This window comes from Muscardinus avellanarius (genome assembly GCF_963383645.1).
Source record: "Muscardinus avellanarius genome assembly, chromosome: 6".
NCBI lineage: Eukaryota > Metazoa > Chordata > Mammalia > Rodentia > Gliridae > Muscardinus > Muscardinus avellanarius.
The window spans coordinates 106,516,739-106,659,239 of NC_137791.1; the positions used below are offsets into that span (position 1 = coordinate 106,516,739).

The following is a 142,501-nucleotide window of genomic DNA, read 5'->3' on the forward strand; positions in this document are numbered from 1 at the left end:
CAAACCTGCGCCACCACGCCCGGCTTTATTTTTTTATTTTAAAACAGGGTCTCACTAAGTTGCTGAGGCTGGCTGCGAATCTGTGAGCCTCCTGTCTCAGACTTCCAAGTACTGGGAATATAGGCTTGCACCACTACATCTGGCTAACATATATCTTTAAAAAATATATTTAAACTGGGCATGGTGGTGCACGCTTGTAATCCCTGCGCTTGGGAGGCGGAGACAGGAGGATCATGCTGGTTCGGAGCCAGCCTTGCTGGCTTAAGAGACCCTGTTTCCAGATTTAAAAAAAGTTAAAAAAAATAGGTCTGGGAGTGTAGCCCGGAGGTAGAAGGGCTTCCAGGAACCCCAGTACCACAAAAAAAAAAAAAAAATATATATATATATATATATATATATATATATATATATATATATATATATTTAAGTAAATTATAGTATTTGTGATATTTAAGTATAGTATTTGTGATATTTGAGTGTGCAAGCTAACTAAAAAGCCAGAGAAAAATCTAACATGAAATGATATACAATTAAAAATAAACAACAGCTGGGCACTTGGGAGGCGGAGACAGGAGGATCGTGCAGGTTCGAAGCCAGCCTTACTGGCTTAAGAGACCCTGTTTCCAAATAAAAATATAAAAAATAGGTCTGGGAGTGTAGCTCGGAGGTAGAAGGGTTTCCAGGAACCCCCGTATCACCAAAATAAGTAAATAAATAAATAAATAAATAAATAAATAAATAACAACAATAAAAAATCAAACTTTGTGAAACAGCATGGTTTGTTATAAAGATAAATAAAATTATGTAACATTTTGTTTGAATTCTTAAATTTTTTTAAAAGAAGAGGGCAAACTTTTTTAACTAATAAGTTTAATGTCTTGTCCCTAAGTAACTAATGTTTAATATGGAATTCGTGGTTTGGGGCAGCTCTTTCAAGTGTTACACAAATAAAGCCAATAGGGTAGTTTATTCTCACTGCATGAAAAGCCAAACTAGATGCAGTAATGCTTTTAATTATGTATTATTTCCTCTCTTAACATTTTAAAGCCTTGCTTCTCTAAAAATAGAAAAGGCTATAAATCGTTATTATTTAACATTTTTTTCACAGTCCTGGAAATTGAACCCAGGGCCTGGCACATTGAATACGCGGCCACCAAGCTACATCCCCAGCCCTTTTTGTTTTGAGACAGGGTCTTGATAAATTGCCCAGGCTGGTCTGGAACTTGCAATCCTCCAGCCTTAGCCTCCTGAGTAGCTGGGATTATAGGTATGTGCCTGGCTAATTTTGAGTTTGTATATGCAATTTATAGATCTGGTAAAAATCTTCTTGAGTTCTGTAAAATTTATTATTGCTTTTAAGGCCCTTCATACTGGTTACATTTAAATGTTCTTATTCTTTATGCTTTGTTGCTTTAATTAGTTGTCAGTTGTAGGAATAAATCAGTGGTTTTCAGAAGAGGAATTTTCTTTTTGGTACTAGAGATTGAACCCAGGGGCATTCTACTTCTAAGCTAGACCCCCAGCCCAATTTTATTTTTTGTTTGGAAATAGAGTCTAGCTTGCTGAGACTGGCCTCAAACCTCCTATCCTCTAGTCTCAACCTCTCAACTACTGAGATGATAGGTGTGTACCAGCATGTCCAGCATGGGGAAAGAATTTTGGCCACCATTTTTGGCAATATTTGGTGACACTCTGGATTGCCACAACCCTGGAAGCAAGAGTGGGAATTGGGAGGGAGTATGGAAAGGGGAAGTGAGGACGGAAGAGCAAGCTATGAAAGAGCCAGAAACACTTCTGAATATCCTGCAACGCACAGGACAGCCCGAGGTGACAAAGAATTATTGAGCCCCAAATGTCAATAGTGCCAGGTTGAAAAATCCCTGCCCTATGAAACAGTATGCATGTATGAAAGATAACCTTCCAGTGGGCATACTGGTGCACATCCGTAGTCCTAGTTACTCAGGTTGGAGGGCTTCTCAAGCCAGGAGTTCAAGGCCAACCTGGGCAGCAAGCTTTGAGATGAGCGAGACATCATCTCAAAAACAAAGCAGAACCCAATTTTAAAGCCAAGACACGGTCAAAGGGACCACGGAGGTTGGCGGTATTTAGTGGAGAAATAAAGTGAATGAATTACTGTCTCGTGAGTAAATTCATCTCCACAACTTCTGTGCACGATCACTTTGAGGTTCTCAAGTGTTCCAGATAAGGAGGAAATCTACAGACTTAAATTGTTATGTGGATTCATCCATTTAAAAATAGAATGAGAGCAGACATCAGTTATTGCCTTTACTAATGTGAACCCCTGGGGCATAGCCCGGTTAGGCCAAATCTGGCCATGGAATTTAAAAAACTGAATGCAGGAGAGAAAATTCTTTCCTCTACCAAGGAGAAAATTACATCAAGCCACAGGAAGACACAGCCATAAAAGATGGAGTAAAGGGCGTTCTCAGGTGTCCCAGCTGCTGAGTCAACGCCTCCCCGGGCTCTGGCTCCTCGGCCAGGAAATTGCTTCTCTTTGCTCTCGCCAATGCGAGTTAGATCTGTCGTGGCAACCGAGGCGTCCTGACCACTCATCTAATGTGGGCGATATTTCAAGAATTGGCAATAATGCAGCGAAATGTGAAGGGTGAACTTGACATTTTTTTTATTACAAAGTTTAAGGTAGAAATCCTGAATCACTCATTCAACCAATGTTTACGCCCTGACATAAATATTCTGTGCGAGGTGCTGGGAACATCAAAACAACAACAACAACAAAACAATAAAAAGGTCTCCCTCTCCACCCCCTTTGCTATCTTCTCCTCCCTCCTCCCCTCCCTCCCCTTCTTCCTTTTTTGGTACTGGAAATTGAACCCAGAGGCATTCTACCACTGAGCTACATACACTCCCGGCCCTTTTTATTTTTTATTGTGAAACAAGGTCTCACTAAGTTGCTGAGGGTCTTACTAAATTGCCGAGGCTGGTCTCTAACCTCTAGTCTTCCTATCTCAGCCTCTCCAGTACTGAGATTACAGGCATGCCATCTCTCTTTCTCTCTCTGTCTCTCTTCTTATGGTACCAGGGATCAAACCCAGGGGTATTGTACTTCTGAGATACACCTCCAGCCCTATTTTATTTTATTATATTTTATTTTTTGCGGGTCTGTGGATGGAACCCAGCAGCATTCGACTTCCAAGCTATACCCCCTGCCCTATTTTTTATTCTTTATTTTGAAACCAGGTCTCACTGAGTTGCAGAGGGCCACTGATCCTCCGGTCTCAGCCTCCCGAATGCTGGGATTACAAGCGTGCGCCAACACGCCCAGCTCCTATTTTTCTTTTGAAACAAGGTCTCACTAACTTGGGGAGGGCCTTACCCGGGTGCTGAGACTGGCTAGGAGGCGATCGTCCTGTCTCAGCCTCCCAAGTACTAGGATTACAGGTGTGTGCCCAGCCCACCTCTCTCTTTTTAAGGCACTCTCATTCTAGTTGGAGAGACAGGTCCCAGGCGGTGTGTGTGGGTGCTAGGATAGAAATAAGGACCTTATTTAGGAGCTCCTGGGAGAAGCACTTAACCTTGAGATGTTGAGGATAACTTAGACTGTGGACTGTGGAAAGTGAGTCTTGAAGGGCATTAGATTGGTAAAGCAGGACTAAGGAGGGTATGTTAGCTGGGTGAAGCAAGCTAGCGGAGGACAGGTATGGAGGAAGAGCAAGGTCAATTTGAGATGCTACCGGCATGTGAGCGTGGGGAGCAGGGGGTGGCATCAGTAGTGGGATGAGAAAGTGACCAGAAAAGGCACTGGGGTGGGGATATGGGTCCTACCTCAAAGGCTGTGGTAAAAAACAAATTGAGACTTTATCCCCAAAGCTTTGGTGAACCCCTAGTGAGTTCTATGCAGGAAGCAAAATAATGTATATTAGAAATAGCACTCTAAACTGGGAGTGGTGGTGCACGCTTGTAATCCCAGCATTTTGGAGGCTGAGACAGGATGATCTGGGGTCGCGGCCAGCCTCAGCTACTTAGGTAGGCCCTCCGCAACTCAGTGAGACCCGGCTTCAAAATAAAGAATAAAAAATAGGGCAGAAGGTGTAGCTTGGAGGTTGAATGCCCCTGGGTTGCATCCCCGGATATGCAAAAAAAAAAAAAAAAAAAAAAAGAATAAAAAATAGGGCTGTGGGTGTAGCTCTGAGGTAAAATGCCCTGTGTTTCACCTCCAGTACCACAAAAAAAAAAAAAAAAAAGAAAAGAAATAGCACTGTAGCCTGGCACTGTTGGCACATGCCTACACTCCCAATATTTTTGGAGGCTGAGACAGGGGGATTGTAGGTTCAAAGCCGGCCTTAGCAACTTAGTGAGGACCTAAGCAACTTAGTAAGACCCTTTTAAAAAAAAAAAGGAGCCAGGCATGGTGGCACTCGCTTATAATCCCAGAATTTTTGGAGGCTAAGACAGGAGGATCGCAGTTCATGGAAGCCTCAGTTATTTACTGAGGCCCTATGCAACTCAGTGAGACCCTATTTCAAAATAAAGAACGCCGGGTGTGGTGGCGCACGATTGTAATCTCCGTGCTTGGGAGGCAGAGACAGGAGAATCGCACAGATTCGAAGCCAGCCTCAGCTACTTAGTGAGGCTCTCAGCAACTTAGTGAGACCCTGTTTCAAAATAAAGAATAAAAAGAACAGGGCAGGAGGTGTAGCTTGGAGGTTAAATGCCCCTGGGTTCTGTCTCCAGACCCACAGAACAACAACAATAACAACAACAACCAACAACAACCAACAACAACAAAACTCAGAGCAGAGCATCTATTGGTAGATGGGATTATGAGAAAATTTATTTATTTATTTGTGGTACTAGGGATGAAACCTAGGGCCGTTTTACCTCTGAGGTACACCCCCACCCCTATTTTTTAATTTTTTTTTTTTGTGGTACTGGGGGTAGAACCCAGGAGCTTTCTACCTCTGGGCTATACTCCCAGCCCTATTTTATATTTTTTATTTGGAAACAGGGTCTCACCAAGTTTCTGAGAGCCTCACTAAGTAGCTGAGGCTGGCTTCGAACCTGCGCAATCCTCCTGTCTCAGCCTCCGAAGCACAGGGATTACAAGCGTGCACCACCATGCCCGGCTTATTTTTTAATAAAGCCAGCCTCAGCTACTTAGTGAGGCTCTCAGCAACTTACTGAGACCCTGTTTCCAAATAAAATATAAAATGGGTCTGGGAGTATAGCCCAGAAGTAGAAAGCCTCTGGGTTCCACCCCCAGTACCACCAAAAATAAATAAATAAATAAAAATAAATAAAATAAAATTCTGAAACGGGGTCTCACTAAGTTGGGAAGGGCCTCACTAAGTTGCTGAGGCTGGGTGTGAACAGGCAACCCTCCTGTCTCAGCCTCCCAAGTACAGGATATAGGCGTGTGCCATCATGCCTATTAGAAATTTTAACTAAAGAGCTGGGCGTGGTGGCGCACGTTTGTAATCCCAGCATTTGGGAGGCTGAGACCGGAGGATTGTGGTTCACGGACAGCCTCAGCTACTTAGTGAGGTCCTCTGCAACTTAGTGAGACCCTGTTTCAAAATAAAGAATAAAAAATAGGGCAGGAGGTGTAGTTCGGAGGTGGAATTCCCTTGGGTTCCACCCCCAGACCTGCAAAAAAATTTTTTTTCTTTTTTAACTAAAGGCTTAGACTTTTCTAAGGCAATCTCCAGCAATGTGAAAACATAGAATCTAAATTCCAGGTCAGTCTTGGAACCTGCCTGGCCATTCAGGATTCCTCTAAAGCAGGCCCTTTTAAACTGTGATGGCGTTTTCAAGATTATTCTAGAACTAAAAGGACTCCAGTAGCCACTATGAAATGTTTCTGACATCTGAGGATTAGGGTACGAAGTAGTCTGCAGCCACCTATGAACTGAGTTTTATGTTAGGCTTATTTAACTCAAATGTTTTTGGACTACAAACAAATCCTAAAGAATGCTCGAGAGTCACTACAGAGAACAATAAGAAAAAAATCCCTCCATTGCCACATAAAATATCAAATTAGGCTTTTCTGTGTTTAAGTCAGGACGGGGAGGGTATGCATGGGGAAGCTGTTCACCTCTGGCCATCAAGCCGTTGCAAGAGCTCTCCAGGGCCATGGGTCACTGGGTTACGTAGTGTATTGCACTTTTTGGTTTGGTTTCATGGGACCTTTACACCACTTATTTAGGCTAGTGATTTAGAAATTTTAAGAAGATAAAAAAAACAATTATTCAGGAGACACCATCATTTAAAAACAAATCCTTTAATTTAAAACAATGAGGCCGGGTGTGGTGGCGCATGCTTGTAATCCCAGCATTTGGGAGGCTGAGACGGGGATTGCAGTTCACAGACAGCTACTTAGTGAAGCCCTCAGCAACTCAGTGAGACCCTGTTTCAAAATAAAGAATAAAAAATAGGGCTGGGAGTGTGGTTCGGAGGTAGAATGCCCCTATGTTCCATCTGCAGTACCGGAAAAAAAAATTAAACAATGACATTTATGTAACTATCAGAAAGTGCTAATTTTGTGCTAAAGGCAAAGCTAATCTCCTATGAGAAGAATATGGAAACTGTGAAAAAAATACAGCTTCTTCTTAGCTAAGTTTGAGAATAGTATTCATTTGTTAATTAAAACTTTTTTCCTATTTATTTTTTTTATCAGTTTTGTTTATGTCACTTGGGATTGAACCTGGGAGTATTCAATCTACACCCAGGGATGATTGAACCCAGGGATGTTCAAACTGCAGCCACAGTCCAATTTTATTTTTATTTTGGGAAAGAGTCTCGCTAGATTGATGAGAGTCTCATTACTTGCTGAGGCTGTCTTCTAACCTGCAGTCTTCCTGTTGTAGCCTCCCAAGTGCTGGGATTACAGGCATGCCCCACCATGCCTAGCTAGATAGCCAGTTTTTAAGGCTTTAAATCAATCACTAGAAGAAAACTTTCATGAAACCCAGGGGCCTTCTACCTCCGGGCTACACTCCCAGACCTATTTTATATTTTATTTGGAAACAGGGTCTCTCAAACCAGCTGAGGCTGGCTTCGAACCTGCGCGATTCTCCTGTCTCAGCCTCCCAAGCACGGGGATTACAAAGCGTGCGCCACCACGGCCAGCTCAATCTGCTGTTTTAAAATTTACATGAACATGGATTGTTTTAATACTTAAAAGAGGTAGATACAAGGCATATTTTTCTAGCTTATATTTGCATTTTTTTTCTTTTATGGTACTGGGGATTGAGCCCAGGGTCATTTTGCCTCCTAGTTATATATACCCCCTGCCCTGTTTTATTTTGAAACATCATCTCACTAAGTTGTTGACAACCTCACTAGGTTGCTAAGGCTGGCTTTGAACCTGAGATCCTCCACTCTCGGCCTCCCAAGTACTGGGTTTACAGGTGTGCTCCACCATACCCCGTTTATATTTGCACCTTAAAGCTATTAAATAACTATATTTTCGCCGGGCGTGGTGGCGCACGCTTGTAATCCCCGCGCTTGGGAGGCAGAGACAGGAGGATCGCGCAGGTTTGAAGCCATCCGCGCGCGCTGGCTTATGAGACCCTGTTTCCAAATAAAAAAGTATAAAAAATAGGTCTGGGAGTGTAGCCCGGAGGTAGAAGGGCTTCCAGGAACCCCAGTACCACCAAAAAACAAACAAACAAACAAAAAAAAAACTATATTTTCTCCCATTTAATGTCTTTTTTGCAAAATCATAGTATACCCACATGTTAATAATATGTGCTATATACAACTCTGTTCAGATATGCAAATGTCCTTGAAATCATAATGCAGTCTATTTCCTACAAAGGTAGATGTAGCTGAAACCACAGAACTATGTACACATATATAAGAATCCATTAAGTCCAACAAAAGAAGGGTTTGTATAAAGTAGTTCTTTGTTTCTGCACATTTAAAAACTTTCTAATATGTTTAACATTTGGGGTCAGGCATGGTGGTGCACGCTTGTATGCCCAGTACTGGGGAGGCTGAGACAGGATAATCGAAGGTCTGAAGACAGTCTCAGCAAGTAGAGAGACTCTCACCAACCTAGCAAGATCCTGCTTTCAAATAAAAAATAAAAGTGGACTGAGGGTATAGCTCGAAAGTAGAATGTCCCTGGTTCAATTCCCAGTACCACACACACACAATTGGTTCTCTTTTTTTTTTTTTGTCCTGGGAATTGATTGAACCCAGGAGCACTGTACCTCCGAGCTATACCTCTAGCCTTTTTTTTTTTTTTAAATTTTCAATTTTGAAACAGGGAGTTGTTAAGTTGCTCAGGCTGGCTTTGAACCTGCAATCCTCATGTCTCAGCCTCCCAAATCCTGGGATCACAGGCATGAGCCAACACGCTCAGCTAACATTTGTTTCTTCGAAGTTAAAACACTTCTAGTGTGTCATGAAATCCTATTGATAATGTTTTTCTATTTCCAAAATGTAACCGGTATTCAAAATGATTTTTCGCAAGTAAGCTATTTGTTTCAAAAGTTAGATCTGATTCTAGATGTGAGCCTCCATATAAAGGCTAAAGTTTCAGAAAGATGGTTCTTTTTAGAAGATTTTTTTTTAAACAAAGACACTGTCTTAATTATGCTGTCATCTCTAAACCCCATGTTCACAGCAGCTGCATTTGATTCCGTAGCCTTGGGTAAATTACTTAATCTCAGTAAGCTTCAGTTTCTTCATCTTTAAAATAGTAATAATAGGACCTAGTCCATTAGTTGTTATGAGGATCGAATACATCAATGCATGCAAAATGCTTGATGTAGTCTTTGGGGCATACTAAGTACTCAGTAAACATTAGCTATTATTTTGCTGCATTTTCATTATTGTTTTGATAAGTTTAACACTTCCCAAGATAAACCCTAACTCTTGAGTTGCCCTGCTCTGAGATACTCAGTAAAGCACATTCTTCCCTGTTTTGAATATTAGTAGATTAATTCCTAGAACAATGAATCTCATCTTTTCTGCCATGTAACGCAAATAAAACCCAGTGTGGAGTCCATTTATTTCCGTTTCTGCATGAAATATGAATTAGTTAGCTCACATTTCTTTATCTTACTATAGATAAGTAACACTAAGAATAGCCATGCTAACAACAAATTCATATTTGAAATAGACGTGAACAAACTGTGAAATGATGACGTCAGAAAAGGGTCCCAACAATGAAATGTCTAAGGTGCCGACTCCCCACAGGACTCCTTGCCTCACGTTCTAACGTATACTTGTAGATTTTAAAATAGCCTCCAAGTACAACTTCGGAAGAAACGAATTAGATTGATATGCTAGCAGTAGCTTTGCTCAATGAAACACATCCTACTTTAGATATAAAATTGGAGGACAGAACCTGTGAATTAGCCTGAAATTAGCTGCATTGATTTTTAATAGAGGATCATTTAACAGAGGTAAATTTCCTAGTGTTTCTTTTTTAACTCGGTCCCCTACATGTCCTGATGCTATCACAAGACGCCGGCTGTACAGTACCTTGATCAGGTTGTGTCCCACAGCGTAGACAGCCGCTAGGTTTCCCTTCTCTCCCGGGGCATGCATACCTGTTCCATACCCGTGCCAAGCGACTAGATATGGATTGTGAATTGTAATCCAGTATTTCACTCGGTCCCCAAACATCTGGAAACAGTATGTGGCATAGTCATTGAAGAGATCCACCATGGATTCGTTTTTCCACCCCCCGTATTTTTCTTGGAGCGCCAGGGGCAAATCCCAATGGAATAAAGTCACTATAGGTTGGATGTTCCTGAGCACCAGAGCGTCCAGAAGAGCATTATAGTACTGGAGCCCTTTCGCGTTGGCAACTGTTACTATTCCATCAGGGAAAAGCCTTGGCCAGGAAATTGAAAACTGGTAAAAAGAAACTCCTAGGAAATCCAGAGCCATTAAGTCTTTTTCCAGAAAAATGTAACTGTCGCTGGTACCATCTGTGGCGTTGACGTCTTTCAGGTGCGTGTGCACGAAATGGTCCCAGATAGAGGGTCCTTTTCCATCTTTTCTCCAACTTCCTTCCACTTGAAAAGCTCCGGTCCCGACACCCCAGAAAAAGTTTTCAGGGAAAGTGTCATAGAGAAACAGCTGACTTGCATTGACCGGACTAACGTGAGGATTTTTAGACCATATAGCTCTCCCGTCTCCAGAGAATCCAGCGGCGGCTTGTAGCAGAAGAAAGGCTGACAGGATGACAGATCTCTGCAGCGCCCCGACACACATTGTTTTCCTATAGCGTGAGCTGCTTTCCCTGGCGCTGGAGCTGGAGCAGATCCATTCATTCCCTGGAGCCTGCGCCGCAGCCTCCCAGGCTGGCTTCATTTGCCACTCACTAACTGTTGGACTGTCTTATCAACGCTTCAGTAGAAGCTTGTGATTGTGAAGCTCTGTCAATGATTAGCCTGAACTGAAAGACTTAGAACGGGTCCCTGAGAGCCACGTAACTTGAGGGAGGTGGCCCTTCTGCAGTCACCAACGCGTTCTGTCCTCTCCCCATTATGGGGGAAATTAGCCGGCAAGGCATGGGTGACAGCAGTTTGCCTGTACCACTGAACCGTATGCAAACGGTGGATAAAAATGGCATTTTGCTACTCAGCCTTTCACATTGACGCACATCTTTTGAACATTATTGAATAAGGGATATACCTTCACTATTTTTAGGGTTTTCGAATGGTAATTTTATTATCTCACATTTTTTTGGGAAATAAAAACGATCTTATGTACAAGCCAATCGCATTCTATATACCACTAATAAAGAATTAGAAGGCAGGTGTGGTGCTCCTGCCTGGAATCCCAGTGCTTGGGAAGCTAACACAGGAGGATCACAGGTTCAAGGCCAGCCTCAGCAACTTGAGACTCTCAGCAATTAAGGAAACTCTCAAAAATTTTAGCTAGGTATGGTGGTGCATGCTTGTAATCCCAGTCCTTGGGAAGCGGAGACAGGAGGATTGAAGGTTTGAGACCAGCCTCAGCAGTTTAGGATGACCCTCAGCGACTTAGTGAGCCCCTGTTAAAAAATAAAAAGGGCTAGCCGAGTGTGGTGGTGCACGCTTGTAATTCCAGTACTCGGGAGGCTGAAACAGGAGGATTGGGCAGGTTCGAAGCCAGCCTCAGCTACTTAGTGAGGCTCTCAGCAACTTAGTGAGACCCTGTTTCCAAATAAAATATAAAATAGGTCTGGGAATATAGCCCAGAGGTAGAAAGCCTCTGGGTTCCACCCCCAGCACCACACACACACAAATAAATAAATAAATAAATAAATAAATAAATAAATAAATGAATGAATGAATAAATAAATAGGGCTGGGGGTGTAGCTCAGAGTTAGAATGCCCCTGGGTTCAATCCCTGAGCCCCCCCACAAAAAAAAAAGCTGGATATATAGCTCAGAGGGAGACTACCTCTGGGTTCAATTCCCCCAATACAAGAATTAGAAAAAATTCTAATTAGAAAAAGACATTACACTTCCTAAAAATGAAAGAAAGATAAAGTATAATGATGATGATGATAGCTTCATTTATTATTGTGAGGACTAAAATTAATTCAACTCAGGCATTTAGAACAGAAACCGATACACACTAAGAACTCAAAAAACATTATTTATTTATTGGTACTGGGGATCGAAACTAGGGACATTCTACCTGAGGTACACCCCCAGCTCTTTTTTTTTTTTTTAAACAGGGTTTTGATACAATGATACATCGCAAAGGGTCTCTCTACCTCCGACCTGCAATCCTCTTGTCTCAGCCTCCCAAGTGCTGGAATTACAGCTGTGCACCACCATACCCAGCTTTCTATTTTTAATTGAAAGGACATACCTGGACCACCTCCTCGTATTTTTTTTAAAACAACTCCCAGTTGCACTTGAGGCTACTAGGCCCTCCTGGATAGTTTCACTAGTTCCCACGGGGAGCTCTATCCCGGACTTTGGGAATCCATATATCATAGATTTAACACTCAGGAACATCACCAGAAAACCTCTAACTTCAAAGCATGACTGGACTTAGATGGATCTTCTTTGTGTTTTCATGTCAGCCTTTTTTTTTTTTTAATTATGGTACTTATAACGCAACAAATCAAATGGTAAATTCATTTGTATCCTCTTTTTGACTCTAAACTACCTCTTCCTTCTTCCCTCCCCCCCTCTCTTTTGCAGTACTAAGGTGGAACCCAGGGGCACTCTACCTCTGAACGACACTTCCAGCCCTCCCCCTTTTGCGGTACTGAGGATGGAACCCAGGGGCATTAAACCTCTGAGCTATACTCATAGCCCTATATTTTATTCTTTATTTTGAAACAGGGTTTCACTGAGTTGTTGAGAGCCTCACTAAGTAGCTGAGGCTGGCTTTGAACCTGTGCGATCCTCCTGTCTCAGCCTCCCAAGCACGGGGATTACAATCCTCCTGTCTCTGTTTTCCTAGTGCTAGAATTACATGTGTGTGACACTGTGTCTGGATTTAGAAATTCCTTTAATTGCAAACATTGCTGGAATATGAATGTTGCTTCTGGGCATACTTTTTTCGTAGAATTTCAGGGTTCCTTTTTTTTTTTTTATTTATAAATTTGGAAACAGTAGCCGGGCGTGGTGGCGCACGCTTGTGATCACCGCGCTTGGGAGGCGGAGACAGGAGGATCGCGCTGGTTTGAAGCCAGCCGCGCTGGCGTAAGAGACCCTGTTTCAAAAAATATATATAAAAAATAGGTCTGGGAGTGTATCCCGGGGGTAGAAGGGCTTCCAGGAACCCCAGTACCACCAAAAAAAAAAAAAAAAAAAAATTGGAAACAGTGTCTCTTAAGCCAACGTGGCTGTCTTCGAACCTGCGCGATCCTCTTGTCTCCGCCTCCCAAGTGAGGGGATTACCACGCCCGGCATCCGGGTTCCTTTTTTTGAGATGGGTCTTAGTCTACCGCCTAAACTGGTCTTGAATTTTTGGGCTCAAGGAATCCTCTTGTCTAAGATTCTTGGGTGCTGAGACCGCAGTCATGTGCCACTGCACTAGCTGAATTTCAGATTCGTAAGGGTCCTAAGGGTGCAGAATATCCAGATGTGTGGTCTTTCTTACTGTAGCAGTAGTTCTCAAGTGATGGAAATTTCCTTTGCCATGCCTCACCTTATTTGTATGAAACAACAACAAAGCTCTGGAATTATTTTGATTTGTAAGACTTGGAGAAAAAGATTATTCTAAGCATAAAATCTACCAGCACTAGAAAATACAGTTAGGATTTCTGTTGTGCCGGGCGTGGTGGCGCACGCTTGTCATCCCTGCGCTTGGGAGGCAGAGACAGGAGGATCGTGGAGGTTCGAAGCCAGCCGCGCTGGCTTAAGAGATCCTGTTTCCACATAAAAAAGTATAAAGATAGGTCTGGGAGTGTAGCCCGTGGGAGTGTAGCCGGAGGTAGAAGGGCTTCCAGGAACCCCAGTATCACCAAAAAAAAAAAAAAAAAAAAAAAAATTATGTTGTTATGTCTATAAACACACCCATAAAATTGCTAATGTACATCTTAGGATATTAATCTGCAATTTGAGATACATTTTATTACATATAAAATGTATATGTTATATACTTTTTATTTATTATTTATTTGTTTATTTTCTTTTGATACTGAGAATGGAAACCAGGGACCTTCTATCTCCAGGCTATAGCCTCAGACTTATTTTATATTTTATTTGGAAATAGAGTCTTACTAAGTTTTTGACAGCCTCATTAAGTAGCTGAGGCTCACTAATAACAAAGCGTATAACAATAATGTCTTAAAAGAAATTTGTTCACTAATAACCCAATCTATAAAAATAATGTCTTGGTGTGGTGGTTAACACTTGTAACCCCACCATTCGGGAGGCTGAGACTGGAGGATCTCGGTTCACAGCCAGCCTCAGCTACTTATTGAGGCTCTCCGCAACTTAGTGACACCCTGTTTCAAAATAAAGAATAAAAAGAGGAAGCCGAGCGTGGTGGCGCACACTAGTAATCCCAGCATTCGGGAGCCTGAGACCGGAGGATCACGGATTGTGGACAGCCTCAGCTACTTAGTGAGGCCCTTCACAACTTAGCGAGACCCTGTTTCAAAATAAAAAATAAAAAATAGGACAGAGGGTGTACCTCGGAGGTTGAATGCCCCCGGGTTCCAGCCCAAGACCCGAAAAAAAAAAAAAAAAAGTCTTAAGAGAAGTAAATTCAAGTGGTGTGAGTATGTATGTATCACTTTGAAGCTCACTAGGAGGTATAATTACATTGCACTAACAAAAATATTTAAAAAAAGAAGAAACAGCCACAGCAGGGGCTTTCTACCCCTGGGCTACACTCTCAGACCTATTTTATATTTTGTTTGAAACAGCGTCTCACTAAGTTTCTGAGAGCTGGCTTCGAACCTGTGCCATCCTCCTGTCTCAGCGTCACAAGCACTGAGTTTACACGTGTGTATGAGCAGGCTCGGTTTATATACTTAAAAAAATGCAGTATTTATTTGTTTTGAAGTACCGGACATGAAACTTAAAGGCCTTCTACCTCCCAGCTACACCCCCCGCCCTATTTTTTATTCTTTTATATCAAAACAGGGTCTCACTAAGTTGCAGAGGGCCTCAGTAAGTAGCTGAGGCTGGCTGTGAACCGAGATCCTCTTATCTCAACCTCCTAAGTACTGGGATTATAGGCGTGCACCACCACGGCTGGCAAAAATGTAGAATTTCAGGTAGGCTTGCCAGTGCATTCTCTGTAATTCCAGTACTTGAGAGGCTGAGACAGGATTGCAGGTTCAAGACCAGCCTCAACAACTCTGAGGAACTGAGTCTAGCAAGACTCTCAGAAACCCAGTGAGACTGTTTCAAAACAAAAAGGGCTATGGGTATAGCTTGGAGGTAGAATGCCTCTGGGTTCAATTCCCAGTACCACAAAAAATTAAAAAAAATTATTTTCAATATAAATGTTCTCAGCTGGGCATGGGGGTACATATAAGTATATATATATATATGTATATGCTTATATAAATGTATCTCATATTGTGGGTTAATATCCTAAGATATCCATTGGCAATTTTAAGGGTGTGATTATAGACACAGCACCAAAAATTCTAGGTGAGACAGGAGGATTGCAGGTTCATGACCTGCCTCAGCAACTCAGCGAGACCCTGTTTCAAAAAAAAAAAAAGCCGGGAGTGGTGGAGCACGTTTGTAATCCCTGCGCTTGGGAGGCAGAGACAGGAGGATCCCGCAGGTTCGAAGCCAGCCGCGCTGGCTTAAGAGACCCTGTTTTCAAATTTAAAAAATATATAAAAATAGGTTTGGGAGTGTAGCCCGGAGGTAGAAGGGCTTCCAGGAACCCCAGTACCACCAAAAAATATAATAATAATAATAATAATAATAAACAATAATAATAATAAATAAAAAAATAAAAGAGGGCAGGGGTGTAGCTCAGAGTTAGAATGTCCCTGAGTTCAATCCCCAGTAATCCCCCATGCAAATAAATATAAATGTCCTCAAGTAAAGATACTGATTTACTTGGTAGAAATTACCTATTATTTGTCAGATATAAAAACCATCAGGTAAGTTTAAATAAATCTAGATTGTTCAAGCATAATCATATTTAGAACGTTAGCTGGACATCATCCAAGAAGAAGAATGATGGCATGGTCAGTACCTGATTTCCTAAATTATAACATGCACACTTCTGGCAGGGTGCTGTGTACACACCTGTAGTCCTGGTACTTGGGAGACTGAGACAGGAGGATTGCAGGTCCAAGGTCAGCCACAGCAACTTAGTAAAAACCTCAGTAACTTTATTTCATGGTACTGGGGATGGAACTCAGGGGCTTTCTACCTCCAGACTACACTTCAGTCCTATTTTTTATTTAGAAACAGTATCCCTAATTGCTGAGGCTGGCCTTGAACCTGAGACCCTTCTGTCTTAGTGGTCCTAGTACTGGGATTACAAGCATACATCTGGCTCAAACCTCAGCAATTTAGCAAGACCTTGTTTTAAAATAAAAAAAAAATAGGAAGGTAGCTCAGATGTAGAATGCCCCTGGGTTCAATTCCCAGCATCAATAAATAAATAAATAGATAACTAAATGAAATGTATTTTAATGGTGATAGGTAATGACTTAATTATGTTACTGAATGGATTAAAAGGTCACTACCACCTTGGATCTGCAGTTAGCAGAAAGGAGAAGAGCTGTCTAATGGACTGTTTTCTATAAGGAAAATGTTCCACTAAATCCTGACAAAGCAGGACATGCTAATATTTGTCCAGAGGGCAGAAGGTCACATTTGTTGTTGCACAGCAGAAAGTCAATTGATTTCTGGTGATTTTTAAAAGTCTAGTGAAAGACAATGCAAGTATTGTGCTTTGATAAGTGATTTCAAAATACCTCCAAGAAGACAAATCCTATCCTTGAGATTATTAAGGAGGACAGAGGTATTGACTTTGGGAATTTATTTATTCATTTTTTGTGGTACTGGGGATGGAACCCAGGGGCTTTCTACCTCCGGGCTAAACTCCCAGACCAATCTTTTTAAATTTTATTTGGAAACAGGGTCTCACAAAGTTGCTGAGAGCCTCACTAAGTAACTGAGGCTGGCTTCGGACCTGTGCGATCCTCCTGTCTCAGCCTCCCAAGCACAGGGATTACAAGCGTGTGCCACCATGCCTGGCTGATCTTGGGAATTTATTTTGGCCATTTCTGTTGTGTTCCACATAATAGTAGATAGACTACAAAGGAGGAAAAAATTTCACATCATTCAATTTCTTATAATATATGCCTTTTAGTCATTTCAGGAGAGCAGTGACTTATCTTGCTGTATAAGTCTTGGAAAGACAGTCAATTATTATAAACACAATCCAACTATTCACTAGGCAGAAACAAAATGAAAAAGATGCCGATGTCAATATCCCAACTTTTGGAGTAAAGAATTCTTTATCAGCTGGGCGTGGTGGCACACGCTTGTAATCCTAGTACTTGGGAGGTAGAGACAGGAGGACTGCAGGTCTCAGTCAGTCTCTGGAATTTAGTGAGACCCTGTTTCAAAATAAAACAATAAATAGCCGGACGTGGTGGCACACGCTTGTAATCCCAGAATTTGGGAGGCTGAGACAGGAGGATCGTGGCTCGCGGCCAGCCTCAGCTACTCAGTAAGACCCTATTTCAAAATAAAGAATAAAAAAAAAAATAGGGCTAGGTGTGTCGCTTGGAGGTAGAATGCCTCTGGGTTCCACTCCCAGTACTGTAAATAAATAAATAAATAAATAAATAAATAAATAAATAAATAACAGTAAAATAGGACTGGAGGTAGAGCTAAGAGGTAGAATGCTCCTGTGTTCCATCCCCAATATCACACACACAGAAAAAAGAATTTTTCATGGAGGGCAGTTTTTCCACTAGGGTTATCTAAATGGGGAGGGAAATAGATCAGATATTCACAAAACTGGCTGTGTTAATAGTGTTAACGTTTTCCCTGAAACCCTATCTTTTGAGGATTAAGACAGGTCTAGAAAGTACTATGTAAGCCGGGTGTGGTGGCGCACGCTTGTAATCCCTGCGCTTGGGAGGCAGAGACAGGAGGATCGCGCAGGTTCGAAGCCAGCCGCGCGCGTTGGCTTAGGAGACCTTGTTTCCAAATAAAAATGTAAAAATAGGTCTGGGAGTATAGCCCGGAGGTAGAAGGGCTTCCAGGAACCCCAGTACCACCAAAAAAAAAAAAAAAAAAAAAGAAAGTACTATGTAATCAGATTTAATATACAAAACATCCACTAAAATGGGCCTTTTCTGTTTTAGGTTTCAAATTCTTCTCCCTCTTCTTCTTCTTATTATTTTTGGTGGCACCTGAGATTGAACCCAGGAGCATTCTACCTCTGAACTGCAGCCTCAGTTCTATTTTATTTTTATTTTGAAACAGGGTCTTGCTCAGTTGATGAGATCCTGACTATTTGCTGAGCCTGTCTTCAAACCTGAAAACCTCTTGTTTTAGCCTCCCAAGTACTGGGATAACAAGTATGCGCCACCATGCCTGGCACCAATTTTTTTTTTTTTTTTTATGGTACTGGAGATGGAACCCAGGGGCATTCTACCTGCAAGCTCCACCCCAGCCCTATTTTTTATTATTTATTTTAAAACAGGGTCTCACTGAGTTGCAGAGGGCCTCACTAAGTTACCGAACTTGACCTCGAACCGAGATCCTCCTGTCTAGCCGTCCAAATGCTGGGATTGCAAGTGTGTACCACCACACCCGGCTATGAATTTATTTATTTATTTATTTATTTATTTATTTATTTATTTATTTGTTACTGGGGTTCCTGGAAACCCTTCTACCTACGAGCTACACTCCCAGATCTATTTTGTATTATTTTTTTTGGAAACAGGGTCTCTTAAGCCAGGAGGCTGACTTTGAACCTGAACAATCCTCCTGTCTCTGTCTCCCAAGCACAGGAATTACAAGCGTGCGCCACCACGCCTGGCTTATGAATTGTTTTTAAGAAAAAAAATTTAAGAAATAGTTTAGGCTTTGGGATAAATGTCCTTAATTGTGGGTACTTCAGTGCTTATCCAGTTGCTATATTATCATTTTTTTTTTCTGTACTAGGGATGGAACCCAAAGGCATTCTACCTCTAATCTACATTCTTTATTTTGAAACAAGATTTCACTAAATTGAGGAGGGCCTCACTAATTTTGAAACAAGATTACACTAAATTGAGGAGGTAGCTGAGGTTGGCTGCTTACGATCCTCCTGTCTCAGCCTCCCAAGTACCAGGATTACAAGCTTCCACCATCGCACCTTGCTTGCTATATTATCTTTTACTAACTTGACTCTAAAAATCAATGATCAACCTTACTATTCACTAGCTTGTTTGAGAAATATTTGTACTAAGAAGAAGCTACACTAATGACTAAGGAATATATGGAAAAACTTGGTTAAAACACTTTTTTTTTTTTTTGGTGGTACTGGGGGTGGAACCCAGGGGCTTTCTACTTCCGGGCTATATTCCCAGACCTATTATATATATATCGGGTCTGGGGATGGAACCCAGGGGCATTTGACCTCTGAGCTACATTCCCTGCCCTATTTTTTCATTCTTTATTTTGAAACCGGGTCTCACTGAGTTGCAGAGGGCTTCACTTAGTAGCTGAGGCTGTCCGTGAACCGCGATCCTCTGGTTTCAGCGTCCCGAATACTAGGATTACAAGCGTGCGCCACCATGCCCAGCTCTTTTATATTTTATTTGGAAACAGGGTCTCACTAAGTTGCTGAGAGCCTCACTAAATAGCTGAGGCAGGCTTTGAATCTGTGTGATCCTCTTGTCTCAGCCTCCCAAGCCCGAGGATTACAAGCGTGTGCCACCTGCCAAAACACTTTAAAGATCCAGGTGTGATGGTGCATGCTTGTAAACCCAATACTTGGGAGGCTGAGAATCAGCAAGAAGTGAGAATCTCATTAACCTAGTGAGATTCTGCTTCCAAATAAAAATAAAATAGTGTTGAGTACAGCTTGGAGGTAGAATGTCCCTGAGTTCAATCCCCAACACCCAAAACAAAACAAAAAAGCTTTTATGAAAACACATAAAAATCTTTAGCTTATTTGTGTGTGTGTGTGTGTGTGTGTGTGTGTGTGTGTGTGTGTGTGTGTACTGGAGATTGAACCCAGGGGCATTCTACCTCCAAGCTATACCCCCAGCCCTATTTTCTTTCTTTCTTTCTTTCTTTCTTTCTTTCTTTCTTTCTTTCTTTCTTTCTTTCTTTCTTTCTTTCTTTCTTGTGGGACTGGGGTTCCTGGAAGCCGTTCTACCTCCGGGCTACACTCCCAGACCCATTTTTATATTTTTATTTGGAAACAGGGTCTCTTAAGCCAGCGTGGCTGGCTTTGAACTTGCGCCATCCTCCTGTCTCCGCCTCCCAAGCATGGGGATTACAAGCGTGTGCCACCACACCCGGATTTATTTTTCATTTTGAAACAGGGTTTTACTAAGTTGTAGAGGCCTCACTAAGAACTGAGGCTGGCCATGAACCTGCCATCCTCCTGTCTCAGCCTCCCAAGTACAGGGATTACAAGAGTGTGCCACTATGCCAAGCTTTTTATATCAGCAACAAGTGACTTTTCTATGCTTCTCTGAAAAACTACCTAAAAATCAGCAGCTCTAGATGGTTATATTTTGTGTCTTCAGTTTATGAGAGATCCATCACTGCAGTCTTTCTATAAATACTAAGATATGAATGTAGTTAGAATGTTAGAATCTATGATAATTTTATTCTCATAACTCAATAAAAGCCACATAGGAATGGAAAGCACAAGCTGGGTGTGGTGGTGCACACCTATAACCCTAGTACTTGTGCGGCTGAGACAGGAGGATTGCAGGTTCAAGGAAACCTCAGTAATTTAGTGAAGCCCTCTGCAATTTAGTGATACCATTTCAAGATAAAAACATAAAATGGGGCTTGGGGTAGAATGCTCGTGGGTTCCATCCTAAGTACCAAAAAAAAAAAAAAAAAAAAAAAAAGAAAAGAAAAAAATAGAAGGTATACACAGGCTGGTCTTTGGTTAATCTTTTGCCTGGAGTAAACTCAAACTAGACACTATTATAAAATAGCGTCAAGTAAAGGCTAAAATCCAGATGCAGCTATTTATGTAAACAAACTTAACAAGAGACTCAGGTGCTCGTTAATAAGCAAATAAAAAACTGAATTTCAAAATATTTTTAGCACTCTTAAGAGATGCCTCTGCTGTGGAAAACAAAGTGGTACCAACATTTTTTTTCTTTGGGGGCATAAAATACAATGTATCAGCAGGGTCTGGTCACTCAGGTTTGTAATCTTAGTACTTGGGAGGCTGAGACAGCAGTTTCACAGTTTCAAAGCCAGCCTTGGCAATTTAGCAAGATCCTCTGCAATTTAGCAGGACCCTGTTTCCAAATAAAAAATAAAATAGGTTAGGGGTGTCATTTGGAGGTAGAATGCCTCTGGGCTCTATCCTCAGTACAAAAAAAAAAAAGTATCAGAATAATGAGATCCTAGTAATCTCTAGGACCCGCAAATCCTCCTGTCTCAGCCTCCCAAATGCAGGGATTAAAAGCATGCAGTTTTTTTGGTATATATTTAGTTTTCTCTTTTCCTCAAAAATGTAAACTTGCCAGGCATGGTGGCACACTCTTGTAATCCTAGTACTTGGGAGGCTGAGACAGGAGGATCACCAGCCTCAGCTACTTAGTGAGGCCCTCTGCAATTTAGTGAGACCCTGTTTCAAAATAAAGAAAAAACAAAACAAACAAACAAAAAAAAACAGCTGGGCGTGGTGGCGCATGCTTGTAATCCCAGCATTCCCGAGGCTGAGAACGGAGGATCTTGGTTCGCGGACAGCCTCAGCTACTTGGTGAGGCCCTCTGCAATTTAGTGAGACCTTGTTCCAAAAACAAAGAATAAAAAATAGGGCAGAGGGTATAGCTTGGAGGTCAAATGCCCCTGGGTTCCATCCCCAACCCCCCCCCCCCAAAAAAATAGGGGGTGTAGCAAGCCAGGTGTGGTGGTGCATGCTTGTAATCCTAGTTTTCTTAGAATTTAGATCTAGGATGGTGTTTATATTACTTCTCTAATTTTTGGTCAAATTAGTTGCAGGCTAGTCCAGATTCAAAGGAAGAGTTTCAAAGTATATTTAGTCATTTTTATATATATTAAAATATATATGTATATACATATACATATATACATTCATACACACACACACACACACACACACACACACACACACACACACATATATATATATATATATATATATATATATATATATATATTTCGTTTTTGGTACTGGGGATTGAATCCAGGGGTGTTCTACCTCCAAGCTATATTTCGTTTTTGGTACTGGGGATTGAATCCAGGGGTGTTCTACCTCCAAGCTATACCCCAGACCTATTTATTTTTTTATTTGGAAACAAGACTTCATTAAGTTGCTGAGGCTGGCTGCAAACTGATCCTCCTGTCTCTGACTCCCATGTACTGAAATTACAAGTGTGGACAATCATGACATTTTTTTTGGGGGGGTGTCTGGGGGTGGAACCCAGGGGCATTCTACCTTTGAGCTACACTCCCTGCCCTATTTTTTTTTTTATTCTTTATTTTGAAACCGGGTCTTACTGAGTTGCGGAGGGCCTCACTAAGTAGCTGAGGCTGTCTGCGAACCACGATCCTCCGGCCTCAGTCTCCAGAATGCTGGGATTACAAGTGTGCGCCACCACTCCCGGCTTTTTCTTTTAAGTACTAGGGAGAGAATCTAGAGCCATGGGCATGCTCAACAAACCACTCTACCACTGAGTTACATCTGTAGTCTGGTATCTGTGGAACAGTTAGACTCAATAATTTGTTTCGGCCTCATTTTTATTTTATTTTTGCGTTACTGGAGTTGGAACCCAGGGGCATTCTACCTCCAAGAGACACTCCCAGCCATATGTGTGTGTGTGTGTGTGTGTGTGTGTGTGTGTGTGTGTGTGTGTGTATTTCGCGGTACTGGAGATGGAACCCAGGGGCATTCTACCTCCGAGCTACAGCCCAGCCCTATTTTTCAGTCTTTTTATTTTTGAAACAGGGTCTCATTGAGTTGCAAAGGGCCTTGCTAAGTAGCTGAGGCTGTCTGCAAATCTCGATCCTCCCGTCTCAGCCTCCCAAATGCTGGGATTACAAGCGTGCGCCACCACGCCCGACCTTATCGACAATTTTTGAAAGCTGCCGCAGAGCCGCGTGCCCTCCAGAGGTGAGATCGGGAGGGATCTGGGCACGCGGCCTCGCCGGGAAACCCATCTCCGGTCTCGGTCTTGGGCGTCCCCGCCAAAATCCCAGGACGCAATCCCGCGCTCGGCTCGCGGTCCCGTGACCCCTCGCGAGGGCCGCGCGGCACTTCGGGGCGGGGCCGAGGGGAAGCGCGCGCTTCTGACGTCATCGCGCCTGCGACGCTGCCTGCGCTTCTTCCACTTCGCGGGAGAAGTTGTTGGCGCCAATGGCCCCCGAGTCCCGCTAACGGATCCGCAGCCGGCCGGCCCGCCCGCCCGCTCCCGAGTCCTGGGGCTGCGATGGTGAGCCCCTGGGGAGCCGTGCGGCGCGGGGGCTTGCGAGGCGCGGCGGCCGGGCGCGGAGGGCGCGTCTGGCATGCGGGGTGGGGGAGGCGGGCGCCGGTGCCGAGGGGAGCGGAGGCGCTCGCAGGGGCCGCGCTGGGGCGCTGGGCGCACCGCTGCCCTCGGCCGCGGGCCGCAGCTCCCCACGTCGGCTCGTGCGCGGGGCCTCGCTGCTACGCGGCGCTTGCACGCTTTTTCCATTTTTTGGGGGATGGAGGAAGGAAAAGTAAGGATGGTTTTGGGGATGCCGCGTTATTTTCCTGTTCCGCGTTGCTCCAACCCTGTTGGAGTTCTTCCTAAAGCACTGATTTCAAGCTTTGGGCTATGAGGAAGAAAAATACAAGAAACTTTTTTTTTCTTAGAAAAAAGTTTTCTCGGACCTTCCACTTTGACGATTAGCAGCTCCCCTAAAACACGCAACAGCCGTTTTGAGACCGGATGGCATGGGGAAGATGTTTTATTTTGTTTAGATGAGTTCGTAGGCGTTAAACTGGTGACACGGTTTACCACGGGGTGGGGGGAGCGAGTAGCAACAGATGTGTAGTGTTTGACAGCTGTCATCTCTTATATGTTAAAACATAATCTTAAAAACCCAAACTTGAGTGTGGAGTTCTATGTAGAACATTTAAACATATTGAAAGTGAAAAAACAGCTTGCAAGAGAGACATCATGGTATGGCAGTGGATAAAATGTATTTGAAATATTTCTTAATTTTGAAAGGACAAAGTAAGATGTTCCATTACACCAGAAGATACTTAATAATCAGATATACTTTTTTTTTGTTACTGGGGATTCAACCTAGGAGGATTCTTCCTCCAAGGTACATCTCCATTCCTTATTTTTAAATTTTGAAACAGGGTCTGTTGAGTGCCTCACTAAATTGCTGAGGCTGGTCTAGAACCTAGGATCTTTCTATCCAAGCCTCCTAATTACTGGGATTACAGGCATGTGTCACTGTGCACTCCTCAGACAGAAGTTACTTCTTTTTTGTGTGTGCTTGTGGTGCTGGGGATTGAGCCCAGGGGTATTTTACCTCTACACCCCTAGCTCTATTTTACTTATTTTGAAACAGGGTCTCGCTAATTTGCTACCAGCCTCACTAAGTTGCTGAGGCTGGCTTTGAACCTGCAGTCCTCTTGTTTTAGCCTCCCAAGTAGTAGGATTACAGGCCTGTGCCACCAGGCCTGGTTCAGATGTACCCCTCCCCCTGGGGGGGATGGAACCCACCAGTATTCTACCCCTGAGATATACCCTCAGACCATTTTTATTTTTTTATTTGGAAACAGGGTCTCTCTAAGTTGCTGAGAGCCTTACTAAATTGTTGAGGCAGGTTTCTAAGCCGGGATCCTCTTGTCTCAGCCACCCAAGGACTGGGATTACAAGCACGCACCAAGCCTGGCTTTCAGATACAAATATTTTTTTGTGTGTGTGCATGTGGAACTGGGGATTGAACCCAGAGGAGGCATTCTACCTTAAAGCTACGCTCTCCCAAGCCCAATTTTCTTATTTTGAAGCAGAATCACACTAGACTGATAAGAATCTCACTATCTTAGGCTGTCCTGAAACCTGCGATTCTCCAGTCTCAGCCTCTCGGGTACTGGGATTACAGGCCTGTGCCACCTTACCTGGCTTCAGATATGTTTTAAAGTTATTCTTCAGCTTGTCAGAATGACAGCATTTTAGCATTATGTGAAGTTGGGAAACTTTGCAGCCTTTGTTTTCTCTTCTAAAAGAAGAATAAAATGAGCCAGATGTGATGGTGGACCCTGGACCAATCATCATCAGGTCATAGCTGTTTGCTTTTGATGTGCGTGTGTGTGTGTGTGTGTGTGTGTGTGTTGCTGGGTATTGAATTGAAGGGCATTCTACTTCTGAGCTACACCTCCAGCCCTTTTTATTTTTTGCTTTGAAACTGGGTCTTAACTAGGTCACTGAGAGGGCAGTTGTGTGCCTAGCGCCTGAGTGTGGCCCCTTCCAGTGCCTCCGCTCTCCTCCGCACTCAGCACCAAGCTCTGGCCTCCCCCACCCTGCATTCCAGACGCGCCCATCTGCACCAGGCCCACAGAGCCTCCCAAGCCACATGGCTGATGCTGGCCTCCAACATGGGATCCTTCTGTCTCAGCCTCCCAAGTACTGGGATCACAGATATGTGCCACTGTGTCCAACTAAATACCTTTTTTTCAACCCAGAGCAGTCCAATTTTACAAATGGTAAAGGCACTTTTATATATCTTGTCATAAAACAACTAGATGGTTGAACTAGAATTAGGACCAGGTGTTTTTGACTATAGATTATTACTTCCTGCCTAAAATGGTCATTACATTTTTAAAAATTTATTTTGAAACAGGGCCTCACTAGGTTAATGAGAATTTCTATTTGCTGAGGCTGTCCTCAAACCTGTGATCCTTCTGTCTCAGCCTCCAAAGTACTGGGATTACAAGCGTGTGCTACCACATCCAGCTATGAGCATTATGTTGTGGGGCTCAGGCACCATGGTATTATAGAAAGTTGGTGAGATTTGGAGTCTTGAAGGTAAAGGATAGGGTGATGTTTTAGTTTTAATGGTTTAGCATATATTAGTATATTTCAGTAGTTATATGATGTTGGGCAAGTAAGTGGCTTAGCTTTAATCACTTTTAGCCATTATTTCCTTACCTGTAAAAACTTAAAAAGGGAGGGTGAGATGATTAAATAATTCTGGAGCATGGCATGTAATAGGGATTCTACAATGACCTGTTTTCTCAGAAAAGACTAAATGGAAAGCCACATGGATTTTTTTTTTTTTTTTTTTTTTTTTTTTTTTTTGTGTGTGTGTGTGGTATTGGAGATTGAATCCAGGGTCATTCTTCCTCAGAGCTGCACCCCCAGCCTGATTTTTTTTATTTTTGTGGGTCTGGATGGAACCCAGAGCCATTTGACCTTCGAGCTACACCCCTTGCCCAATTTTTTATTCTTTATTTTGAAACAGGGTCTCACTGAGTTGCGAAGGGCCTCACTAAGTAGCTGAGGCTGTCCGCGAACCGCTATCCTCTAGTCTCAGTATCCCAAATGCTGGGATTACAAGTGTGCGCCGCTACGCCCGGCTCCCCCAGCCTGATTTTATTTTTATTTGGAAATAAATAGGTTGATGAGAGTCTTAATACTTGCTGAGGCTGTCCTCAAACCTGTGATCCTCTTGTCGCAGCCTCCCAAGTATTAGGATTACAAGCATGTGACACCATGCCTGGCTCGCCACATAGTTTTTTTTTTTTTGGTGGTACTGGGGGTGGAACCCAGAGTCCCGGGCTATACTCCCAGACCTATTTTATGTTTTATTTGGAAACAGGGCCTCACTAAATTGCTGAGAGCCTCACTAAGTAGCTGAGGCTGGCTTCGAACCTGTGTGATCCTTCTGTCTCAGCCATTCAAGAGTTGGAATTACAAGCATGCAGCACCACGCCCGGCCTCACCACATAGTTTTAAGGGGCATCATAGGTAAGACTAATGTCAATTACAGTAAATAATAGCTTATTTGGTTATTCAGCTGCTTTTTTTTTTTTTTTTTTTTTTTTTTGCAGGACTGGGGATTAAACCCAGGGCATTCTACCTCCGAGCTACACCCCAGCCCTATTTTGTTCTTCTTTTTTTTTTTTGGTGGTGGTATGGGGTTCCTGGAAGCCCTTCTACCTCCGGGTTACACTCCCAGACCTATTTTATATATATTTTTAATTTGGAAACAGGGTCTCTTAAGCCAGCGAGGCTGGCTCCGAACCAGTGCGATCCTCCTGTTTCCACCTCCCAAGCGTGCGCCACCACGCCCGGCGTTATTCTTTATTTTTGAAACAGGGTCTCACTAAGTTGTGGAGGGTCTTACCAAGTGGCTGAGGCAGGCTGCAAACCTGTGATCCTTCTGTCTCAGCCTTCCAGATATTGGGATTACAAGCATGGCCGCCAGGCCCGGCTCATTCAGCTACTTTGAGTTTTGGTTCTTTTCTTTATTTAGTATTCATATTCATGGCACAGATGCATATCAAACCTCTTTTTTTTTTTGTGGTACTGGAAATGGAACCCAGGGGCATTCTACCTCTGAGTTACACCCCCAGCCATATTTTTTATTCTTTATTTTGAAACGGTCTCACTAAGTTGAAAAGGGCTTCACTAAGTAGCAGAGGTTCTCCGCGAACTGCGATCCTCCTGTCTCAGCCTCTCAAATGCAGAGATTACAAGAGTGTGCCATTACACCTGGCTAAAATCAAACCTCTTTGCAGAAAAGAAATGGTCAAATTAGACAGTTTTACTGTTTGCTAATGGGACAAGATTCTAGAAAGTAGTTAAGAGTTTTGTATTACATTGGTATTTAATTTAGCTGTTCAGTATCTAGTACAAAAAATTCTAGCAAAATCCTAGACTAAAATTCTATTCCACACATTTTTATTGGATACCTGTGCACAAATTCTAGGTCAGTAGTTCTTCTGTTTGGGTCACAGTTCCCTTTGATAAATGTGGTGAATGGTATGCAAATTTTCTGCCCAGAGAAATGCATTTGACACATAGCATACCATTTTAGGGGATTCACCCATCTTCTGAAGTGCATTTATAGAGGGAAGGTTAACAGCTTTCCCCCAGCTGTTTTACAATCAGAAGTTATAATCAAGGAATGAAATACTGTATCCACAAAATGAAATACCGTGTAGCCATTAGAGAAAGGAGAAAACTTAATACCCAATATGAAATAGTTGTTAAGCTATAAATCTCTCAAAAGGTATACAAGGAACTAGCAAAGTTTATTACCTCCAGAGATGGGAAGTATTTGAGAGGGGAAAAGGGAGACTTCACCCTTTTAAGTTTTAAACCATGTGAATATACTACCTATTAAAGGTATAGAAATGAAATAAAATATAAGAGGAATATAAAAGGAGTCATGTAAACAATTTAAATTGCTAATGAGATTTAATCATTTGCACATGATACGAATTAAACCCAGGAGTTGCTATTTTAAATAAATCAGCCAGTATGATAACTTATAATGCTAGTATTTAGGAGGTCAGCAACCTAGTTAGATCCTGTTTCAAAATAAAGAGTAGGGGTATAGCTCAGGGATAGAATGCCACTGGATTCAATCCTTAGTATAAAAAACAAAAACAAGGTGGTGTGGTGGCGCATGTTTGTAATCCCAGTACTTGATTGCAAGTTTCAGGACAGCCTGAGCAAGTAGTGAGACTTTCATCAACCTAGTGAGACTCTAGTTTGAAAATAAAAATAAGAAGTAGGGCTGGAGGTATAACTCACACATAGAATGCCCCTGAGTCCCATCCTCAGTAACACACACACACACACACACACACACACACACACACACATATCAACATATATAACGAATTGGCTGGTGTAATTGTTGAAAATATTCGTAAGATCAAAGTAGATGCACATGAAACGTTTTGGAGCACTCTCAGTCTACATTGATTGCTGTCTGGTCTGCTTCATTGCCTTCTAGGGGACTACCTTTCACATCATAGTTTACTTTGTGAAATTTTTGCTCCTCTAAAATAGTTGTGTGATCCTATTTTAATATTGATTGGTCTTCTATACTAGTATTTAGTCACTGAGTCCCGTACTGACCTCTCAGATTTCCTCTCTTAGTTTTGCTTGGGGTGTGAAGTATAGAGGTTCAAGTTTACTCTTCTCCACGTGTGTATCTATTTGCCTGAGCACCATTACTTGCAGACTGTTCATTCCTCAGTGAATTGTCTAGGTTCCTTTGTCCAAAATTGGTTCTACTCCATTGATTTATATATCTATACTAAGACTGCAACACACTTTTTCTTTCTTTTTTTTTTTTTTTTTTTTGTGGTACTGGAGATTGAACCCAGGAACATTCTACCTGCGAGCTACACCCCCAGCCCTGTTTTTTTTGTTTTTTTTTTTTTGTTTTGTTGCTGTACTGGGGATTGAACCCAGGGGCATTCTACCTCTGAGCTACACCTCCAGCCCTATTTTTACTCTTTATCTCAATAAGTTGTGGAGGGTCTCACTAAATATATGAGGCTGGCCATGAACCTGAGATCCTACTGTCTCAGCCTCTCAAATACTGGGATTACATGTATGTGCCACCATGCCTGACTTAACACAGTTTTTTTTTTTTTTTTTTTGGCAGTACTGGGGTTTGAACATTGGGGCATTCTACCTCCGAGCTATACCCCATTCCTACTTTTTAAATTTTGAAACAGGGTCTTACTGATTTGCAGAAGTACCTCACTAAGTAGCTGAGGTTGGCTGTAAACCTGCGATCCTCCTGTCTCAGCCTTCCAAGTACTAGGATTATAAGCCTGTACCACCATGCCTGGCTCACATTTTTTTTTTTTTTTTTTTGGTGGTACTGTGGAAAGAACCCAGGGCCTTTTCTACGTCTGGGATATACTCCAGACCTATTTTATACTTTATTTGGAAACAGGGTCTCACTAAGTTGCTGAGAGCCTCACTAAGTAGCTGAGGCTGGCTTTGAACCTACACAGTCCTCCTGTCTCAGCCTCCCAAGCGCTGGGATTACATGCATGCCCCACCATGCCCGGCCAACACACTGTTTTTCTTATTGTGACTGTGTAATAACTTTTGAAATCAGGAAGAATGAGTCTTCCAACTTTATCAAGATTATTTTGAGCTGGGTGTGGTAGTACACACTTGTAATCCTAGTATTTGAGAGGCTGAGACAGGAGGATTGCAGGTTCAAGGACAGTCTCAGCAAGTAGAGACTTTCATCAACCCAGCGAGACCCTGTTTCCAAATAAAAATAAAATAGGGAGTCGGGCATGGTCGCACATGCTTGTAACCCCAGCATTTGGGAGGCTGAGACAGGAGGATCTGGGTTCACAGACAGCCTCGGGTACTTAGTGAGGCTCTTTGCATCTCAGTGAGAATCTGTTTCAAAAATAAAATAATAAAAAATAGGGCTGGGAGTGTAGCTTGGGGTTAGAATGCCCTTGGGTTCCATCCCCAGTACTGTAAAAAAAAAAAAAAAAAATAAATAAAATAGGGGCTGGGGGTGTAGCTAAGTGGTAGAACACCCCTGGGTTCATTTCACAGTAACACACACACATACACACACACACACACATACACACACACACACACACACACACACACACACACACTTTAAAAATAATTTTTTCTTTTTGTGGGTCTGGGGATAGAATTCAGGGTCGTTTGACCTCCAAGCTACATCCCCTGCCATATGTTTTTATTCTTTAGTTTTGAAACAGGGTCTCACTAAGTTGCAGAGGGCCTCACTAAATAGGTGAGGCTGTCCATGAAACGCGATCATCTGGTCTCAGCCTCCTGAATGCTGAAATTGCAAGTATGCGCCACCACGCCCAGCTTCTTTTTTTTTTTTTAAATAAATTTTTATTGGTGCATTGTAGTCATACATCTCAATGGGATAAAAAAACTTGTGGAGGTATACTTGCACATATCACCCAATCAGCCCCTACCCAATCTCGAACCCCTTCCCTCCTCCTCCCTCCTACCCATGCTTGGATTCCTGTTTGATGTTTAAGTACATCATGTGCTTTAAAGAGTTGCCCTTATCCTCCCTCTTATCCCCTCAGGTATGTCACCTCAATTGCTCCTCTACAGGGTCCCTTCTTCATCTAGAGTTCCTTCTGTTACCCATTTCTCCCTAATATTTTGCACACTAAGAAAAGCATCTGATTTTTTTTTTTTTTTGACATTTCACTGTAAATGACATAATTTTGTTCTCCCTTATGGCTGGGCAAAATTCTATTGTGTACATATCCCATAGTTTTGAAATCTCATCTGTTGAAGGACATCTTGGCTGGTTCCACAGTTTGGCAATGGTGAACTGTGCAGCTGTGAACATGGTTGTTCACGCATTAGTTTGGTTTTTGGTTGTCATTCTTTTTGGTACATACCCAGAGGTGGTATTGCTGGATCATATGGTAAGTTCATTTTCCTTCTGAGGATCTTCTATACTGTCCTCCAAAGTGGTTGCACCAACTTGCAATCCCACCAACAATGTATTAGAGCTTCTATTTCTCCACACTTATTTCCACTTACTGAAAACCTGAAAGCTAGAAGGTGAGTAACTGACAGAATGAGCCACTCACAACCAGTTTTTTTAAAATAGAGGTCACTTGGGTCTAGAAATCTGCTGAGAGATTAGGTGAGGCAGCTGCAGCTTCTAGTGCTTCCTGGCCACACAGTTGAAGAAACCTGCTGGGCCTTTTCTTTGGAGCAGGCCCCAGTTCCAGGCCTGCCGCACAACAGGCTCTGGGCCTGGTCTTGCTGGCTCCAGACCTGGCCTTGCCCCGCGGCAGGCTTTGGTAAAAATAATTTCTATATGAATTTTGAATCGGCAAAATCATTTGGGATTTTGATAGTGAATGTGTGGAATCTATAGATCAATTTAAGGAATATTGCCAGCTGATCCATGAACATGGGATGTCTTTCTATTTAGGTCTTTTTTTTTTTTTTGTGGTACTGGGAATGGAACCCAGGGGCATTCCACCTCTGAGATGTATCTCCAGCCCTATTTTATTCTTTTATTTTGAAACATCTCACTACATAGTATATGGCCTCACTAAGTTACTGAGCTGGGTGTGAACCTGTAATCCTCCTGTCTTAACCTCCCAAATACTGGGATTACAAGCTTGTGCTGCCACCCTGGTTTATTTACATCTTTAATTTGTTCCCCCCATTCCCTGTACTGGAGATTGAAACCTCCAGGGCTTTGTGCATGCTAAATAAGCCATCTAGCACTGAGCAATATTTTGCAGTTTTCAGAGTACAGGTTTTATACTAATTTTATTAAATATATTCCTAAGTAATTTGTTCTTTTTTTTTTGTGGTACTGGGAATGGAACCCAGGAGCCTTCTACCTCCGGGCTACACTCACAGACCTATTTTATATTTTTATTTGAAAACAGGGTCTCACTACAAGTGCTGAGTATCTGAAGCTGGCTTTGAACCCACGCAGTCTCCCTTCTCAGCCTCCTAAGTATTGGGATTACAAGTGTGTGCCAGCACGCCCAGTTGATTTGTTCTTTTTGATACAATTTAATCTTAATTATTTAGTTTTGTAATGCTGAGGATTGAATCAGTTTACCTCTGAGCTACACCCACAGCCCTCCCCTTTATTTTTTTGCGGGACTGGGGATAGAATCCAGGGGCATTCTACCTCCGAGCTACATGCCCAACCCAATTTTTTTTTTTTGGTGGGTCTGGGGATGGAACCTAGAGGCATTTGACCTCTGCTCTACACCCCCTACCCTATTTTATAATCTTTATTTTGAAGCAGGATCTTACTAAGTTGTGGAGGGCCTCACTAAGTAGCTGAGGCTGTCCACGAACCGCGATCCTCTGGTCTCAGCCTACCGAATGCTGGGATTACAAGCATACGCCACCATGCCCGGCCCAACCCTATTTTTTATTCTTTATTTTGAAACAGGGTCTCACTGAGTTTCAAAGGGCCTCATTAAGTAGCTGAGGCTGGTTTCAACCTTTCAAATGCTGGGATTACATGCGTGTGCCACCACACCTGGTTTACCCCTAGCCCTTTTTTGTTTTGAAAGTGTCTTGCTAGGTTGCGGAGAGACTTACTAAGTTGCTGAGGCTGGCCTTGAATCTGTGATTCTCCTGTCTTAGCCTCCCAAGTACTGGGTTTACAGGTATGCACCACCACATTTGGCTTGATAATATTTTAAATGGGATTTTTTTTCTTCTTTCCCCTGTTTCTTTTTGGGCAAAGATGGAGATCAAGCCCAGGATCTTGTGCATGCTAGGCAAATGCCCTACCACTGAGCTATATTTCCAGGCCTTGGAATTGTTTTCTTAACTTCACTTTTGGATTGTTTGTGTAAGAGTGTAGAAATACGGTTGGTTGTTATTGTTATCCCTTCCCTTTTTTTTTTTTTTTGTACTATGGATTGAACCCAGGGATATCCTACCTCTAGGATACTCCTATACTCCTAGCCCTTTTTATTCTAAACTAAAAGATTTCTATGTGGGCGTGTAGTGCTAGGGATCAAATCCAAAGCCTTAAGTGTGCTAGGCAAGCATTCTACCACTGAGCCCTATATTCAGCCACTATATGTAAGATTTTTTTTTCCATCTGAAAAGTTTTACTTTGTGTATAATCTAGGTGCCCTTTATTTCATTTTCTTGCCTTACCCTCTCCCTTTCTTTGTGGTATTGAGGATGAAACCCAGGGCCTCACACATGTGAGACAACCACTCTACAACGGAGCTACATCCAGAGCCCTTTTAAAATGTTCTTTTAATGTTGGGTGTGGTGGTGCATGCTTGTGATCCCAGTACTTGGGAGGCTGAGATAGGAGGAGAGCAGGTTCAAGGCCAGCCTCATCAATTTAGTGAGGCCCTTAGCAACTTAGTGAGACCCTGTTCCAAAATAAAAATAAGGCTGGGGGTGTAGCTGAGTTAGAGCACTCCTGAGTTTAAACTCCACTACTCCCCCCCCCCCCCCACACACACAAAATCACATCACTTCAAGATAGATTCTCATCTGGAACTTGCCATCCTCTTGCCTCAGCCTCCCATGTAGCGGGGGATTATAGGTAAGTGCAGCATACTGGACATTTACTTAATTGTTTTTGCTAGAACCTCCACAATGTTGAATCCAGATGGCAAGAGTGGACATCTTGTCTTTATTCTGATCTTAGGAGGAAAGTCTTCTAAAAGCTTACATTTTGTTTCCAAAGTACATGGTCCTAATATAAAGTACTGTAAAATTATTAAAATTGTCTCATACATTTTCTGTTTTGCTACCACTAGTTACATCATTGTATAGTCAGAAATACAGTTTTGCATTTACTGGTTTTTAAGATAAATTTTTTTTGGTACTCGGAATGGAACCCAGGGGCATTCCACCTCCAAGCTATACCCCCAGCCCTATTTTTTGGTTCTTTATTTTGAAACAGGGTCTCACTGAGTTGCAAAAGGCCTCACTAAGTAGTTTAGGCTGTCCACGAACCATGATCCTCCTGTCTCAGCCTCCCAAATGCTGGGATTATAAGTGTGTGCCACCATGCCTGGCTAAGATAAAATATTTTTACATTTGGATAGATTTTGTGATATGTGTCAATAATTTCTGCTTATGAATTGTGCTATTAAAAATATTACATAGCTGGGCATAGTGGCACATTCCTGTAATTCCAGTAGTTGGGAGACTGAGACCAGGAGTATTGCAGGAACGAGGCTAACCTCAGTCACCTAGCGAGACCCTGTTTCAAAATAAAAAGGACTGGGGGTGTAACCAAGAGGGAGAATGCCCCTGAGTTCAAGCCCCAATACAAAAAAAAACCCACAAGATTTTATGCAAAGTGGTGGTTGCCAAAATATTACACACTGGTTTCGCTTCTTTGTTATGAGAGTAGCAAATAAAATATCTATATAATTTTTTGGTACTGGGGATTGAATGCAGGGGCCTACTACCTTCAAGCTATACCCCACCCTCCTCCCCTCTTTTTTTGTACTTTGAAACAGGGTCTCGCTAAGTTGCTGAAGGTCTCACCATGTTGCCGAGACTGTCCTTGAACCTGTGATCCTCTTTTTTCAGCCTCCTATGTGTGGGATTACAATGTGCTACCATGCGCAGCAAATCCTGTACTCTTTAAAGATCAGTGAAAAAAGTGACATGATATGCTTTCTCCTCACCTTTTTCATAGGCAAATACAACTTTTATTTACTCAAGCAGATTAGCAGTGAAAAAATGTAACTAGAGCTGTTTGGTTGTACTTTTAAAATAAATATATATCATATATATCAGGTTTTCTACTTTGACTTTGTAAAGCTAAAGGTCATTATGGGTAGCTCATTTCTGTGGAGTTAGTGTTTGTTGCAAAAAAAAAAAAAGTTTTCATCTTTAGTTGTATTCATAGATTTGCAACCAGCTAACTAAGAAACATTTGGTATAGGCTAAAGACAAAACAAATCCTGATTTTTTTTTTTTTTTTTGGTGTGCATGTGTGTTTGACTAGTCAGGTACTTTGTTTTGGCATATGTGTATTAACATATTTGGGGTATTTGATACACAAAGTTTTTCTGTAATAGTGTTGTAGAATTGTTAGTTATATCTTAAAATAGGAAAACGTGAGAAGTCTAAGAAGTCTTTTTCTTATATTTAAGTGCACCTTAAATTTCAAAACTTCAGCTGGGTGTGGTGGCACATGCTGTAATCCTAGTACCTGGGGGGCTGAGACAGGAAGATTGCAGGTTCACAGCCTCAGCACCTAAGTGAGGCTCTCTGTAAGTCAGACCTTGTTTCAAAATAAAGAATGAAATAGGCTGGGGGTGTGGCTAAGAGGTAGAAAGAAGCCCCTAGGTTCAATCCCTAGTACCCCCCCCAAAAAAAAAAATTGTGTTAGAGAATGTCTCAGCATTCTTAGTTTTCTCACCTGTGAAATGGGGTTAACAACTTCATAGGGTCGTGATGTGGATTAATAAGTTGATGATTTAAATGCTTAAGTCATTGCATGGTACAGAGTAAATCCTGTATGAGGGTTTGTTAAATAAGTAAGTAAATGAAGTGCTGATCTTGGGCCGAGGCAGCAGGCCTGGAGGGGGATGACGGTGGTATTTGGAGGATGAGGCAGGTGAACTGAGATGCTGGTGGGGCAGCGTGAGGAGGAAGCACGGTGCCTGTGTTCCCGTTGGTGAAGGGTGATGCTGCTGTGGAGATGGGGATAAAGGGACAGAGCACATTTCAGCAGAACACAAGTTTAGTTTTGTAAATTAAGAGTTCAGAAATACGTTTGTGCATTTGACAGAGATATATCTGACAGACAAACTCAGAGGATGTCTGGAGTGGAGAGGGAAGGTTTGGGAGATAATAGTGTATAAAATTTCAGTTGTATGTTTTTGTAAGTTAGCTTACACAGGATGAGTGTGGATCAAAAGTTTTTAACTTGGGGTTCATGGTAGACTTTTGGGGCAAACTCCTAAGTTGCATACTGAGTTTCAGTTTTTCCCCCGGGTATTGAACCCAGGGCTTTGCACATAGTAGGCAAGTGCTGCACCTCTGAGCACATCTTCCACCCTGCATATAAAGCTTTATGTGCATGTTTGCATATTTCTGGGGAAAATGTTCATTACATATATCAGATCTATGAAAGCATAAACACTACTGGTATACTAGTAGAAGACTATTTTGATTCCTTTGTACACATTGTGGCCTTTTTTGGTGTGTGTGTGGAACTGGGGATGGAACCCAGAGACATTCTACTTCTGAGCCACACCCCCAACCCTATTTCAGTTTATATTGAAACAGGGTCTCACTGGGTTGCAAAGGGCCTAAGTAGCAAGGCTGTCTGCGAACCGCCATCCTCCTGTCTCTGCCTCTTGAATGCTGGGATTACAAGCGTGCACCACCACGCCTGGTTTAAAGGTGGCATTTAAAAACAACTTTATTTTTTGTGTTGAGGATCGAATCCAGGGGCGTTCTACCTTCAAGCTACACCTCCAGCCCTATTTTATTTTGTATTTTGAAACAGGGTCTCATTATTGAGAGCGTCACTAAGTTGCTGAAGCTGGCTGTGAACCCATGATCCTCCTGTCTCAGCTCCCAAGTACTGGAATGATAAACATGCAGGGCTCATTATGGCTTTTTTGGGGGGGGGGTACTGGGGATGGAACCCAGGGGCATTCTACCTCTGAGCTACACCCAGCCCTATTTTTTATTCTTTAATTTTGAAACAGGGCCTCACTAAGTAGCTGATGCTGTCCGTAAACCACAATTCTCTGGTCTTAGCCTCCTGAATGCTGGGATTACAAGCATGCGCCCCCAGGCGTGGCTTATAGTGGCATATTTTAACTTGTTATCGACAGTTTGCTTCAGTAACCTATATACTATATAATAGAGTACTGTATCACAGAACTAATTGCAGTGAAATACTATATCATGGGGCAACAATGATAGAGAACTGTTGTATACTGTGTTCTACATGGTACATCTGTAAATATTTGATGAGTAAATGCAAATAAACTTTGTATTTTCAGTAAGTCAGCTAGAAGGTAAAAGTTGCTGGTGTGAAAACATCTTTACTCCTTTCTGAATGACTTTATTTATAAATATTAAAATGTGGCATGAATCTGGGCGTGGTGGCACATGCTTGTAATCCCTGCGCTTGGGAGGCTGAGACAGGAGGATTGCACAAGTTCAAAGCCAGCCTCAGCTACTTAGTGAGGCCCTTTGCAACTCAGTGAGACCCTGTTTCAAAATAAAGAATAAAAAAGTTGGGCTGGGGGTGTAGCTTGGGGGTAGAATGCACCAGGGTTCCATCCCCAGTACCGCGCAAAAAAAAAAAAAAAAAAAAAAAAAGCGTGATAATACAGTAGCTTAGAGAACCTATGTGTGTTTTTGGTTTGAACTGAATTTTTGTGTTCGTTCAAGTTTCTTTTTCTTTTATAACACTTCATTGGTGGGTTATAGTCCTCTGTCATAATGTAGCTCACAATGAGAGTGACATGCATGCACACACACCTGGTGGGCTTTTCAAGTAGTTTAAGTTTGACTTTGGATCAGAAGTCAGTTGTGAAAAGTTGACTTCTGGATGAGTAAACACAGTCAGCATTGTGTTCTGGTGAAAATGCCAGGATTCTGAAATAAACCATCAACTGGGCATAATCAGTCTTACATTGTTGTTACCCAGTTATGCAAGTCTGAAAGGAAAACTTATTGTTTTAAACCCATATTAGGTAGTTATTTCTATTTTCTGCTTAATTTTGCCAGTGTTGGTTTGCATTTTTGGATTGGGTATCTGGAAAGTTCTGTGATACAGAATTTAGTTGAGAGGGCTAAAGCTTTATGGTGCTAAGTGTGTCTTAGAGTCTTCGCATCCTTTGGACACAGGAATGGCAGTGGGTCTTTCCATTGTCTTGGAAGGAGTTTCTCAGATGCTGAGTAGATGCTAGTGGAGTGGGAGCGGTTTCTAGTCCCCATTTCTGTTCCTGTGCTGTGCTGTTTTCCATCTGTTCTTGATTTCCTATGTTCAGCTTTGTTTTCTAAAGCCAGAAAGATTAAGAGCAGAAAGTAGAATTAAAGCTCCATGGGAACAGAATCTTTGCTTGTTTGTTTATCCCAAGCAGTGAATAGCTCTTGGCCCACAGAATGCTCCCAGGATTTCTGAATGAGCAAGAGAGTGAGTGAATGGAGTCACGTAGGCCCTGGAACCTGACACACTGTTGAGAGATTGCACGGTTGTTTTCCTTAGGGAGCTCTTGAGGCAGGTGCTACACTTTGCTGTGTCAGTAATAGCAATTTTGTATATAGAGATATTTCTGGTTTCTAAAAAAGGTCATTTGTTTGACTAAAAACAAATTTTGAGAAAGAGGAAGTATCCTACTAAAAATGAAAGTATTTTTTATAGTCATTATACATATACGTGTGTGTGTGTGTGTGTGTGTGTGTGTGTGTGTGTGTGTTACTGGGTGTTGTATCCAGGAGCATTCTACCTTCAAGCTAAATCCCCAGCCTTGTTTTTTATTCTTTATTTTGAAATAGGGCCTCACTAAATTGCCAAGGCTGGTGGCAAACCTGAAGTCCTCCTGTCTCAGCCACATACTGGGATTACAAGTGTGCTCCACCATGCCTGCCTAATTTAATATTTTCTTAATTTTTTTCTCTCTTTTTTTGGTACTGGGGATTGAATCCAGGTGCATTCTACCTCTGAGCTAAACACACCAGCCCTTTTTATTTATTTATTTATTTTTTTCAGTACTGGAGATGGATCCCAGGGGCAATCTACTTCCAAGCTATACTTCCAGCTTTATTTTTTATTTATTTTGAAACAGAGTCTCACTGAGTTGCAAAAGCCTCACTAAGTAGCTGAGACTATCCGTGAACCATGCTCCTCCTGTCTCAGCCTCCTAGATGCTGGGATTACAAGCGTGCGCCACCACGCCTGGCTCCTTTTTTAATTTTAAAACAGGGTCTTGATAAGTTGCTGAGGGTCTTCCTGAATTATTGAGGGCGGCTTTGAACCTGCAATCCTCCTGAGCCTCCCAAGTACTGGGATTACAGGCATGCACCACCGCCCCTGGCTTAAAGATTCTTTTAATACATACTCTTTTCAAATCTAAGAATTAGCACTCTTTTTACTTTAAGTTTTAAAAAGTGTTTAAAGTTTGTAATTCCTAGTAGGAAAGCATGAGAATGAGTGGCCTAATGGTAAAACACTGAAGAACTTCAGCTGCGTGGGCGCGAGGGGTGGGTCAGCTGCAGAACACCCAGCTGTTGCCATAAGAGGACGAGAGGGTGCGAGGGGCACTGGTTTGTGTTACTGTGACGACCAGTAGGTAATCTAGGTTGCATTTCCTTCTGGAAGGGCTTTGTCAGAAGGGCATTATGTTTTACCTCCAAATCTGGCTGACAGTTTACTGATGAGATTCATAACCTTCGGGTTGCTGAGGTATTTTGACATCCTTGCCAGGTTCTGGGCCACATCCTGGAAGGCCACCAGAGCTGGCTCCTGTATCTCTGAGAACCTCTGCCTCACTCAACTCTGTCCAAGCCAGGCATTCCTGCCATTCCAGGCCCGCTTTTCCCCCTGCAGGCCCTCCTCCAGGAAGGCCAGCCGGGGAGGGCCTCAGCTCCTCTGTCATCTGGCCGCCTCCTCTCCGTGGGCTCTCTCTTCTCCAGCCCTCTGTTCTTAACCCTTTCTCTCCGTTGGCCTCAAGGCTCACAGATCTGCTTGTGCTTTCTCCAGTGTTCTGTGGTCTGAGGCCTTTCTGTTAGCTTGTTTCAGCCTTGCGCCAGCACCGTCAGAATCCAGATCAGGGGCATGGGAAGGGCACGGGCTGCCCCGTCCCTGACCCAGAAGTCCCAGTGCTTTCACTTGCCGCCTGTGAGCTGAGCTGCATTGGGGAGCATTTCAGCGGCTCTGTCACAGTCTCAGAGAGCAGCATTCAACATCTGTGGTTGGAAGACACTGGCTCTCGGCATATGGAATGGCTGACTGAGGAGGAAGTTTGGTAGGGTCTGAATAAGTCGGTGGGGTTCTGTAGTTCATCATTTAGGGCTGTGGAACCTCTGAGCTACACCCCCAACTGTAATTATTTATTTTTGAAACAGCGTCTTGCTAAGTTGCTGAGGCTATCCTTGAACTTGTGATCCTCTTGTCTCAGCCTCCCAAGAACTGGGACTACAGGCTATATAGCCCATTTTTTTTTGGGGGGGGGGACACTGGGATTGAATCCAAGGACATTCTACCTCCAAGCTACATTCTCAGCCTTATTTATTTATTTATTTTGGTGGTACTGGGGTTCCTGGAAGCCCTTCTACTTCCGGGCTACACTCCCAGACCTATTTTTATATTTTGGAAACAGGGTCTCTTTCGCCGGCTTCGAACCTGCGCGATCCTCCTGTCTCCGCCTCCCAAGCGCGGGGATTACAAGCGTGCGCCACCGCGCCCGGCAGCTCAGCCCTATTTTTAAATTGTATTTTCAAACACTGTCTTGCTAGATTAATGAGAGTCTCACTATTTGCAGTCCTCAAACCTGCAGTCCTCCTGTCTGCCTCTAAAGTACGGATTATGGGCTACCCAGCACTTCTTGAGGGGCATGTGTATCTGCCTCAGGTACACCTTTAGTGTAAGTTCTTAGGTCACTTACCTCCTCACCTAATAGCTCGTCTGTCTTTTTTTTCTCTTCTTCGTGTCTTTTCTTCCTCCATGTTTTCTTCTGCTTCAGCTTTATGAGTTGCAGGTGGCACTTTGTCCTTTACAGTGTCCCTCCCCCAGCAAGCCCATCTTCTCGAATGCAGGCACTCCTGCCCTGCTCAGGCATTTTCAGGGAGGGAGGCCTGGGTCTCATGTGGTTTGCTGGATGTCCATGGTCAGGGGAAGGTAGAAGCAGAGGGCCTGGCTGAGGAGGCTGCAGCCCAAACACACAGTCTTAAAAATAAAGATACTTTTTTTGTGGTACTGGGGATTGAACACAGGCATTGTACATCCGAGCTACACCTTCAGCCCTATCTTTTATTCTTTGTTTTGAAACAGGGTCTCACTAAATTGTGGAGGGCCTCACTAAGCAGCTGAGGCTGGCCGTGACCTGTGATCCTTCCTGTCTCAGCCTCCCAATACTGGGATGAAAAGCGTGGGCCACCAAACAGAATCTTTAAAAACAACTCAGATCCACACCTGTAGTTCCAGCTATGTAGGAGCCTGAGGCAGGAAGATCTCAAGTTCAAGGCCAACCTGGGCGACTTAGCCAGATTCTATTTCAAAATAAAATGAGAAGAAGAAAGAAAAAAAAAAAAAAAGAAAGAAATGGAGCAGGGATGTAGTCCTGTGCTTCCCTAGCATTTTGAGGTTCTGGGTTAATACTGTAAAAGCAAAAAAACCAAATCTATCGTTAATTTCATTTTACATAATCAGGAGTCTTTCTGAACCCAGGTGTGATTTGAAGGTGAGCAACTCCAGGAATAACCACTCAGGTGTTCATTGAATATTAATTAAGCATATACATATCTGGGGTGGAGGCCCCGTACTTGAGTGAGATATGGTGGTAAGATAGAGAAGCCTGCCATACGGAACTTGTAGAAATGTCTTCAGTCTTAATTTCTCTGAGTATCATGTGAAGGCCCAGTTCAGGTGTGATTCCCAGGTACTGTCAGCTGCTCCTCCTGGTGTGCCCATAGCCTTGTGCTTGGCTCTGCTTTAGCAGTGTATTCTGTTTGTCTTCATATATCCATTTGTTTGCAGGTGGATTTGCGAGGACATTTTTTTCATGAAGGAATGCCCACTTTGGGTCCCAAGTTCCTGGTGCGGAGCTTGCCTGTATCACAAAAGGATGAGATTCATCAGGGTGATGGGCAGGGAAGGGCATACTGCTAATGTGGAGTGTCTGCTTTTCTAGTCCCTAGAGCTGCAAGAGCTCCTCGAGGAGGCAGTCACGCTCAGTTGAAAACCAAGTTAGAGAGTCAGAGTTAGGGCCGGTTTCTGTTCCAGAGGCTCTGGTATGCCACTGCTCGTCCTCACAGGGATCCAGTGATGCAATTGGCATTATGTGACCAAGGGACAAGGAAATGAGGGGCTCATCCCAGGTGTCCCTTAGGAAGTGGCGAAACTCTCAGAAAGATTGTGTTTGTCTGATTTAACCATTCATTTCATTCACACATGTATATATTCTGATATTATTTGCACTATTTACCTTATAGTATTATCAAAAGACATAAATCTATGTCCAGTTTTAAGTAAAGCATGAAAAATTTAATTATTTCTGCTAAATTTGTTTTGTGTGATGTTTGCCTGACTCTCTGTCATACTAGAACTGACCTGTTTGTTTAATAATCACTGCTCTGTTTCTGTCCCCAAGAAATGTAAAAGAAAGCTGGGCGTGGTGGCGCACGGCTTGTAATCCCAGCATTCCGGACGCTGAGACGGGAGGATCACCGTTCACAGGCAGCCTTAGCTACTTAGTGAGGCCCTCTGCAACTTTGTGAGACCCTGTTTCAAAATAAAGAATAACAAATAGGGCAGAGGGTATAGCTCGGAGGTTGAATGCCCCTGGGTTCCATTCCCAGACCTGCAAAAAAAAAAAAAAAAAAAAAAAGTAAAAGAAATAATATTACAGGGACAAAGTGTATATGCATGTTTAAAATTTTGCTTCTTAAGTAGCTGGTACTACATTTATATGCTACTGTGTCTGGCTACATTTGCAATTTTGATAAATATTGCTGGATTTTTTTTTCCAGGAAGGTTATGTCAGCTTTGACTTTTTTTTTTGTATTAAGATTGAACCTAAGGCCATTCTATCTTGAATTATATCCCCAGCCTTATTTGTTTATTTATTTTTTGTAGTCCTAGGGATTTAAGCCAGTGCCATTCTACCTCTGAGCTATACCCCTGTCCTATTTTATTTTATTTACTTTTTTTGTGTGATTCTAGGTTTGAATCCAGAGGCATTCTACCTTTGAGCTACACTCTAGTCCTTTTTCTATTTTGTTGTTGTTGTTGTTGTTTTGAAATGGTCTTGCTGTGTTGCTGAGGGTCTTGCTAGGTTGTTGAGGCTGGTCTTGAACCTGTGATCCTCTTGTCTCAGACTCCCAAGTACTGAGATTATAGGGGTGCGTCACTATATCTGATTTAAGTTTTTTTTTTGCAGGTCTGGGATGGAACCCAGGGTCATTCAACCTCCGAGCTACACTTGCTGCCCTATTTTTTTATTCTTTATTTTGAAACAGGGTCTCACGAAGTTGCAGAGGGCCTCACTGAGTAGCTGAGGCTGGCCACGAACCGCGATGCTCCGGTCTCAGCCTCCCGAATGCTGGGATTACAAACGTGCGCCACCACGCCCAGCTAAGTTTTAATTTTAGCAATAACTGCTTATTATTTGTGAAATTGAGCATCTTTGTGTGTTGGTTATTTTCATTTCTTTTATAATTTGCCTATTAATAGTTTTTATTTATTTTTCTATTGGGTTATCTTTTATTAATTTGTGGGAACCCATATATATATTACATATTTTGTAGATTTTTTTTTTTGGTACTGGGGTTGGAATCTAGGGGCATTCTACTTCCAGCAACACACCCAACCCTGTTTTTTATTCTTCATTTTGAAACAGTGTCTCACTCAGTTGCAAAGGACCTAAGTAGCTGAGGCTGTTCGCAAACTATCCTCTTGTTTCAGCCTCTCAAAAGCTGGGATTACAAGCATGTGCTACCACATTCAGCTTGTAGATATTTTTAAGTTAGTTGATTCTATTTTATTTTAATTTTTTTTTTTTTTTTTTTTTTTGCAGTTCTGGGGATGGAATCCTGGGGCATTTTATCTTTGAGCTCCACCCCCAGCCCTATTTTTTATTCTTTGTTTTTATTTTTTTATTTCTACTCCCAGACCTATTTTTTCATATTTTATTTGGAAACAGGGTCTCACAAAGTTGTTGAGAGCCTCACTAAATAGCTGACACTGGCTTCGAACCTGTGCAATCCTCCTGTATCAGCCTCCCAAGTGCTGGGATTACAAGTGTGAGCTACCATGCCCGGCTTACTCTTTATTTTATTATTTTTTTGTGTGGTTCTGGGGGTAGAACCCAGGGTATTTTCTACCTCCAGGCTATACTGCCAGACCTATTTTTTATAGTTTATTTGGAAATAGGGTCTAAGTAGCTGAGGCTGGCTTTCAACCTGTGTGATCCTCCTGTCTCATCCTCTCAAGTGCTGGGATTACAAGCGTGTGCCACCACGCCTGGCTTTATTTTTTTATTTTGAAATAGGTCTCACTGAATTGCAAAGGGTTTCACTTAGTACTAAGGCTATTCACTTAGTACTAAGGCTAACCTTGATCCTCCTGTCTCTGCCTTCAGAATGCTGGGATTATGTGTGCACCACCACACATAATCACAGGCATTTTTTTTTTAAATTTGTTTGTGGCATCTTTCATTATTTAGTAAAAAAATTTTTTTTTTGGTACTGTGGATTGAACCCAAGGACATTTTACTGCCGAGCTACACTCCCAACCCTTTTATTTTTGTTTTGAAAAATGGGTCTCCATAAATTGCTGAGGCTGGTTGCGAATCTGCGATCCTCCTGTGTTGGCCTCCCAAGTCTGAGATTACTAATGTGCCATACCAAATCTGGTTAAATCTGTCTTTATGGTTTCTAACTTTGGTGTTTCCCTGCCTACAAAGTTTTCTGCTTGCCAAGATTATAATAGTAAATTTAAAAAATGTTTCTTTTGCTGGGCGTGGTGGTGCACACTTGTAATCCTCGTGCTTGGGAGGCTAAGTCAGAGGATTGCATAGGTTCGAAGCCAGCCTCAGCTACTTAGGCTCTCAACAACTTAGTGAAGACCCTGTTTCCAAATAAAATACAAAATAGATCTGGTGTATAGCCCGGGGGTAGAAAGCCTCTGCATTCCACCCCCAGTACCACCAAAAAAAAAAAAGAAAAAAAGTTTATTTTTTTGCTGGGCATGGTGGTGCATGCTTGTAATCCCAGCATTCGGCAGCCTGAGACCAGAGAATCACGGTTTGAAGACAGCCTTAGCTACTTAGTGAGGCTCTTTTCAACTTAGTGAGACCTTGTTTTAAGATAAAGAATAAAAAATAGGAGCTGGGTGTGGTAACGCATACTTGTAATCCCAGCATTTGGGAGGCTGAGACCAGAGGATCGCGGTTCAGGGACAGCCTCAGCTACTTAGTGAGGCCCTCTGCAACTTAGTGAGACCCTGTTTCAAAATAAAGAATAAAAAAAAATAGGGCAGGGGTGTAGCTTGGAGGTCAAATGCCCCGGGTTCTATCCCCAGACCCGCAAACAAACAAACAAACAAAAAAAACCCCACAAAAAAACAAAAACAAAAAAATCAACCCAGCAAAAATGTTTCTTTTTCTATTTTTACTCAGCAAAAATTATTTTGCAGGTAGAAGAGGTGTTTCGAGCATTATTTCTTGGTATGATTAGCTCCTAGGCTTGTTCTGAATTTGATGAAATCTTTGAAGACCTGGAATATTAGACAAGAATGTTCATTGGAAGAGTAAGAGAAGTCACACGTTATAAATCAGCTACCTAGTTGTTGACCTTTGCCTCTTAGATATTTATACTCAAGACAGCTTGCTTACAGTGGAAGTAGGCCTGAAAAGGAGTGAGTCCAAATGGTTCCTATTCTAATGAAAATTCTCTTCTAAAAGTTTAGGCTTTTCATGTATATTGAGTTGGCTCAGGATGCTGTGGTGTCTCCCTTTCTGCTGCAGCCAGAGTCTAGGGAAAGTGGGCAGGGGAGGCTGACTAGAGAGGAAGGACCAGGGGATGTGAGTGAAAAGGATCCCTGAGGAGAAGAGCGGGACAGTGTTGAGCGGCAGGCAGCATGGGCCAGCCTCAGGGTGCGCAGTGGTACCCGTAGCTCCCTCCTGGGAATTACATTCTGGTTTCTCTTAGGAGTATTAAGCATTTGTGGTTCAAAAACAGGTTGAAAACAATTTTGGTATTTCCACTGTGTGCCTGCTCACAGTTTGGCTCTCCTGTATGTGTATGTATTTATATAATCATTGCTGTTTCAGTGAAGAATCACTGTGGTATTTCAAAAAGTAAAACACTCATTTCCTCCAGAAACAATAAAGTAGTTGTCAGGCTCAAACTCGATTCTTTGCAAGTTTTAAGGAAGACCATGGCGGTCTTTCTTGTCCTCTGTCTTTGCTGTGTCAGTTTTATAGGAGAGGTATCCATTCTGTAAGCAGTGTTTTTTAGTCTTAGACTTATAGGGAAAAAAAATTATTTTTGTACTGGGTATTGAACCAGATGTATTTTAACTCTGAGCTATACACCCTAGCCCTATTTTATTTTTTATTTTGAAATGGGGTCTCACCAATTGCTGAGGCTGGCCTTAAACCTGCAATCCTCCTGTTTTCTTGGCCTCCCAAATACTGGGATTGCAGGCATACGCTACCACTTCTGGCCAATTAGTGAATTTGTAATTTTTCTACATTAGGATATTTACAGAAGAGGGTATAAAACTGGGGAAGTTTTTAATCTTTCAATTTAACATTTCCTGAGTGCTTTGTTTATCTGCTTTGTTTAATAGCCACAAGCTATTAAAGCTAGTTGTGTTTGTGTAACACAGTTTGGGTGTTTATTTTATTTTGCGGTACTGGGGATGGAACCCAGGGGCATTCTACCTCTGAACTATACCCCCAGCCATATTTTTTTAGTCTTTAATTTGAAACAGGGTCTCACTGAGTTGCAGAGGGCCTCACTAAGTAGTAGCTGAGGCTGTCTTCTGTGATCCTCCTATCTCAGCCTCCAAAATGTTGGGATTACAAGCATGTGCCTCCATGCCCGGCCAGTTTGGGATTTTTGACATTGCAAGAATTTGTATAATAATTACTGCTAGGGTCCAGAAGAGAATTGCTAATTTTTTTGTACTTTACAAAATACTTTGGTAGCTACTTTCTCAAACAATAAAGAGAGGTTGGCGAGATAAAAAGTCTTAAAAATTATAAACAGCAAGGATAAAAAGAGGGGAAAGTGGTATAGCTAATTTTTTTTTTTTTTTTGCAGTACTTGGGATTGAACCCAGGGGCATTCTACCTTTGAGATATACCCCCAGCCTTAATTTTCAGTTTTAGTTTTGAAACAGGGTCTCACTAAGTTGTGGAGGGCTTCACTAAATAGCTGAGGTTGGCTGCGAACCACGATCCTCCTATCTCTGCCTCTAGAGTACTGGGATTACAGGTGTGTGCTACCACGCCTGGCCTACAGCTGTTTTTTTTTTTTTTTTTTTGTGGTACTGGGGGTGGAACCCAGGGGCTTTTCTACCTCCGGGCTATATTCCCAGCCCTATTTCATATTTTATTTGGAAACAGGGTCTCACTAAGTTGCTGAGAGCCTCACTAAGTAGCTGAGGCTGGCTTTGAACCTGTGCCATCCTCTTGTCTCAGTCTCCCAAGTGTGGGGATTACAAGTGCGCACCACCACGCCCGGCTACAGCTGATTTTTGAATCCTTTTTTTTTTTTTTAATTAAGATCCTAGCTTTATCCAGCTATGGTGGTGGATGCCTATAATCTTGGTACTTGGGAGGCAGAGACAGGAGGATTGCAAGTTCGAGGTCAGCCTCAGCAGTCTAGTAAGAACCGCAGCAATTTAGTAAGACTTGTTTTGAAATAAAAAGTAAAGAGGGCTGGGGATGTAGCTTAGAGGTAGAATACCCCTGGGTTCAATACCTAGTACCACACATAAAAACACACAACAATGATCTTAGTTCTTCTAATTATTTTGAATTCCTTACATCATTGCCTATACGCAGAATTTATAAATGGAGATGTTTCAGTGATCTGATGGGATAGTAGTTCAGAAATAAAGGGAAGCCGGGCGTGGTGGCGCACGCTTGTAATCCCCGCGCTTGGGAGGCGGAGACAGGAGGATCGCACAGGTTCGAAGCCAGCCGCGCTGGCGTAAGAGACCCTGTTTCCAAAAAAAAAAAAAGTATAAAATAGGTCTGGGAGTGTAGCCTGGAGGTAGAAGGGTTTCCAGGAACCCCAGTACCACCAAAAACAAAACAAAACAAAACAAATAAACAAAAAACAAAACAAAAAAAAGAAATAAAGGGAAACTTTATTGAGACAGAATTGTCATAGGTGAATAATAAATCCTCATAATGTTCAGGTATTAGTCCCACTTATGTGAAACTAGATAAATTAACTTGCCCTGTGTCACAGGTAGAAAGCTCTGGAGCACAGACTCAAACCAGAGTACGCTGATTCTGGGGTCCTTCTATGCCATACTTTCTTCACATTCTAGAATGGTAGGGAAGAGTGAATGTGCAAGGGATAAGAAAGGCGAGTGCTTTTTCATTATAAGTTATATTTTGAAGTTTCAGTATGATTAACTTGAATTCTATAGTTAAACAGTGGGATAGAATAACTTAAGAGTATATTGTGTTGAACATCAGAATGTTTTCTTGTTTTCTTCATAATTTGAGGAAAAGGAAAATAATTTCAAGGTTCTTGGTTACTAAAAATGACCAGGGTTGTGAGAGTTCTCTTTTCTCAAACTGAAGTGTAAATCCTGTGGATAAGGATCATTTATTTATTTATTTATTTATTTATTTATTTATTTATTTATTTTGTGGTACTGGGTTCCTGGAGGCCCTTCTACCTCCGGGCTATACTCCCAGACATATTTTATATTTTTATTTGGAAACAGGGTCTCTTAAGCCAGCGCGGCTGGCTTCGAACCTGTGCGATCCTCCTGTCTCCGCCTCCCAAGCGCGGGGATCACAAGCGTGCGCCACCACGCCCGGCAGGATCATGTTTTTCAAGTGTTTGTCTTCCCTGCTTGGGATATGTATGTGCCTGTATGTGCAGTGACCTGCTACCTTCCCATTATAATTGTGGTGTCATTAACATTTACTTGCTTAATTTCGCCCTATTTTTGGCCAGATTATGAGAAGTAATACTACATTTCATTAGGCACATATTTTTTTGGGGGGGGATTATTGGGGATTGAACTCGGGAGCATTCTGCTTCTGAGCTACAACCCCATACCCAATATTTTTTTCTTCTCAATTTGAAACAGGGTCTTGCTAGTTTGATGAGAGCCTTTGAACTTGCTGAGGCGGTCCTTGAATCTGCGGTCCTTGTGTCTCAGCCTCCTAAGTACTGGGATTATAGGCGAGCGCCACCAAGCCCGGCTGGCACATTGTTTTTAATGCAGTGATCTTATCAGGTAGCTCTTGTACATAAAAGGAATGCCGCTGCACATACTGAACTATCTTGATACGGATAATTTACTCAGGGTGAACCTGTGTGTGAGTGAAGCTGTCTCATTTTACAGTTAAAAGTAGAATTTTATACAGCTGATACTTAGGAGTCTTCTGTTTGGCTTTCAGGACATTAGGAAATTCTTTGGAGTTATACCAAGCGGGAAAAAACTTGTAAGTGAAACAGGAAAGAAAAATGAGAAAACAAAGCCCGAAGAAACTTTAAAAGCAAAGAAAGGAATAAAGGAAATCAAGGTCAGTTTTCTAAATATAAGTTTGCATTGTATGAAATGTTAAATAAGCTCTGTTCCTAGACTTGATATGTTGGGACCTTTGAGTAAATACAGATTTCAGCTCAGTAGAGGAAGAAGAAAAGGAATAAGGCTGTTGCTTATTTCTAATTAAATTAACCTAATAGATTTGTGGCTTGTTTTTCCTTGTTGATGTAGAGACGGAGCCTGTTTTGGTAGTTAAAACTTTGCATTTTAAGATGAAGCTTTATTTACAGAGATGTGATCCTCTGTCCTAGGTGAGTAAAGCTGTGCAGGAAAGCTTCTTCTTTTCCTAGTGCCCCTTGGGCCTCAGAGAAGTTCAGTATAATGTTGCTATGAAAAGTGTCAATGGCTACAATAGTGTATTTGAATTAATATTGTTCCATTTTATGTAAAGTGTAAGGATGTTGCATCCTCACTAATGATCTGTCACCCCATTCTCTGCTCTAGTTGTCTCGTGTGCCCGCACATGGCAGTGCTTCACAGTTGAATGTAATTTTGCAGTTAACAAACATATGTGTTTTAAAGGAAAGAGAAATAGTGCTTTTTTCTTTTTTTTCTTTGCAGTACTGAGAATGGAACTACCTCCAACTACACCCCCAGCGCTATTTTTTTATTCTTTATTTTGAAACAGGGTCTCACTGAGTTGCAAAGGGCCTCACTAAGTAGTAGTTGAAGTTGTCAATGAACCGCAGTCCTCCTCTCTCAGTCTCTCAAATGGTGGGATTACAAGCGTGAGCCACCACGCCTGGATTGAAATAGTGCTCTTTTTAACTTACCTACATATTTGCCATTTCTGCTGTTCATTTTTTATCTAAGCTCTGAGTTTTTATTTAATATTGTTTTCTTTGAACCTGAAGAATTTCTTTAGAATTTCTGATTGTACAGTTCTGTTGATGACAGATTCTATATGTCTTTGTGTATCTAAAATGCCTTTATTGCCGGGCATGGTGGCGCACCCTTGTAATACCCACACTTGGGAGGTGGAGAAAAAAAAAATAGGTCTAGGAGTGTAGCCTGGAGGTAGACGGATTTCCAGAAACCCCAGTATCACCAAGAAAAAAAAAAAAAAAAGAAAAAAGAAATGCCTTTATTGCTGGGTATGGTGGTGCACACTTGTAAACCCAGCATTTGGGAGGCTGAGACAGGAGGATTGTGGTTTGAAGACAGCCTCAGCTACTCTTAGTGAGGTCCTTTGCAACTCAGTGAGACCCTGTTTCAAAATAAAGAATAAAAAGTAGGGTCGGGGTATAACTCAGAGGTAGAATGCCCCCTGGATTCCATCCTCAGTACTGTGGGGAAAAAAAAAGAATAAAAAGATAGGGCTGGGGGTGTAGCTGTAGCTTGGAGGTAGAATGCTCCAGGTTCATTCCCCAGTACCTGCAACAAAACACAAAAACCCCAAAACAGTCTCACTAAGTTGCTAAAGCTCTCTATGCTGATTAGGCTGTCCTTAAACCTGCAGTCTTCCTATCTCAGCCTCCCAAGTACTGAGATTATAAGTGCACACTGCTGTGCTTGGTCAGCGTAATGTTTATTTTTTATTTTTAGGAAGCACTTGCTTTGTTACTCAGCTTTCCATTACCATAACAAAGTACCTGATATAATCAACTTCTAAAAAGAAAAGGTTCATTTTGGCTCAGAGTTTTGGAGTTTCCCTGTCTGTGATTGGTTGGACCCATTGCTTTAGAACTTTGGTGAGATAGCATACATCATGGGAGGACTGTATGGTAGAGCAAAAATGCTCACCTTATGTCCAGGCAGTGAAGAGGAAGGAGCCAGAGTCCCCAGTCCACCTCAGGGCGCTCCTACAGTGAACTGCCGACCTCCCAGTGGGTCCCACGTCTTTAAGCTTCCACTACCTCCCAGTAGTACCCTGACAACCATGCCTTTAATATATCGGTCAGGATCCTAACTACAGGACCTTGTGATGTCGTGGAGCTGAATAGTAATAGAGCTTTTTCGATAATTCTTTCTTTTCCATCCGGATACAATTAATATGTGGCTTATTCTTTAGTCTAACAAGAGCATTATTAACATTTGGCTCACACGGTTCTTTATGGTGGGGAATGTCCTGTGCATTGTCATGTTTGGTGGCATCTCTGGAAGTCTCTAGACACTGACAGATGTTGCCATGGGGGTAGAATTGTTTCTGGTTGAGAACTATGAAGCCCAAGTCTAGTGAGGAAAACAGGAATACTTTATATAGACTTGTCTTCTTATTATACTATGACTTTTTATTTTAGGTAAATAGCTCTTGTAAAGCGGATGTATCCAAACAAAAACAACCAAAGAAAAAGAGGATCATCTATGATTCAGGTAATATTACTTCTGAGATCTTTAAAGTGTTAAAATTGTTTCATATCCCTTAGAACAGTGTTTTCTAAACTGATGTTCTGTTACATACAGTTCTCTGTGATATTAAGAGGTACTGTGAGAATAGGGCTCTCTGCTCAAGTAGAGTTTTATTGATTTATTTTTTGTGGCATTGGGGATGGAACCCAGGGGCTTTTTACTTCTGAGCTACACCCCCAGCCCTATTTTTTATTCCTTATTATTATTATTATTATTTTTTTTGGTGGTACTGGGGTTCCTGGAAGCCCTTCTACCTCCGGGCTACACTCCCAGACCTCTTTTTACATTTTTTATATTTGGAAACAGGGTCTCCTAAGCCAGCGCGTGCGGCTGGCTTCGAACCTGCGCGATCCTCCTGTCTCTGCCTCCCAAGCGCGGGGATTACAAGCGTGCGCCACCACGCCCGCCTTATTCCTTATTTTGAAACAGGGATTCACTGAGTTGCAGAGGGCCTCACTATGTATGGAGTAGTTGGGGTTATCTGCGAACTGCGATCCTCCTGTCTCAGCCTCCCAAATGCTTGGATTACAAGTGTGTGCCAACACACCCGGCCTCAAGTAGTTTTAAAAATTTTTATAACTAGCTGGGTGGGGGTGGCGCATGTTTATAATCTCAGTACTTGGTAGGCTGAGACAGGAAGAGTGCAGGGTTACAGTCAGCCTCTGCTACTTAGTGAGGCCCTCCGTGACTTAGTGAGGCGTCTTTCAAAATAAAGAATAAAAAATAGGGCTGGAGGTATAGCTCAGAGGTAGAATGCCCCCGGGTTCATCCCTAATACTGCAAAAAAAAAAAAGTGTATATATGAATTTCATTTTTTTTTTTTTTTTGTGGTACTGGGGGTGGGACCCAGAGGCTTTCTACCTCCGAGCTATACTCCCATACCTTTTTTATATTTTATTTGGAAACAGGGTCTCACTAAGTTGCTGAGAGCCTCACTAAGTAGCTGAGGCTGGCTTCGAACCCGTGCGATCCTCCTGTCTCAGCCTCCCAAGCACGGGGATTACAAGCGTGCACCACCAGGCCCTGCTGAATTTCATTATTTTTTGAAATGGGGGTCTTACTATGTTGTGTAGGCTGATCTTGAATTCCTGAATGCAAGTGATCCTCCCACTAGTCTTGATTGCTGGGATATAGGCAAGTGCCACTCTGTCAAAGAATTTTATGTAATGGCAGAACTTACTAGACTCATTTTATATATATATATATATTTTATATATATATATATATATTTTTTTTTTTTTTTTTTTGCGGGTCTGAGGATGGAACCCAGGGGCATTCAACCTTCTAGCTACACCCTCTGCCCTATTTTTTATTCTTTAATTTGAAACAGGGTCTCACTAAGTTGTAGAGGGCCTCACTAAGTAGTTGAGGCTGTCCACGAATCGTGATCCTCCAGGCTCAGCCTCCTGAATGCTGGGATTATAAGCGTGCAACAACATGCCTGACTATATATATTTTTTAATTTCCTTCCTTCCTTCCTTCCATTTACCGAGGATTGAACCCAGGGACATTCTACCTCTGAGCTACATCCCCAGCCCTTTTTACTTTTTTATTTTGGTGATACTGAGGTTCCTGGAAGCCCTTCTACCTCCGGGCTACACTACCAGACCTATTGTTTTTTATATTTTTATTTGGAAACAGGGTCTCTTAAGCCAGTGTGGCTGGCTTTGAACCTGCACAATCTCCTGTCTAAAAAAATTAAAATTGCCGGGCGGGCGTGATGGTGCACGTTTTTAGTCCCAGCATTCCGGAGGCTGAGACCAGAGGATTGCGGTTCGCGGACAGCCTCAGCTACCTAGTGAGGCCCTCTGCAACTCAGTGAGACCCGGTTTCCAAATAAAGAATAAAAAATAGGGCAGGGGGTGTAGATCGGAGGTTGAATGCCCCTGGGTTACATCCCAGACCGGCAAAAAAAAAAAAAAAAAAAAAAAAAAAATTAATTTTTTTTGAGCTGAGGTTCTTGAAAATTGAATCTGAAAAGGATTGACTTAGAATATTGATTTTATTTAAGGCCGGGCGTGGTGGCACGCGCTTGTAATCCCCGCGCTTGGGAGGCAGAGACAGGAGGATCGCGCTGGTTCAAAGCCAGCTGTGCTGGCTTAAGAGACCCTGTTTCCAAATAAAAATATAAAATAGGTCTGGGAGTGTAGCCTGGAGGTAGAAGGGCTTCCAGGAACCCCAGTACCACCAAAAAAAAAACCCCAGAAGATTGATTTTATTTAATTTTTTTACTTTTATTGGTGCTTTAGAGTGTCACCTCATAATACAGTTCATAATGGTCGTGGCATTCATGCACGTGGCACTTGGTAGGCCTCCCCCAGTTCTTTCCCCGTACAGGGAGACTATTGATTTTTTTTTTTTTTTTGGTGGTATTGGGAATGGAACCTAAGGGCATTCTACCTCCGAGCTACTCCCCAAGGGCTATTTTTTTTTTTTTTTAATTCTTTATTTTGAAACAAGGTGCCTCCCAAATGCTGGGATTATAAGTGTGGGCCACCACGCCCGGCTGAGGCGATTGTTGATTTTTTTTTGGTTGTTGTTGTTGGTACTGGGGTTCCTGGAAACCCTTCTACCTCCAGGCTACTCTCCCAGACCTATTTTATATTTTTATTTGGAAACAGGGTCTCTTAAGCCAGCAAGGCTGGCTTTGAACCTGCGCGATTCTCCTGTCTCCGCCTCCCAAGCGCGGGGATTACAGGCGTGCGCCTCCACGCCTGGCAAGACTATTGATTTTTATATCAAAGATATGAAATTATTTTTTGTGTTTCAAAGACTTTTGAGTATATAGTTTGTTGTTGTTGTTGTTGTTATTATTATTTGTAGTTCTGGGGTTGAACCTAGGGGCATTATACCTCTGAGTTACATCCCCAGCTCTCCTTTTAAATTTTGAAACAGAATCTCACTATGTTGCTGAGGGTCTTGGTAGGTTACTGAGGCTGGCCACAAACCTGTGAACCTCCTGTCTCAGCCTCCTGTATACTGGGATTACAGGTGTGCACTCCCAGGCCTGGCTGTAATAGCCACTTAAAATATAATATTTCACTCTGGGCATGGTGGAGCACGCTTGTAATCCCAGCATTTGGGAGGCTGAGACAGGAGGATCACCGCGGATAGCCTCAGCTACTTAGTGAGGCCCTATACAACTCTCTGAGCCCCTGTTTCGAAAGAAAGAATAAAAAATAGGGCTTGGGTGTAGCTTAGAGGTAGAATGCCCCTAGGTCCCATCCCCAGTATAAGGGGGAAGGGGAAAAAAAAAATATATATATATATACATACATACACATACATATATACACGCATGCCTGTAATCCCAATACTTGGGAGGTGGAGACAGGATGATCTCAGCAAGTAGTGAGACTAATCAACCTAGGGAGATGCTGTTAAAAAAAAAAAGAAAGATGCCGGGCGTGGTGGCGCACGCTTATAATCCCCACGCTTGGGAGGCTGAGACAGGAGGATCACACTGGTTTGAAGCTAGCCTCAGTTACTTAGTGAAGCTATCAGCAACTTAGTGAGACCCTGTTTCCAAATAAAATATAAAATAGGGCTGGGAGTATAGCCCAGAGGTAGAAAGCCTCTGGGTCTACCCCTAGTACCACGAAAAAATACAAAAAAAAACCCCAAACAAACAAAAAAACCAAAAAGGCAGGGTGTGGTGTTACAAGCATGTGGCACCACACCCTGCCTACTAGTGAGGCCCTCTGCACATAGTGCGACTTTTTTCCAAAATAAAGAATAAAAAAATAGGGCTGGCCCCTGGCTTCTAGCCTCGTTTCCACACACACAAAAAAAAGAAGTGTGTATATATACACGCACACACACGTAAACTTTATTTATTTATTTATTTATTTATTTATTTATTTATTTATTTATTTATTGTGGGTCTGGGGATGAAACCCAAGGGCATTTGACCTCTGAGCTATACCCCCTGCCCTATTTTTTATTCTTTATTTTGAAACAGGGTCTCATTGAGTTGCGGAGGGCCTCACTAAGTAGCTGAGGCTGTCCACGAACCGCGATCCTTTGGTCTCAGCCTCCCGAATGCTGGGATAACAAGCGTGCGCCACCACACCTGGCTTAAACTATTTATTTTTAAAGTTTTGTTTTATTTTCCTCTCACATACAGATTCAGAATCAGAGGAGACACTGCAAATAAAAAATGCCAAAAAACAATCAGAAAAATTGCCACTATCTTCTAAAACTGGTAAAATTTTACGGCAGGATCCTGTCACATACATTTCAGAAACAGGTAAGAACACTACTGATTATGTTTAGATTTTTTGAGAGATACAGTGTGTGTTATGTTCGGGAGCTTTTTATTCATGTGTAATTGTGCCTCCTTTGATATTGTGATATATTGATATTTCTATTGCCTTTCTTGCTTTGAGTTATATTTATCAGAGAAACGATATAATTGTTAGCATTTTCTGTGTGTTAAAGAGCCAATTAATAGTGGAATTTTTTTTGATACTGGAGATTGAACTCAGAAGAGGCATTCTACCTTTTGAGTTACACCCCTAAGTCATTTTTATTTTTTAATTAACATATTGCTGAGTTGCTGAGGGTTTTGCATAGTTGCTGAGGCTGGCCTTGAACCTGAGATCCTCCTGTCTTAGCCTCCCAAGTAGTAGAATTACAATTGTGTGCTATCATGCCTGGCTATGTATTTTTAATTTTTATTTTTTTGTGCTACTGGGGGCGGAACCCAGGGGCTTTCTACCTCCAGGCTATACTCCCAGCCCTATTTTATGTTTTATTTGGAAACAGGGTTTCACTAAGTTGCCAAGAGCCTCACTAAGTAGTTGAGGCTGATTTTGAAACCTGTGTGATCCTCCAGAAGCCCTTCTACATCCGGGCTACACTCCCAGACCTATTTTTACAATTTTATTTGGAAACAGGGTCTCCTAAGCCAGCGCACGCGGCTGGCTTCGAACCTGCGCGATCCTCCTGTCTCTGCCTCCCAAGTGTGGGGATTACAAGCGTGCGCCACCATGCCTGGCTAATTTTTTAAAAGTGCATTATATTCAGTCGGGCGTGGTGGCGCACGCTTGTAATCCCCGCGATTGGGAGGCAGAGACAGGAGGATCACCCAGGTTCGAAGCCAGCTGCGTGCGCTGGTTTAGGAGACCCTGTTTCCAAATAAAAATGTAAAAATAGGTCTGGGAGTGTAGCCCGGAGGTAGAAGGGCTTCCAGGAACCCCAGTACCACCAAAAAAAAAAAAAAAAAAAGTGCATTATATTCAATCATATGTTTTCTTAAATCATACATATAGAAATATTAGGGGTTATTTTAGAATGACTTTTGACATAAGTTTTTATTTTATTTTATTTTATTTTGGTGGTACTGGGGTTCTTGGAAACGCTTCTACCTCTGGGCTACACTCCCAGAGACCTATTTTTTATATTTTTATTTGGAAACAGGGTCTCTTAAGCCAGCACGGCTGGCTTCATACCTGCGTGATCCTCCTGTCTCCGCCTCCCAAGCATGGGGATTACAAGCGTGCGCCACCACGCCTGGCTTGACATATGTTTTTTTAATCTTATATGCTAAAGTCATAACATGAGGTGATTATTCATATGTGTGTGTTAGTGACCCAGGGGATTGATCTTGGGGTACTCTACCACTGAACTACATCCCCAGCACTTGAAACATTTTTCTTTTAAGACAGGATCAGGTTATTTTGTTATTAAGTTCGGTATGACCTTGACCTTGCCATCCTCTTGTCACAGCCTCCCAGGCCGCTCAGCCATACTTGTGATTTATAATTTAGCACGGATGTGACTTGAACTGCTTATGTCCCTCCTGACAGAAAAGACTTTAGCATTGTAAAAACAATTGTTTTGTACTTAAACTTTTAATTTTGGTAAAGACCAAAGAGAAAAAGGCATTTATAAGTAATTGTTAATCTTAAATTTCATAATGTAAATAATTTTTTCATCGATAGTATTCTCTTATATGAGGTTCTCTGAGTTTGTCATCCTAGAGAAAAAACCGAGGTAATTTAGTTAAGTCATCTTGATTGTAGCATTGTTAACTCTTAGAGGAGAACATAACCAGAATAATATGGCGTAATATATATGCCAGGGTCAAGCCAGGACCTGCACGTGTTCTACTGGGCATTGAAAAGGAAAGAAAAAAATAACACTAAAGCCCGTAGGACGTTCGTATGTATGAGACATTTATTGATGAAGTTGTTCAGATTGATCAAAGCAAAAAGTCAATGATGTGAACATATTTTGAGACTATTTTTAGTAAGATAATGTGTTGTCTTATGACACTTGCAACTTAGTTCTGCACATACACTCTTTGAGGCCCTCTGCTTTGGATCAGCCCCTTGTGAAGTTTGACTGTGTGGAGGAGTAATGAACACAGATGCAGCATTATGTAACTGGAGGTGGTGTCATCTGACTTCGCAATGGCACCCTGGAAACGGCCGTGTGTGGACAGTGTGGCCTTCACCTGATTGTCTTGTGATTTCAAGTACACAAAAGGGTCAGACAGTTGCGCTGATAGGAGATTTTCTTTAATACTGGACTCTTTATTTCAGTAGAGGAATTTTTTAATGTTATTTTCTTTTTTTTTTTCAGTACTAGGGATTAAACCCAGGGGCATTCTACATCTAAGCTACACCCTCAGCCCTATTTTTTTATTTTTATTTTGAAACAGGGTCTCACTAAATTGTGGAGGGCCTTACTAAGTAGCTGAGGCTGTCACTGAACCTTTCATTTCAAAGGAAATGAAACTACCACCTTGTGAAGTTAATCTGCACTGCCACGTTCATTGTCCCATTATACACAATATTCAGGTTTGGGAAATGACCCGAATATCCAAAATCCAAGGCGTGAATACAGAAGTTATGTTTGTATACAATAGGATCTTCAGCTTTTTCTGAAAGAAGGTGATACTGCCATTTGTTACCTGAGGACATTATCCTTGTGAAATGAGCCAGGCACAGAAGAAACATATGGCATGATCTCCCTACCTGTGGAAATTTATAAAAGAAAATCAAATATCCGGAGAAAACTGATAATCAGTAGTAGAATGGAGGGAGGAAATGGGAAGATATAAATCAGAGGTTACAAGCTAGCAGCAGTAGTATTCATGAGTCTGTGTGTGTGTGTGTGTGTGTGTGTGTGTGTGTGTGTAGAGAGAGAGAGAGAGAGAGAGAGAGAAGGAGGAGGAGGAGGAGGAGGAGAGAGAGAGAGAGAGAGAGAGAGAGAGAGAGAGAAAGAAGACTCTATACTCTATATAGTAAAATTGTATTTGGGATTCTTGCTAAATGAGATTTTAGCAACTCTTACCACAAAATTAAAAAAAATGGATGGATACCTGTGATATGATGGACAAGTTAATTTGTTTCACTATAGTAACCATTTGACTGTCTACATGTCACATAACATGTTGTGTACCTTAAATATACACAATAAAACTTATTTTAAGATGGGTGTGGTGGTAAATGCTTGTAATCCCAGTATTTGGGAGGTTGAGATAGGAGGATTGCATCTTGGTCTTAGTAAGTAGTCTTAGTAAGTGGGGAGACTCATCAACCTAGTGAGACCCTGTTTTCAAATAAGAAATAAAATTTGGTTCAGAGTAGCTTGGGAATAGAATGACCATGGTGGGTTCAATCCCGTGTCACAAAAAAAAAAAAAAAAAAAGATTTCTAAGAATTTATACAAAAAAAGTTATGTTTTAGAAACTGATTGAAATGATAACAGCTTGGTTATATTTAGTTAGTTAAAACATTGGTAAAATTAATTTTACTTGTTTAGGTTTTTTAAATTAATATTTTTGGTAGGTGCTGGAGGTGGAATCTAGAGAGAGGCATTCTACCTCTGAGCTATACCTCTAGTTATATTTTATTTATTTTGTTTTGAAACAAGGTCTTACTAAGCTGCTGAGGCCTCTTTGAGTTGCTGAGGCTGGCTGAAAACCTGTGATCCTCCTGTCTTAGACTCCTCTAAGTACTGCAATTACAGACATTTTGTTTTTGTAATGTGGCTATGAGAAAATCTAAAATTACTTATCTGGCTTGCATTTTATTTCTATTGCATCATGCTTTTTATACAGTGTAAAATAGATTTAGAAACTTAACAGATTTTACATATTTTTGCATATATTATTGTACAGCCTTTCAGGATATATTATACAGACATTTAGGTTTTACCATTTGGTTTCATTACAGATTTTTCACTATCACTTTGATTAAATTTGTCTTCTAGGATTTGTTCATTTTTAAAACTAACTTCACTACATTGGTCTCCTAAGTTACAGGAAAGGAAAGAATTGCTTATAAATATCTTCATAGCTAACCACTGACTCTAATAAAATGTTTTTCCAGGTTGGTAAAAACCCAAATACTTGTTGTACTGGGTAAATATATTTACTTTGAGCTATTTAATGAAGTGAAAGGCCTTGAGTTTTGTTTGCCAAAGATGACCTTTATTACGCAGTTTCATCAGCGCTGCATTTAGATCTAGAGAGGTGGCTTTTTTCCTGTTTGGAGAATTATCACTGGTCATTGTAATTGAGCTTCTAATTTCAGAGGCAGTTAGTGGTCTTAAAATTTCTTTTTTTAGCCGGGCGTGGCGGCGCACGCTTGTAATCCCTGTGCTTGGGAGGCGGAGACAGGAGGATAGCGCAGGTTTGAAGCCAGCCTTGCTGGCTTAAGAGACCCTGTTTCCAAATAAAAATATAAAAATAGGTCTGGAGTTTAGCCCAGAGGTAGAAGGGCTTCCTGGAACCCCAGTACCCCATCCCCCCAGTTTCTTTTTTAAAAAATTTTTTATTGGTGCATTGTAGTCATACATCTTAATGGAGTACAAGATGGTGGAGGCATACATGTTCACCCAGTTCGCCCTTACCCCCTTCCTGCCCTATTCCCTGCCCTCCCTCCTTCTCATGTTTGGCTTAATGATTGACTTTGAAATATTTGTTAATGTACTTCAGGAACATTAGAGAATTTCCCTCTTTCCCCTCCCATCCCCTCAGTTAGGTCGCCGTATTTGCTTATCTATAGTATCTCTTTCAATTTGGTGGGTGTTAAATAGGGAAAGAATTGAGGTTGTGTTTTTTAAGTTACCAGGTAATGTCATTGACCTCTAACTTGGGGGGAAATAATAGCCAAAAATATTACTAGGGATTTGTGTAAAAAAAAAAAGTTTTCTTGAAGGGAGAGGAAACCAAGAATTGTATATTCTATTTGATTATACTTGTTAAAAATTAAGGCTGGGCTTGGTGGCACATGCCAGTAATCACAGTATTTGAGAGGCTGAGACAGGAGGATCGCAAGTTTGAGGACAGTCCTAGCAACTTAATGAGACTCTGTTTTAAAATAAAAATTAAAAAGGGCTGTGGATATAGATCAGAGATAGACTGTCCCTGGGTTAGATCCCCAGTACCACCACCACCATCATCAGTAATAATAAATAATCATAATAACAACCCTCAGTAAACAACAACAACAACAACCCTCCGTAATTTAGTAAGACCCTCTTTCAAAGTAAGCATAAAGGACTGGGGTTTTTGTCAGAGATGGAATGCTCCTGGGTTCAGTCCCCAATACCAGTGGTAATGACAGCAACAACTGCACACTGAGACTCTGTATAGCAGAAACTTAGGTTCGAATTTTTGAAGATGGCTGGGAGTGTTGGCTCAGACCTATAATAATCCCAGTACTTAAAGCTCTTGGGACAGGAGGATTGCAGGTTCAAGGCCACCTTTGGCAACCTAATGAGACCCTATTTCAAAATAAAAAAATAGTAAAGAAAAGGGGGCTGGTTTTGTAGCTTGGAGGTAGAATGCCCCTGTTTTCAGGCCTTTGTGTGTTCTTAGTGAATCTCTGTCTGCTCCTGTCGAATACTACACACCTCTGCTGCCCGGCTTGTGGCATTACTGCAGTCTTGTCACTAACGTTTGTCTTCCCTAGTTGGGAATCTCTGTTTCTTTTGGACAGTTAGGATTCCACTCCTTTGTTCTAACCTCTGGGGTTTGTTCCATGTTATGCGGTGAGTCGAGTCACTGGCAGTTCTGAGCAGTTTTATGTGCCAGTGCACATCTTGCGGTTCTTTTTGCTTCGGTTCTCTTTCACTAATCCATATTATAAGACCTGAAGAATGTTAGGGCTTATGGAGAGGGAGGAGGATTGAAAAAGGACAGAGTGAGTAATGAAGCACTTGACTGTCTGGAAGGATTCTTGTGTTCTGCAGTGTCTTGGACAGTGAGCAGAATGTGTTGTTCTGGTGACAGGTGCTTTGCCATCAGGCACTTGTGAAACTGTCTGAGATACATAGGACTGTGTTTCAGAAGCCAAGGAAATAGGATTGTCATTAATGCTATCAAAGCACACCTGTAATCCCAGTGCTTAGGAGGCTGAGACAGGAGGATTGCAGACGCAAGGCCAGCCTCAGCAACTTTAATGAGGTCCTCCGCAACTTATCAAGACCCTGTTTGAAAAAGAAAAAAAGAGGGGTGGGAATGGGGGTGCAGCTTGGAGGTAGATGGCTCTCGGTTCAATACCCGGTACTAAATATATATAAAATAAAAAGCAATTGCAGGTGTTTTCTTACTTGGCATCATTCCTTCCTCTTGGTATGGGGAAGGAGTGTGTAAACAGAAATGGGGAATTGCTTTGCAGAATCTGGCCCGTCAGGTTTCCTTCGGTTGCCCTTTTCATGCTATAGAATTATAAGTTTTATATAATGTACTTGGCCAGTTGCCAAGTCCTTTTCTCATTTTTCTTTTTCTGTGAGATCCAGTGGTCTTGGCATGTATGTTTTTTGTTATTTATTTATTATTATTAGTGAGTGTCACTATTATCAGTTTTGTGGTACTGGGGATAGGACCCAAGGGCTTTCCACTTCTGGGCTACACCCCAAGACCTATTTTATTTTTTATTTGGAAATAGGGTCTTGCTAAATTACTGAGAGCCTCACTAAGTTGCTGAGCTTGGCTTCGAACCTGCAATCTTCAGCCTCTCAGATAATGGATTACAAGTGTACACCACCACCATGCCTCGCTCTGTTAATTATTGTTACTTGACTACTTCACTATACCCCACACGTTATAAAATAGTTTTCTTTTAAAAGTATAACGGATTCCATTTGATTGTAAGAGGATTCATTACTAATAAATCATGAGATCTCTGGTTTCTTGAAGATGAGCAGTCTCAGAAGGTTTATTTTAGCTGGGCATAGTGGTGCATATCTGTGATTCTAGGATTTAAGAGGCAAGACAAGAGGATCGCAAGTTCAAGGCTGGCCGCAACAACTTAGATCCTGTCTCAAAATTAAAATAGGGCTGGAGGTATAGTCCCGAGACAGAACATCCCTGGGTTCAATCCACAGTATAAAAAAAAATTTTTTTTTAAATGGTCATATGCATAGATGAGCAAAGGTGATTATTTAGTTTCTCTTTTTGTGTTTTGTACTGGGGGTGGAACCTAGGGGCTTTTCTGCCTCTGGGCTGTACTCCCAGACATATTTATTTTATACTTTATTTGGAAACAGGGTCTCACTCAGTAGCCAAAGCAGGCTTTGAACCTGTGCGATCCTCCTGCCTCAGCCGCCCAAGTGCTGGGATTACAAGCGTGCACCACCACGCCTAGCTGTTTAGTTTTCTTTCTATCCACTTAATTAACAAATATTAATGAAGGCTTGACAAATGCCTAAACTTTTCTCTGCCTCCAAAACCAAAATGAGGTTTTTGATTCAAGGGAGTACTAAAAGAAACTTCATAGAAACAGACTGTACATACCCAGGATTTCTCTCTAGCTTTTGACTAGTTGCTAAGTAAATTATATTTAATCTCTATAATGAGATCTCTACATTAATTTGATTTTGATGTGCTCCAGACCAAAGGGGAGAAAATCATAGAATTAGGATATTCAGAGATTGATTTGGAAAGGCCAGGCTGTCAGGAGTATGAACTCCAGAATTAGATTCTTGTTTCCTTCTTGGCTTCTAAATAGATTTTTATATGGACCTGCACATTATATCCTTTCTGTTTTATTTGTTATCATTCTAAATAAATGAATGTATCTAACTCATAGTGGCAAAGCAATCTTCTCTCCCAGGCAATTCCTCTGCTCTGTGTTAGATAATGCTAGTTTACTTGGTTGTTGTTACCACATTTGAGATTATGTTGCCTATAAATAAAAACAGATGGTCTTTTTATAAGGAGACAAATATCCTGGAGGGAAGTTTTGAGTGTTCAGTTGCCCATGATTTTCAACTAGTTCTCAGAAATTTGCCTTAGATCTGTTTATCATTATTTTATTATAAGTTTCTGGGGAAAAGAGAACAGAGTTTGCCTGTGGCTTCTGACAAGGAAGAAACAAATTTCAGCTTGTTAGAAAACAAGAACAAATGTTGGAAGAAGAATGTTTGGGCTCTACACAGTGTGTAGAATTGCGAAGCATTTCTTTGAGGTAAGGATGGTCACAGCAATGCCTGTCAAATGACTGTGTCTTTGCAAGCAGCTAGTTGTATCCTTGGTTCCTTTTGCCTTCTTTCTCCATAATGGATTAGCGTAGCTTTGATAAAGGGGCTTTAAGACAGTTCAACAGTCACTGACAGAGACTGCAGGACTGCTCTTTCTTCAGGCTCTCTGGTTTCACCGAGGCAAGGCGATAGGATGTCTTCAGATATGCCTGGGACTTAAAGGAAACCATATTTTGTTATGGAATCCTCTATATTTGTCAGAAATATCTCTATGCTTAGGATCATGAATTTACATTTTTTGTTGTATGTGTAGTGCTGGGCCTTGAACTCCAGGGGCGCTCGATCTCTGAGCTACATCCCCAGCTCTATTTTATTTTATGTTTTTATACGGCGACAGGGCCTTGTTAGGTTGTTGAGGCTGGCTTCAAACTTGTGATTCTCCTGCCTCAGCCTCCCAGTACTGGGATTACAGGCATGTCCCACCATGCCTGGCATGAATTTTCTTTTCATGTTAGTTATTCTCATAACTGTGAGAAATATGGGGATGTTCACAAATTGGAAAGCAGGCACTAAATAATTGTCAAAGCAAGGGTCCCCCAAAATTGCCCTCTTCTTTCTTTTCATAACTGTATTTACTAGGGTTGGGTTGCTCCTACTTTAAGGGGCATGGAGAGCTATTTATTTTGTAATCAACAGAAAAAAAGAGGCCTTATATATAATTTTTGCTTAACACAGTGAAAGCATTTGAAATTTTAATTAATTAATTAATTTTGGTGGTACTGGGGTTCCTGGAAACCCTTCTTCGGGCTACACTCCCAGACTTGTTTTTTATATTTTTATTTGGTATCTTTCCAAAGGGACTGAAATCAGAGAATTCCAGTAATAGAGGCATATAAGTGTTCATAGCAGCACAGTTTACAGTAGCCAAATTATGGAACCAACCTAGATGGCCATCAACAGATGAGTAGATTACAAAACTGTGGGATAGACACAATGGAATTCAGTTCAGCAATAAAGAACAAAATTATGTCATTTGCAGAAAAATAGATGGACCCGGAGAACATTATGTTTAGTGAGATTAGCCAGTCACAGAAAGTGAAGGGTCATGTGTTTTCTCTAATATGTGGAAGCTAAGGTGTAATTGAGAGACCAGAAGGTATTCAGATAATGGAGGAGAAACTTTAGTGGAACCAGGGAGGTGATCTAGGGGAAGGGGGGCGCACCAGAGAGGATCGGGATCAAGGAAAAAATTACGTCCATCGCATTCCACGCATGCATGTGAGAGCACCAACGTCTCAGTACCTATATGGGGAGGGGCACTGGGTAGGGAGTGGGGAAAGCCCGCCAAATGCTGTGTACATGAATGTCACTAGCACTGTGGAGTACTTTATGATGTGAGACTGTAAGGCTGTAATAAACCAATAAAAGTATATAAAAAGCTAAAAAATAAAATAGGGATGCAAGTGTAGCTGAGAGGCACAAAGCTTCTAGGTTCAATCTCCAGTACCACAAAATAATAGAATGTAAATAAATAAAATGGATTGGGTTATAGCTCAGTGGTAGAACACTGCTAGGGTCACTCTTTAGTACCACCAACATGCACACACATGCACACACACACACACACACACACACACACACCTAACCCCCCCTCCTAAATAACAAAAAGACAAAAGCAAAAATGGAAATCTTTCTGATAACCGAAACGGCATTGAGTTGGAACTGTTTTATCATTTGTAGGGAAGAGAGCCTAAGGAAGAAATGAGGGCGGGCAGTCTTCAAATGCTGAATGTGGAAAAGTAGATAAATGTTTATTCTCTGTCAAAGGATGGGTTAAGGAAATCTGTAGAACTTGCAGGGACATACTTGAAAGGAAGAACTTGCCTGAATCGCACAGCATTGCTCTTCACTGAAGAAAGGGGTGGGGAGGTTATATTGAACTAATAACATTCAATTTTGGAAGTATGTATTGTAAGCCTAGTTGTGTTTCTTAGGAATGTGGAAAATGCAGGTCTCTGTATTAAGAGAGGACTCGGTGGCTAAAGAGAGTGCATTGTAAAGTGCCTGCATGCAGTTTAGTGCTCAGTACTGGTCACTTATTAATAGTAAGTAGATAAAGGGTACCACGAGCTCTGTGACTGATGGCGTAAGCAGAACGCTGACAAGCGACACGCAGCAGTGGCAGGATTGCTGAGAGGAAGGGAAGGTGCTGTCTCTGAAAGCCAAGGGGGCGGAGCGTTTCTGGAATGTAGTCAGTTTGTTGTAAAATATTAGATGAAAGAGACACGAAGAGAACATGAAAATTACCTTAATTTAATGTTATTACCTTAATTTAATGTTAATGTTTTTAATTCTTTAAAAAATCAGTGTGAGCCAGGCGTGGTGGCGCACGCTTGTAATCCCCGCGCTTGGGAGGCAGAGACAGGAAGATCGCGCAGGTTTGAAGCCAGCCACGCGCGCTGGCTTAGGAGACCCTGTTTCCAAATAAAAATGTAAAATAGGTCGGAGTGTAGCCCGGAGGTAGAAGGGCTTCTAGGAAACCCAGTACCACCACCAAAAAAAAAAAAAAAGTGTGAATTTAGAAGTTATCTGGTGTCTTCAGATATAAATACGTCATAAAACATGCTATTTAGTCACCTGCTTTCATCATTTAATAAACAAGAATATCTTAATTATTTTTCTTTTGTGATACCCTGATAGAAGCCAAGCACTGTGCCACAGCTCCAACATGGATATCTTAAATCAATAAATATATACATTAATTCTTGCTGTGTCAAATTCTGTTACATGGTTGAACATAAATTTAGGTTTTACTGTATTACAAATAACATTTCTATGTCTGCTGCCAGTATTAAGCTTGCCTAACTTATATTAGTCCCTAATTATTTTATATTATTTATATTAGTCCCTAGTTGCTTAGCTTATATTAGTTCCTTAATTTTTTTTAAGCCTTTCCTTGCTTGTAGTCTGTCCCCTATAGTAGTTGATTTCATCCACTTAGTTCTGGGGTTTTCTGTCATATTGCTAGCAAAGCAAGGTGCATTGGAAATGGAATATTTGTATTTGGGGCATTTTTAAGGTGGGTTGAAAACTAATAGGGCCATTGTCATTTCACAGAGACAATTTATTTTTATTCTTTCTCCATTTAGGGACTTCTTTCTGCCTAGGAGCATATTTGTTGAACTCAACCAAGCTGTGTGTGTGTGTGTGTGTGTGTGTGTGTGTGTGTGTGTGTGTGTGTGATACTGGGGATGGAACACAGGAGCATTCTCCTGAGCTATAACCCCAGCCCAATTGTTTTTATTTTATTTTATTTTATTTTATTTTATTTTGGTGGTACTGGGGATGGAACCCTTCTGCTCCGGGCTACACTCCCAGACCTATTTTATATTTTATTTGGAAACAGGGTCTCTTAAGCCAGCGAGGCTGACTTCGAACCTCTGTGATCCTCCTGTCTCCGCCTCCCAAACATGGGGATTACAAGTGTGCGCCACCACGCCCGGCTTATTATTTTATTTTGAAACAGGGTCTCACTAAGTTGCAGAGGGCCTCAAGAAATTGCTGAGGCTGGCTGCGCACTTGTGATTCTCCTGTCTTAGCCGCCCAAGTACTGGGACAAATAAACATTCTTAAACTTAGCATAATAAAATTAGAAGTTTTATCTTACACATGCTGGTTATTCTTTTAATCTTGCCATTATCACCTGAGAAGATGTACTGGTTTTCTACTCTTAGAGGTTTTAGCATTCCCTTTCTCTTTTTCTCTCCTTCCTCCTTTCTTTCTTCCTTTCTTTTTTAAAGCCAGGATTTAGGCAGAGCTCTTTTGGTTTTCTTTTTAAGGTAATTTGCATACTCTTTGGGTTTGCTAAAGTAGAATACAGTCACATGCCATGTAATGATTTTTCAGTCACTGAGGGACTGCATAAATGACCGTGGTCCCATAGATTATAATGCTGCTGGAAAATTCCCACTACCTGGTGACATCGTGGCTGATGTAAATGTTCTGCGTTACTCCAGTGTTTGTGTGATGTTAATGTAATCAAGCCTCCTATACTGCCAGCCATAGAAGTATAGCATGTACAGTTATGTACAGAACAGAATACCTGATAATCATAACAAGCACCTATGTTGCTGGCTTATGTATTTTCTATAACGATGCTTTTTATCATCATTTTAGAGTGTATGCCTTTCACTTACAATAAAGGATTGGGGGGTTGTGTAAAATGTATTGTGTAAAACAGTGTCATGTTCGGCAGTAGCAGCCTGTTTACTGCATCTCCCAATTGCGTCGTTTTCTCTAGTGTTTGATTGAATCTTGTGTTTTATTTGTTATGGCCCTAGGAGCAGTAGTCTACACCACATGTATATAATACAGCCTTTGTATGTGGCAGGCTGGCCTATCTAGGTTTGTGTATGTGCACTCTCTGGTTTTGCACAACTGATGTAATCAACTAATGATGCTTTTCTTAGAACGTATTCCTGGGTTATGCCATAGCCTAACTGAGTCTAGGGGAATAGAATAACTCAGTTATAAAACATTCCTGAGTTTAGGATGATAATTCATTATGTTATTTTAGAGAAAAGGAAAGGTGTTTCAGAATATATTCTCAATGGTTATTAGGACAATTTTGAATGATTCGTGTGGCTGTTTTAAAGGGAACACGGATAGCATTGCATAGGATTTGTAAAACTGTGAATCCTATACCTTTTCTATATCTGGCAAAGAGGCAAAGAACTGGTAGTCTGGTAGGGAGAGCAAATAGGAGTGACTGACCCTAGTTTGCTGACTCTTAATTAACATGCAGTTGGCCGGGTGTGGTGGTGCATGCTTGTAATCCCAGCATTCTGGAGGCTGAGACCAGAGGATGGAGGTTCATGGACAGCCTCAGCTACTTATTGAGGCCCTCTGCAACTTAGTGATACCCTGTTTCAAGATAAAGAATACAAAATAGGGCAGGGGTTGTAGCTCGGAGGCCAAATGCCCCTGGGTTCCGTCCCCAGACCTGCAAAAACACAAATAACAAAACAAAACAAAACAAACAAAAAAATGCAGTTGAACTGAAATTTGTTAGTTGTTTCAAGCCTCAGATATGCTTATGGCTAAACTTTTAATTGAAGCTCAAAGGTAGACTAACTACAGTTAAAAATAAGTCAAGTATGCTTTAATTAAAAACTTGGTTATAGGTTAAGAAAAAAATTCTAACTTAGAGTAAACAGAACGGGTTCATTGAACACAGGAGTAAACCCTTAACACCTTGGGTTATACATGTTAGTTCAGCAAACTGATTGAGTGACCACTTTTGGTATAAGTGGTCACAGCCAGGAGTGCAGTCATATGATAAATATATCTGTGGTTAATGGAGACCTTCGAAGGGTGGGTTGAGCTGTGAATTATTAGAGAAAATGAACTTGTAGGGAATGGAATTGGCATCTTCAGAGATGCCAACTATACTCTTGCCTTAAATAATAGGTTACTTTTTACATTTAAAACCAGGCACCTATGAGAGTTATGCATTATGAAGTTTATAGTTGCAGTGTAAGTACAGTTAGAAAGTACGGCCAAATGCTTTTCTTTGTGGTGGTCTCCATCTCCTTTGGCACTAGAGATGGAACCTAGAGGTATACTACCTCTGAGCCACACCCACAGCTCTCTTTTATTTTGAAACAGAATTTCAGCTGGGTATGGTGACACATCTGTAATCCCAGTACTTGGGAGACTGGGACAGGAGGATTGCAGGTTCAAAGAACCGCCTAAGGAGGTAGTGAGACTCTCAACAATAGTAATTGGGGGAGATAGTGTATAAAAGTCCTGCCATTGGTAAATGTAGGGATGACTCTTGGATTCAGAAGATAGGAAGAAAAATTATTAGCATCTGAAAGCTATATGCTTTTTTTTTTTTTTTTTTTAGTTACTGGGGATTGAACCCAGGTAATTCTACCTCTGAGCTATACCTTCAACCCATTTTATTTTTTATTTTAAAACAGGGTCTCACTAAGTTGGAGAGGGCCTTGCTAAATGCTGAGGCTGGCAGTGAATTTATGATCCTCTTGTCTCTGCCTCTCAAATACTAGGATTACAGGTGTGTACCACCATTCCCAGCTCTCTTACATGCATTTTTCTTTTTATAAAGCTGGAAGAAGTGAATGCTTTAAATAATTAGAATTAGGGTGGGGGATATAGCTCAGCGGTCAAGTGCTTGTTTAGTGTGCATCAATCCCTGGGTTCAATCCCTAGTATAGGACTAGGTAACTAGAATTGATATTTTATCAAGAAATATTTGGTTATATTTCATTTAAGATGAAGAAGATGACTTTATGTGTAAGAAAACAGCCTCTAAATCAAAAGAGAATGGACGTTCTACAAATAGTTGTCTTGGAACGTCAAATGCGAAAAAGAATGAAGAAAGCACTAAGATGAAGAATAAACCGTTATCACCAATAAAACTGACACCAACTTCAGTTCTTGATTATTTTGGAACTGGAAGTGTCCAAAGATCAGATAAGAAGATGGTGGCAAGCAAAAGAAAAGAGGTGAGTGTTCTGCATGCAGGCGAGAAGGTTCAAGAATGATACCCATTCATTGGTAATTCATAAGAGGAAAAATTAGGATGTGATAAATGGGTCAGTATGTTTTGTTAATGAAAATAAATTTTATGTATAAAATTTTTTGGTCTTAGAATATTGTATATATTTTTTATATTTGAAAGAAGGAACAAATTATTTAAACCATTAGAAAAACTGGTAGTTCTTAGAATTTAAATTGAATTCTTGGAATGCAAACTCATTTTACTATTGATCTCATCCAGACAAAATTAGACAATAAATTTGTTCTCAAATGAGGTCATAAATACACGCCTCATAAATAAAACACGCCTGTGCTACATTTTGACCTATACTTGGACTCATGGTAGAGTCATCTTTTCCTGGCCACATAGGAAATAAAATATGGATTGATTGTTATGAAAGTAGTCCTTTGAGTTAAATAGAGCTGCCAAATTGTGGGTTGATTTCTTTAGTGTAGGAAAATGTAATGGTTCTCCTATATTGGCTTGCCATTGTTCCGGACTACTTTTAGGGATAAGACATGAATCTTTTTCTCTGTGTGTGTGTGTGTGTGTGTGTGTGTGTGTGTGTGTGTGTGTGTGTGTGTCATTAACTTTGAACATATAAATAAGAGTGAATGAGAGTCATGTATCTGTAGGATATTATTTGTTAGGGAATTGGGTGTGGCCAGGGAGTAGCCATAAGCTTAACTTTCTTGCTGGTGTGGATTGCAGCTATTGATACATTTATCTCTTATTAGTGTTTTTAATCAGCGCTAGTCAAGAAGTATCTTCTAGATTATGGTTTGTGCTGATCTTGTCTGATATTCTTTGAAATATAGCCTTCGAAAACTACAAATGATTCCACATTCAATGATGAAGTCATCGCCAAGCAATTGCAACTTGATGAAGACGCAGAGGTATTGGCTTTTTTTTTTTTTTTTTTTAGTGGTAATGGGGTTCCTGGAAATCCTTCTATCTCCGGGTTATACTCCCAGACCTATTTTACATTTTATATGGAAACAGGGTTTCTTAAGCCAGCAAGGCTGGCTTCGAACCAGCGTGATCCTCCTGTCTCTGCCTCCCAAGCGCAGGGATTACAAGCGTGCACCACCATGCCTGGTGAGGCATTGGCATTTTACTTAGATATCATTAATAATGTTCTGTTAATGGACACCTAGGTTGGTTCCATATTTTAGCGAACCAATAATGAATTTTTTTTTGGTGTGTGTGTTACTGGGGATGGAGCCCAGGGAATTCTACTTCCGACCGACACCCCCAGCCCTATATTTCTATATTTATTCATTCATTTCTTTCTTCTCTCTCTCTCTCTCTCTCTCTCTCTTTCTTTCTTTCTTTCTTTCTTTCTTTCTTTCTTCTTTCTCTCTTTCTCTCTTTCTTATTTTTTGGTGGTACTGAGGATGGAACCCTTCCTCCGGGATACACTCCCAGACCTATTTTGCATATTTTATTTGGAAACAGATTCTCTTAAGCCAGTGAGGCTGGCTGGCTTCGAACCTGCACAATCCTCCTGTCTCCGCCTCCCAAGCCTGGGGATTACAAGCATACACCACCATGCTCCTCCGGCTTTATTCTTTATTTTGAAACAAGGTCTCACTGAGTTGCAAAGGGCCTCACTAAGTAGCTGAGGGTGTCCTTGAACTGTGATCCTCCCATCTCAGCCTCCCAAATGCTGGGATTATAAGCATGTATTACCATACCCAGCTTTTCCAATAATGAATTTTTAATAGAAATATTTTAATTTCTTCTATCTTCTAAAATATCTAGAATCAGCTGGGCATAGTGGTATATATAGCATTGTAATCCCACTATTTGGGAGCCTGAGACAGGAAGATCACAGGTTTGAGAACAGCCTCATTAACTTAGTGAGGTCCTCTGTAAATGAGACCCTGTTTCAAATAAAATAATGCTGGGGGTCTAGCTCAGAAGTAGAACATCCCTTGGTTCAACCCCCAGTATAATAATAATAATACCCAGTGTAATAATAATAATAACAGCAGCAGCAGCAGCACCCTAGAATCCCCTCTCTAGCAACATACTACATAGTATTAAATTTTGGAAAATTGCTTTACAGTTCCACCAGAAATTCTTGCAAGGCTACTAGTGATTTAGAGTTTGTAGGACCTTTCTATGATTAAGATTTTAGGCTTGGTGTGGTGGCTTAAATACTTTTGCCACACTTGGGAGGCGGAGACAAGAGGATCACGGTTCACCGACTGCCTCAGCTACTTAGGCCCTCTGCAACTTATTGAGACCCTATTTAAAGTGAAGAAAAAAAGGCTGGGGGTATAGCTCAGAGATAGAATGCCCTGGGTTCCATCCCCAATACCCCCCAAAACCCAAAAAACTAAAAATAAAGGTTTTTAAGATTTGTACATTGTTTTGAGCAATTAAATGTGTAGTTATGTTAAAGAAGTATTCAGTAAAAGAGGATGTATTAATGTGTCATTGTAATGCTTGCTTATAATCCTATTATTAATACTTTTTTGGTACTGGGGTTTGAACTTAGGGCCTCCCTCATGCCAAACTTGTATTCTATGATTAAGCAATACCCCTAGTCTGGTTAGTTAATTCTATAACCAGGAAAAAACTTGCTTACTGTGTCCTCATCAAACTTATGCCAACTTCCAGCCCTCCTCCTTGTCACTGTTTTTGATTGGGTGGACTTTGAGGACCTTTCCTTTGTTTGAATAATGTGAGGCCACTTTACCAGGGGTCATACAAGCATTTAGTTCATAAATGTATTTCATTTTGTTGAAAGTGCTGGCTTAGTGAATCAAACCTGTGGTACTTGAATTGTTAATCCCCACTGGGAAAATGTCATGGTTATTTTCTAGGAAATGCTTTTCTGGAGTCTTCTGTGTATATATACAAACATTTAACATCTTCCCAGTACTAAAGGAGCAAAAGAATCTCACTGTGTTGATGCTTTTTGCAGTTGGAGAGGCAATTGCATGAAGATGAAGAATTTGCCAGAACATTAGCTATGTTGGATGAAGAACCCAAGACCAAAAAGGTGACATTTATCGGACTCTTTTTATTCTGAATACACCGTATAGGCCAGTGTTCCTTTTCCATAACTGCATATTCTAGGCTCTGGAAGTAGAACCATGAGCAACTCTTTCAGAAAGAAGCTAAATTATTTTAATTCAGAAAAATATTTCTTGGGGGAGCCGGGTGTGGTGGCACATGTTTGTAATCCTAGCATTTGGGAGGTTGAGACAGGAGGATCGTGGTTTGTGGGCAGCCTCAGCTACTTAGTGAGGCCTTTTGCAACTCAGTGAGACCCTGTTTTAAAAATAAAAAAGACTGCAAAAAGAGCTGGTGTGGTGTAGGTCAGAGGTAGAATAATGCCTCTGGTAGAATCCCCATACTGTGCGTATGTGGGGAATTCATGGGGGGACATGCATTGAAATAGATGTTCTTTCTAAAAGAATAGAAACCAAAAAAAAATTTTTTTTAAATCAAACAGTGAATGGTACCTTTTTCTACACTATCACAGGGAGTTCTTATTTATTCTCTTAGAGAATAATACTTATAAAAGTTGGCTGGGTGTGGTAGCGTACAATTGTAATCCCAGCATTTGCGAGGCTGAGACAGGAGGATCTAGGTTCAAGGCCAGCCTCAGCTACTTAGTGAGGCCCTTTGCAACTCAGTGAGACCCTGTTTCAAAATAAAGAATAAAAAAAATAGGTCTGGGGGTGTATCTTGGAGATAGAATGCCCCTAGGTTCCATGCCCAGTGCTGGGGGGGGGGGGTGTATAGAGTACAGGTTTAGTAAATTTTAATTACTGTTTTGTTAGCAAGCATAATTTTGCTATTTTTAATTAGGTAACTAAGATCTATATTAGGCAGTATCACAAAAGAGTTACTATGTTTTTTGCATTTTTTATTTCTCTGTGCTGGGAGCTGAACTCAGGGCAGGGCCCCTGTGCACGCTAGGCAAGCACTGTACCACTCAAGTATGTCCCCAGCCCCCATTTTTAAATTAAATTAAATTTTTTTTGCAGGTCTGGGGATGGAACTCAGGGGCATTCAACTTCTGAGCTACAGCCCCTGCCCTATATTTTATTCTTTATTTTGAAACAGGGTCTCACTAAGTTTCGGAGGTCTCAGCCTCCTGAATGCTGGGATTATAAGCATGCGCCACCACGCCTGACTCAGCCCCCAATTATTTTTTAAAAAAGAATAAACAGGATTATATTGGTCAGGTTATCCTCAAACTCAGTAGTCTTTCGGTTTCAGTCTGCTTAGCTTTTTTTTTTTTTTTTTTATAAATCATATACTCATTGTAAATTTCACATCTGATTTTTTTTTTTTTTTTTTTTTTTTTTTTTTTTTTTGGTGGGTCTGGGAATGGAACCCAGGGGCATTTGACCTCTGAGCTACACCCCCTGCCCTGTTTTTTATTCTTTATTTTGAAACAGGATCTCACTGAGTTGCGGAGGACCTCACTAAATAGCTGAGGCTGTCCATGAACCATGATCCTCTAGTCTCAGCCTCCCGAATTCTGGGATTACAAGCGTGAGCCACCACGCCTGGCTTTGATTATTTAAAAAAATTTTTATATCTGGGTGTGGTGTTGCATGTTTGTAATCCCAGTACTGGGGAGGCTGAGGCAGGAGGATTACAGGTTCACCACCAGCCTTAGCTACTTAGTGAGGCCCTCTGCAGCTTAGTGCGACCCTGTTTAAAAAATAATAATAATATATAGGGCTGGGTGTATAGCTTGGACGTAGAATGCCCCTGCGTTCAATACCCAGTAGAGAAGAAAAAAACAAAAGAAAGAAAAAAACAGAAAAAAATTGCTCTATCTAAAGATACTCAAATTATAATTATTAATACTGTGTATCACACTCCAGTTTTGTGACATTTTGTATTTATGCAGTTTTGCTGGAGCAGTCAAGAGACTGGATCCATCTTTTTTCTCTTTTAAGAAGGTGCTCTTAGCCGGGTGGGGTGGTTGCTTGTTTGCTTGTAATCCCAGTAGTTGGGAGACTGAGACAGGAGGGTTACAGGTTTGAGGTCAGCCTCAGCTACTTAATGAGACAACTTAGGCCCTGTTTCAGAGTAAGGAGTAAAATTATGGCTGAGTGTAATTCAGAGGTAGAATGCCCCGCTCCCAATACTGCCAAAAAAAAAAAAAAAATAAAGTGCTCTTTTATTTTTATTTGAGCTAGCTTTAGTTTGTTTTCATTTTAGTCTTTTTGGTTTTTTTTGTGTGTGTGTGTGTGGTACTGGGGTTCCTGTAATCTACTTCCGGGCTACACTCCCAGACCTATTTTTGTACTTTTTATTTGGAAACAGGGTCTCTTAAGCCAGCGAGGCTGGCTTCAAACCTGTGCAATCCTCCCGTCTCTGCCTCCCAAGTGCGGGGATTACAAGTGTGCGCCACCACGCCGGGCTACATTTTGGTTTTTAACTGCATAGCACTAACAGTTTGAGAGTTGAGATAAAAGAAGCAGAAGTAGGCTTCTGTTTCCATTTTGACAAGTTCGGATGAAATGGAATTTAATTTTTTAAATTTTTTAAATTTTTATTTTTTTGGTGTGTGTGTGTGTGTGTGTGTGTGTGTGTGTGTGTGTGTGTGTGTGTGTTACTTGGGATGGAGCCCAGGGGCATTCTACCTCCGAACTACACCCCAGCCCTGTACCCTTTATTTTGAAACAGAGTCTCACTGAGTTGCAGAGGGCTGGCTGCCTGCGAACCGCGCTCCTCCAGCCTTCTAAATGCTGGGTTACGAGCGTGGCCACCACACCCAGCTGAAATGGAATGTTTTATACATCAGTTTTTATAGCATTTGCCTGTTTTCTTATCTGTAAAATGAAGTAATAAAACATGCCTCATTTGCCCTGAAAATTTTGTGGATGAATGAATGATAGTTTATTGTGCTCTCTTTTAAGTTGGAAAGTGACCCTTGAACTTACAATTAAAAATTTAATTCAACAACAGATTTTTGTGTCAGTACTTTTTAAAAATTATTTGTTGCATTTGACACTTTTTAAATTTGTTTAGGTCCGAAAGGACACTGAAGATGGAGAAACATTTTCATCTGTTCAAGCCAATTTAAGTAAAGCAGAAAAACAGACATATCCTCAGAAAGGTAATTGATACCAGCAGAGGAAAGTAGGATAAAGCATTTGTATTCATTAGAGAAAGTCTTGGTCATTTTGTTTAAATATTCTATTTGATAATTGTCATTGTTAGGTGGACATTATTTCATAAAATACTTAGATGCAGATGTTCCTAGACTTAACGATGGCATTATGTTCCAATAAACTTGTAAGTTGAAGATAAGTCAAATGCGTTTAATGCACCCAGCGCGCTGCTTGCCAGAGTTTAGCGACGCAGTGTGCTGTGGCCTCTCTCACTGCTGCTGCCCAGCATCCGCAGGGAGTGTCCTACTGCCTGTCCGTAGCTTGAGGGAAAAAATCCAAAGTACACTTTCTGCCGAGCGAATGCACCACTGTAAATTGAAAAATTGTCATATGAGCCATCATAACTTGGGAGTCATCTGTACTTTGAAACCTTTTCGGGGCTAGCTTTGTGGAGAATGCCCATCTGCTCCGTGCTCTGAGCAGCATACTGTGGCCTGTGTTTCTTGTTAATTTCTAAGTGTGTTGCAACATGTGGGCTTTATTCAGTATATGAAAAATTAAATGCTTTGAGCTTTTCATAGGAAGGTTTCATAGAGTTGGCTTATACTTTTCCAGGTTATCTGAGATTCTTTTGCTGATTGTTTTTGGGTTTATTTCTTAATGGTCCTGATATTGAACCATCTACTGGTATAGTCTTCCTTTCTTATCTATGGAGAATTGGTTCCAGGACCTCTGTGGATAACAAAATTTGTAGATGTTGAAGTCCATTATGTAAAATCCATGGAATTTGCTATGGTCTGTGTACAGCATCCTGTAGACTTTAACTCATCTCTAGATTGCCTAATGCAATGGAAATACTATGCAAATAGTTGTTATACTGTATTGTTTAGAGAATAGTAAAAAATTGTGTTCCATTCAGACACAATTAAAACTTTAAAAAAATTTATGGGTATTTGAATGCATATATATGGTACTCAAAAGATAGAGGGCTGATTGTATAGATAGTCTTAATCCTATATGTAAATATATTTATACAGTACCTTTAGTCTTGACACTTTGGGGTTTTGGGGCTTTTAGGCTTTATTATAAACACAGAATTTTTGTGACCTATTTTAGTCTGTAAGTTTTCGCTGTACAGGTTTCACACTGGAATGAAATAAATATGTACTTTTTGGTACTGGAGATTGAACCCAGGGGGAATCTACTTCCAAGCTGCCACCCCAGCCTTTTTTTCTTTTTAGTTTTTTAATTTTCAAACAGGGTCTTGTAAGTTGCTGAGACTGCCCTAAAACTTGGGATTTTCCTGTCTCAGTCTTCCAAATACTGGGATTACAGCTGTGTGCTATACTTCTGGCTTGAAAACCTTTCTTTCTTTCTTTCTTTCTTTCTTTCTTTCTTTCTTTCTTTCTTTCTTTCTTTCTTTCTTTCTTTCTTTCTTGTACTGGGGATTCAATCCACGGGAATTCTACCTCTTAGATATACCTTGGCCCCATTTTAATTTTTATTTGAAACAGGGTCTCACTTAAGTTCCTGAGGGAATTGCTAAATTGCTGAGGCTGATTGTGAACCTGCAATCCTCCTGTCTTGGCTTCCCAAGTACTGGGATTATAGGTGTGTTCTACCATGCTCGGCTGAAATCCATGTCTTTAAATGTTGTTTAAAATATTACAGCAATAAATGAATAATTTATATTTAAAATGAGAGAAAAATCTCTTAATTCGAATTTATGCAAAGAAGGGGCATAAATGTTTAATTAAAAGAATAGCTGGGCATGGTGGTGCACACTTGTAATCCCAGTACTTGGGAGGCCGAGACTGTAGGATCCAGTTTGATGGACCACCTCAGCTGCTTAGTGAGGCCCACAACTTAGTGAGATTTTGTTTCAAATTAAAGAATAAAATATAGGACTGGGGGTGTGGTTCAGAGCTAGAATGCCCCTGGGTTCAACACCCCCCCTGCCCCCCAAAAAAGTGCTAGCAGGATATGGTGGCACATGCTTATAACCTCAGTACCTGGGAGGCTGAGACAGGAGGATCACAGGTTTGGGGCTAGCCTCAGCAATTTAGTGAGGCTCTCCACAACTTAATGAGACCCTGTTTCAAAATAAAAGGATAAGGCCCAGATGCCCCTGGGTTCCATCCCCAGTACCACACACAGAAAGAATAAATATATAAATTAATGAAATAAAGTAAATTGCTATATAAGCTAACATTAAAGCAATGTTTTGAAATCATCATGTGATACTGTGTGCTCGTAAGATCATATAGTTGAAAGATGAAAATTAAAAATGTTGCTACTGGGTATCATTTTCCAAAAGCAACAATTATAATCTTTTTTTCCCTAGTCAAAACGGAACATTTTTTAAATGCAAGCAGGAGTCCTAATAAGCAAGCTAAGTGTGAAAGTGCAGAAGACCCACAGCAGCGCTGGCGGCCATCACCGCGCAGGCCCGCCGAGCGCTCTGCCCCAGAGGCCAGCCCCAGGCCGGCGCTCGGGAAAGCCAAAGCGCACAGTCCTCATAAAGAAGCCGAGCCTGCCGCCTCCAAAAGAAAAGAGAATTCCAGCGAGCCGAAAGCAGAAAAAAGAACTCCTAAGAAAACCAAGAGTTCTCCAGCTAAAAAAGAGGTACGCGTTCTGAAAAGTACACATTTGGAGCTAGCTGTTGACCCGAGTTTTATTGTTTCAGGTTTTATTTCCAACTTCGTTGACATTATAGTTCTTTTAAGGCATTGTTTAGGAGGAAGGCGTGATGGCACAAGCCTGTAATCTCAGGACTTGGGAGGCTGAGCCAGGAGGATTCCGGGCACCAGGACAGCCTCTGCAGCTAAAATAAAACAAAAGAAAAGCCGGGCGTGGTGACGCACGCTTGTAATACCCGCGCTTGGGAGGCGGAGACAGGAGGATGGCGCAGGTTCGAAGCCAGCCGCGCTGGCTTAAGAGACCCTGTTTCCAAATAAAAATATAAAAAATAGGTGTGGGAGTGTAGCCCAGAAGAGCTAGAAGGCCCCTGGGTTTCATGCCCAGTACCACCAAAAAAAAAAAAAAAAAAAAAAAAAAACAAAAGAAAAGATGCTCTTGAAGGGCTGGGCATAGTCTGTGGTACAGTGCTTACCTAGTGTGTGCCATGCCCTTAGTTTGAACCCTGGAAGATACTTTCTTTTTTAAAGCTATTATAGAATATAGATTATTAATATAGCTAAATTAGCCAGTATTTATTTTTTTACTTCAGATCTTTTGCTAGTATGTGATATACGGTATCTCATAGCCTTCACAGTACCCGTGAGATGGCTGTTTTTCTTTTGTTTTTGGGTACTGGGTATTGAACCCAGGATGTTCTACTTCTAAGATATATCACAGCCCTATTTTTAAATTTTTATTTTGCAACAAGGTCTCGCTAAATTGCTGGGGTTGGTCTTGCTAAATTGTTGAGGCTGGCCTCAAATCTGTGATCCTCCTATCTCAGCCTCCCAAGTACTAGGATTACAGGCATGTGCTACCACACCCAGCTGAGCTATTTATTTCTATTACTCAAGTTGTAAAAACATTATTTCCTGTCTCTGCTCAGGTTTCCTTTGGTAGAGTGGGAACAGTAGGACCTAATGAGTTCATGTCTGCAGCCACCTAGAGCAGTGCTTGGAACATAGCCCTACAGAAGTTATAGATGGTATTATTATAGTTTATTTTATTTGGATTTGTCCTGAATTTTTATTTCTTTTTCTTTTGTGTCGAGAAACTGTTGTTTTCAGAGGAAGAAATGGTGAAATAATGAATGCTTTTCAAAAGTTTTCTTTGTTTCCAGATACATTGAGAGGCTAACAGTCTTTCTGAATCTCCAATTTGGAACCACTTTAGATTCATAATGAGAAACCACTCTTCTTTCATGCTAGGCACTTAGCATTAAAAGCAAAATATTGTCTATTTTAAGCGCTCATCACCATTATTTTTTAGTGCGGAACCATGAGATGTGATGATGGTGAAATGCTGTTGTTTGTGGGCAGTGCTCATAAATATGCTTAAAGGAGCAGTTAACTTTTTGGTCTCAGATTCTTCTTCACTAAATACTTATCTGGTAGATAAATGTTTTTCTTCAGGCACATGTTTGGTTTACAGAGGATGTCTATTTTTATGAAATAGGAAATTTTTACATGATACTGTTAACTCATCATTGTAGTTTCCAAAGTTAGAATAGAAATAACTCAGAGAACTTTTATTTAAGTAGTTTTGGGAACATGAAAGTCTAATAATAAATTCAGTTGATCTCAGGCAGATAATTCTGATTTAGTAAATGGGTATGCTTCAAAGTTATTTTATAAGTTGTTTATGTTTCAGATTTTCTCCCCATAGAATCAGTGTTATAAATGAGTGACTTTTCTGTGTTTATATGTATTAGACTCTCCCTTTTGAAGCTTGTTAAAAATATGGTGTGGGTAGCTATATTTTAATAAGGTCTGCTATATTATAAATGTATACTAGCTTATAAGAGCCATTTTTATTTTTATTTTATTTATTTGTTTGTTTATTTATTTTTTTATTTAGTTGGTACTGGGGTTCCTGGAAGCCCTTCTACCTCCGAGCTACATTCCCAGACCTATTTTATTTGTTTTTTTGTTTTTTGTTTTTTTTTTTTTTGGTGGTACTGGGGATGGAACCCTTCTACCTCTGGGCTACACTCCTAGACCTATTTTATATTTTATTTGGAAACAGGGTCTCTTAAGACAGTGAGGCTGGCTTTGAACCTGCATGATCCTCCTGTCTCAGCCTCCCAAGCACAGGGATTACAAGCATGCCCCACCACGCCCGGCTAAGAGCCGTTTTTAAAAAGTAGGGTTAGATTCTAGGACCAGCCCATAGTGGCTAATGTCTGTTTGTTTGGTATCAGGGACTATATCCAGGGATATTCTACCTCTGAGTGTCTCTAAGTTTCTGAGGCTAGCCTTGAACCTGGGATCCTCCTGTCTCAGCCTCCCAAGTGCATGAGCTGTCTCATCCAGCTCCAAAAGGCTAATTTAATTTATAATATAGCCAAACCAGCCTATTTTATTGGTTAACTCCTTGTTTATATAGAAATATATATATAATATATATATATATATGTATTTGGTGGTACTGAGGTTCCTGGAAGCCCTTCTACCTCTGGGCTACACTCCCAGACCTATTTTTTTTTAAATATATTTTTATTTGGAAACAGGGTCTCTTAAGCCAGTGCGGCTGGCTTTGAACCTGCGCGATCCTCCTGTCTCCGCCTCCCAAGCACGGGGATTACAAGCGTGCGCCACCACGCCCGGCTATATAGAATATATATATATATTTTTATTCTCAAAGGAATTTGGGGTTGCTTATTAGTTAATGTAAAATAGAAAGTGGGGAAGTAACAATAGAGACTGTTTTGTAATGGTTCCAGAATTATATAGGAATCCCATCCCCCAAGCTCCCATATGCACGTCTTAGCCATATCTTGTATCTTTCAACCAGAAACCTGGAATTGGGCCTGCGGATATGGAGTTTGGAGAGTTTCCCCAGGATTTTCTGAGCTATACTTAGACTAAAGATGGTCTGAGAAAGCTAGAACTGTAGGGAGTAAACACAGAAGACAAAGGGTGCCCGGAGAATGTACCCTTGGAGATGAAGCCCGCCCGGTCTTTGCTGGCTGCCACGTACGCGCTGGGAGCATAGGCTAGTTTTAGGGGTGATCGAGGCTGTAGGATATCTTCCTGGGTAATCAGATTGACTTGTGGAGAAATTTATTTTTCTGTTAAAATGAGCATGAGTTTATCATGAAATAGAATTTAAAATTTACATACATTTCTAAAATAAAACACTGATTTCCTTTCTTTACTTGGAGCTGGCAGTTTGGGTTATGCCCCCAGTCTCCCCTGAGGTACGTGCCTTTGGAGTAGGATGGTTCTAGAGGGCTGGTGTGGGGTGTTTGTAAGCCAGGCATTCTGTGAAGCTGGGGAGTATTGCTCAGCTGTTAATTCCAGGACAAACAGTAGTGACTTTAATGTTTGTTTCTAGGTACGAATTTTTAATTTCACATGAATTCTGCATGACTTTTTTCAATTTCCTTTCCCACTCCCCAAGTCTGGAAGTCCAGAAGATTCTGAAAAGAAACGCACGAATTATCAGGCTTATCGAAGCTACTTAAATCGAGAAGGTCCCAAAGCTCTGGGCTCCAAAGAAATACCAAAGGTAAGAGTACTGAGTGAGCCAGCCATTCTGTGAGGACTTTGGCCTCTGGGTCCTGGGTGTATTCACTATGTTTGCAGCAGCAGAGAATAAGTAACAACAGGCAAGTCTCAGTCACCATTTTGTGATTTGGGGGATATTTATTCACATTATGAACCAATGTTTGATGCTTAGAAACGTTTTCTTAATAACATGTAGCTCTAGAAGGGCTGGGCTCTTGAGACTACACCAGTAACAAGGCTGATGCCCTTTGCCTTCATGGCACCAATGGCTTAAGAAAAGACCTTAAATATGTTGCTGTTTACTTGTAATGGAAATCCAGGGCGCTCCTAGTATAACAGGAACTCTGTGCTGGGTGGGATATGCAGAAGGAGTGACATTTAAATGGGGCTTTCTGGATGACTGGGATTCTATGAAGGGGCTGTGATGGTGTGGTGATCTGATTAGAGGGGCCAGAATGTGTGATGCCTTGAAGGGGGATATTTTGTGTGGGGTGTTTAAGGAACTAAAAGAAAAGTGACCAGGGAATGAGAAGGGCTGAAGAGATTAAAAGGCTATATCTTGTGGGGCCTAATGCTTCAGACTTCTGCCTAAGAAGAGAAATTTGATTTTTTTTTTTTATGGTACTGGGGTTCCTATAAACCCTTCTACCTCTGGGCTACACTCCCAGACCATATATATATATATATATTTTTTTTTTTTTGGTGGTACTGGGGTTCCTGGAAGCCCTTCTACCTCTGGGCTACACTCCCAGACCTATTTTTACATTTTTATTTGGAAACAGGGTCTCCTAAGCCAGCGCGTGCGGCTGGCTTCGAACCTGCGCGATCCTCCTGTCTCTGCCTCCCAAGCGCGGGGATTACAAGCGTGCGCCACCACGCCCGGCTATATATTTTTTTAATATTTTTATTTGAGGAGGGTCTCTTAAGCCAGCGAGGCTGGCTTCGAATCTGCGTGATCCTCCTGTTTCTGCCTCCCGAGCGCGGGGATTACAAGCGTGCGCCACCACGCTCGGTTAAGAAGAGAAATTTTAAGTACTGAGGATTAGCCAGGTGTGGTGGTCCCAGTACTTGGAATGTTGAGGCAGGAGGATCACAGGTTCAAGGCCAGCCTCAGCAACTAGCAAAGAGGTCCTCAGCAAGTTATTGAGGCCCTGTTTTGAAATAAAATAGGGCTGGGGGTATAGCTTGGAGGTAGAACGCCAATCCCTAGTACTGAAAAAAAGTACTGGGGATTGAACCCAGGCGCATTCTATCTCAGGGTTAATTCCAGCCCTTTTTATTTTTTATTTCAAAACAGTGTCTTTCAACTTGCTGAGGGTCTTAGTATGTTGCTGAGGCTGGCCTCTAACCTGCGATTTTTCTTTTTCAGCTGCTTTTTTTATTTTTTAAATTGGGGCATTGTAATCATATATCACATTGGAATACAAGACTTGAGAGGATATACAAGCACACATCATCCAATTAGCCCTCATCCAGCCCCCATCCCATTCCCTCCCCCTCCCTCAATCCCATGCTTGTTTGGTGATTAACTTTGATACATTTGTTTATGTACCTCCTGCATTTTAAAGAGGTTCCATCCTCCCCTATTCCATACCCTCTGATTGGTTACCTTAATTGCTTTACTATAGGGTCCTTTCTATAGCTCGACCACTTCCTGTTACCCCTTTCCTCCTAGTTATTGCTGATTAGGGGAAGCATCTGGTTTTTATTTTCTGCGATATTTCTCTGTGCATGCCGCGTTGCAAGTACCGATCCCACTCTTAACGGCCCCAGTAGTGGCCTGGCTACCCGGTGGACTGTTCCAGACCTTGCTGGCTCAAGCAGCAGCCTTGCCTAATGGGAGGCCTCGATTCTGGCCTCGCTGGCCCCCACACCGGCCTAACCCCTCGGCAGGCTGCAATTCCGGCCTCGGAGGCCCCAGCACCGGCCTTGCCTCATGGCGGGCTCTGATCCCAGCCTCGCTGGTCCCCGCACCGGCCTAACCCCTCGGCAGGCTCCAATCCCGGCCTTGGAGGCTCCAGCACTGGACTTGTCTCACGGCAGGCTCCAATCCCACCTTTGCTGTGTCCGTCGCCAGCCTCACCCCTCGGCATTCTCCAATCCGAGCACCCTATTCGCCCAACCAATTGTCCCACATTCTCGAGGGTGCGTGGTGGTAGCATTCTGCCTCTGGGGTTATTATTTCAAAGGTTCCAGGTACATCAGCTCTCTGCTTCCCCTGAGTACTGGCCACTGCCATTGCCAACTGCCTCCACCATTTCAAATCTTTCCCAAGCTTTTTTTTCACTCTGAATGTTGTCCAGTGTTCCTAAGCATGCGCGACGGTAGCATTCGACATTTGGTGTAATTTCTCCAAAAAAATAAGGTTGGTAGGATCCGATTTCTGCTTCTCCTGAATACAAGTCTCCACCGCCATTGCGGAGACCGCTTTCAACACCGCCTTTCTCTTTGGTCTCCTCTAAACTCTCTCCTTACAGGTGATGTCCAAGATTCTTAACAATATAGAGAAACAGCAGTCCTTCACGGGGAATTTTTCCATAAGTTCCAGTTCATTTGGATTAAGTTTTGTCTGCATCTCCAGTATCCTGGCATCCGCCACGGCCTTCTTAACCCCTCTCCAATATTTTTCTTTTTTCTTTTTCTTTTTCTTTTTCTTTTTCTTTTTCTTTTTCTTTTTCTTTTCCTTTTCCTTTTCCTTTTCCTTTTCTTTTTTATTTTTTTAATAAGAGAAGACAGTATGTGTGGTTTGAGGAGGTAGTGGGATCAGGCACTCAGTAGAACTGTGACCTGGCCAGGTTTCCCCATGGGTCCAGTATGCTCCACACTACTCTGCCTGGGGCCCAGAGTCCTGCGACCCGGGCCCCGGCTGTTCCGGGGTCCGGCGTGCCCCGCCTGACCCCTGCCCGGGACCCAGGGTCTTACTGGGCCCGGTGTCTCCAGGGGTCTGGCATGCTATGCATGGTCCGGCCCGGGATCCAGGGTCTTACTGGGCCCGGTTTCTCCAGGGGTCTGGCGTGCTACCCTTTTTCAGCTTCTGAAGTACTAGGATTCCGGTCATGTGCAATTGCCATGATGCTCGAGTCAGAAAGGGAGTTAAGTGGAGGAATAACATGGCCATATTTGCATATATGAGATCCACTCTGGCTGCTACACGTAGGCTGTGGTGACGAGGAAGGAGAAGCCAGGAAGGGCAGTGTGGAGTTGGTCAGAGGTGATAGGACTTGTTGGGGCTGGTGGCTCGCAGGTTAGCAGTCAGCCTCAGCAACTTTCCAAATTAAGAAAAAAAAAAATGGAGCTGAGGCTAGAGCCTTGAGGTATAAAGCCCGCTTTCCACCCCAGCACCACACAGACAAGAACAGTGCAGGTGCTGGGGAAAGAAGAGGTTTTCATGGAGAGGGAACCTGCAGGACTTGGCGACACTTCTGAGTGGGGAACGATGAGGATCGAGGGTGACGGGGGTGATCTGGTGGTGCCAGGAGCAGCTGGGCGAACACCGGTGACCCTGGAGGCAGAGCTGCTTTGGAGAGACGGTGAAGAGTTCACTGCTGGCCAGCTATGTCTCACATGCACGGGTGTGTCTGTTCTTGTGGAGATGCTGGGCAGCCAAGTGTTGAAGTAGGAATGTGTTTGTGTAGCTGAGAACAGATGTAAAGACTGGATGTAAGCTTGAGTATTAACAGCATGCAGGTTAGATTCAGAGGATTTACTGTCACGTGACAGGGGAAGAGGGCCTTGTTCCAGCTACATCTCAACAGAGGAGGGTGAAAAGGAGACTGAGAAACAGGAACAAATGTAAGAAAGAAGTCTGTTAAGGGTTTGTAGTGAGCAAAGGCAAGAGAGGTTTTTTTTTGGTGGAGGTTATGGGAATTAAACCTAGGGGCATTTTATCTCTGAGCTACACCAGACCTTTTTTTTTTTTTTTTCCCCCCAACTACTGGGGATGGAACCCAGGGGCATTCTACTTCTGAGCTACACCCCCAGCCCTATTTTTTATTCTTTATTTTGAAACAAGGTCTCACTGAGTTGCAAAGGGCCTCACTAAGTAGCTGAGGCTGTCTGCGAACCGCGATCCTCCTGTCTCAGCCTCCCCAGTGCTGGGATTACAAGCGTGCGCCACCATGCCCGGCCTTTTTATTTTTATTTTTGAAACAGGGTCTCACTAAGTTGTGGAGGGCCTTGCTAAGTATCTGAGGCTGGCCTTGAATCTGCTATCCTCCTGTCTCACCCTCCCAAATACTAGGATTACATGTATGCATCACCGTGCTTGGCAGCCAGAGAGTATTTTTAAAATGTTTGAGTGGTCAAGTCTGTTATGTTGTTAAGATTACGAGAGAGAGGAGACTGAAAACTGTGTGTTATAGTTAGTGACATGAGACAGGTCTCAGCGCGCAGGGAGGGCGTTTTGAAGTGTGGTTGTGAAGACGGAAAGAGTGAAGACTTTTAGGGTAGAAATGAAAAGTGAGATTTAAGGGGGAACTGTGAGCCTTTTTAAGGCTGGCGGGAGGGATAGTTATATATATGATGTATATGAATTTGATTTTCATCTTGCTTGGTATACATAATACATATGGAGATTAATAGCTCCCCTAAGAAGGTGAGGGAGGATGGTATAGTGGGGGAGGCCCGGGGAGGAAGGTCCAACCTGTTGATCCAAACTCTGCTGCATAGTGAAACCCTTGAGAGGACTGGGGGCCGTGTGGTGTTCTTAGGACAGTGGATTTCAGGGGCAGCAAGGCTGTGGAGGGCGTGTTGGGAGGACACTGGGAGGGCTGAGGTTGCATAAGCAAAAAGATGCTCAGAGAGTCATGGTGGGAATCACTCAAGTGGAGGGGCTTAAATGTGGAGCATTCCAGAGTGATTTTTGAATCTGTCAAGAAGGGTTTATGTACCTGTGGTGTTATAGTGGATTATGTCCATCCTAGAACCTGTAGAGTTTGAAGGGATCTTTTTTTGTGTGTGTGGTACTGAAGGTGGAACCCAGGGGTTTTTCTACCTCTGGGTTATACTTCCAAACCTATTTTATACTTTATTTGGAAACAGGGTCTCACTAAGTTGCTGAGAGCCTCACTAAGTAGTTGAGGCTGGCTTCAATTCTGTGGGATCCTCCTGTCTCAGCCTCCCAAGCACGGAGATTACAAGTGTGGGCCGCCACGCCTGGCTTGAAGAGATCTTGATTGAGGTGTTGTTAATAAAACTTTTTCTCTTCAAACACATTCATAGCTATTTTTCTTTGTCATGGTCGTCTTTGTCTCTTCCTCCTCCCCCTCCCCCCCTTCTCCTCCTCTTCCCTCTCCTCTTTTTTGTGGTACTAAAGATTGAACTCAGGGGCATTCTACCTCTGAGCTACACCTCCACCTTGGTTTTTAATTAAAAATTTTTTTGTGTGTGTGGTACTAGGGATTGAATCTAGGGGCATTCCATGTCTGAGCTACATCCCTAGCTCTGTGTTTTTTTTTTTTTTTTAGAGCCTCACTAGGTTGATGAAAGTCTCACTACTTGCTGAGGCTGTCCTTGAACTTGCTATCATCCTATCTCAGCTTCCCAAGTCTTGGGATCAGAGGTGTTCGCCACCATGCTTGCTCCTGTTTGTCTTCTAAGAGAGATTCTTGCTGAGTGTGGTGGTATGCTCTTGTAATCTCAGTACTTAGGAGGCTGACATAGGGGATCATGGTTTGCAGCCAGCCTCATCTACTTAGTGAGGCCCTCTGCAACTTAGTGGGACCTTATTTCAAAATAAAGAATTAAAAATAGGGCTGGGAGTGTACCTTGGTGATAGAATGCCCCTGGGTTCAATGTGCGCGCCTGTGCGCGCGCGCGCACACACACACACACACACACACACACACACACACACACACACACACACGGTTCTTCACCTGGATGGGGGAAGAGATTGACCTTATTTTGGGTCAGTTTTTAGAGGTACTGGGGGTGGAACCCAGGGGCTTTTCTACCTCCGGGTTCTACTCCCAGACCTATTTTATACTTTATTTGGAAACAGGGTTTTACTAAGTTGCTGAGAGCCTCACTAAGTAGCTGAGGCTGGCTTTGAACCTATGTGATACTCCTGTCTCAGCCTCCCAAGTGCTGGGATTACAAGAGTACACCACCATGATTTTGTTTAGCTTCTTTTCCAATCTTTTTTTTTTTTTAACTCTATTGATGTTAATTCTCTATTAAAGAGTAATACAAGCTGAGCGTGGTGATGCACACTTGTAATCACAGCATTTGGGAGGCTGAGATAGGATTGCAGTTTGCCAACAGCCTCAGCTACTACTTAATGAGGTACTGCAACTCAGTGAAACCCTTTTTTAAAATAAAGAATAAAAAATAGGGCTGGGGGGTGTAGCTCAGACATGGAATGCCCCTAGATTCAATCCCTAGTACCAGTCCCTAGTATCAGAGGTGGAATGCCCTTGGGTTCCATCCCCATTACTGTAAAAAAAAAAAAAAAAAAAAAAAAAGTAATACATCACTTGGTATGTCATGTATAATTTTCATTTTACTTGGCCATGTAGTTTTATCAATCTATTCCAAAAATAGAGTCTGTAAGGTGCACTTGCAGTTATGGTATGTCTTCACCACCACCACTTCTCTTTGGCTAGCATCTCTTGGATTATTATCTTTCCAGTCAAGGGATAAGATGACCTTGCCTGTAAGTTCCTCCCAGTTGATTAGTTTACTGATCTAGTGTAGCTGAGCGAAGGGCAGGGCTCAAACCTGCTAAGATTTTTCAAATAAAAACTTTCCCTTTTTAGCAAAAGCAAGAATTTATGGAGTGAATTGCATTTGGTTGTTTACTTAAAGTTATACAACTACTTAACTAGCTTAAATAGAGAAAGGACTCAGGAAAATTGTATGAATGGGTAATGCTGATAAGCTTCGCCTTTGTCTCTCATTGCTCTTTCTCTAAGTTTATTAAATGCTAGCTGCATAAGCATTTCCTGGGTTTAGTTTCAGGTTCTGCTTATTTGCTGTACATTTCCAGCCAATTTTTCATGCTGAGGTTATTTATGATGTCAAGGGAGAAAAATCAACTTGCTGCAGTTTTGTTGCCAAATATTTCTTTGGAAAGCTACCATGTAATTTCTTTTCCTCTTGAACATTTTGGTTTTTAGGGAGCTGAAAATTGCTTGGAAGGCCTTATATTTGTGATCACAGGCGTGTTGGAGTCCATTGAACGAGATGAAGCCAAGTCTCTAATTGAACGTTATGGGGGAAAAGTAACAGGAAATGTCAGCAAGAAAACGAACTACCTCGTCATGGGTCGTGATAGTGGACAGTCTAAGAGCGACAAGGTGGGTTGTGCAGTGTGCTCACAGCGGCAGCCGCTTGCGTGCTCCAGAAGTGACCATTGTAGTAAATGCCCCTTACACAGTCAAGGAAAGGGAGAAAAAGGAAAAGAAGTGGCATTCCTCCATTATTTATTTTCCATGTCAGCGTTACTGATTTTGACCCCAGATCTGGGTTTTCCACTCAAAGGCAGAGTTCTTGTTCATTTGAATTTTTTTTTTTTTTTTTTTTTTAGCATTTTCTAGTCTTTTTTGTTTTAAGATAGAAACAAATGCAGTGTTTTTTTTTTCCTAGTCCTAAGAACTTTTATATATGTTGCTGTGTACTCCATCTTAAATATTTTTACTGGAAGCTCTAAGAGAAGAAACAAGTCTGTCAGTTAGGATTATGTTTAGTTCCAAGTAACAGAATCCCTGACTGACTGTGGTTTAAACAGACTGCTGCTTATATTCCTCAACTAGTAAGAACCGCAGAGCTAGGCAGGTTCCAAGAGGCTGTGCAGCGCAGTGATGTAGCAGGCCATCCTGTCCCCGTGCCTGTCGTCCTCTAGGCGCTAGCTTTAGTCCTCAGCTGTCGTCTGTGGCTGCAAGGTAGCATATGTATGGCAGGAAAAGGGGCGGCGGCAAGATGTCATAATAGCTGTGACTGGCCTGACAAGCCTTTCCCCAGAAACACCTCCCATAGGATTGCTCCCACGCCTCCTGGGCCTGACGCAGAGTGTGAGGGAGGGTGGGAGGAGCAGGACTTCTGATTGCTGTAGACCAGTCGCACTTTATTGTTCAGGGGCTGCAGCCATTGGAGTTCTGTGAGCTGGGAAGAAGGTGGCAAGAAACACCTGCTGTAGGAGTCAGAGGTGGGAGAGGGTGTGAAGAGCCCGGCGCAGGACCTGGGGGCTTTCCCCCTTTCTGTGGAGGAAAAGCCAAGCAATCCGCAAAAGTAGTGATATGTTGCTTCAGCTGCTGCTGCACCACTTTTAGGGACTCTCATTTTCTTCCTTTTCAGTGGTACTTTTTCAGTGAATGTTTATATTTGCTTTCTTAAAATTTCCAGTGCTAACATACAGATGTGTTTTTTTTATCCTATTAATATAATTGACCTCAAAATGATTTCCTTCCTCACATAGAGGAATAGTTAGGATGCAGTTTTGATGAATTGCAATTTTAATTAACAGGCAGCAGCCTTGGGAACAAAAATTATTGATGAAGATGGCCTGTTGGATTTGATTCGAACTATGCCAGGCAAGAAGTCCAAGTATGAAATAGCAGTTGAAGCCGAGGTTTGTATGAAATGAGCTTTTCTTATTTAAGATGATTATGAAAACTGTTTCATGAAGACGTATCTTGAATGGATACAGGTCCATTGGCTAAAAGATTAACTGCCTCCTCTGCCACAGATGAACTCATTTCCTCTTGACCCGCAGACTCTGCTTCAGGTTGTTGCCTTTGCTTTATTTCCTAACCTCCCCCTCCCCTTTGTACTGGGGATTGAGTCCAGTGGCTTTCTACCTCTGAACCTACACATACTCTGAGCCTGATTTTATTTTTTCATTTTTTATTTGTTTATTTTTGTGGTACTGAGGATGGAACCCAGGGGCATTATACCTCTAAGCTATACCCTCAGCCCTATTTTTTAGTCCTTTTTGTTTGAAACAGAGTCTCACTGAGTTGCAGAGGGCCTCACTGAGTAACTGAGGCTGTCTGCGAACTGTGATCCCCTGTCTCAGCCTCCCAAATGCTGGGATTACAAGCGTGCGCCACCACTCCTGGCCTGATGCTTTTATTGATGCTCTGTAATTATATATTATAGTGTGATTGAAAGTGGTATATTCATTCATACATGCATCTATCACTTGGTATATTTCCATATGTTAGGGCTTTAAACCCAACCTATACTGGCTTTAGAAAAAGGGGAAAATATGTTGACTCATATACATCAGGTCTTGTCTAGCAACTCTGGGGTCCAGAGACTGCAGTGCTTTCAGAAACCTTTCATTGTCTGTCCCTCTGCTTCTATTAGTGTTAACCTCATTCATTCCAACATTGCACCTGCCTTTTCCATGCACAGGACACAGGAATGCCAGCACCCCCAGGTTAATGTCCCCAGTTTATTCTGCCTAGAACAGCCCTATGGGACTATTTGAATTACATACCACAGTAAAGTTGTTAAAAACCAGAAATTAATGTGGTGTCACATTGTTAGCTAAACTACACAAATTAGTCGAACTTGGCAGGGATTGCTTCTGTTGTCCTTTTCTGTTCTAGGATCCCATGCTACATTGAGTTGTGCCAACTTTAGTTTTTTCTTGAGTCTTTCCTTGATTTCTTTTGACCGCAACACTTTATATGTATATATGTGTGTACATGTGTGTACACACACACACACACACACACACACACACACACACACACACAATTGAACCCAAGAGTGTTCTACCATTGAATTATATCTCAGCTCTTTTCTAGACTTTATGTTGAGACAAGTTCTTGCTAAGTTGCCCAGGCTGGCCTAGAGTCATCGACACTCTTGCCTCAGCCTCCTAAGTACAGTAGTAGGGATTACAGACGCGCTCTACTGCACCTGGCTTTCCCTTGACACTTTTTTTTTTTTTTTTTTTTTTTTTTTGCGGTACTGGGAATGGAACCCGGGAGCATTTTACCTCTGAGCTATACCCTCAGCCCTATTTTTAATTATTTTTTATTTTGAAATAGGGTCTCACTGAGTTGCAAAGGGCCTCACTAAGTAGCTGAGGCTGTCTTCTCACTGTGATCTTCTGTCAGCCTCCCAAATGCTGGGGTTACAAGCATGCATCACGAACACCTGGCTTTCCCTTGACACTTTTTTTTTTTAATTTTGGTGGTACTGGGGTTCCTGGAAGCCCTTCTACTTCCGGGCTACACTCCCAGACCTATTTTTACATTTTTATTTGGAAACAGGGTCTCCTAAACCAGCACACGCGACTGGCTTCGAACCTGCGCGATCCTCCTGTCTCCGCCTCCCAAGCGCGGGGATTACAAGTATGCGCCACCACGCCCGGCCTCCCTTGACACTTTTGATCAATACTGGTCACTTATTTTTGTAGAATGTTTCTCAACTTTGGGTTTGTTGATGCTTTTTGTGATCGGACCTAGATTATGCATTTTTGGTAGGAATACTATAGGGTTAGTCTTGTGTCTTTCCCAGTTCATCATTTGTATATATGTTGACATGTCTTGGTTGATTACTTGGTGAAGATGATGGCTAGGTGTGGTGGTACACACTTGTAATCCCAGGACTTGGGAGGCTGACAGAAGATCACAGTGAGAAGACAGCCTCAGCTACTTAGTGAGGCTCTCAGCTACTTAGTGAGGACCCTCTTTCCAAGTAAAATATAAAATAGGTCTGGGAGTGTAGCCCACAGGTAGAAGGCCCCTGGATTCCACTCTCAGTTCCACACACAAAAAAGATTCACCTATATCATAGCATGTATTAATACTTCTCTTTTTATTTGGGGAATACTCTTCCATTGTATGAATGCATATTGCATTTTGTTTATCTGCACATCAGTTAATGGATATTTGGGTTATTTTCATCTTTTGTCTATAATGCATATATTTCATAATATAATGTTGCTGTGAACCTTAGTAAACAAGGTTTTGTGGAGGCATTAATTTTAACTAGTCAAACTTTATTATCCTGTTTTTTCAGAGTGAAATTGGAGTGTTTATTATTATTATTTTTTTTGGTGGTACTGGGGTTCCTGGAAGCCCTTCTACCTCTGGGCTACACTCCCAGACCTATTTTTATATTTTTATTTGGAAACAGGGTCTCCTAAGCCAGCGCGTGCGGCTGGCTTTGAACCTGCGCGATCCTCCTGTCTCAGCCTCCCAAGCGCGGGGATTACAAGCGTGCGCCACCACGTCCGGCTGAGTGTTTATTATTTAAAGAAACAATGTGTTCTTACTTTTCAGTGTGTTTGTTGTTAATTTTTATAAAGCTTGGAAAGCGGTGATTGCCACAAATGGCAGGTTCATTGTTACGAGATGATCCGAGGCTTTAGTAGCTCACCTAGACATCTCAGATTGCCCTCTGGAGTACATTTATCAGGATGGAAATTCTCTTGGTCTTATCTGGCTTCTTTTTCTCTCATTTTTCTACTTTTTAAGATGAAGAAAGAAAAGTCCAAGTTGGAGAGAACACCCCAAAAAAATAACCAAGGAAAAAGAAAAGTTAGCCCAAACCAAAAGGAATCAGAATCTAAGAAGAGCAGGATAACTCCTAAAAGAGATGGTTCTGCAAAGGCAATAAAAGAGGAAATTGCTGTGCCTCGGAGAGGCCTGGACTTCAAAGAGTCGGCTCCAGAGATGGGCGGTGACAGCACAGCTGCTGATTTGGCTGGTGACAGCAGTGAAGACAAAGTGGAAAGTTTGCTCTGGGTGGATAAATACAAGCCGACTTCTCTCAAGACCATAATTGGACAGCAAGGTGATCAGAGCTGTGCCAATAAACTGCTCCGCTGGCTCCGAAACTGGCACAAGAGTTCTCCCGAAGAGAAAAAACATGGTGATTGTACAACCTCACTCGTTTTTGTGGGTGTTTCTCGACACATAATTGGTCAGTAGGCGAAAGGCTAATGGTTGGTTCATTCAGCAAGCTTGGGGCTGTCCTAGGTGACGTACTGTCGTGGTCCCTCTCAGGAGCTCACAGAGGGTAGGGAAGAGGTAGGAACCAGCCAGTAAAGTGCCAAGCACTGTTGAGGGGTGAGGGTAGGGTGCAGCCCAGATGGAGGTGGGGTCAGGAGTGAGGATGTGTGCTCTCACCTGTGGAGAAAGGGGCAGCTATGCTCAGACTTGGAGCCGAGTAGGAGAGCGCTGTGTGAAGGGAGCGGTAGATGTGGGTGGGAAAGAGAAGGTGTGAAGATTGTGAGCGCTAGGGGCAAGGTGCACGGGTGGCTGAGGTGTCTGAAGTCCTGCTCTTCAGATGTACGCTTTGCTTTGGGTAAGCCTGACAGGCCTGCACTTCTCTAGTTTCTCTACTTGTTCACCATGTATTTGTCATGGAAAATGAAAGGCCAGAATATATTTAATATCAGAGTGAACTCAGATCACAAATGTCAGTACTGCATGCACCACCATGCCTGGCTGACCTGGGATTTTGTAGGAAGAAAACACATAAAATTGTTCATATTGAAGTTGAAAGTGAATTCATTGTATTATTTTTTTTGGTAGAGATGAGATAGGGTATAGGATTTTACTCAGTGCTCTGGAAACATAATTTGTAGAAACATATTCTGCAGCTGAGCGTGGTAGTATACTTTGTAATCCCAGTACTTGGGAGGCTGAGACAGGACTATTGCAAGTTTGTAACCAACCTTAGCTACTTAGTGAGGATTTTAGGAATTTAGACCCTGTTTGAAAATAATGAATAAAAAATAGGGCTGGGGGTGTAGCTCAGAGGTAGAATACCCCTGGGTTTAATCCCCAGTACTACCAAAATAAAACAAAACCAAAAGCCCTTCAAATTTAGAAATAAACTGGATGAATGCTCTCTGTGGGCAGTGTACGTACCGTTACTCTTGCCATTCCTGAATTGCTAGGAGATTATCCAGGTTAACACTGTGGAACTTATTTTTTCCCTGGCAGCAAAATTTGGTAAAGTAGCTGGCAAAGATGACGGCTCTAGTTTTAAGGCAGCGCTGCTCTCCGGCCCCCCAGGTGTTGGCAAAACCACCACGGCCTCTCTGGTGTGTCAGGTGGGTGTGCTATTGTAGTGCAGTTGGGAAGGTAACCTCAGTGGTTACGCGTGGGGGTTAAGTGTCGTGTGCGAGCGAGTGTGTATATATGCACCTGCTGTGTATGCTTTTCTGAAATCACACTTTTAGTAGAGCTTGCTTTGGTTCTGCTGTATTTTCAGAATTTAAAAAATATTGGTTATTATACCATTTGTTCCCCCTACCTCTGGAGGGTACATCCCAAGACTCCTGGTGGATTAAAGTTGCAGGTGGTGAGAATCTTATGTGTACTTTGATTTTCACTTTGCCCTGCAGCTTTGCCGTACTGTGCAGTTACTCTGTTCTCTGTGTTTTGTGCCCTGGTGCCTTTTTGCATCACTGTCCCTGCCCTTTGGGGCCATTACTAAGTAAAATAAGGGCTGTATGGACACTAGCACTGCCGTACTGTGGAATTTGATTGAACCAGGATAGCCAGTAGCTGACTATTGCAGGTAGTGTATACGGAGTGGATATGCTGGGAAAGGGCCAGTTCTTGTCTGGTCAGGATGGAGTAGGGCGGTGCAAGCTTTCGTCACCGTAGCCAGAATGGCATGCAGTTGAAAGCTGAAGAAGTGCTGCTGGCACAGTGGCTTGAGAGGCCCACTGCCAGCCCCAGAACTTGGGCTCTCCACACTTAGTGAGACCTTGTTTCAAAAGAAAATGGGGCTGGGGGCGTACATCAGAAGTAGAATGCCCTTGGCTTCAATCCCCAGTAACACACACACACACACACACACACACACACACACACACACACACACACAAAGAAAGAAAAGAAAAGAAAAGAAAAGAAAAGAAAAGAAAGAAAAAAATAACAAGGGATTATAAGTTTATTGCTGAGCCGGGCGTGGTGGCACATGCTTGTAATCCCTGTGCTTGGGAGGCTGAGACAGGAGGATTGCATAGGTTTGAAACCAGCCTCAGCTACTTAATGAGGCTCTCTGAAACTTGGTGAGACCCTGTTTCCAAATAAAATATAAAATAGGTCTGAGAGTGTAGCCCAGAGGTAGAAGGCCCCTGGGTTCCACCTTCAGTACCACCAAAAATAAATAAATAAATAATAATAAATAAATAATAAATAATTATTGCTGAAATTCCCAATTCTTTGATTCATAACCTCATGATTTCTTTTTATATTTGTTGTATGGATGAGAGCATAAAATGTAAATATAATTTTTTACACTTTTCACAGTTTTGTTTTTTTTTTTTTGGTGGTACTGGGGTTCCTGGAAGCCCTTCTACTTCCGGGCTACACTCCCAGACCTATTTTAACATTTTTATTTGGAAACAGGGTCTCCTAAGCCAGCGCGCTTGCTGGCTTCGAACCTGCGCGATCCTCCTGTCTCTGCCTCCCAAGCGCGGGGATTACAAGCGTGCGCCACCACGCCCGGCACTTTTTACAGTTTTTAAAGCATTAAAAACCAAAGGATTTTTTTCCTAATTCCTACATTTATGAACACAACTCTTCCCCTTTCTTATTATCATTGCTTTTCTTGGTAATTTTTAAAGCTGATCAGTATTGTAACTTGAATTTTTACTGGTTAGAGAGGAAAATTGTCTGCTGGGATAATCTGACAAAGAATGATTTAATTTTATAATTTATATTGAAGGGGTATTTTTGTTATTTTATAATAGATTAATTTTCAAAAAGCTAGGCATGGTGGTGTACTATAATTCCAGTAGTTGGGAGGCTGAGACACGAGAATCTTAGGAGTTCAAGGACAGCCTCAACAAGTTGTGAGACTCTCATCGACCTAGTGAGACTCTGTTTCCAAACAAAAAAATAAAATAAGGCTGGGGTGTAGCGTGGTCGTAGAATGCCTCTGTTCCATTTCCAGTAGAATACGTGCGTGTGCGCACATGCACACAATTCTCTGTCTGATTGAATTCTTGGGGTTATTACATTTAAATTTTTTAGGACATTTAAGAAACAGGCTTTACAAAATTTCTTGTCCAAATGTATTCTTCCAGATTAGTGATATACCAACTGTGGTTTTAGGACCCAACTTGTGTTTATGTGTGTGTGCTGCATGTATGTAGGTGGTATTTAAAATTTTTCTAATATTTTGAGTCATGCTAAACTTATGGTCTGTTAGTATCATACCTTCTATTTCTTACCCATGGTTCTTTATGTGATGTGTTTGTACTCTTACCTGTTTTTTGTGGGAGGGGCGTTAATTTGCATTATGATAATAATGATTTCCATTGTTTGATTAGGAATTGGGGTACAGCTATGTGGAACTAAATGCAAGTGACACGCGGAGCAAGAACAGCTTGAAGGCGGTTGTTGCTGAATCCCTGAATAACACCAGCATCAAAGGCTTTTACTCAAGTATGTGGCTTTGCAAACTGTTTTTGTTGTATAAGAGAAAAGTAATTCAGTGTTCTGTCACTAGTATTGAAGACTGCTATGTGGCAGGCACCTTGCTAAATCTTGGGGCTGTCAAGAAAGTGAGAAAGGCCTCTGGCTTGATAACTCGTACAGGGCAGTGGTTGCCCTCGTTAGGCATGGAGGTTGAGGATGTGATCGAAGCGTGTACCTCCACCTCTGTGCATGGCGTGTGATTTTAAAGGATTCAGGGCAATTCTGTAAAGAAGGAAGGAAAAGAAATATAATATGGTGTGATGGGTGGAGTAACAGGGCCTGCGGATGCAGGGGAAATCGTGTTGGGGCTGTGGGTAGGCTATCGGCAAAAGGATGGTATTTGACAGTCTTTGAAGAATGAAAGAGAGAAGTCTGTCACGTGTGGTAGCACCCACTTTATAATCCCAGTACTCGGGAGGCTGAGACAGGAGCATCACAGGTTTGAGGCCAGCCTCAGCAACTTAGTGAGACCCTGTTTCAAAATAAAACATAAAGTAGGGCTGGAGGTGTAGCTCAGAGATAGAATGCCCCTGGGTTCAATGCCTGGAGACTGGGACACACATACACACACGAGAGAGAGAGAGAGAGAGACAGACAGACAGACAGACAGACAGACAGACAGATAGACACATACACACACGAGACACACACACACACACACACACACACACATAGAATTCCATTTGGAGAGAGATGTCAACTCAGGCAAAAGTAGTACAGAAAAGGCAATCAGACACGGTATTGCTTTGCCTGCCATGCTTCAAGTTGGGGCTGGTGGTCCTGGAAGGTCAGAATTCCTGGGGGACATTAAGATGCCACATTAAGGTCTACACAGTGTCTGCCTAGAGCCTATAGTACATTGCTTGGTCACCTACATTTTTGGTGCTTTCAATGGTAGAAAATTTTACTCAAAAGAAATTGCTTTAAAAAATGGTGCCTTTAGCCGGGCGTGGTGGTGCACTCTTGTAATCCCCGCGCTTGGGAGGCAGAGACAGGAGGATCGCGCAGGTTCGAAGCCAGCTGCACATGCTGGCTTAGGAGACCCTGTTTCCAAATAAAAATGTAAAAAATAGGTCTGGGAGTGTAGCCCGGAGGTAGAAGGGCTTCCAGGAACCCCAGTACCACCAAAAAAAAAAAAAAAAAAAAAAAATGGTGCCTTTGCTGGGCATGGTGGCGCATGCTTGTAATCCCAGTGATTTTTTCGGGAGGCGGAGACCAGAGGATCAAGGTTCGCCGATAGCCTCAGCTATTTAGTGAGGCCCTTCTCAACTCAGTGAGAGCCTGTTTCAAAAAAATAAAAAGACTAAAAAATAGGGCTGGGTGTAGCTTGGAGGTACAATGCCCCTGAGTTCCATCCTTAGTACCACCAAAAAAAAAAAAAGTGCTCTTAGCCGGGCGTGGTTGCGCACATTTGTAATCGAGCATTCAGGAGGCTGAGACAGGAGAATTGTGGAGCCTCAGCTACTTGGCAAGGCCCTTTGCAACAACTCACTGAGACCCTGCTTCAAAAATAAAAAGACGTAAAAATAGGACCAGGTGTGTAGCTTGGAGGTACAGTGCCCCTGGGTTTCATTCTCAGCGCTGCCCCCCCCCCAAAAAAAAAAAGTGCTCTTACACACGGCTAGTGGGAAAGTTGTCTGGGAGTATTCTTAGTTTAATTACATAAGCCTTTAAACCAGAAATTCCAGTTCCTGAAATTTAGCTATTATTATACTTGTATATATACCAAATCATACACATACTCACACAAACAGGGAGATATTTATTAAATATGACATAGCCAAAGCTTTGAAGCATTTTAATATTTTGTCAATAGTCCCTAAGTAGTCAATGATATATGTATAATATTGAGTTATTGCATGATAAAGTGAAGGTATATCTTTTTATGCACACATATATTTTGAATATGCAAAAGAGATCATTGTTTTTCTCTGGGAAAGAATACTGGGTTCATTGAAGAGATGGGAGAATTTCTCTTCACTGCTTATTCTTTTTTATTTTATTTTATTCTTTTTCAGTGCTAGGGATTGAACTCAGGAACATTCTACCTCTGAGCTATGCCCCTAGCCCTATTTTATTTTTTATTTTAAAACAGGGTCTCCCTAAGTTGTGGAGGGCCTCACTAAGTAGCCGAGGCTGGTAACAAGCCTACAATCCTTCTGTCTCAGCCTCCCAAGCACTGGGATTACAAGCGTGCGCCGCTACACCCAGTGTGCTTGAACTTTAAAGTGTGTAGTTGTCTGTGGGGCAGCAGCTTTTGCACAGGGTGTTAATTTTGTCCCACCTGATGCTTCTCCTCGGGGCAGGTGGAGCGGCCCCAGCAAGCGTGAAGCACGCCCTCATCATGGACGAGGTGGATGGCATGGCAGGCAATGAAGACAGGGGAGGGGTTCAGGTAATGGGAGCACCATATTTTTTCAGTTTTTACTGTTAAGTTTTAGATTAAAAATATTTTAATTATACACTGAAATAGCAGCTAAGACATATTGTTGAGATTTCTAAAACACATTGTATGGTATTTACTGTTTTTTAAATAATCACTTTTATGTTGCAAATTTATCTTTTAGGAATTAATTGGCCTGATAAAACATACTAAAATTCCCATTATTTGTATGTGTAATGATAGAAATCATCCCAAGATTCGTTCTTTGGTTCATTATTGTTTTGATCTTCGCTTTCAAAGACCTCGGGTTGAACAGATTAAGGTATGATGATGGGAAATTTTTTTTATCACATCTCATTTATTTAGAGGTCAGTTTTTTTAAATGCCTGATATTTTAAGATATCAGGTATGATAAAGAAGCATTAAGTACTCCATTTTGTCAATTTTAGGGTGCTATGATGTCTATTGCATATAAAGAAGGTTTAAAGATCCCCCCACCAGCTATGAATGAAATAATTTTGGGAGCGAATCAAGATATCAGACAGGTAAATGAAATATATCTTATGAAAATTGTTGATTCTGTTGGATTAATGCCTTCAGCCTTGTGGGGAGTGGGCAACAGTTTCTCATCTTAACATCGTTTTATTATGATTCTTTTAGGTTTTGCACAATCTGAGTATGTGGTGTGCACGAAATAAAGCACTAACCTATGACCAGGCCAAAGCTGATTCTCTTAGGGCCAAGAAGGATATCAAAGTGGTAAATATATTTTTATTTCTTAGTGACTTTCCAAGTCCAACACTTCTGATTCTGAAGATAATCTATTCTGTGTGTATGTTGGGGTGGGGAGAATACTGGGGATTGAACTCAAGGACAATTGACGTCTAAGCTATAATGCCCCCCCCCTCCTTAAGTTTGAAACAGCCTACGTTGCTGAGGGCCTTGATGAGGTTGACTTTAAACTGTGATCCTCTTTTTTCAGTCTCCTCAGTACCTGTGTGCACCACCATGCCCAGTTAGTCTAGTTCTTTGGTACACTTATATAGCCCCTAGGTATTTCATTATTTTTGTATTGGGGACTGAACCCAGGAGCATTCTACCTCTGAGATACATTCCTAGCTTTTTTTATTTTTAGTTTTGAATCAGGTTCTCATATTGTTGAGGCTAGTCTCTAATCTGCAATCCTGTTTCAGCCTCCCAAGTACTGGAATTACAGGTGTGAGCCATTGTGCCTGGCGAGCCCATGGGTATTTATAATACATAGCTGCTAATAGTGTTTCCAATTCAAGTGAAAATTTCCTCAAGGATTTTCAGTATCTATTAAAATTGCTTATTTATTTATTTTGTGTGGTACTGGGGATTGAACCCAGGGACAGTCTACCTCCGAGTTACACCCCTAGCCCTATTTTAATTTTTTTATTTTGAAACAGGGTCTTGCTAGGTTGATTAGAGGCTCACTACTTGTTGAGGCTGTCATCAAACCTGCAATCTCCTGTCTAAGCCTCCCAAGTACTGGGATTACAAGTGTGTGCAACCCTGCCCTGTTTTATTAAGAATTTGGAGAAAGGGATAAGTTTTAAATTATACTATGCGTCAGCAGTTAGAGTGGTTTTTCATATTTTGAATGGTTTGGCACTGTTTGGAATAGTCTTTTTCAAATGGTTGCACTTAAACTCTCTGAAACTAGAGGTTGGTATTAGTTGCTTCTGTATTTCATTTTACTACTCAGAATTTTTTTTTTTTTTTTCGGTACTGGGGATTGAACCCAGGGGCATTTTGCCTCCAGGCTACACTTCCAGTCATATTTTTTATTTTTATTTTTTTTGCGGGTCTGGGGATGGAACCCAGGGGCATTCGACCTCTGAGCTACACACCCTGCCCTATTTTTTATTCTTTATTTTGAAACCGGGTCTCACTGAGTTGCAGAGGGCCTCACTAAGTAGCTGAGGCTGTTCGCGAACCATGATCCTCCAGTCTCAGCCTCCCAAATGCTGGGATTACAAGCGTGCGCCACCACGCCTGGCCATTTATTTATTTATTTATTTATTTATTTATTTATTTATTTATTTATATTTTTATTTTTTGTGGTACTGGGGTTCCTGGAAGCCCTTCTATCTCTGGGCTACACTCCCAGACCAATTTTTTTATTTTTGGAAACAGGGTCTCTTAAGCCAGCACGGCTGGCTTCCAACCTGGCTGGCTTCAAACCTGCACGATCCTCCTGTCTCCGCCTCCCAAGCACGGGGATTATAAGCGTGCGCCACCACGCCCGGCGCCTGGCCCTTTATTTTTTATTTTGAAATAGGGTCTCACTAAGTTGCGGAGGACCTCACTGAGTAGCTGAAGCTGGCCAAGAACCTGCGATCCTTCTGTCTCGGCCTCCCAAGTACTAGTATTACAAGTGTGTGCCACCATTTCTAGCACTACTTGGATTTTTTTTTTTTTTTTTTTTTTTTTTTTTTTGTGATACTGGGGATAGAACCCAGAGACTTTCTATCTTCAGGCTAAAACTCCCAGACCTATTTTATATTTTATTTGGAAATAGGGTCTCACTAAGTTACTGAGAGAACCTGAGTGATCCTTTTTGTTTCAGCCTCCCAAGCACTGGGATAACAAGTGTGCGCCACCACACCCAGCTACTACTCAGAATTTAAAAAAAAAAAAAAAAAATGCTTTGCTTTTTTGAAGCAGTTTTAGGTTAATAGCAAAACTGAGTGAAAGGTACAGAGATTTTTTATATACCCCATCTCCTCATCCCAACATGGGCTGTCCTTCCTGCTGTTTACCTCCCCACCAGAGTACATTTGTTGCATTTGTTAAGTCTACACTGGACCACCATCATATATTACTCTGAACTCATAGTTTACAAGGGTTCACCTTTGATGTTGTATATTCTGTGGAGGTTTTCTTTTTCTTTTTTTGGTGGTACTGGAGATTGAACCCAGGGACATTCTGCCTCTGAGCTACACCCCTAGCCTTTTTCTCTTATTTATTTTTGTTTTGAAACAGTCTTGCTATATTGCTAAGGCTAGTCTCAAACCTGTGATCCTCCTGTCTCAGCCTCCCAAGTACTAGGATTATAGGCTGTGCCACCAGGCCCGGCCCATTCTCCAGTTTTTGACACATACTGTGACATGTATATGTATATGTATATGTATATGTATATGTATATGTATATGTATATGTATATGTCTCTGCCCAAAATATCCTTTGTGCTCTATTTCTTTATCCTTCCCCCCTTTATTCCTCCCTCCCTCTTAAGCCCTGATAGCCACAAATCTTTTTTCTAATCTTCATAGTTTGCCTTTTCCAGCATTTGTAAGAGAGTTGGACTCTGACACTACGTTGCCTTTTGTGGTTGGCTTCTTTCACATAGTAATGGGCATTTAGGGCTCTCTTCATGTCTTTCCATGGCTTGATGGCTTCTCTCCCCACCCATTCCATTGTCTGATATTCCGTTGTTGGCTCTACCATAGTTCATTCATTCATCCAAATGCAGGGCATCTTGGTTGCTCCCAACTTTTGGCATTTATGAGTAAAGCTGCTGTGACATCAGTGTGTAAGTTTTTGTGTAGATAGTGTTTTAATTCATTTGGGTCAATACCAAGGAGCATGGTTGCTGGTGGTAAGAATATATTTAGCTGGGTGAAGTGGCGCACATTTGTTTGTAATCCCAGTACTTGGGAGGCTGAGACAGGAGGATCGCAGGTTCAAGGCCATCCTCAGCTACTTAGGTCCTCTGCAGCTTAGTGAGACCTTGTTTCAAAATAAAGAATAAAAAATAGGGCTCATGTGTAGCTTGGAGGTAGAATGCCCCTAGGTTCAATCCCTAGTATTGTCCCTCCCCCCAAAAAAAAGTTCAGAAGTTGGATGTGATGGCTCATGCTTGTAATCCTAGTATTTGGGAGGCTGAGACAGGCGGATCACAGGTTCAAGGACAGCCTCAGCAATTTAGTGAGGCTCTCAGCAACCTAGTGAGACCCTGTTTCCAAATAAGAAATAAAAGTGGTCTTGGGTGTAGCTTGGAGGTCTTGGATCAATTCCCAGTACCACACACACAAAGAATATGTTTAGTTTTGTAAGGATCTGCCAGAGTGTCTCCAGATTGGCTGTGCCATCCCCACCAGCACTCAAAGGGAAGTCCTACCATTCACACCCTTGCCAGCTTGGGTGTGGTCTTTGTTTTCCTTTTGATCCTCTAATAGGTGTTTCCCTTCTTTCAAGGGTCCATTTGATGTTGCGCGGAAGGTGTTTGCAGTTGGAGAGGAGACTGCTCATATGTCACTTACGGACAAATCGGATCTCTTTTTTCATGACTACTCAATAGCACCCCTTTTTGTCCAGGAGAACTATGTACATGTGAAGCCTGTGGCTGCAGGGTGAGCATTGCGAGCTCTTGAGCTCGAGGCCGGATGGGTGCCTCTCCGAGGCTGGGAAGGCACATGCTTGAAGGGAATGTTCCAGGGTGTAGATGTGGTGTGATCCAGACTGGCTCTTTCTTGCAGGGGTGACATTAAAAAGCACTTGATGCTCTTGAGCCGAGCAGCAGACAGCATATGCGATGGTGACCTGGTGGACAGTCAGATACGGAGTAAGCAAAACTGGAGTCTTCTGCCCACACAGGTGAGCCTCCTTGCTCCTCAGAGTTGGGGGCGTTAGCTAAAGGTAACGAAAACCGTTGACTCCTGTAAGTACCAAAACTACTAGATGAACATTATGACTCGTGTGGCAAAAATTTAATTTGTGATGGATAAAAATACTTTGGTCTATCTTTATTTTCAGTGTTTCAGAAGTGCTTTTTATGTAAGTGGATGTATGGAAATAGGAAGGCTAGATGTTGGTTGTGACCAAAGATGAGAATCAGAAGTTAATTTCCTTAAGAATCCTCTTTTCCCTTTGGTTGTTTGTGCCTCTCCCACGGGGTCACTAATTAAATCTTCCTCAAAGACACGCAGTCAGGGCAGACCAGCAGCCGTCTTCTATAATGGGATTCCAGTTTTCTTTCTTGCTATAGAGGCGACTTTATATTGGGAACTGTATTTAGGTGTTGATACCTTTAAGTGAAAGCAGAATTTGATATTTGAGTGTTTGGTTTATTTATACATCATTAGTGGCCTGAGTAATAGGACTTCCAGAAGGCACCTTGTATTTTACCCACACAGTTGAAAACAAAAAGCAAAAATTCATTCTGGAGATACGAAATCATCTCTTATGTTTTAAATGTGTTTATTTTTCTCTTTAATAATTGAATCTTTAAGAGTTTATCCTAAAGAAATAGTTTTAAACAAGGGAATTTGTGTGTGTGTGTGTGTGTGTGTGTGTGTGTGTGTGTGTGTGTGGCACTGGGGATTAAATTTGGAGGCATTTTAGCTCTGAGCTAAACCCCCAGCCCGATTTTATTTCTTGTTTGGAAACAGCGTCTCCCTAAGCTGTGGAGGGTCTCGCTAAGTGGTTGAGGATGGCTTTGAACTTGCAATCCTCCTGTCTCAGCCTCCCAAGTACTGGGATTACATGCATGTGCCACCACGCCTGGCTCTAAAGCATTAGTTCTGATAGCAACAAATTGGAAAAAATCTTCCATGTCCAGCAGTAAGAAAATGATGAATTATGGTAATTTTGTTAAAATTTAATTTTATTTACTTTTAAATTATGGTAATTTTTTGATAAAATACTTTGTATCCTTTAAATTACTCATAGATATTAATATGAAAAATGCTTATGAGAATATTAGAATAAAGCCATCTACAAAGTTAATGTAGAATATAATTTCACCCTTTAAAAAAGTGAAAACTCTGGCTATAAAAGTCTGAAGATTTTTTTTTTTTTTTTTTTTTTTTTGGTGGTACTGGGGCTCCTGGAAACCCTTCTACCTCCGGGCTACACTCCCAGACCTATTTTTATATTTTTATTTGGAAACAGGGTCTCTTAAGCCAGCAAGGCTGGCTTCGAATCTGTGCGATCCTCCTGTCTCACAGCCTCCCAAGCACAGGGATTACAAGCGTGCACCACCACGCCCGGCGAGTGAAGATATCTTTTTTTTTTAACTTAGTACTTTAATTCTGTAATTATCAGACTTCTTACACTTTTCCTGTGCTATCAGTTGCTATGTTAAAGATAATTGCATTCCTCTTAAGCTAATTCTTTGCTGTGCTGTGACATCCGTGAGATAAATGGGTATATTGAGATTAGTTAGCTGGAGGTGCAAGATGAATAGCTTTCTGAGGGCCATTACATGTTTTGGGCCAAGGTATTGATTGCATGCCATTGTTTTATCTGGAGAAGTTTCCCATGTCTGTAGATTAGAAATGGGGAAAGGGCCTGACTGCCTTGGATTTAGGGCAGCAACCTGGGACAGCATTGCTTCATTTTCCACAGACTGTCTTAATCCATTCCCAGTTGCTTATTTAATGCTACAGATGGGGTAATTTTAAGGAGTAGAGGTCTGTTTAGCTTACTGGATGGGGAGTCAGGGGCCAGCCTTGGTGATGGTAGAGTCCCAAGGTGGCACAGGACGTCATGTGGCGAGGTAGAACGTGTGTGTGCGTGGGTTTGTTTGATCCCTCCCCCCCTAAGGTTCCAGCCTTCCATCATGGGCCCCACCTTCATGGCCTTGTCTAATCCAAATCACTTTCCTAAGGCTCCACCTGGAAACACTACAGTTGGATAAAGATTCCACCCTCTTAATGGTTCACAATGGAAGTTCAGTTTTAACACATGAAGGCTTGGGGGACACACTCAAATTGGATCTAAACCACAGCAGCCTGCTAGGAAGCCGGCAGCTGTCAGGAAGTCACTCTCTGCCAAATTTAAATTCTGCACGGAATTGGGTTTTTTTCAGGCCATTTATGCCAGTGTTCTTCCTGGAGAGTTGATGAGGGGGTTCATGACCCAGTTCCCTGCCTTCCCGAGCTGGCTGGGGAAGTACTCGTCTACGGGTAAACACGATCGTATCGTCCAGGAGCTAGCATTGCACATGAGTCTTAGGTAAGCAGAAAAACTCCATTTCTGACACTTTATGTCTGGTAAGGGCAGAACACATGATCAGGTCCAAATCAAAACATCGGGGTTCTGATACCAACAGCTTTTATATTCTTTTTTTTCTTTTCTTTTTGTGGTACTGGGGGTGGAACCCAGGGGCTTTTCTATCTCTGGCCTATACTCCCAGACCTATTTTGTACTTTTATTTGGAAACAGGGTCTCACTAAGTTTCTGAGCGCCTCACTAAGTAGCTGAGGCTGGCTTTGAACCTGTGCAATTCTCCTGTCTCAGCCTCTCAAGTACTGGATGGGATTACAGGCATGCGCCATGAAGCCTGTCTTGAAGTCTCTTTTTATATATTTTTTATTTAAATTTTTTTTTTCTTTTTGTGGTACTGGGGATGGAACCAAGGGGCTTTTCTACCTCGGGACTATACTTCTAGACCTATTTATTATTTTATTTGGAAACAGAGTCTCACTAGGCTGCTGAGATCCTCACTAAGTAGTTGAGGTTGGCTTTGAACCTGTGCAATCCTCCTGTCTCAGCCATCCAAGTACTGAGATTACAAGTGTGCGCCACCACGCCTGGCTTGAGGTCTCTTTTTAAAGGCACCCATGCTCATAATCCTAGTTTAAAGACAGAGGCAGCTGGGTTAAAAGGTTTTAGGCATTTAAAATATTTTTTTCAGTATTCTGTTTTAAAGAGGTAACAGTTCTCAGCAGATCAGAATCCATTCCTTGTCTTCCTCTGGCCAGTCAAGGAGATGTGAGGGAGGCATACATAATACAATTTATATATTGTAATCAGCGACCAAAAAGTGTTAGAGGCTCTGAAAGCGGCAGTGGCACTTGAGGGTAGGAACTCTCATGCCTTTTACTGATGCTTTGAATATTACGGAACTTGGAATGAGTGATTGTTATTGCAGTTGTAAGTCTTACCACAGAGAAAATGCTGTTGTTGCCTGGGCCTTAGGGGTAGGTTGGAAGTAGAACCCACATTGGTTTTAGGTCACTGAGTAGAAAACTGCCTCTGAGCCAAGTGTGGCGGCACACACTTGTAATCCCCAGTACCTGGGAGGCTGAGGCAGGAGGAGCACGGGTTCTTAGCCAGTCACAGCAACTCAGGTCCTCTCCTACTCAGTGATACCCTGTTTCAAAATAAAGAATAAAAACTAAAACTAGGGGTGTAGACTGGAGGTAGAACGCCCCTGGGTTCCATCTCCAGTACCAAAAAACAAACAAACAAAAAGAAAACTGCCTTTGCGCACAATGGTATCTATCCATTCCTGTGGTGATGGAGCCCAGGTTTTCCCTACACCAGTTAGCAGTAGACGTGCACAGACCGTGATGTATGTGATATGACTTGAGCTGGTGAAAGTTTGATTGATTACAGGTCTTTTTGTCTTTTGGTTTCAGAACTTACTCCAGCAAGCGGACCATAAACCTGGATTATCTGTCACACATAAGGGATGCACTTGTACAGCCCCTGACCTCACAGGGGGTAGAAGGAGTGCAGGATGTTGTTGCACTTATGGACACATATTATTTGATGAAAGAAGACTTTGACAGCATCATGGACATTAGTACCTGGGGTGGCAAACCTAGCCCCTTTTCCAAGCTGGATCCCAAGGTAAGTCATGCTGCCCAGCTGGCTCTCCATGATTTCTTTTTTTTTTTTTCAGTATTAGGGATTGAACCTAGGGACATTATTCCTACAAGCTACACCCCAGCCCTACGTTTTTGTTTTTTTTTTTTTTTTTTGAAACAGAGTCTCCCTAAGTTGTGGAGGGGCTTGCTAAGTAGCTAAGGCTGCCTGCATACCTGCAATACTTCTGCCTCAGCCTCCCGAATACTAGGATTACAATTATGTGCCTTCACTCCCAGCCTATTGGCTTATGCTTTCTTTTTTTGTTTTGTTTTGTTTTCAGGTCTGGGGATGGAACCTGGGGACATTCAACCTCTGATCTACACCCCTGCCCTAGTTTTTATTCTTTAATTTGAAACAGGGTCTCACTAAGTTGCGGAGGGCCTCACTAAGCAGCTGAGGCTGTCCGTGAACTGCGATCCTCTGGTCTCAGCCTCCAGAATGCTGGGATTACAAGCGTGCGCCACCACGCCCAGCTCTGGGCCTATGATGGTATTTGAATACAAAAATAAGGAAGACTTCTGGATTTAATAATTAGTATTTTCATCTTGGCTTCAGTCTGAATGGAAAAGCAAAAAGTCACATCTGAGGAATGGATATAAATGTATTTTGAGTAAGGGTAGAGGTAGTATAGTGCCCTGCAAAGTGCAGCTTCAGCATTAGATGATAAAAAGAAAGGTGTTTACTGGCTAAGGAGTTGTATACGTTTTCTTTTTCTCAGTCTACCTAATCTGTAGGTTCGGTGTTTATTCCAGTTGGGAAATCCACGTATATCCCCTCTTTTTTGTATTGTGAGCACAGAAACCCTTGAGTGATATAATGTGAATATCTAATGCTTTACTCCTATGCCTGGCTAGTTGATGTCATTTTAGAAGACATATTCATTGTGCTTTGCTCTCTATAGTTTTGACCTGACTTGATGGTTATCAATAAATCCATGAACTGATTCTGGAAGTATGTTTAGACATTTGAAGCAAAGGCTTTAAAATTATTTAGTATTTTAAAGTAACCACTATTATGGTAAAGGTAACTTAAAGTGTTTATTTTTTGTGGTACTAGGGATGGAACCCAGAGGCTTTCTACCTCTGGGGGTTACATCCCCAGCCCTGTTTTTATTTTCATTTTTTCATTTTGAAACAGGGTCTTACTAAGTTGTGGAGGGCCTCACAAAGTTGTTGAGGCTGTCTTTGAACTTGTGATCCTTCTGTCTCAGCCTCCCTGTCTCAGAGGTGTGCACCACCATGCCTGGCCAACTTTATAATGGTTTTTCCTTTTTCTTGATTTATTTGTTCACAGACAAACTTTGCTTATTATTTTTTAAAAATATGGCAGCACTGAATAGGTAAAAATATTAATAAAAGATCGGTGTTGTATCATGTGTCTGTACTCGAGAGGGAGGCTGAGATAGGAGAATCAGCAGCCACCCTCGGCTACTCAGTGAGACCTTTAACAACAGCGAGATCCTGTTTCAAAATGAAGAGTAAAAAAATAGGGCTGAGGGTGTATCTTGGAGGTAAAATGCTCCTGGGTTCAATCCCCAGCACCACAATGAATGAATGAATGAATGAATGAATGAGGCTGGGGATGTAGCTTAGAGGTAGAATGTCCCTGGGTTTGATCCCTGGCACCACAAAATTCATTGAAAACATGGGGTAGATAGTTTTGGTGTCTCTCAAAGGTTTGCAGAGTTGGACAGAATTGCTTGGCACTTTGGTTTCTTAACATTCTCCCTCTGCTCCTTTCATATAGGTGAAAGCGGCCTTCACGAGAGCGTACAATAAGGAGGCCCATCTCACCCCGTATTCACTTCAGGTCATAAAGACATCTAGAACCAGCATAGGCCCAGCACTGGATTCCGAATACAATGAGGAGTTGCATGAAGATGGCTCTCAGTCTGATGAGAAAGACCAAGAAACTATAGAGACCGATGCTATGATTAAGGTAGTGTTTTAAACTCTAGGCGGAGAACCTCAAAATAGATGATCTTTCCCTCTGTGTGACTTGCCTTGTGAATAATGGGGTCTCTTCAGCAAGTAACAGAGTAAACTGAAAATACTTTTATGTTTTTATCATGGTTGAAAGATGGCAAAGGGATAGGTTTCATTTCTTATAACAATCAGCTCATAGCAATGGGAGAGCTGAATGGCAAGAAAGTGGGCCACATATCAGTGGTCATATAGTATAAGAGAAAGTACCATTTTTATGTACTTGGTCATTGGTGTATGTTTTCTTATCCACAGACACACACTGTTATAACAAACAGAAAAACCTTTTTAGCAAACCCATTTCACCCTGCTATTAAATTACTTGTATTTTACCTGCTATTAAATTACCTGCTATTAAATTACTTGTAGAACTTTCTCAAAGCAAAACATGATCTTTCCTTGTCTTTTGCTAGGAAAGATTAAAACCACTCCTGGTGTCAGTAGGAATGGTGGTCTTTAGTGTCTGTCTCTCCTGTCTTACGTAGACATAAGAGGTTGTCCCCTCCCTCTCCTTTTCACAAATGAATGTGTTTCGATCTCCTATCTAAAACTCAAAGAAATGCTTCACATAAACAGTACTGTATTCATAAATTATCTCTTACTTACTTTCTCTTTTTCAAATATATATATGCGCCAAATCCAAGAAGCTGCCTTGCACGGAGAATATATCTTAGCTGTAGATCCTCAAAAGCTTCTCAGTTTTTACTACTGACTTTCAAGGTTATGCTTAGCCCAGTATTACTTAAAAGTTAAGTTCATTGGCGGTAGCAGTAGTCCAAGATTTAGACATTTGCAACCTTTCTTCTTTTGAAATTAAGTTGCAGGTAAAGATGAGATTTATTCTAAAAGCAGCTTATTTTTACTTATGAACACAGCTGTTAACTGTTTTGTGTATCTTTTTTTCCCCCTAACAGAAAAAGACAAAATCTCCAAAGCCTCCAAAACCAGAAAAGGAGAAGGAATCCAAAAAAGGAAAAGGAAAAAATTCGAAGAAATGAAGCTGCTTTTCATTACCAAGTCACTTTTTACTTCCCCTCCCCCCTCCAGTCCAGCTGGTCTAGAGGAAAGCCTTGTTCTTCCCCAGGGAGCCATGGTCAGTGTAGTAGGATACCTGGTGGTCCCGTTATAAAAGGGCGGCACAGCTAGAGGGGTATAGCCATGAGCTCACGTACACCTCTTATAGAGGTCCATAGGACTGCGTGGGTCCTCCACTGTCCTCTGCCAATCTTCTTAGATTGTTTTGTTTCAAAACGACCATGTATAACTAGAACTAGAAACTACATGGGGCTCTGAAGTCAGATTTTTAGTTAACAGAAAGCCCGGAAATGGTGGTACCAAGGCATCTTGTAGGCTTACGAATTTATCCTAATGGCCTTTACAGGACCAATGCTAATTTTCTTAAAAGGTAGTTCTTATTATGTGGTGAAATTTTGTAAATAAATTATAATACAAAACATTCACCACCTAGAACTGGGTATTCTTTGTACATTGTCAAATATCTTGCAAAGAATTAATTAGGAATAAAAATGTTCCATGTGATACATGTACAAATTTTTCTTAAGATTCTCATCTTGTACAGCAAAATATTAACGTTGGTATATTACTTTATTCTCAAATGAGTGGCTTGAAAGCTCACTGCATTCCCTACTAACAAGTTGTGTGAAACATAACTTGGGCAGTTGGATTCCCAGCTGGCTCCCTCTGTGTGTGACCATGTGGTTGCTGAGTACTCTCACAGAGGCTTCCTGTTAGAGTGTGGGGACCACGGGAGGATTGTCAGGCATTTCTGTCCTGTGCAGTCGGTCCTGTCAGATTCAGATCAGGAGGGCCTAGGTGGGGCCAGTTCCTTAGGTTCACATGGGTTGGGACAAATTGAACATTTACTTTGTGCCTGGGTGATGGAGTTCTGTCCCGTGGTGGTGAGTTCCACAGGCCCTGCTGGAACTTGAGAACATCCCTCTTGCTGTGCTTGCCGAGTGGCTCTGAGACTCTAACGTAGCCTGGAATTACCTGTTTTTCGGTATTGGTAGGAAATGCTCAGAGGTGACACCGCCTCTGTGAGGTATATGAGGGAGGCATGTAAAGCAGTGTGCCCTGTCCTTACACACTGACACGAAGTTCTTGAGACAATTAAAGTGTCTTTACCAGTGTAAAACATGTCTTCATGGAGATTCATTTTGGAAATTAAACGTTGCCGTAAGCCTTTACCCATGGAATCATGCCCCTGTCTTTGTTGAAGGCAGCCTGGAAACTTGGCTGCTTCTGTGAAGGTTTCCTCATCAGTAGGGTGAGGATGGGTTTTTTATGCACGTTCTCCTTTTTCTAGTACTTTTGGATATGAAGGTTATGTCTCCTGAGTTGCTCTGTGCACCCCAGGGAAGGGCCTGTTAGCTCCTTGGAGCCAGAACAAAGAGTGCCTTTATTTGTTCACTATGATTTTGCTTTTTATTATGAATGCTGTAAGTATGATTGGCATAATGTATGGAAAATAACACTTTTGACATTAGAAATGTAAACATGCTATTTGATATATGAGGATGACAGTACAGATCTGATTTCTCTTTTTTCTTTTTTTTTTTTTTTTTCGTTGTACTAGGAATCGAACCCAGGGTTTTTTTTTTAGCTCTGAGCAACACTCCCAGCCCTATTTTGTTTTTTATTTTGAAACAGGGGCTCACTAAGTTGCTGAGGCTGACCTGTTGCCGACTCTCCTGTCTCAGCCTCTCGAGTACTGGGATTACAGGCGTGCACCACTGCAACCAGCCCAGTTCCTCTGTGAAGTCTTCATGACCCCGAGGTGAATACTTGAGCAGATGATAGTGGGAGCTGGTTTTGTGGCAGCTTGGATATGACTGTAGGTGGTCTCTATTGGAATGAGTCTGTATTGGAGCTGCTAATCAATACTGTACATCATTTTTGCAACATAATACTGCATACTTTTCTTTTTGGTGCTGGGAATTGAACTCAGGGGCATTTTACTTCTGCACTGTACCCTCAAGTCTTTTTTTTTTTGTTTCTTCTGAAACATGTTCTTGCTAGGTTGCTAAGACTTGCTACATTGCTGAGGCTGCTCTGGAACCTGTGATCCTCCTGTCTCCCAAGTACTGGGATTACAGATGTGCTCCACCACGCCTGGTGCATACTTGTTCTTTTGTGATCCCGCAAGTGTAGGCTGTCTTCATTTTTTTAAGCTTTGGCAGTCCGGCAGCATGATCATTTGAGCTCTTGAAGTTATGAGGAATGAATTGTTCTGTCTTAGGGTATCTTCTTGAACAAGGTTCTCACACAGGTATGCTCATGAATGCAAGCCTGAGGTCTGTACCTCCCAAGTCCCAAGCACTTGTGGATCTCATTCCTGTAACCTCACAGCACCCTTCTAGTGACTGTGGGTAAAGCTGGAGGCATCAGGTAGGTGGGATTCTCTGATGCTCTACAGCACTCCTGCACTCTGGGCCCAGCCTCAGCTCCTAAGTGTCATTGTAATGCTCAGGTTGCTGTTGAGACTTTGTTGACATTGGCTGTGGATGGCAAGGAAGTGTGTTCTGAAGTTGGAGGGAAGGTATATATTCCCTTGGAGAATGTGGTGTGTGATACAGAAGAACTTCCACACGGCCTTGGGGAAGATGTCAAATAGTGTATGTTCTCAGAGGAAGTCAAGTGACTTAATTTTGTGGCAGGAAGTTTATCATGTGCAGCAGAATGACTTAGCAGACCTAACACTTGATTTCACTGTTTTTTGACTTTAGGACTGATTCTGCTAAGTAGCCTTGGTTTATATAAACCTTTTATTTTTTTTCTTGTGGTACTGGGGATTGAACCCAGGAGGGCATTTCTACCTCTGAGTTATACCCCCAACCCTATTTTTTTTTTTTTGAAACAGAATCTCACAGAGTTGCAGATGGCCTAAGTAGCTGAGGCTGGCTGTGAACTCGTGATCATCCCATCTCAGCCTCTCAAGTCCTGGGGTTAAAAGCATGTGACACCACGCCCAGACTATAAATCTGTTTTGAACTTTTGATACTGTTCATATCCATATCAGTGCTGTCCAAAATTTATAGTGTGTCTTATAGCTACCCTCCTTTCTCTCTTTTTAAAATGTCTCCAAATCCAGGAAAAGCACAATATCTAGTCAACATTTTATTTTAAAGGGATATTTCAAAATATAAAAGTAATCAAAAGATGAATATTTACAATTGTTATAGTACAGAACAGAGAATATGTAAGACTTCATAGAGGAAATAGACAAACTACAATAAGTACAAGGTTCTTTGCCACTCTGCAGGGGGTGAAGGTGCTATCTGGTGAGGCGAACATTGTTTCATTTTTCTGTATCCAGGAAGGACCACTCCAAGTCCACCAGGGTGGAAACAGCCTCCTGTGGGAACATGCTGGTCCTCTTGGGGAAAAGATGAGGATTTCAGTTTTCTGTTTATTTCAGAACTGTGGAGTAGGAACAGGACATTCAAGTTAGAAATTTCCAGTCTGTAAATAGTATTGGATTTCAACACTGGCCTTGCAACTGATGAAACTGTGGTGTGAGCTTCCGAGCCTTGATATAAAGTGAGGGTGATGATGGCTGTCCCTGGGAAGATGAGAACATGCCAAGTAAGTGCTTCGCAAACTGCAGATAGCTTTGCTTTTTGTGGTGCTGGGGGGATTGAACCCAGAGACAGTCCTCCGGGCTATAGTCCCAGCCTGGTTTTATTGCTTATTTGGAAACAGGGGCTTGTTAGGTTTCAGAGAGCCTCACTAGTTGCTGAGGCTGGTGTCAAACCTGTGATCCTCCCGTCTTAGCCTCCCAAGTACTGGGTATAGGTGTGATTCGTCACGCCCAGCTGACAGCATATATTTTAAATGAAGTTAAACAGTTAAGGGTTGTTTTTCTGGAAAGAGCCAGTGAATAATAGCTTTGGTCAGTATTTACTGTATAAGAAGATACTTCAGTGACTTTTTCAGAAGATAGAGTATAATAAACTCACTGAAGATGTATCTGTAAGGAGCTCTGATGTAGCATGGCTTAGGTGGTTGGGTTTTCTTTTTCTTTTTCTTTTTTTCTTTTGGTACTGGGGATAGAACCCAGGGACATTTACCTCTCAGCTACACTTACCCAGCCTTATTTTTTATCCTTTATTTTGAAACAAGGTCTCATTAAGTTATGGGGGAGGGGGGCTCATGAAATAGCTGAGGCTGGCATCGAACTTGCAATCCTCCTGCCTCCCAAGCCCTGGGGTTACAAGTGTGCACCACCACCACTTTTTTTTTTAAGTATTAATCTTATTAATCTGCTTTAATGCAAGGACAGTGTTTGGGGAAATTCTTTGGAGGCTTATCTATTTATTTATTTATTCGTTTATTTATTTATTTATTTATTATTTTTGGTGGTACTGGGGATGGAACCCTTCTACCTCTGGGCTACACTCCCAGACCTATTTTATATTTTATTTGGAAACAGGGTCTCTTAAGCCAGCGAGGCTGGCTTCGAACCTGCGCGATTCTCCTGTCTCTGCCTCCCAAGCACGGGAATTATGAATGCGCGCCACGACGCCGGGCATTTGGAGGTTTATTTTAAAACAAGGTTCTAGCCGGGCGTGGTGGCGCACGCTTGGGAGGCGGAGACAGGAGGATCGTGGTTCATGGACAGCCTCAGATACTTAGTGAGGTCCTCTGCAATTCAGTGAGACACTATTTCAAAATAAAAGAATAAAAAAATGGGGCTGGAGGTGAAGCTTGGGTAGAATGCCCCCGAGTTCCTTCCCCCAGTACTAAAACGAAAAAAAAGTTCTATTTTCAAAAGTGGCAGAAATGGTGAGCTGGGCGTGGTGGTGCACGCTTGTAATCCCAGCTTTTTGGGAGGCTGAGGCCCAAGGATCACAGTTTGCAGACAGCCTCAGCTTCTTAGTGAGGCCCTCTGCAACTTAGTTTCAAAATAAAGAATAAAGACCCTGTTTCAAAAGAAAATAAAAAATAGGGCAGGGGGTGTAGCAGGAAGGTCAAATGCTCCTGGGTTCCATCCCTAAACCCACACACAAGTGGCAGAGATACAAATCAGTTTTTATATTAATAGTAGTTAATATAGTGTTGGACAAAATATAATAAGCAGCCATTCATAAGCAAATGAGAACCAAAAGCAGGCAGGAATCGGAAGGCATCAGCCCATGAAATAAGACTGGGCAGGAGTCTGACGGCAAATCTGTGGGGCATGGGATGGCTAGAACAGAAGTTGGTCTTACTAGTGTGGAGTCAGAGAATAGAGCATGGCTGCCAGATCTAGTGGTATGTCGGGGAATATTCTGGAAAGGGGGCTGCCTCCAAATCTGTAAATAAATTCCACAAAAACCTTGGATTTTACAAACTTGGAAGAAACTCTCAAAAAGCCTAGTAAAGAGCAATAGTGAAGGGCTGAAATAACTAAGCAGAGATTGCAAAGTTGCTGTTAACTGCTGGGCAGGCAATTTGAATATAACTACTGCTGACTAGAACAAAAACTGATATTCTCTAATGCAAATACAGAACCTCAAGGTTCTAAAATATATTTTATATGTATACATGTCTAAAAATGTATTTTTGCCCCCATTTAGTAATACCTTAATATTAAGCAGGAAAATGTACCAAATAAAACAGTCGAGGACTTTAAAGCAGCTATTTAAAAATGTTCGATGACTTGAAAGGTCATAAGGAATGATCGATGTGGGAACTCAGGAAAATGGAAACTAAAAAAAAGGGCATGAACATTCTAGAACTGAAAAGTACAGAATTGAATTTTTTCCTAGAAAGTCAGTGAACTGGAATATAAATCAAAATAAGTTAATACTGATAAGAGAAAAAAGGTAAAAATTAAAGAATTCTAGTAGCACGTGGATAGCAAGTAGTCAAATACCAGGTACAAGTGGAATCCTAGAGTGAATAAAAAGGGATATAAAAACTATTTGAGCCGGGCGTGGTGGTGCACGCTTGTAATCCCTGCGCTTGGGAGGCAGAGACAGGATCACACAGGTTCGAAGCCAGCCTCAGCTACTTAGTGAGGCTTTCAGCAACTTAGTGAGACCCTGTTACCAAATAAAATATAAAAAAGGTCTGGGAGTGTAGCCCGGAGGTAGAAAGCCTCTGGGTTCCACCCCCAGTACCACACACACACACACACACACACACACACACAAAACTATTTGAGAAAGTAATGGCCCCAAATTGTTGAAAAAATACAAATGTAAAATGTACAGATCTAAGAAATCAAAACCACAACGTAAGTGAAAAAACAAAAACCCACACCTAGTTAAATAGTCAAAATTTCAAAAACTAAGAGAATGTCTTGACAAGTAGAGCCATATCTATGAAAATAGTATATACAAGGCAACAATGGTGTTTGACATTGGAGACAAATCTTTTAAATGCTTGAAGAAAAAAATTTATAATGAAGGAAAATAAAGACAGAAATAGCCAACAGCAGAGCTGGGCGTTATGGTGCACGTTTGTAATCCCAGCATTTGGGAGACTGAGGAGGATCGTGGTTCAAGGACAGCCTCGGCTACTTAGTGAGGCCCTCTGCAACTTGGTGAGACCCTGTTTCTAAATAAAGAATAAAAAATAAGGTAAGAGGTGTAGCTTGGAGGTAGAATGCCCCTGGGTTCCATCCCTAGTACTGCAAAAAAGAAAAAGAAATAGCCAATAGCAAACTTGTACTTGAAAAAGATGTTATAGAAACTTCTCCAGGCCCAAAGTGAATAATACCACATTGAAACTTGGATTCAGGAAAGCAAGAAACTGGAGGTGACGGGCGAGTATAAGCTACATCCATATTTTTCCTTGACACTTCTTTAAAAGGCATGATTAAAGAAAAATATTTTACTATCGAGTTTATAGTGTGTATATATGAAATAGACTATTGGCAAATTTTACAAAGACATGTATCTGAAAGGTCAGTAGAGGAATCAAATGAAATACTAAAAATACTTGATTAGCTTGATAGGAGGCAAGACAGGACACAGAGAAAACAAGTAACGAAATGATAGACCACAAAATGGCTCGCCAGACTCAGCATACTGGGAGAAAGAAGAAACCTCCGTAATTAGAATGTCTGAAAAACCTTTCAACTAAACATTACAAAAGTGAAATGCTGAGTGCCTACCCGCAGACTAGGAACAAGTCAAAGATGTCAACTGCTTTCACATATTGGAGATCCTAACTAATGCAGTATGGGAGAAAGAAAAATCATGAAAATTAAAAAGTCAGTTTTTACCTTTGTAGACATGATTATTCCGTTTCTGAAGGAATTTATAATCTGAATACTAGACGTAAAAAGTGAACTTAGGATGTAAAGTTACTATGGAGAAACCAGTTGCATTTTCCCACAAACAAATGGAAAATAAAAACATGTAAGGGATCTCAAATTCCTTAAGACTAAGTTTAACAGAAATGTAAAATTTGGTTTCTTTTCAAAAGCCATGAATATTAAAAAGAAATGGGGAGTTTTACTTTGTAGAGCATCTCAAAAGATACGGTAGTAGTAAAAATTAATGAGAGATTGTATATTAGATAGGAAAAATAAGTTTATGATAAAGGTTCTGTCAGGAACAAAATTTAGGTGTAACAGTTACACTTTAATGTACTTTTTTGTTTTCTGATTTACATTAAAAATTTCATTAAGATTTAGCAATTTAGCCAGATATGGTGGTGCATACCTGTACTCCCAGTACTTAGGAGGCTAAGGCAGAAGGATTCCAGATTTGAAACCAGCCTTAGCACCTTAGTGAGGTTATCAGCAACTTAGCAAGACCCTGTTTTCAAAATGGGTCTGGGAATGTAGCCCAGAGGTAGAAGGCCTCTGAGTTCTATCCCAGTACTATAAAAACAAAGTTTTAGCAACTTGCAGTTCTTCTTGCAGTGAAAAACTGCAATTTGCTAAAAGAAGGTATATTTATACCTTTACTCTGAGATAATAAGGACAACATAGTGCTCTACTTTTTATAATGCCTACCAATTATATGAACTTTGCCACTGTATGGTAAAAAAATACACACACACACACACACACACCTAAATTGAATGGTCCTTCCACAGTAAAGAATATATGATTTGCTAAGGAAGTTTACAGATATAACCTGCCTGGATTTAATCACAAAGATTAAATCCTGTTGCGAGTTATTTACATTCAAGGCCATATAAGTCATTAACAGGTAATCGCATTCAGTATACTATTAAAGAAACTTTGAATGCCATGTACTTGAAACTCAGTTCACAAATGCAAGTCAAAATGCAAGAGTATTACTGAGATTGATTTAAAACAGAAAGACTTCTGTACTGACAACAAAATATCAAGAGGAATTTAAAAAGATTTGAAATAAATTTAGAGCTATGTTAACAGATTGACAGATACAGTGTTAAAGATGCCAATTCTACCCAAAATGATCTACTGAGTCAATGATTCCCACCCCCAGTGTACATATCCTGTGGTACTTTCAAGTGTGAGGAGGATCTGTGATGATGGATAATGACCAAATCAGGCTATGTTATCTGACAAGGATTCTGAACATGTAGTTAAGGTCCCCAGTCAGCTGACTTCCAGTTAATCCAAAGGCTTTTGTCCTGGATGCATCTGACTTTGTTAGATGAGCTCCTGATAAGTGGGTCTGAATTTATCACTAAATTTGTGATAACTGGTTACGCAGCAACAGAAAATAAATGCCAAATTGCAATCATAATTTGACATGTTGAGTTTAAAATTTTATACTAAGAAAAAAAAGTTTTATACAAAGATAAGGCAAATGTAGTCAAAACAGTCTTGGGGGAAAAATTACAAGGTTGGAGTGTCCACAGTACTGGACTTTAAGATACCACTGTCAACTATAGTAATGAAAACAGCATGTTATTTTAAAAAAAGTAAAAATATATCAGTTACAAAGAAGAGGGTCCATTAATAGACCCATACTTAAAACCCAATGGATTCTCAGTAAAGTACCTAAGCACTTCAATGAGGAAAGACTTCAACAGATGGTGCTGGATATTGCATATCTACATTCCAACAAACAAACAAAAAACAACCCCCCAAACACTAAACATTTCAAGATGTCATCATAGATCTAAACATTCTAGAACCAAACAGAAAATTATGTTCCTGACTTGAGTAGGTGTCTCTGTGTCTGTCTACTTCTGAGCTACATCCCCAGATGGATTTTATTGTTTGGAAACGGGGTCTCACTAGGTTGTTGAGAGCCTCACTAATTGCTGAGACTATCCTTGAGCCTACAATCCCCCTGTCTTAGTCTCCAAAGTACTAGAATTGCAAGCATGTACCAGGCCCAGCTTTTTTTTTTTTTTTTTTTTTTTTTTTTTTAAGATAGGACACAGCTGGGTGTGTTTGCACATGCCTGTAATCCTATTATTTGGGAGGTTGAGACAGGAGGACCACAAGTTCAAAACCAGCCTCAATGAATAATGAGACCCTGGTTCAAAATTAAAAATAAAGTAGGGCTCGGAGTATAGCTTGGAGGTAGAATGCTACATGAGTGAACGAATGAATGAATGAATGATAGGACACAGAGAGTAGTAAAGAGTTTCATGAAAATCTGCCTATCCAAAGCCACCATTCAGAAAAAGCCAGAGTGGGAGAAATTATTTTCAAAATGTTGGGTGAAAAACTTTTATCTAGACTAAATAAAGGACTTTTAACTCAAAAAGGCAACAACCTGGTGCCAGCAGAGAGAGAATAGTCTTTTCAACAAATGGTGCTGGCACAACTGGGTACTCACGTGCAAAAGAAGAACTCTGGACTTTTGTCTCACACTCTTTGTAAGTTAAGTGGATCAAGACTGTAAGTGACAACTGTGAGCTAGAAGGGAATAAAGTGTAACCTTCATGACCTTGGATTAGCAACCTTTTTTTTGTGCATCATTTTTAAGATATACCAAAAGCACAAGCAACCTCAACCAAAGGAAAAAGGATGAAATTCATCAAAGAACTTTTGTGTCACAGAAATTAAAGGAAGTGAAGAAACAAAAAAATGCTTGCAAATCATATTTCTGATTAAGACTTGTGCCTAGAATATATGAAGAACTACAACAAAAAGAATCCAATTAAAAATGGGTGGAGTCTGGGCCTGGTGGTGCACACTTGTGATCCCAGCACTTGGGAGGTGGAGACCGGGAGGATTGCTGTTCTCAGACAGCCTCAGCTCTTAGTGAGGCCCTTTGCAACTCAGTGCGACCCTGTTTCAAAATAAAGAGTAAAAAATAGGGCTGAGGGTATAGCTCGGAGGTAGAGCCCCTGCATTTCATCCCTAGTATCGTGCACACACACAGAAAATGGGTGAAGGACTTGTAATATATTTATCTCCAAAGAAATAGACAAATGGTCAACAAGCATGTGAAAAGGTACTCCATATCATTAGCCATCAGGAATGCAAGTCAAGACCAAGGTGAAATATCACTCAACACCCAATAAAAATTGGTCGCCCAATGGATGACCAATAAAGAAGGCAGACAGTGACAGGTATTAACGAGGATGTGGAGAAAATGGAACCTGGTACATAGCTGGTGGGATGGTGCAGCCCCTGTGGTTGGCAGTGAGAGCAGTGCAAGGACCAGTGGGGCTCTTGTGGGAGGAGGAGGCCCAGCTGCTTACAACCTGGACAGCTGTGAAGCCGCTGGACGGTGCAGCAAGAGGACTAGAGACCACAGTTCAGCTGAGGGGGCTGGGGAGTTGGTGAGTCAAGGCAGCATTCTGGTTTATGGCCTAACTGGGTGGATAGAGCTGCCATTTGCAGAGGGAGGAAGGCTGAGCAGGTTAAGTGTGAGATACTGGGTCAGGGGTCAATTATGCTGAACACTTTTTTCTTTTAGTAAAATAATCTAGCCGGGCGTGGTGGCGCACGCTTGTAATCCCCATGCTTGGGAGGCTGAGAAAGAAGGATCCCACAGGTTCAAAGCCAGCCTCAGCTACTTAGTGAGGCTCTCAGCAACTTACTGAGACTGTTTCCAAATAAAATAGAAAATACGCCGGGCATGGTGGTGCACGCTTGTAATCCCCGTGCTTGGGAGGCGGAGACAGGAGGATCGCGCTGGTTTGGAGCCAGCCTTGCTGGCTTAGGAGACTCTGTTTCCAAATAAAAATATATAAAATAGGTCTGGGAGTGTAGCCCGGAGGTAGAAGGGCTTCCAAGAACCCCAGTACCACCAAAAAAGAAAAAAAAAAAAAAAAAGAAAGAAAAGAAAAGGGCTGGGAGTATAGCCCGGAGGTAGAAAGTCTCTGGGTTCCACCCCCAGTACCACCAAAAAAAAAAAAAAAAAAAAAAAAAAATCTGGCTTGAGCAGGGCTTAAGGCTTCTGAGCTAGAGAAGACTCCTGAGCTTGGTGCCCAGGAGAGTGTGTGGATTGTGAGCAGGGAGTCTGGCACGCACTTACCACACTTGCTATTCCATCTCTGTCCGCAGGTACTTGGTACAGTCAGGAATGTGTTTCAGTTGAGCAGAGTTTAATCGTTCGGAACACATAGGACATGTGTTTTCATTGTTTAACATGCTGGTTGGGGGAGGGAAATGCAGAGCAAGTTAAACATAAAATCTCCCATTAGGCTAAAAAACAGTTATCATCTGTCTACGTCTTCATTTTATTTTTTGTGGTACTGGGGATGGAACCCAGGGGCATTCTACCTCCAAGCAACACCCCCAGCCCTATTTTTTTAATCCTCTATTTGGAAACAGGGTCTCACTGAGTTGCAAAGGACCTCACTAAGTAGCTGAGGCTGTATGTGAACCTGGATCCTCCTGTCTCAGCCTCCCAAACGCTGGGATTACAAGTGTGCACCACCATGCTCAGCTTTTTCTTTTTTTTCGCACTGGGAATTGAACCCAAGGACATTCTACCTCCAAGCTATACCCCCAGCCCTATTTTATTCTTTATTTTTGAAACAGGGTCTCACTAAGTTGTGGAGTGCCTAAGTAGCTGAGGTTGGCCATGAATCTGTGATCCTCCTGTCTCGATCTCCCAAGTACTGGGATTATAGGCATGAGCCACCATGCCTGGCTTGTCCTCATCTTATTTATTTATTTATTTATTTATTTATTTATTTATTTATTTAATTTTTGTGTGGTACTAGGGATGGAACTCAGGGGCATTCTACCTCGGAGTTACACCTCCAGCCCTATTTTTATTATTATTAGTTATTTTGAAACAGGGTCTCAACTGAGTTGCAAAGGGCCTCACTAAGTAGCTGGGGCTGGCCAGGAACCATGATCCTCCTGTTTCAGCCTCCCAAATGCTGGAATTACATGCTACTTGTCTAAATCTCTTAACACAGGTTCATGATGCCATTTGGTACTGGAGATTGAACCTGGGGCATTCTATCTCCTAGCCCTTTTCATGTTTTTTGATGTAAAACAGGGTCTTGATAAGTTGTTGAATCTGGTCTCGAACCTGTGATCCTCCTGTCTTAGCCTCCCATGTACTGGAATTACAAGCATGCACCACCATGAATGGCTTCATCATGCAGTCTAAGAATTAGAAATATTCATTCTCAGCTGGGCATGGTGATGTATGCTGTAATCCCAGTTCTTGGAAGGCTAAGAGGAGGTTTGTGGGTTCTTGGACAGCCTCAGCTACTTAGTGAGACCCTGTTTCAAAATAAAGAATAAAATAAAGGGCTGGGAGTGTAGCTTGGAGGTATAATGTGCCTGTGTTCTATCCCCAGTACTGCAAAAAAAAAAAAGGAAAAAGAAAAAAGAAATATTCATTCTTAGGCTGGGCATGGTATCACACGCTTGTATGTAATCCCAGTACTTAGGAAACTGAGATAGGAGGATCACAGGTTTGAAGCCAGCCTCAGAAACTTAGTGAGGCCCTGTTTCAAAAAAATAAAAAAATAAAAAATAGGGCTGGGAATATAGCCCGGAGGTAGAAGGTCCCTGGGTTCTACATCTAGTATCACCAGAAATATTCATTCTCATGCAAGATCCTCTTAAGGATAATGTTCTCAAAAGGCACAGAAGGTTCTTCAAGAAGATAGTTTGGATCTATAGCAACATGAAAAAATAAGGAGACTTGAGAATAAAGGAGTCATAGAATGAAAAGCCCATTTTTGGGTAAATTTGTGACTGGGTGAAAGGACCTTCACTTACATCTTAAATTCAGAGTATAGTGCAGGAAAGTCACAGTGCGGACACACCGTCCAATCATCTTTCAACATATGGCGACCCTGAAAGCCGGACATTTAAGAGTAAAATTGCCTTCATTAAAAAAAATCCATATTATTCAATTATAGTAACCAAATTACAGTTAAAAGCCAGGCCTCTAAATTATTAAATTATTGCTATTTCATATACATGAGTAATTGCCTACATAGAGATGGTACCAAAAGTACAAACACTAGATTTTACTTATCAGATTCAGGTTTATCATCTAGCGTTATTTTCCTTTAAAACAGAGCTCATATTATCCCAGTGGTTAACAAATAAGTTGATGTTTCTAAGGTCTTCTGAGAGCAGATCTTCATGGAATAAAAAGTCCTACTTAAAAAATACTACAGCATGCCAGGTATTGCCCTGAGGCTTCCCCTGTTCTCTCATCCATCCAGCTGAGCACAGTAGGAAGGCGCTGTTACAGCTGGACCTAGCAGGCTGAGAAATTGCACCAAATTATCCAGCAGGTAGGTGGTGGACCACGGACTTGAGCCCACGACCTTCTGGTCTCCAAGTCTGCTCCTCTGCCTCCCAGCACCTTCTAGACAGTGCCTTCATCTGCATTCTTACGTGATTTGAATATAACTTTCAACTCTGTTGACCATGAAGATATATGGTAAGTTTGTAGGAAGTTTGAGGGATAGCTCGGAGATGAAGATGTTGAGGTCCATCAAGTGTTCCAATGGAAAAGGAAGTTATCATAAATAAACTCACTGTTGCAATGCAGTAGGGGATGTTGTTTTTACATCCAGGACACAGGAGTTCGCACTCTGGGAGAAGAAATTCACAGAATGGACACGGGGTCGTGGCCTCTTCTGTCTCAGATGTATCTGGTCTCCTGGGGAAAACATCACATGTCATTTGGAAACACCATGTTATTTAATGGAACACGGATGGCAGAGGGAAAGCACATTTGGAAACGACCATGTAACCACCTACTTCACAGGCAAATGGAGATATTTCCCAGCTCACCACAAACCCTCAGATCCAGTTCCAGGAAAGAGGAAGAGAACAGAGGACTGGCCCCAGTTCTCATGGGCCCTGGTCAGCAGTTGGAGTTCCCAGCACATCAGATGGCAGAAAACACTGGCAGGTCTTGCTCTGCCCTCTCCTGTGCCAATGGAGTGGGGTGCTTGGCATTTTTCTCCTGTCTCCCTTTTGTGGCACTAAAGTGGTAGAGGACATCTGCACTGGCCTAGTGGGAGTTCTGGACAGGGAAAATATTCTAATACTGTGCTGCTCAGCCCAGAGTTGTGGCATGAGCCACAGGTAGCTTTGACATACAGGTAGTGTGGGGAACTAAGGTTTTCTTTTTTTCCAGTACTGGGGATTAAACCTAGGGGCATTCTACCTCCAGGCTACACCCCAACCCCAAGATATACCACGTCCAGCTGGGAAACTAAGTTTTAAAGTTCATTTCTCTAAGAGGCACACTTAGCCAGGCAGGATGGCACAAGCTTGTAATCCCAGTACTTGGCAGGCTGAGACAGGAGGATCACCGGTTTGTGACCAGCCTCAGAAACTTAGCATGGCCCTCTGCAAAAGCCACATGTGGCTAACAGGCACCATTTTGTTTTATTTATTTATTTATTTATTTATTTATTTAATTTATTTATTTTTTTTGGTGGTACTGGGGTTCCTGGAAGCCCTTCTACCTCCGGGATACACTCCCACGGGCTACACTCCCAGACCTATTTTTTTTAAAACATTTTTATGTGGAAACAGAGTCTCTTAAGCCAGCGAGGCTGGCTCGGAACCAGCGCGATCCTCCTGTCTCCGCCTCCCAAGCGTGGGGATTACAAGCGTGCGCCACCACACCCGGCTTATTTATTTTTTGTGGTGACCCAGCTTGGCAGGGTTCCAATAAAACTTTGTCAACAAATACAGTCTACTGGAGCTGAATATGGTGGTGCACACCTATAATGCCAGTAGTTGAGAGGCTGAGACAGGAGGATCACAGGTTTGCGGCCAGCCTCAGCAAGTAGTGAAACTAGCGAGACCCTGTTTCAAAACAAAACAAAAATAACAAGGACTAGAGGTGTAGCTCCATCCTTATGAGCCGAGTAAAAATTATTCTTTTCAGCCAGGTGTGGTGGCACATGCTTGTAATCCCGGCATTTGGGAGGCTGAGATAGGAGAATTGCACAGGTTCAAAGTCAGCCTCAGCTCTTAGTGAGGCTCTTTGCAACTCAGTGAGACCCTGTTTCAAAATAAAGAATAAAAAATAGGGCTGGTGGTATAGCTCGGAGGTAGAATGCCCCTGGGTTTCATCCCCAGTACCACACACACACACACACAAAATTATTCTCTTCATTTTGCATTTGGGGAAATTGAGGCACTAGTGCAGAGGTCAGCAAACGTTGTAAAACACGCACCATTTTAGAGCACGCAGCTATATCCACGCACTCAAGTGGGGAGACTGGAGACATCTAAGAGCCGCGGTTGGTGTGATGCTGACCTTGCAGTTTACCGTTACTTTTTCCGTGCCCGCAGCTACACTGGGTCAGACAAATTTGGTCTGAAGCCACTTAGGTTTCTCAGCTTTCAATGACAGGAGTTTTCCTGTAGCCTGATCCAGCTTCAAAGTCTTTTGCTGCCATTTGCCACCTCCCCAGGCAGGGCCTGGGCCCAGATTCAGTACTGCGGGGTCCCCGGGCATAATGTGACCTCTGGGCACCCTGCGTGCCATCACTACTCTCAGCAATTAGCTTAGAATTGCTACAGATGCAATTTTCCCTTCTGAAGACGCTATTGCTTTTTCCTTCAGAACATCAGGCCGCTGGCTCCTTTGAGGAGAGGACACGCCTACATGGCTCTGGGGCTGGCTGCAGGGATTGGGACTGTGCAGGGGAAGGGCCGTGTTGATACAGAGTTCTCACTGAGGATTTCCACTGCTTTATTCATCACCCACGGCATGGCTATTCTCGCCTGTGTCTACTCAGCAGTATGTTTTGCAGCGGGAGGTACTCTGGCCAGGTAGGCGACCTGCAAGTCCTGGGGACAGTGCCTTCTTAGATGGAAAGGCAAAGGCCTATCTGTCTTTAATTCCCCTGCTTCTTCCTGCTTTGAACGGGGATGTGACGTCTGTAGGACTGGTAGCTGTCTTACCAGCCCCAGGAGGAAATCCATGCTGGGGACAGCACAGCTGGAAGACAGTGGGACCCGTGCTCTGTGGCAGCAGTACTGGACTATGATGCCCTGTGTGCGAGTCACAAAATCCCTACTTGTTTAAAACACTGTTGGAGCCAGGCGTGGTGGCGCACGGTTGTAATCCCAGCATTGGGAGGCTGAGACAGCCTCAGCTACTTAGTGAGGCCCTCCGCAACTTAGTGAGACCCTGTTTCAAAATAAAGAATAAAAAATAGGGCAGAGGGTGTAGCTCAGAGGTCAAATGCCCCTGGGTTCCATTCCCAGACCCGCAACAAAACAAAACACACACACACACTGTTGTTTCATAGCTAATTATAGTCCCCTCACCCCGTCCACTCTCTTATTGAGCCTGAGCATTCGCAGCTCCCTTTTGGAAATTATCACTATGAAATGGGATTAGAGCGAAGCGGCCGTCCCTGCCTACCTGACCATCGCCTCGATCTTCTTCTTGTACTTGGCATCTATCTTGTTGCGGTACTCGGGTCTCATCAGCATAGCTGCAAAGCTGAAGGCAGAGTTCTTCAGGCCTGCCCTGTGACACTCGATCACCGTGGACGTCAGGATCGGCACAATGTCTGCGACACAAGCGGGACAGAGAGGCCTGTGTTGAGGGGCGCCAGCCTGACTGCATGCCTGGTTCAGCAGGAGACATCGGCATGTTTCAGACACAGATATGGTCTGTGCATTACACGTCTCTCCCATGATCGAATGTGTTGCTCTGTGACACCATGACCTGCACCACTGGAGGTGTGAGGCTCCTCATACCTGAGCTACACTTTTGCATTTGACAGGACTGCTGCCAAGTGGGCTTTGGAAATTAAAAACTTTGCATAGTGATCTTTCTGCAGGCGCCCAATTCTTTCTTTAGAACAGACACCCCAAATTGGCTTACAGGACACAAACTTTTAAAAATGACTCTCCCTAGCCGGGCGTGGTGGTGCACGCTTATAATCCCTGCACTGGGGAAGCTGAGACAGGAGGATGGCACAGGTTCGAAGCCAGCCTCAACTTACTGTGACCCTGTTTCCAAATAAAATATAAAATAGGTCGGAGGCGTAGCTCGGAGGTAGAGACACCTGGGTTTCATCCCCAAGACCACAAAAAAAAAAAAAAGACTCTCCCTGCAAATTACTAAACTGCTTCCTAGAAAAGCCACAACAGTGTCTATTCCCATTGGCATTCACGAGAGTGCTCGTCCTGTCCCTCCCTTTACCAGGTGATAGTAAGTCCTTTTCATGTAACAAAAAATACATGTAGAGAGCAAGGGTTAGTGAATTAGGAACCATGGGCCAAATCTGGCCCTGAACTAAGAATGGGTTCATCTTTAAATGGTTGGAAAACAAAATCAGAAGAATATTTTGTAACTGTATGAGGTTAGCCGGGCATGGTGGCACACACCTGTAATCCCAGCATTTGGGAGGCTGAGATAGGAGGATCCAGGTTTGTAGACAGCCTCCGCTCCTTAGTGAGGCCCTCTGCAACTCAGTGAGACCATGTTTCAAAATAAAGAATAAAAAATACATACATATATATATATATATATATGGGTTATATATACATACATACATACATATATATATATATATGTATGTATGTATGTCTGGGGGTATGTCTCAGAGGTGTAATGGCGCTGGGTTCCATTCCCAGTACCACATGCACAAAAAAAGTATGAGGTTCAAATTTCTATGCCCAAAAAGTAAAGTTCTATCGGTGCCCGGCCCTGCTCGTTCACGCCTTGTTCATGCAAATGGCAGAGGTGAGTAGCTGCAATAGACCAAATGGCCTGTGGAGCCCACAACGTTTAACATCTGGCTCTTTACAGAAAAAGAGCCCTGTCATCTTAGGGGGCAAAGTTTATCATTTAGAATGTTATAAGAACAGGTCTTTTAGAAGAACGGGACCCTTGTCAGAGGCCATGTCCTTCTGTGGCTGAGAAACGTCAGACTTTTCACCGACAGTGTGATCTGGGCAGATGGCACTTTTCGCTTCCTTTGCCCTGGTTGGCTTATCTGCAAAATATGGAGAATAATAATAGTGCCCAGGTGTGCAGAAAGCATCAGCGTGGACAGGCCCGAGACTGCCCTGAGACCTGCGCGGACGACTGGCCCTCGGCCTACATCAGGGGATTTGGATTTAGGAGGGTTTCCTTCCTACTCCTGAACTGCAGAGCGGCTCCGTGTGACTCAAATCTTTGTCTAAACAATGGTTGATTCCAGAAACCTGCTTAATGCGAGACAGGGCACATGCCAGGCAGGCACCCCAGGTGGCGGGCTGCCAATAAAACCCTTGGGTGATGAGTCTCATGAGAACACGGGCACACAAAGTCACAGTGCGCCCCGGAGGAGTGACCTGACTTCCACGTGACCCACCACTGCCTACGCCTGGCCTCCTCTGCTGGACGGTGCCCTGTGCACCTGGTCCTCCTGCTGGTTTTTTGTTTTGGTGGTACCAGGGGTGGAACCCAGGGGCTTTCTACCTTCGGGCTATTATCCCAGACTTATTTTATACTTTATTTGGAAACAGGGTCTCACCAAGTTGCTGAGAGCCTCATCAAGTAGCTGGGACTGGCTTTGAACCTGTGTGATTCTCCTGTCTCAGCCTCCCAAGCGCTGGGATTACAAGGGTGCCCCACCGCCAGCCCGGCGCTTGTTTAGTTTTGTATTCTTTTGTTGTGAAAGGCCTCAGTCTTGAGCCTTGAGAATCCTCCTGGTGAAGAAACATCAAGCCAGGGCGTGGCCTTGGACACACCACTTCGTAGGTGGTTGTGAAGATGAAAGGAGCTGCTGTGCGTGGGGAGCCCTGGACACTGCTCGGAGTCTGCGAGGACAGGCCTCACAGCTGCACCAGCGGGCAAGCGTGCTCTGTCCAGACAGCACTTACGTGATGGGAACTTGCTGATGTTGTTGGCCACTCGGATGAGCATGCGCGCCCCTTTCATATGATCTCCACTTTTAACATGGATCTGAAATAAATGATACGTCTTACTCTTCTCACAGGCCTAGGTTCACCCCCACTCCTCAGGCTTTGTTCCCCAAAGGACCCCTTGATTGTGGCCTGGACAGGCCGGTCACGAGCTGCTCCTCTGGCCTCGACCACTTGACATGAATTAAAATCTCGGCTCTACCTCATACTGCCCATTACTGGGAGACTAACGGTTCTTTTTTGTGTGTGTGGAACTGGGGATGGAACCCAGGGGCATTCTACCTCCGAGCTACACCCCCAGCTCTATTTTTTTATTCTTTATTTTGAAATAGGGTCTCACTATGTTGTGGAAAGCCTCATGAGTTGCTGAGGCTGGCCAAGAACCTGGGATCCTTCTGTCTCAGCCTCCTAAGCGATGAGATAACAAGTGCGTGCCACCGCGCCTGGCGGGAGACTAATAATTCTAATTTTACTAAGTTGGAGTGACACCTGAAAGCCGAGTGAGCCAGGAGTTAGGCAGAAAGCGGTCATTTGTTAAAAGCAGGGTACGCAGCCAGCGATGGGGGCCACGGGCAGCGGCGGGTGGAAGGCTGAGCCCACTTTGGGGAGTGTGAGGCTGCGGAGTCCGCGGGGCCAGGCCACCAGACACCGCAGGCCTGTGCGTGAGAGGAGGCCCCTGGAGTGGGACAGCGGGGGCGAGAGAGCCGCAGCGATCCATGCCGCCCTTCCCACAGTTTTGGTATGCCTGTGATCTACTGTGGTCCAAAAATATTAATATTTGTCTTAACTCCTTCAGTAGACCACATCCACATAATTTTTATTATACTCTTATTAGTAAATTGTTATAAAAGTCCTATTTTATTCTTATTGTTAATCTCTTATCTGAAGCAGAGAAGGGAAGCCTGCTTCTCATCCCTCTCCTCCTTCCGCTGATGCCCTGGGCCTCAGTCCTGTGAGCTCAGCTGTCCACACCCGGTGTCCTCAGCTGCCCTTCAGCCCATGTCTCTGTCCCCGCACTGGAGAAAGGCACCAAAGCCTGGTCCAGATCCGCTCTAAGATCTGCACCAATGAATCTTTTTGGATGGGCGTGGTGACGCACACTTGTAATCCCAGTACTTGGGAGGATGAGACAGGAAGATCACAAGTTTGCAGCCAGCCTTAGAAATTTAGTGAGGCCCTCTACAAATTAGTGAGACCCTGTTTCAAAATAAAAAAGAACAAAATTAACCAGGAGTGGTGGCACACCCTTGTAATTCCAGTACTTGGGGAGGCTGAGACAGGAGGATCACGGTTCGCGGACAGCCTCAGCTTCTTAGTGAGGCCCTTTGTAACTTAATGAGACCTTCTTTCAAAATAAAGAATAAAAAATAGGGCTTAGGCATATAACTTGGCAGTAGAATGCCCTGGGTTCCATCCCTATTGCCGCAAAAAAAAAAAAAAAAAAAAAAAAAGAATAAAATTGGGCTGGAGGTGTAGTTCAGAGGTAGGACATCCCTGGGTTCCACCCCTAGTGCCAAAAAAAAAAAAAAAATTTTTTTTTTCTTCAGTCCTTTGTGTCAGAGATACCTGTGATGTTTTAAATCAACTTATTTAATCCAGGTGTGGTGGCACAGGCCTGTAATCCCAGTAGATGGGAGGGTGAGACAGGAGGACTGTAGTTCAAGGACAACCTCAGCAAGGAGTGAGACTCATCAACCTAGCGAGACTCTGTTTCCAAATAAGAAATAAAATCGGGCTGGGGAGTGTAGCGTGAAAGTAGAATGCCTTTGGGTTCAAACCCCAGTAAGTACCGCACACGCAAAAAAATCAATTTATTCTTCCTTGAGAAGGTCTGATAAGTTTCCCTTTTGACACCACAATGGTCAAAAATCTGCCCTGGCAATGCTTGGTGCTACCTAAGATTAGAGGAAGGGGAGGGGTCATAAGAGAACTGCCCGGCGGAGGGGAGGTCGGGCTGTCTGGTCAGATTGAGGTAAGGGGCCAGGGAAAGGGGCACTTGAGAAGCAGCCGGGGCTGGGGCTGCAGCTGGAGGCTGCGGAAAGAAACAGCTTTCTGTTCTTTCCTTCCTTTCTGTTCCTCTCCCTGCCCGTTTGTAGCCTCCCTCTGCTCCCTGAGGGCTCCACTTGGCTGGATCTGTGCTCCCAGGACAGAACAGTGCTCCAGGACGTGGCTCACCAGAAGCTGAGAAGAACTTGGCCTCTTTCTCTAGGAAAGAAGAATCCTCCTATGTAGCAGGGAAGCGGACGCCCTGGCCGTTGCTGGGACTCTAGTGCCTTCGGTGTTGGAGGCCCACTGAGAGCCACTAGTTACATGTGGCTACTTACATTTAAAAATTAAAACTGAAATTAACCTGGGCGCGGTGGCACACACGTGTAATCCCAGCATTTGGGAGGCTGAAACCTGCGGATCACGGTTCGTGAACAGCCTCAGCTACTTAGTGAGGCTCTCCGCAACTTACACCCTGTTTCAAAATAAAGAATCAAACACAGCGCTGGGGGGTGTAGCTTGGAGGTTGAATGCCCCTGGGTTCCATCCCCAGACCCGTAAAAACAAAAAACAAAAACAACCCCCCCCCAAATAAAAACCCTGAAATTAGAATTTTGATCTGTCAGTTGTATAAGTTACATTTTAGCGGCTCCGCACCCAGGCTCGTGGTGACCAGATCAGACAGCACAGATATAACTTTGTCACCATTGAAAGTTCTACTGGGCCGGGTGTGGTGGCGCACGCTTGTAATCCCCGCGCTTGGGAGGCTGAGACAGGAGGATCACACGGGTTTGAAGTCAGCCTCAGCTACTTAGTGAGGCTTTCAGTAACCTAGTGAGACCCTGTTTCCAAATAAAATATAAAAAAAGGTCTGGGAGTATAGCCTGGAGGTAGAAAGCCTCTGGGTTCCACCCCCAGTTCCACCAAAAAAAAAAAAAAAAAAAAAAAAGAACGTGCTGATATAGATAATACTTCAGATTTAAATCCTTTGTGACATGACTGCTCTATACTGGACCAGCCAGAGAACCCGCTTGTCATGAATACAGAAGCAGGTGCTTTGGCACAACTGAAAATTTGGAAAAGTGAGTAAGTTGGATCCTATCTGCACATTTACAAAGACATAAATACACATATAAGTATATATGGATATATACATATGTACTTTTAACATTAATGTATATCATATATACAAGTATTTGAGATTTGCATAATATATTTGGCTTCTATGGAGAATTACTGATTAAAAATACACAACTGGAGATAAATCTCAAATCTAAAATTTTTTGGTAAAAATAATTTTAAAAAAGGTACACCCATGCATTTAAAATAGAACATATACAAAATAGTTGTTAAAAATGTAATATCTGGGTGGTAGAGTTTAAGCATTTTTAATCAATACTATATTCTCAACATTTTCTTAATATGTATTCTTTTTCTATTTAGATGAAAATGAAAATATAGTAAAAGCAGAATTTTATAAAATCCACTAATGTAGAATTAATAAACAAGTTCTGGATAAACAAAAACGTCTTTTAGGCTGGGCGTGGTGGCGCACGCTTGTAAGCCCAGCATTCGGGAGGCTGAGACCGGAAGGATCGGGGTTCACGGACAGCCTCGGCTACTTAGTGAGGCCCTCCGCAACTCAGTGAGACCCTGTTTCAAAATAAATAATAAAAAATAGGGCAGGGGGTGTAGCCCGGAGGTCAAATGCCCCTGGGTTCCATCCCCAGACCTGCACTCACACACAAAAAGTTTTAAAGTAAACCTATTTTGGGGGGCACAGGAATACATCTATATGCCTCAACATCAAAACAAGATAAAAGATGCTTGTCAAAGCCCGCCAGTCCGCCCTCTCCTCCACGCCCTCGGGCTTTGGGTCCTGCCCTCTAGGGAAGGGCTTCTGCTAGCCTTTTCCTAAGTCTCTTCCTTTATTTGCAGAACAGCCACGCAGTCTTTCTTTTTGCCTTTTCACACACACAAGGACACCTGCCGTTGGAATCATCCTGTAGCTGCTCTAGCTGCTCACTTCACAGCGCCTGGGGCAGCGTCTGGCAGGCTCCTCCCCCCGGGCTCACCTTCACTAGCACATAGCTGTGCAGGATCATGAGGTTGGTGGCCATCTCAGAGGGGATCTTGATCTTCTGGGACTTAAGCTCTGCGTACATACTGAAGAGGACGTCGTGTGCGTTCCGATAGTTTCCTTGAAACAAGGTGGTAAAAGGACATTATTGCAGAAGATGAAATCTGAGGACTTCTTAGGGCCCTCAAAAGTGAACCTGTAGCCCGGCATGGTGGCACACGCTTGTAATCCCAGCATTCTGGAGGCGGAGACCGGAGGATCGAGGTTCAAGGACAGCCTCAGCCACTTAGTGAGGCCCTCCGCAACTCAGTGAGACCGTTTCAGGAATAAGAAGACTGAAAAATAGGGCTGAGGGTGGAGCTCGGAGGTACAATGCTCCTGGGTTCCATCCCCAGTACCGCAAAAAAAAAAAAAAAAAAAAAAGTGAACTTGTTATTTTTGCTATTTCAATATTTTAACCATTTCCTCTCCACAGTAACTTAGCAATTTTTCCAAGTTTTATTAGGACTAACACAGAGGGACTAGTCGGTTCTCCCTGGGAAAGAATAGCGTCATCTTCATTGATACTTCACTCTTCCCTGGGACACACACCTGGCCCCAGCGCGCAGGGTCCCTGAGTTCTGAGTCCTTCAAACCCAGGCTCCCTCCTCGCGCCCATCGCTGCTCCGCCTCTTCCTATGGGCTCCTGCGAGCTCCTCCAGCTGGCAGAGGCTTTCCAAACCTCAGGCCTCGCCTAGGCCCCCCACACCCTCACATAGCCCCTCCAAAGGGAACGGGGTGTACCTCCCACGGCAGAGCACTTGCTCCGTGTGCACAGGGCCCTGGGTTCAATCCCCAACACCAGAAAAAAACCCCAAAGGAGTAAGAGCAGGTGTAAAGCCCTCAGAAGGGGCGCCATGTCCTGCAGGATCTGCCCTGCCCGCCTTCCTCTCTCCTTAACCTCCGCGCTGCTCCTGCGGGGAAATGGTCCATCCTCAGGGCCCTTCTCCCGGGGACCCTCCCCTTCCTCACTGCCCCTCTCAGTTCTTGTGTCCTTTCAAACACAACTGGAGCTTGTAGCCACCCTCCCCTCCCTCCTCCAGCCCTCCCCAGCCCGCGGCATGCCTCGGACCCCTCTCCTGGTGCCTTTAAAGCATATTTCTCATCCCCGTCTAGCACCCCAGCAAATCAGGCAGAGCTGTGGCCAGCCTCCCGGTGTCCTGAGCTCCTAGTAGCTTCTGACAGACAGGCGGTGTCAGCGCAACAGAAGCTGGATATGGCAATGTCTTTTTTCTTTCATGGTACTGGGGATTGAACCCAGGGGCATCCTACTTCTGGGTGTCTCCCCAGCCCTATTTTTATTTTATTTATTTATTTATTTATTTATTTATTTATTTATTTATTGGTGGTACTGGGGTTCCTGGAAACCCTTCTACCTCCGGGCTACACTCCCAGACCCATTTTTATATTTTTTTCATTTGGAAACTGGGTCTCTTAGGCCAGCGCGGCTGGCTTTGAACCTGCGCGATCCTCCTGTCTCCGCCTCCCAAGCGCGGGGATTACAAGCGTGCGCCACCACGCCCGGCTTTATTCTTTATTTTGAAACAGGGTCTCACTGAGTTGCAGAGGGCCTCATTAAGTAGCTGGGGCTGTTCGCGAAACACGATCCTCCGTCTCAGCAGCAACATCTTTGTTAAAGGCATGTTTCCCAAAATTGTGTTCCAGATTTCTGAACACTTAAGAGGACTGGATTGTAAAACTAATGAAGATACCAGGCTAATTCACACTCATTCAGTAAATATTTGCCAAGTATCTAGGCAAACAAAACCAATCGGGAGAGTCTATAAAAATAATCCTGCAGGTTAGAAAGAATCAGGTCCATAATAATACAGCACGGTTACCTTCCACCTCTTGTTCTGTGGGCCAGTGCAGGAAACTGAAAGCAAATGCTGCCTGTGTAGGTGGGCACTGGTGGGCTGGGAGGTCAGACACGTGAGGACGCAGAGTCAGAAACTGAGGGTGCAAAGGAGGGGCGGAGACTGCCTGCAAGAACTTTCAACTAAGTCTGAAACCCAGAAAGAGCCGTTTCCTTAGTCATCTGGGTTCAAAGGACGCCTGGATTAAAAACTGGCTACTTATTCCTGATTGGGAAAGGGGTTGGGTCTTGATCCTACTTCCTCCCTGGGTAGAAAAAGAACTATCAAGGGTAGGGGTCGGAGATGTGGCTCAGGGGTAGAATGCTGGCCTAGCATCCACAAGGCCCTGGGTTTGGTCCCCAGCATCACACAAAAACAAGCAAAACATATTTCTATGAGGGACCTACCTGCGGACTGCTCTTCTCTGGCAATTATAATGGCAGTGCGGGCGGCTTCTCGGTATTGTTTCAGGGCCATGTATAAGCGGAACAGGTACTTGGCGTCCTGACACACAGACCATCAGAGAAACGTCACTTTCTTCAGTGGCTAAGGCTTGGGACAAACACCTATCACTCTGCCTTTCCTAGCACACCCTCTCCATTTCTGTTAAAATCACATTTATCTGGCAGCAACTGAGAAGTGATAAAGATTTTAAATTTGCCCAGGAACAGAATAAGCCTATCCAACATTTATTCAGAGGTTAGTATGTATCAGGTAAGCATCTAAGTACTTAAGAAATATAAACGCAGCCGGGCGTGGTGGCGCACGCTTGTCATCCCCGCGCTTGGGAGGCGGAGACAGGAGGATCGCGCAGGTTCGAAGCCAGCCGCACGCGCTGGCTTAGGAGATCCTGTTTGCAAATAAAAATGTAAAAATAGGTCTGGGAGTGTAGCCCGGAGGTAGAAGGGCTTCCAGGAACCCCAGTACCGCCACCAAAAAAAAAAAAGAAAGAAAGAAAGAAAAAAGAAATATAAACTCAAGTCCTCAGACCTATCCCAGCAGGGAAACTTATTATCCTAATTTCACAGGTGAAGAGCTGAAGCCCAACAACCAGGGGCAGCACAGGGCTGGGCCCAGGGTGCCTGGGAGGCAGAGCCTGGGTCCCTGCACACACTCTCACTGGGTCTCATGTACTTGGAAGCAAAATGTGTCCTCATACCTCTACCAACTTTGCAACATTTCAAAGATGTCACGTACATACACAGGTATATACATTTTCTCCATTCTATACAATTTTCTTTGGCCCTTGACCACTTTCTACTCCTACTGCCACTGGAGATTATTTCATTGTGTGGTCTCCAGGTTTTAGAATGAGCACACTTAGGAGGAGGTGGTTTGAAATGGCTCCAGGGCCTGTGTCTTCTGGAAAGTCAACTTAGCCTCCCTGGGTCTCGGTGGCTTTATCTGAAAGATCAAGGAAATGCACTTGGGGGTCTACCATCCGCTTCAGCTGTGGGGTGTCTCCCTCTCTTCAAAGTGGATCTCCTTGGACCTGAAAGCCCAGGGGAGATCTGCTCTGGGAGTCCTCTGCTATGGGTGAGTCCGTCCTCACTGGGATGGGGAAAAGACTGATTTCAGCAGAACTCTCAGGGATGATGATGATGATGATGATGATTATTTTAGTGGTACTAGGGTTCCTGGAAGCCCTTCTACCTCCGGGCTACACTTCCAGACCTATTTTTATATATTTTTTAAATTTGGAAACAGGGTCTCTTATGCCAGCGTGGCTGGCTTCGAACCTACGCGATCCTCCTGTCTCCGCCTCCCAAGCGCGGGGACTACAAGCGTGCGCCACCATGCCTGGCGGGAGTCTTGTATTCTAAAAATATGCTCCTAGCCATTAATATCTATAGTGAGTTACTTTATGCTTAATATTATTTTTGTTAATTTCCATAATTCTCTAAAAATGAATGAAGCACACTGGTTTTTCGGGATCAATCATAGTTTCAGTGATTGTTTTTCATGATTTCTAGAATAAACAAAACTGTGATATCTGAGAAAAGCTGTGTGCAGGGGTGAGGACTGCTCTCTGGAGGGCACAGCTATTTCACGGGTGGAACACCAACTTTAAAGAATGCATATTCATGACATCCTCTAACAAGCCAGGTCGGCCTAGATGACCTACGGCGACTTTCAGAGAGACAATTTTACAAGTCTACGTTGCAAAGCGGTGACAGGTGAGAACCATGACTACAGGCGAGTCACAGTACCTTAGGCATGCCATCACTCTCCCCCATCAAATGGTCAATCAGCTGATTGGTCAGCAGCTCGTCCTTGGCCTGGCCAACCTGTTTTGTAAAAGAAACAACCCCAGCAAGTTCAGCATCTTAAACCTAGCAAGGAGGGGGGAGAAGAAAGACAACCTGCTGCTGAGGAAATGAAATAAAAAATACACAAAGGACGTCAAAACATGAGGTCAAGTACCCAAAGGAAACAAGGCAAAATCAGGGGCTTTTTTCATTAATTTATAGTCTCCACCAATAAAAATCTATGGGAGCCACTACAGATTCTGCTGCTAGAGAATAAACCAATTCCAAATTGGAGGCTAACATAGGAGGATCACAGGATGGAGGACAGCCTCGGCAACTTAGCAAGACCCTATTTAAAACAAAACAAAAAAACTCAAAACAAAACAAAAGCAAAACAGGGTTAGGGGTGTAGCTCAGAGGTTGAATGCCCCTAGGTTCAACCCCTATATCACAATAAATAAATATATATGCATGCTGTGACCTAGTAATTCTACTTCTGGATATATACCCAATAAAACTGAGTGCTTAAGTCTACTAAAAGACATGAACAGCTTTAAGGCAGATTTATTCGCTATATGTCCAAGCTAGAGATAACCCAAATGTCCATTAACAGAGTGAAGGGTAAAATAAACTGTGATATAGTCAAATGGTAGAATACTACACAGCAATGAATAAGAATGGACCGCTGTTACATGCAAATAACAGAGATTCATTCCCAGACATAATGCTGACTGAAAAAAAATTAGACACAAAAGGATAGATTTACATAAATTCCTTTGTATGCAGTTCATAGACAGGCAAAACCAATCTATAGGGATAGGAGTCAGAATTGTGGTGGGGTGCTGACTGGGCCGTGCCATTAGGGAGCCTTCTGGGGAATGGGAGGGCTCTGCCCCTTGATCTCAGAGGGCTCCCCAGGTACACGTCTGACAAATTTAAGAGGTGGACACTTAGGATTTGTGAACTTTACCATATGAAAGTTTTGCCTAAGAAAAACTATAGGTTTTTATCTTTTAGACACGAGTATTATATCCAGAAAAGAGGTGATAGGATGACCGTGAAATGTTTTAAAAGAATCCAAAGTAGGAGGGCAGGGCTATGAATGAGATAAGGCTGTCCAAGTGTGGAGAGTGTTGGAGTTAGAGATGGTGCGTGGGAGACTCTTTGGTCTACTTTGCATATATTTGGAAACTTCCTTGAAAAGTTTTTAAGAACACTGGTATTCTAGAAATTTCCACTAAAGAGTTTACTTACAGTTTCAATGGCCATTTCTATTGCTATGTTATCTTCTGAGCTCGGGCATTTCAGGAAGTGTTTCAGTGCCTACAATGAGAAATGGAGCGGAGTTAAAAGTGTTTAGACGGCATCCACATGGGGAAAGACAGCTTTCACATACACAAAGTGATTAGGCTTTGTGAAATATCTTCATATCAACCAGGGGCCTGCTCAGTATTGGGTCTTAAATATCAACTTTGAAGGCTGAGTCTAGTTTCCAAAAAATGGAAGGATCCAGTGAACGTCTGAAGAATCAAGTTTGACTTTTGATGAAAGTGTATGACGTGCCTTCTTTCAGGAGGAAGATTTAGCGATTTTCATTTATTCTTTCAGTAGATATTTATTGATAACCATCAGTAAATGCCATGAAAAACACCAGGAAGAGTCGGATGTGTATGGCCCCTCAAGTTGTGTTAGGCACAGTCTACCTGGGGAGACTTATGAGATGCAATAAGAAAAGGTACCGATTATTTTGATTCATAATTGCCTAATTTTTTTTTTTTTTTGGTGATACTGGGAGTAGAACCCAGAGGCTTTCTACCTCTGGGCTACACTCCCCGACTTATTTTCTATTTAATTTGGAAACAAGGTCTTACTAAGTTGCTGAGAGCCTCACTAAGTAGCTGAGGCTGGCTTCGAACCTGTGCGATCCTCCTGTCTCAGCCTCCCAAGCGCGGGGATTACAAGCGTGTGCCACTATGCCCAGCATTCATAATTGCCTAATTCTTGAGCATCACACCTGTGAAGAAATTAAACCACTTAAAAGACAAGTGTATAGAGCTGGGCGTGGTGGCACACACTTGTAATCCCCGTGCTTAGGAGGCTGAGACAGGAGGATCGCACAGGTTCGAAGCCAGCCTCAGCTACTTAGTGAAGCTCTCAGCAGCCTAGTGAGACCTTGTTTCCAAATAAAACATAAAATAGGTCTGGGAGTGTAGCTGACAAGTAGAAAGCTCCTGGGTTCCATCCCTAGTACCAAACCAAACCAAACCAAACAACAAGTATAGCCAGTTGGCTTTATGGGTGCTTCAAGAAAACAAAGATGGGTGTGCATGGGGATGACCCAACAGGTCCAGAAAAAGACCCGTGGGATGAACAGGCTTTGGCAGATGGAGAACAGGCTGGCTGGGGGCCCAGTGTCCGCTGATTCTGAGGAAACAGCTGGGTGCCATGTTGGGGGCTCGGACTGGCTGAACTGTGGG

The 142,501-nt window shown here is 42.3% G+C and overlaps 3 protein-coding genes across 3 annotated transcripts in view; 1 reads left to right on the forward strand and 2 right to left on the reverse strand.

Moving 5' to 3' along the window:
* Positions 1–10,221, reverse strand: part of KLB (klotho beta) — a gene marked incomplete at its 3' end in the record, with an annotated part of 41,252 nt that extends 31,031 nt beyond the window's left edge. Inside the window, exon 1 of the mRNA XM_080697590.1 lies at positions 9,475–10,221. Coding sequence (XP_080553716.1) covers positions 9,475–10,212 — 738 coding nt within the window. The 5' untranslated portion in view covers positions 10,213–10,221. The remainder of the gene's footprint in view (positions 1–9,474) is intronic.
* A 27,963-nt stretch (positions 10,222–38,184) lies between these two features.
* On the forward strand, positions 38,185–112,576 carry RFC1 (replication factor C subunit 1; the record flags this gene model as incomplete). The annotated part of the gene is made up of 30 exons (XM_080697255.1): positions 38,185–38,215; positions 39,217–39,330; positions 39,821–40,046; positions 41,468–41,480; positions 41,777–41,879; positions 46,071–46,129; positions 49,398–49,523; positions 51,787–51,859; positions 56,022–56,144; positions 70,634–70,866; positions 71,720–71,797; positions 73,837–73,914; positions 76,914–77,001; positions 79,341–79,621; positions 83,078–83,185; positions 90,303–90,482; positions 91,649–91,753; positions 94,620–95,016; positions 96,096–96,205; positions 98,441–98,555; positions 100,895–100,983; positions 101,156–101,293; positions 101,421–101,516; positions 101,632–101,730; positions 105,196–105,350; positions 105,477–105,594; positions 107,810–107,955; positions 109,365–109,578; positions 111,343–111,534; positions 112,493–112,576. 30 exons carry the CDS (start codon positions 38,185–38,187, stop codon positions 112,574–112,576), a joined length of 3,972 nt encoding a protein of 1,323 aa, XP_080553381.1.
* An 11,402-nt stretch (positions 112,577–123,978) lies between these two features.
* The window catches only part of WDR19 (WD repeat domain 19), a gene marked incomplete at both ends in the record, with an annotated part of 92,827 nt that continues 74,304 nt past the window's right edge, over positions 123,979–142,501 (reverse strand). The window contains 9 exons of the mRNA XM_080697256.1: positions 123,979–124,087; positions 125,683–125,759; positions 126,457–126,580; positions 129,317–129,467; positions 131,773–131,854; positions 135,876–136,000; positions 138,183–138,279; positions 139,986–140,063; positions 141,279–141,347. Coding sequence (XP_080553382.1) covers positions 123,979–124,087; positions 125,683–125,759; positions 126,457–126,580; positions 129,317–129,467; positions 131,773–131,854; positions 135,876–136,000; positions 138,183–138,279; positions 139,986–140,063; positions 141,279–141,347 — 912 coding nt within the window. The remainder of the gene's footprint in view (positions 124,088–125,682; positions 125,760–126,456; positions 126,581–129,316; positions 129,468–131,772; positions 131,855–135,875; positions 136,001–138,182; positions 138,280–139,985; positions 140,064–141,278; positions 141,348–142,501) is intronic.